Below are 144,179 nucleotides of genomic sequence, written 5' to 3'. Positions count from 1 at the left end.
TTTTTACTGCGCAAAGCAGGTGATGTCACTTATTGTGACTTCGTGAGCTTTCATATTTATCTATTTGTGTATATTTCATGGTGGCAAAACTTACATTACCTGTTTCACTTTTTACTAGTGACCCGAACTGGTGGCTGTTTATCACAATAGAATTTCACTCAAACAAGTGAATCAGACACCACAGAAATATTACCAGTGTGTGTATGAATGAATACAAAGATAAGCACATACTTTGATTTAACTCCAGGATGTCTCGTGGATCATTACTAAATAAAAACAAAACATCTGGATAGGCTACTCTTTAGCCCGCTACCGGCTATGGCTGCCAAAAAAGTCCCTCCGCCAAGTTTGTACCCCCCCCATTGGGTGATTGTTAGGTGCGCCTATTCCAACACTCCTTCACGTGCTCTTCCCTCCTGTCAATCTCTTATCCCACACTATATATACGCTGGTTTCATCTTTCTCACTATCTGTATCTTGCTTTATGGTTTCTCGTCTTGCTGTCCAATTCCATCAGTGCCAATTACCCCTTCTTCCCTATTCTCATTCTCTCATACCAACGATATACACGCTAGTTTGATCTTCCTCACTAGCTAAACATTGCCTTGCTGTCCTATTCCATCACCATCCTCGTAAATGTTTTTCTTCCCCTATGACCCACGACCTTTGCATCACGGTCTAGAGTGATGGCGTCCTTTTCAACCTTCTCCACCTACGTACGTCCTCTTCTCTTTCCATATATACATGCCCGTGTTCCCTCTCCCTTGTCCTTGTCTTTCCCGCCTCCACCCATCCATGTTCTACCTTTCTCCGGGTTTTACTTTTTTTTATATTACAGCATCCATCTCCTCTCGCCCTCCTCTCTCTTTCCCCTTCTCTTCCCCTTATATGCGTACCCATGTCCCCTCTCCCTTGTCCTTGTCTTTCCCGTCTTCACCCTCGCATGTTCTCTCTCCGGGTTTTACTTTTTCGATATTTCTCATAACGTCCATTTCCTCTCCCTCTCCTCCTCTCTTTTTCTTTTTCTCCTTCCCTTATATGCGTACCAATGCCCCCTCTCCCTTGTCCTTGTCTTTCCCGTCTTCACCCTCGCATGTTCTCTCTCTCCGGGTTTTACTTTTTCGATATTACTCACAGCATCCATCTCCTCTCGCTCTCCTCCTCTCCCTTTCTCTTGTCCTTGCCTTTCCCGCCTACTCTTCACCCTTCAAACTACCCACGCCCGTTCATTCCCTCGCTCTCGTCTTTCCACTCTGACTAAGCTTTTATCTCCCTCTCCTTTTCGTTAGTGGCCAACATCCTTTTTTTTTACGTATGCTACACTCCCGTCACTGGCTAATGAGGCGGAGATGAGCTCTAAGGACACGCGTAGCTATAGTATATGCCCTTAGCTTTGCCTTTCACTACCTCCCCACACACGAATTTCTCCTCTTAATCTTCTCTTTTTCCTCTCAAGTTATGTTTTCTTTTCTCTATATGTTTTTCTTCCTCTTAGTAAATGGCTAGCAACTTCCTTTCTTGCTTTTTATCTTTCTGTTTTGTTTTCTCTCTTACTCTCTTCCTTTCATGTCATTTCGTTCCTTTTCATTCTTAAAATTCGTTGTCTTTTCATTATTTCCTTCTCATCCTTTCCTTCTTTTCATTTTCTTGCTTTTTTTCTTTCTCTGTCCCTTTTCGATTCATTTCATTTGGTTTCTTTTCACACTCTTAAAATTTGTTGTCTTTTCATTCTTTCCTTCCCATCTTTTGTCTTCCTGCTTTTTCCCCTCTTCGATTCATGTCATTTGGTTTCTTTTCACACTCCTAAAATTCGTTGCCTTTTCATTCTTTCCTTCCCATCTTTTGTCTTCCTGCTTTTTCCCCTCTTCGATTCATGTCATTTGGTTTCTTTTCACACTCCTAAAATTCGTTGCCTCTTCATTCTTTCTTTCCCATCTTTCGTCTTCCTGCTTTTTCTCTTTCTCTCCCCGATTCATGCCATTTGGTTTCTTCACACAATTAGAATTCGTTGTCCATCATTCGCTCTTTCCTGTCTTCTTTCCCTCCACTCTCCACTTTCTGCTTTCTTCCTTCATTCATTGCGGTACACGCCTCTTCTTTTTTTTTCCACTGTAAACGCTCCCTTCCTTCCTGCTTTCACTTTTCTCTCTCGTCACGATGTCTTCTTTCCCTCTCATCTCCTTTTCTCATTACCAAAACCGTTTCTGCTTTTTCGTTAACCCTCTGGAAATAGATTCAAGGGCCAGTGCGACGGAGATGAGCACTAAGGCCATGCGTAGCTATAGCGTATGCCCTAACCTTTCCTCTTAACATCTTTCTTTCCTTCTTCTCAAAATGGTCTTCTCAAGTTCTCTTTTTCTACCTTCTCCTCTCCTCTGCAGTTGTCCAATTCATTCTACAATCTCACTGACCCTTCTGGTGTTAAATTTCAAAGCGAAGAAGAAGATTGACGTGTAACCTGAATCTCATCTTCTCTTAATAACACGAGATTATGATATTTAATGGCCCAGTAACCGTCACGACCTGAATTCTCGCTTGACTTCCGAATAATTCGATAAAAGCGTTAAAAACAGGTAATGAACAGAGAGAGAGAGAGAGAGAGAGAGAGAGAGAGAGAGAGAGAGAGAGAGAGAAGTGGGTTAGCGGGTGGGTCGTGAGCATGGAGCACCAAGCCTCGCCACGCTCCAGCGCTCCACACACATCCATCTCTGCCTCTTCCTTCCTCTCTTCCTCCCTTTTCCCTCCCCTTCTCTTCCCTTCCTGCCGCGCCCCGTCTGTTGTCTGCGAGGAAGGGAAGCGATAACAAGAGCACCACAGACACCACAGACGCTTCCTTTCCGTTACTACCTGTTCACTTACACCTGTTTTGTGGCCATTACGTTACCTGTAAAATCCTTTCGTGACACTACCGCTGCCAATAAATATCTTCTTAGCTTAAACTGTTGCTGATGTGGAAGTTTTATGATTCTGATCCTTCTTGTAAATGCGTTTCACCGTTGTAATATTACTTGTAAATACCTGGACATCTTTCGCATTTCTACAGGTGTCTTTTAACGTATTTCACAGTCTTGATGCCACTTTTAATACTATGTCTCGTTGTTCTGATATCAATAGTAAGCAATCTATTACCTTTTCCATTGCTAAGGCTGTTTGTAAAGGCTCTGGTAGAGGTTTCAAGAAGAGTGTATCAAGACACCTCTCCACCCGAAATTGACCTCTCTTTTGGCTACTCTTTGCTTTTTACTTTTGTGGGAGCGGCGAGTAGCGTTTTTTTTTTGTACCCTTTTTGTTGCCCTTGAGCCGTATCCTATGATGTAAAAAAAAATTCAAGGGTAGTTTCATGAGCCGAGCGATAGTTTGACAAGGCTTCTGCATCATGAACGTGAAAAACACTCATGAGAATCCAACTAAACTCCTCTGTGGCCTTTGGAAATAGTTGTGAGAGCCGAAAGCGTCTGAGAGTACGAACCTTTCCTTTTTTTCCGATGCACATCATTGGTTGGCCTGATTAATGTAGACTTTCCCCTTTCCCTCCCTTTGGTATACATGTCATTCACTGGTTGGCATCACGGCTGAGCTCCCTTCCCGCTCACCTTCCCGACTCTCGCGATAAAGTTTGTAGCTTCGGGATGGTTGTGGTGTCATCGTTTGGTTGCTGAGAGAAAATATAAGAGAAGGGACGCGAAAGTGAGTATAAGTATGTATGTATGTATGTACATATGTATATATGTATGTATTTATGTGTGTATGTATTTGTATCTGTCAGTTTAACTATCTATCTATCTATCTATCCATTCATATATCTATCCAACAGCAACAACAACAATGATAATAATAATAATAATAATAATAATAATAATAATAATAATAATTACCAGCTCTTCGTGGGAGGATGTGCGTATTTATCTTTTTTCATCTCAGCGTTTCCGGGACACTGACACACACACACACACACACACACATACACACACACACGCTAAACAACCCTTCCAAGATCTACTGGATGCTGTTGTTGTTGTTCCCCGTCCACCCTTCTTCTTCCTGCCTCCCTTCCTCTCCCCACTAAAGCCATCCCACTCCACCTCTCGTCCATCCTCCCCTCGTTGCTTCTTGTCGCTATACCCTGACAGCCCTTATATATATAGCAGCCCGTTACTATGCTCCTCCCTTGCCATCCTGCCCTCAGAAACACCAAACTAGAACAATGTCGTCATCTCTATTCATTACTTTCCTAGGTTCATATTTTCAGGCGCTTTAAGCTCTCACAACTATTTTCAAAGGCCACAAAGAAGAGTAGGTGGGTTCTCAGGATTTTTTTTTTTTTTTTTTACATTTACAGCACAAAGATGTAAAAAAAAGAAAGCCCGCTAATTGTTGCTCTCATATAGCGACAAGTATAGAGTGGCCAAAAGAGAGGTCAGTTTCGGGTGGAGAGGTGCCTTGATATACTCTACCTTCACGTTGAGGGTGCAGAAGCCTTGTCACATTATCACTACACTCATAAAACTACCCATGGAAATACTAGCACAGCTTCTACGAAAGCCTTGTCAAATGTGGGTGTTTAGGTACAGAAAGGTTTGAAAAAAAAAGGTCCTGATCTTATTGCTGGTTACTTAAATGGCATACACGCGTTATTTAATTGTGGACGCTAATATGAACAGAGAAATTTCCCTTCACCGAGCTTCCCTACACACGTTCCCTGTGCCCTTCTGCCCCTACCTAGCAACCTCTCTCTCTCTCTCCACGCTTGCTGGGCTGAAAACTTCCTCCCCAGGGGTCAATTACACCACCACAAGGGTCACGAGGCTGCCCTAGGGAGTCGAGGAGCCCAAACAACACAAGGGTGGTGATGACAACCCTGGGGCAACGAGAGGTCGGGACGGAAGTGAAGGTAATAAAGGTAACTGATGGTAAAATTAGAAGGTGGGGGAGAGCAGCAAGCGGCACTGGGAGGAAAGAAAACAACAACTGATGAGGAGGAGAGAGGTGAGAAGAAACTGAGAAAGGGATGAAAGAGTGAAGGAAGAATGAAGAAGCTAAATGTAGAGTGAGTGAGGAAAGAAAGCTGAGTAAAGGAGAAGAAAGAGTGAGAGAGGAGTGAAGAAGCGAAGTAATGAGTGAGGAAAGAAAGCTAGGGAAAGGAGGAGAAAGAGTAAAAGAGAAGTGAAGAAGGAAAGTAATGAGTGAGGAAAGAAAGCTAAGGAAAGGAAAAGAAAGATTGAAAGAGGAGTGAAGAAGTAAAGTAATGAGTGAGGAAAGAAAGCTAAGCACTAAAACATATTAAAACAAGATAAAGAAAGAAATGAATGTGAATGGAGACAGACGGAGGAGAAGAAAGGTATCAAAAGGAGACAAAAAGGAAGAAAGGAAGATAACGAAGCACTTCTACGTATTGAAAACCAGAGAAGACTTAAAAAAAAACGACAATAGGAACGGAGATAAAAATTAATAAAGAAAGTAAACATAAAACATAATTGAAGATGCTGAAAGGTTGCAAGAAGAGGCATAGAAGGAAACGAAATACACACAAGCATTAATACTTCTGATACACAAATAAGGGTAAGAAAAAGGTAACAGGTAACAAAAGAGAAGAAAATTAATAGAAAGAAAACATAAACAATAACTGAAGATGCTGAAAGGTTGCAAGAAGAGGCATAGAAGGAAACGAAATACACGCAAGCATTAACACGTCTAATACACAAATAAGGGTAAGAAAAAGGTAACAGGTAACAAAAGAGAAGAAGAAAATTAATAGAAAGAAAACATAAACAATAATTGAAGATACTGAAAGGCTGCAAGAAGAGACAGAGAAGGAAAAGAAAGACAGATAAACATTAATACTTATGAAGAAATAAATCAAAGAATGTAAGAAAACGGTAACAGGTAACAAGAGAAGATGAAAAAGAAATTAATAGAGAAAGAAAACATAAACCATAACGAGGACTAAAACAATACCACCTCAATGCCATCTTACTTAATCTCACGACCCAGATACTTGACAGCATTATTACCATTCCTATTATCTACATAGAGAAATAATTAACACCCTGCATGGAAAAACATAACTTGATGAATACTAAAGAGGCAGACGGTACAATGCATTCACCTGACCTCAAGGAAGACAGGTACACAGGTTAATTAGCTTTGTATACACCTGTCTAGATTTTAATTAAAGGTACGGCCATGAAATTAATGCTACCTGATTGTGACAGCGGGGAGAGGTAATCAGAACCGTATTAATGAGTTCAAATAAAGGTCGCGGTGAGTTGAGTACGTCTCCGTGCGCGTGTGTGTGTGTGTGTGTGTGTGTCAGGAGGAGCGAGAGGAAGAGGAAGAGGAGGAGGAGGAGGAGGAGGAGGAAGAGGAGGAGGAGGAGAAGGAGGAGGAGGAAATTCACATAACGAAAACTACTTATCCACACACACACACACACACACACAAGGCCACCCGTAGATCCACCCGTCCCGTCTTTTCCAATCACATATCAACAGGTTAATCGGGTATCGGAAAATTGATCGAAGAGGCAGAGATAAGAGAATGGAAGAGAAGAGAAGGAAGTGAGAGTTACAGAAATGAAGAGAATGGGAGAGATGAGGAATATAAGAGAAGAGGAGAAAGGAGAAGACAAGGGAAGAGAAGAGGTGCAGAAGAGGAGAGAGAAGGGAAGAGGAGGAGAAGAGAAGAAAGGAAAGAAAATAAGCCGAAAATAAAGTTATAATTGCGTGACCCCAACTCTCTCTCTCTCTCTCTCTCTCTCTCTCTCTCTCTCTCTCTCTCTCTCTCTCTCTCTCTCTCTCTCTCTCTCTCTCTCTCTCTCTCTCTCTCTCTCTCACATGACGGGAAAGCAGAACGTATCGTGCCTAGGAGCAACGCCTCACGTGCTATAGGTGACACACACACACACACACACACACACGCCGTTAGGTATGCACTCTACAGCCATTAATTAGTTTACTCTTAACAAATATATCTTCGCCCACTGTTTGTCTTAGAGTATTTGCTGATGTGTGTGTGTGTGTGTGTGTGTGTGTGTGTGTGTGTAACTATATATATATAACTACATATATATACTATATATATATATATATATATATATATATATATATATATAACTACATATATATACTATATATGAATACCTTAGTTCATCTATTTTTATCTCTATCAATATATCGATGTATTACCCTGAATATCTTTTTTTTTTTTTTTTTCCACACGAGTATAAGAACCAATGTGACGGAGGTAAGTATCGAGGCCACGCGTAGCTATAGCGTGCGCCCTCAAATTTACATTTTAACCATTATATCAAAAAGAAATTGTGACTGAATGAGTGGATGATTGCGTGAGTCAGTGAGTGTGTGAGTGAGTGAGGAGATATATGAGTGAGTGAGAGAATGATTGCGTGAGTGAGTGACTATAATCTAAGCTTTCTCTGCCCTTTCTAATAATTAAATACAGTCTCTAACCTTCTTTAACTAACCTCTACACAGCCCACTCAACCACTCCGTTCCTCCACGCTATCTTCATCCACTTTATTCCTCCCACTCCATCCTTCCACTTCACTTCCTTCCCCTCCATCCCTAACCTTCTTCACTCCATTCCTCCTCCACTTCATTTTCTTCCCCTTCCATCCCTCTCCCGTTTCTCTCTCCACCCCCCTGTCACCTTGTACAAGCCAGCCCCACTTCCTTCTCAGACACGCAATCCGCCAATTCGAAGACCATTAGAGTAAGCTGCGAGTTTCCGTTGAGTTCAGAGGAAATTTAGTGATGCGTTTATACAGAGAGAGAGAGAGAGAGAGAGAGAGAGAGAGAGAGAGAGAGAGAGAGAGAGAGAGAGAGAGAGAATAGAAATATATAGAGAGTGGGAGGGTAGAAAGGAAAGAGAGAGAGAGAGAGAGAGAGAGAGAGAGAGAGAGAGAGAGGGAGAGAGAGAGAGAGAGAGAGAGAGAGAGAGAGAGAGAGAGAGAGAGAGAGAGAGAGAGAGAGAGAGAGAGAGAGAGAGATAGAGAGAGAGAGAGAGAGAGAGAGAGAGAGAGAGAGAGAGAGAGAGAGAGAGAGAGAGAGAGAGAGAGAGAGAGAGAGAGAGAGAGAGAGAGAGAGAGAGAGAGAGAGAGAGAGAGAGAGAGAGAGAGAGAGAGAGAGAGAGAGAGAGAGAGAGAGAGAGAGAGAGAGAGAGAGAGAGAGAGAGAGAGAGAGAGAGAGAGAGAGAGAGAGAGAGAGAGAGAGAGAGAGAGAGAGAGAGAGAGAGAGAGAGAGAGAGAGAGAGAGAGAGAGAGAGAGAGAGAGAGAGAGAGAGAGAGAGAGAGAGAGAGAGAGAGAGAGAGAGAGAGAGAGAGAGAGAGAGAGAGAGAGAGAGAGAGAGAGAGAGAGAGAGAGAGAGAAATATAATAGACTAACAGGTAAGAAGATAGATTGAGAGAGAAAGACAGACGGACACACACACACACACACACACACACACACACACACACACACACACACACACACACACACACCGTTATCAAGGACCTCCTCATTATGGAAAACAGTTATACAGAAATAATAATAATCAAAGCTCACGAACATCCTTACAATCACTTTCTGACACACTACCGTTACTATTACTCTACTTTTGTTCCTGATGATGATGATGATGAGGGTGGTGATGAGGAGGGTTATGTGCCGGGTCATGCCTCTCCCGTATCATCACACCTGCCTCATCTCATCCGTTTCGTCACTCCTCACATTCACAGACTCCGAACCAAAACATCACCAAGGCCCGAATTCTCAGACGCTTTTGGCTCTCACAACCAGTATTTCCAAAAGCCAGAAAGGGGAATAGTAGGGTTCAGGTGCGTGCTTTTTCACGTTCAAGGTGCAGAAGCTTTGTTAAACTATCACTAGGCTCATAAAACTACCCATGGGAATCCTAAGACAACCTCTACGAAGGCTTTATCAAATGTGGGTGTGTAGGGACCGAAGTGTTTTAGAATATGGGGCTGAGATACGAAGCCTCCTAATACTGTCGCCTATAACGTTAAGGAAAATAAAACAAGAATATATAAATAGATGGAAATGCCTGCAAATACTAAAGCCATTATTGTCCCTATAACGTCAAGGAAAATACGACAAGAATAAATGAATGAATGACCAACAAAATACCAAAGCTCATACTGTCCCCTATAACGTTCAGGAAAATAGAACATGAATAAATAAATGAATGGAAAGGCCTGGAAATACTACAGCTAATATTGTCCCTATAACATCAATGAAAATATGACAAGAATAAATGAATGAATGGATGGTAAGGGAAGACCAACAATATACCGAAAGCTAATACTGTCCCCTATAACATTAAGGAAAATAAAGCAAGAATAAATATATGAATGAAAAGCAAAGACCTGTACACATGCCAAAGCTAACCACCGATTCTACTACTGTGAAAATGAGGAAGACTTAGCAGACAGGTGAGGTTGGTTAATGAGGTAACGAGAAGTAAGTGAAAAGGTGTCAGGGAGTCAAGAGCGATTATGAGAGCAAGTTAATACTTACCTGGGGGTCAAGGTGAGCGAGGTCAGTCATCGTGAAAACCTACCTGTGTGTGTGTGTGTGTGTGTGTGTGTGTGTGTGTGTGTGTGTGTGTGTGTGTGTGTGTGTGTGTGTGTGAAAACTTGTTCTTACTCCTCATTTTTTCCCTCCTCCTCCTCCTCCACTACCATCTCCAACGGTTCCTTCTCCATTTTCTCTTCCTTTCCCTCCTCCACTACCTCCTACGTCCCTTTCCTCCTCCTCCTCCACCCAGAACCCCTTCCTCTTCCTCCTCCTTCTCTTCCTTCTCCTCTTTCTTTCTCTCCTTCTCCTACTCCTCTTCTTCTCCTCCCCGATTACCGACCCTCCTCCTCCTTTCTCCTTCCCTTTCCTTCGCTTTTTTTTTTAGTCTCCTCTTGTTTCACCCTTTTCCTCCTTCTCCTCCTCCTCGTCCTCCTCTCCAGCTAGCCCAGATCGTTTAACAAAAACACGAGTATCTTCTCTGCTTGTAAATCGCAATGCCATGATAAAAGTGAAATACAAGTTTGCATCTCCTTATTATCTGACGAGGAACAAGTTTATGAGAGGAAAAGGTATGAAACGAGGCAACGCAAGCACGAACACACACACACACACACACACACACACACACACACACACACACACACACACACACACACACACACACAAACACACACATATGTACATGTGCTGAATGACAATGGAAGGACGAATGAGCCGAAAGAAAGCACTTCAAACACACACACACACACACACACACACACACACACACACACACACACACACACACACACACACACAGTGCCTGGATGTGCTTGGCGTCCGCAGGTATCCAGGTTAGGTAATTAACAAGACGGCAGGTGTCCATTGCTTCCTTAGACGAGAAATAGCTGAAAATAAAGAGGAGGAGGAGGAGGAGGAATATGAGAAAAGAACAAGAGCAAGAAGAAAAACAATAACAAGAACAAGATGACAAGAAGCAATGCAAGAGACAATGTAAAATAAGGAGGATGAGAAGGAGTAGGAGAAAGAAGAGGAGGAGGAGGAGGAGGAGGAGGAGGAGGAAGATGAAAACCAAGAACAAGAACAAGATATCACAAAGGAAATCAAACAAGTGCATACATATTTCTTAAGACTACGGTTATTTTTCAAGCTGTGAGCATGGATAAGCGCGTGTTAAGCAAGGCACCACCCACACCCTAGCACGCACGCACACGCATGTGCATGCAACGGCCCCGGTGAAGGCTAACAGTGTCTTTGTAAGCATTCAAACATCTATAATCTCTTCAAACGTTTATACTCTATAATGTAAACGTTACTTTCCTTACTGATAAGGTTTTTAACTTGGCACCAGATACAAAATAAACTTCCCGTAGCTATAGTTCCTTAAAATTTCCTGCCTTTTTATTATTGATTAACTGCCTAACTGACTGACTGACTAACTGACCGATTAACTGACTTGATTATGAACAAAAAAAACACTATAAAGACATTTTTACAGTATGTTGTGTAGGTTTTACAAGCTGTCGAACCCAAAGTGTCAAAACAGTGGACCTCTCAATCATTTTGGAGCTTACACACCCACATTTGATAAGGCTTTCATAGACATTGTGGTAGTACGTATCTCCATGGGTTGTTTTTTTGAGCCGAGTGATAGTTTGACAAGGCTTCTGCACCATAAACGTCAAAAACAGTTCTTGAGAACCCGACTCATCTAGTTTGTGGCCTTTGGAAATAGTTCTTGTAGGAGCCGAAAGTATCTAAGAATATGGACCTGTTGCCCCGTGATGTGGCGCGTGATGTTGACATTTGTTTGTCATGTGGGCGGGTCATTAACCTTGCACGTGCCCCGTTCACCCCGTTATCGCTCCCCTTCTCTCCTCCGCCGCCCCCGCCCCTTCCTGCTCCTCCACCTCCCCCTTTTCTCATTCTACCTCATCTTCTCTCCTCTATATATTTTTTTCCATTCTTTATTTTCATCAATTTCCCCTTTCCCTTTTTTCAATAGATAATTCTTCTTCCTCTTCTACTTTTTCTTCTCTCTATCTACCTATCCGTCTGTCTATCCTTAACTCACTGAACATCTTTACCTAACCTCTCAGTACTCTTACTTATTCCTGTACTCTCTCTCTCTCTCTCTCTCTCTCTCTCTCTCTCTCTCCTTTTATTTGCCTGTCTATCTATCTATCTATTGAAAGCAAACGAGGTTGGAGGCTATTGCTAATTCTCTTTCATTTATTTTATTATGTATGGTTTCAGTTTGCTGTAAAATTTTGCGATGGTGTTCTGGAATCTATTATTTATCTATTTATCTGTCTATCTATCTATCTATTTTCCTGGCCGATGACAACGACCCTCGGCGCGCCAATTGTCGGCTGAGACGCATAACAAGGAGGCAGCGAGCGAGCGTCAAGAGTGTGTGTGTGTGTGTGTGTGTGTAAGAGAGAGAGAGAGAGAGAGAGAGAGAGAGAGAGAGAGAGAGAGAGAGAGAGAGAGAGAGAGAGACGGTGGAGGTGGTGGCGTAACGGGAAGCTGTGTGTGTGTATGTGTGTGTGTGTGTGTTAATCAGGTGACCCGCACTAATGATTATGGAGTAGGAGACGAAGAAGGTAAAGAATAGAGAGGAAGGAGGAGGAGAAGGAAGAGGAGGAGGAGGAGAAGGAAGAGGAGGAGGAGGAGGAGAAGGAAGAGGAAGAAGTGAATATGAAGACGAAGAACGAACGAAACTTCCGAAGAAACAATGGAAGATCAGAATGAGGAGGAGGAGGAGGAGGAGGAATATGAGAACAAAAACAAGAACAAGAAAAACAGAACAATACATGACAAGAAACAATAGAAAATAAAAAGGAGGAGGAGGAGGAGGAGGAGGAGGAGGAGGAAGAAAAGTATGATAAGAACAAAAGCAAGAACAAGGGACAGAGGAGGGAGGGAGAGTATAAAGAAAAGGGACAAAAGGAGAGAATAAAAAAGGACAGAAAGGAAGTAATAGGAAGGAAAATAGGAAGGAAAAAAAAAGAAAGAGGAGAAAGAGAATTAATAAGAATGAAAAGTATCCACCATTAGGACACCATTAAGACTAGCCTCAAGTCACCTTTTACACACACACACACACACACAAAAAAAAAAAAAAAAAAAAAAGAACAGAGAAAAAATAATTGCCTCACATTTGCATTCATCCCCAACATAAGACTTTCACTGTATTTCCGATGTAGCTCAAAACACCATTAGGACACCATTAAGATTAACCTCACGTCACCTTTTACACACACACACACACAAATAAGAACAGAGAAAATATAATTGCCTCACATTTGCATTCATCCCCAACAAAGACTTTCACCGTATTTCCAATGATGCTCAAAACACTTCAAACGCAAGATTCAAGGTAGCAAATCCACCTTGTGTAGTCGGTTCAAGCCAGATTTTGGGGCTTTGAACTGGGTTGTTGTGGATCCAGAACAGAACAGAAGAGAAAGGCGGGTTTGGTTAACGACAGACGGACGACAGACGAAGAACATGAGCTGTAAGGAGAAAGGAGGCGGAAGGAAGACATACATAGCTACAGACAGGCAGGGAGCAACATAAAGAAGCAGAGGAGTGAAAAGGAGGCCATAGGGTTGGAAAAAGGACAAAAGTGAAGGGTCGTAGGATGAGGGATGAAAAAAAAAACGTTAAAAAATGAGAGAAAGGGAGGGAAAGGTGAACGAGAAAGGCTTGGGAGAGAAGTAGGGCGGAAGAGATGAAATGAGATAGGGATACAGTGAAGGGGGCAAAGAAGTGTGTGTGGTAAGATGAGGGATTATGATGAAATGCGAAAAAAATGAGAGGGAGACAGGAAAGGTGAGAGAGAACGAGAACGAGAAAGGCACGAGAGAGAAATAGAGCGAAAGAGATTAAATAAGAATGAAAGATGGAGATAGAAAGATAAACAGAGAGAGAGAGAGAGAGAGAGAGAGAGAGAGAGAGAGAGAGAGAGAGAGAGAGAGAGAGAGAGAGAGAGAGAGAGAGAGAGAGAGAGAGAGAGAGAGAGAGAGAGAGAGAGAGAAAGGATGACAAAACGTGAAAAAAAAGATGTGAAAGAAAGAGAGAGAAAGGCATGGAAGAGGAGGAATCAAGACAGTAGAGATAAGATACACAGAGAGAGATGGAGAGACTGAAAGACGTAAAAGGAAAGGGAGAATGAGAACTAGGGCATAGAGGGTCCTGCAGCATTATTATTCGCTTCTCCGCTCCACATTGACAGGCTAAAAGCAGCGAGGTGAAAGGGAGAGGAGGGAAACGTGAGAGGCACAAGAACAAGACTACGTACTATACATAAACATGACTGAATGGAGGCGGAACAGGAGCGCGGCTAGGCGTGGAAAGCTAAGAAAAATGCTGGATGATGCATGAGCCGAGTGAATGGAGGAAGAACAGAAACGAGGCAGGGCGTGGAAAGCTAAGAAAAATACTGGATGATGCATGAGCCGAGAGGGTATAGATAAAATAAGCTAAAATGAAATGAAGAAACAGGGCCCGATATAGACATGACTGAATGGAGGCAGAACAGAAACGAGGCAGGGCGTGGAAAGCTAAAAGAAATACTGGATGATGCATGAGCCGAGGGGGCGTAGATAAAATAAGATGAAATGAAATGAAGAAACGGGAACCTAATATAGACGAATGCGATGATGGTAACAGTGCAGAACAAGACTACGTAGGTATATATATAAACATGACTAAATGGACACAGAAAAGGCCATAGATTAGTGTGGAGAATTAAAATAAAGGGAAGATTTAGGAGCCCAGGCTAGAAGAAGAAGAAGAAGAAGAAGAAGAAGAAAAAAAAAAAAAGATGAAAGTTCACATAGAAGATTAACCTTGAAACACTTAGGCTATATAAATCATCTAATCCTATTTTCAAGAACCCTTAAGACCTGCACACCTTGATCCTTCAGGTAACTCTCATTGGACAGGTATTTCCGCAGGAGGAGGAGGAGGACATAAGGATGAAATGATGTGCAATGGATTGTAAAAAGAGATGAATGGAAGTGATTCGTTCCTCTCTCTCTCTCTCTCTCTCTCTCTCTCTCTCTCTCTCTCTCTCTCTCTCTCTCCTTCATTTCGTCCCTCGAAAATCCAGAAAAGGAATGGGGGGAGGGGGGGAGGGACGAAGGGACAAAGGGAGAGAAAGAGAGAGGGAGGGAGGGAGGGAGGGAGGAAAGGTGAGTTATATAAGACTAACCGAAACCCCTTCTGCTCTCTTGTTTCCTTCATTTATTCCATCCTATCTACTTCCCTTCCTCCCATCTTCCTTTTTCCTCTCCTTTCCTTCCTCACTATATCACCCTGCGTCTCAATCTCCTCTCCCTCCCTTTTCCTCATTTTCTCCTCCAACGCCTTTTCTTTTATTACCCAACAGCTCTTTCCTCCCTCCCTCAGGCCACGGTTGAGTCACCAAGAGGAAGGAGTAAGGGAGGGAGACCTGTCCCTTACATAACACCCATTTAAACAGGGACAACTATCGCGTGGACCAACACAACCTTGTATGGAGCTCCGTGGATTCTCGCCTCGCAACAGATACTAGAAACCTTGGTGAATGGAGAACCTCTTATAGACGCTTCCGCATCTCACATTAACTATTTCCAAAGGCCAAAGAGGAGATGAGTCGGGTTCTCATGAGTGTTTTGTCGCGTTCACGTTACAGAAGAAAGGTTACGCTACCACCAGGGTCATAAAACTATATATACTCTTGGAAATGCCCACAACTCCTACGAAAGCCCTGTCAAATGTGTGTCCTTGGGCGCCAAAATGTTTAAGTAAGAACATGACCCTATATATCTAACAAGTTATAAATGTTAATCAAATGCCTTCAGATAACAATGCTATGCTACTGATCACCCTTAAGGAATAGGAAACATAAAGCTCGTTCTCCCTTATTACACGTCGAACCCTATCACTTCCTAGCGAGTCAAAAAAATACTATAAGGTAAACTAACAATACAGTTTTATCCGGAAGGCAGCGAACGATATCAGGCCACAAACATGGAATGATTCACGACAGAATGATTCAGGAGTCCTGGAAATTGGGTGTGGCCACGTCCTCGAGAGAGAGAGAGAGAGAGAGAGAGAGAGAGAGAGAGAGAGAGAGAGAGAGAGAGAGAGAGAGAGAGAGAGAGAGAGAGAGAGAGAGAGAGAGACGGGGTCAACACACTACGCCCACGAGACCTTAAAGGCGGAGATGAAGAAGGTAAGGAGAGAGAGAGAGAGAGAAAGAGAGAGAGAGAGAGAGAGAGAGAGAGAGAGAGAGAGAGAGAGAGAGAGAGAGAGAGAGAGAGAGAGAGAGAGAGAGAGAGATGAGACGAGAGGAGAGGGGGAAGAGGGAAAAGGGAGGAATGGGGAGAGGAAGCCTTTTTAGGGAGCATCACATGACCCAAATCTCCGTTTTGGATTAAGGGAGGGAGGGAAGGGAGGCAAGGAAGGAAGGAAGGGGAGGAGGAAAGGGTGTAAGAAAATGAGAGTGAGAATGAATAAAGAAATAAGAGAAGGAGAGTGAGGGAGAGATAGCAAAGGCAGGTAAGGGAATGAGGGGAGGGAGATTATAAAGGAAGATAAAGGAAAGAGGGAGGGAAGGAAATTAGAGAGGAAGGTAAGTGAATTGAGAGAGGGAGATTATAACGAAGGGTAATTGAATGAGGAAGAGAAGTGACAAAGGAAGGTAAAGGAATAAGGAGGGAAAGAGGAAGTAAGAGAGAAATAGTGAGAGAGGGAGGGAGAGCAAAGGAAGTGATGAGAGCCTGTTACACACACACACACACACACACACACACACACACACACACACACCTTGCATCGGCTTTCACCTTCCCATAGAACACCTTCCTTTCACCTGGTTCAGTCCCACGTGTTAGAATAAAGTTACACGATTGCTCTAATAATTATGCGTTCAGCTGCTTTCTTTTTCTTCTTTTTACTATTTTAACAATGTCATTCCTCTTTGCATATCACGTTTAAGCAATGACACACACACACACACACACACACACACACACACAGAATAAAGTCTATCTGAGAGAGAGAGAGAGAGAGAGAGAGAGAGAGAGAGAGAGAGAGAGAGAGAGAGAGAGAGAGAGAGAGAGAGAGAGAGAGAGAGAGAGAGAGAGAGAGGCAGACAATACATGAATGAACTACAATATCAACAGCGCCAAAAAGCTGACAGACTCAGCAGAACCACAATGCAGCATAAAAATAAATGAAAAAAACAACCCCACGGGAATCTGACCAAAACATTACCGCCACAAAAAGACAATCACCCCAACACTTCAAGGGGAGAAAGTTCGCTAAGAGGAGGAAAACTGTGACGACTCTTCCCTCCGGCTAACTCACGACACCTTTAATATACTGCCAATCTACCTGGTCCACCTGAACAGACCTGCAATATGGAAATCAAGTATGAAGGTGTGTTTCTGCGTTCTGGGTGAGTTTTGAAGTGCGTATATGTGCTTATTTTCACAGTAACGGAGGCAGCTCAAGGGAAAATAAAGATTGGGAGAGAAAAGTACACTGGCGCTGCTCCTGGAAATTGCTAATGGAGTAGTCGAAAGACGGTCAAAATCAGATGGAGAGGTGTCTTGATTCTCCCCTCGTGGAAACGGCAAGTCGTAGGCAGGAAGAAATACAGACAAAGGAAGGCTATCTATCATCCCGCTGTCTAGTTCACCCCTTCACGCACACACACACACACACACACACACACACACATCCAAACAATAGGCGACGAGAATGATTTACTGAATTTCTCCTTTCCACTGACGTCTCACACGTTTAAGAATGCTTTCCAGGAAGAAGAAAATAAGTGGAGAGAGAAAGAAATGTAAAAAAGAATAAAATCAACAGTGCTGCTGCTTCTTAACCCATCAAAAGACAATAGTTGAGTGGCTAAAAAATGTAATTGTTGAAACTGTAAAATAAAATAAGAAATAGAGAAAATATCGTTGAATCATTATCATTAATGCAATTAGTATTATTACTATCATCATTATTATTTATTATTTCTTCTTCAGGTAAATGACTTCCGTGAGAATAAATTGAACTTTCAGGTAAACTCCCAAGGTGTGTATATATATATATATATATATATATATATATATATATATATATATCTATATATATATATATATATATATATATATATATATATATATATATATATATATATATATATATATATATATATATATATATATATATATATATATATATATATATATATATATATACTCGTTTCTCTTCATTAATTCTTGCACCTGTTTTTTCTTTTTTTTCTGGGAAAAGGAGGAGGAACAAGATAATGAATTGGAGAAGCCCACAACCTCTACCAAAGCCTTATCAAATGTGGGTGTGTAAGACAAAAATATTTGAGAATATGAACCTTTGAGCAATACACGCGAGGCTGAAGTAACATCGCAGTGACTGAAGGACGTGGTGGCGGTGGCGGCTGAGGTAGTCACATTATTGGTGATGATACCGGTAGTAGTGGTTATAGTGGCGGCAGTGGTTACGGTGACAGCGGTGACGCTAGCGGTATAATAAAGGGTGGATGGTGACGGTGATGCTGTGGTCCGCGTGTAAGGCTGTGTCAGTATTTCCATGGGGAGTTTCATGAAATTTGTGATAGATTAACAAGGATTCTGCACCATTTTCTCAAGCATTTCGAGCCCTACACAACCACATTTGATAAGGCTTTCGTAGAGGCTGTGTCAGTATTTACATGGGGAGTTTCATGAGCCTAGTGATAGCGTGACAATGTTTCTGCACCATGAACGTGAAATCCACCCATGAGAACCTGATGAATCTCTGTGTAGCCTTAGAAAATATTTATTGTGAAAGCCGAAAGCGTCTGAAATGGATCCAGCGATGAAGTATCCGGAAACACGAGTCATCCCAAAAGACAGCTCGCTAGTCACCCAAGACATCCGCACAATGGAGAAAACTGTAACACGGCTTCCGAAAACTATCGCTATACGCTTATCAGACGAAATTCCTAATAACGCTGACCCACTTCTTCCCTCAGTCCGGAGAGGCGGTGTTAAACGGACCAGACGAGGAGGTTAGACTAACCTAATGATCTCTCTTGCTAGGCGATTACTTGTTACTTGTTACTTGTGTTTCTTATTTATCTGGTCCCACTTCCGCCGAAGCGCTCTGAAGGACCCACATATTTAATTCATTAAATTTTCAACACTGATCACAACTTATATGCCATGTTAATTGTCAATGTTTCCATGTCATAGCAGTCAGGGAACAGAAATGTTTTTAGTTCTTTCTTAAATTTGGAGATATCCTTTGTTCTTCTAATGTCAGGAGGGAGCTTATTGTAGTCTTGGGGCGGCAGAACTGAAATCCACAACGACATCCACAAGTTTAAGTAGCATAGCCCATTGTGTGTTGCAGATATCAATGATGGGCACTAAAATCAAGCTTAATGCATCCCTTATAAAATAAATATGTGCCTTTTCATTATTATTACTTGATCTCTCTCTCTCTCTCTCTCTCTCTGGTGTGTGTGTGTGTGTGTGTGTGTGTGTGTGTGTACAAATAAACCCGTTCTCATTTCCGCTCCTCAAAACTGTTATGTAAACGCGAAAGCTAATATATTATAACACAATAGAAAGAAATATCATAAAAGAAAAAGGAAATATATCAGTAACGCCTAATCTTTCCTCTTTTCTGAGATGATTTCGATTTTAAATAACTTATGTGAAACCGAAAGACATAATAATATATGAAACTAGCCTAATGTATTTCTTCCTCATTTGCGAGATTTCAATTATAGTAAAAAAAAAAAAAAACAGAGGTAAGAGTAACGTTAGGATGAGTGGGTGAGTGAGTGAGTCGATGGGTGAGAGAAAATGATGGGTGAAAAGATGAATGGGAGTGTGATGGGTGAGATAGTGTGATGGGTGAATAAATGGAAGGAAGATGGTGTGATGGGTGAATAGATGGGTGGGAGATAGCGTGATGGGTGACATGCAGTGACGGGCGGGTGATGGTTGACAGTACGTGTAAGATGGATGACAACAAAACCTTACCTTTCCGAAACGTCGTCAATTGGAGCAAATGGAGCCGCGATGACCACCACTCCACACTCTTCCTTCCCTCCTTCAAGTGTCGTCCAAGTCCTTGTAATCAAACAGCACAAAGTTTCCTTCACTAGACTTCTCTCAGTAAACACGGGAAGTCAAACTGTCAACACCTTCCCCGTCCGTCTCCTATAGCACACTGACAATGAAAAATGGGCTGCCGCTCGAGTTCAAAGTGCCGTTCACCTCCAGGATGCGTCGAGTTGCCACTTCGCCACCGTCGCCAGATTATCGTCCTCAGAGCATCGTATTTACCGGCTTCTGACCCATAACTATTGCCAAGAGACACCGATAATTAACCATTTTAACGATAACTATATATATGAAGTCAGTTATTGGGGTGGAGGAGACAGGTTTTGGCTCTGAAATCGGCAAACATCAGAGGCTGAGTAGGACAATCTGGCAACGTTTCACTTCGCTAACCTGAAGAAAGCACACGAGATAAATAATAATAATAATAATAATAATGATAATAATAGTAACAATGGTTCTATTTCGTCCAGCGGCAATCTCGAACTCATCTATCCACCCATCACGTCACTATCTCCACCCATTAACTGATAACCGAGAACTATATAATACATTCATAGACAGGTCACATACAGATGCAGCCTCCAATATGACCTTCCTAGGAGTGTATAGGAATCCTTAACAAGCTCTGGAGGTGAGGGACAGAGGATGATGAAAATTAACTCACCCGTCACACTATCCCACTCAGTTTACCCACCACTGTCCCACCCGTTTATTCACCCATCGCTCTCACATTCATTTATTCACCCATTACCGTCATCCACTCATTTGACTACGCAATCCATTATCGTACTGCAGTCAATGGTAATACATGACCTCGCCGGAAAATGAAGAATGAGATGTTTGTATAAGGTCAAAAGGGCTGAGTTTCGATGATGTACGTGTGTCTGTGTTGCATTCGTTCATACACTCCATGCTTGCAGGATGGGTTATACGTAATGACTTCTATCCACAAACTAATAAACATAACAGAGATATGAAGATTGAGATGTCTGTATGAGGTCAAAAGGGCTGATTCTCGACGATGTATGTCCGTGTTGCATTCTCCGATATATACACTCCATGCTCGCATGAAGGGCTATACGTACTGAAATTTATAAAAGCAATTATACATAAAAGGAAAATGCTGAATAAGATATTTGTATAAGGTCAAAAGGGCTGATTCTCGACGATGTATGTCTGTGTTGCATTCTCCCATACACCATGCTTGCAGGAAGGGTCATACGTAATGATTTCTATACAAAGTAATATACGTAACAGGAAAATGAAGAATGAGATGTTTGTATATAGGGTCGAAAGGGCTGATTTTCGATAATGTATGTCTGTATTGCATTCTTTCATATGCTTCTTGCTTGTAGGAAGGGCTATACGTACTGAAATTTATACACAAGCAATTATACTTATATTTGTAAGTGCATGTACGAAGTGACATATTTTAAGCGCAAGTTACTGGGTTATATTTGTAAGTGTATATGTACGAAGCGATATATTTTAATTAAACCCATTACCTCCCACACGTACATATATTTACGTAAAAGTCTGATGTTTTTGACTGTCTATCAATGTATACAAGAGAAATAGATGCCAGTCTTATTTTCACAGTGTAGAGCAACAATAGCGCTACTTTTATAGTGCATTATCGGGTTCTTGTAGCGAGCGTAACAATCCTTCCTACGTCAGTATAACTTCAGCATTCACCAACGATGGACGGATTACATGGTCGCCGCGTTGGATTATATCATAAGAAGTAAGAAACGCATGCTTTTATTTTCTTATTGTTTCTAAAAGTCAATTTATAGGTGCATCAATGTTGCATAATTTATGAAATGTAATATCCATCCTTTAAAATATTTTTATTTACTTAGCGTAGCTTAGTCGACTTTCATAGGACAAAACAGTAGAACGACCAAACCGTAGCCTAGCAGCCTCTCCTACAATACAGAACAGTAACTATATCCCTTGTTTTTGTTTGCAGAGCTACTAGCCTAACTGTCCAGGAAATCATCGCACAATTGGAAGAAGATCCCCCATATGTTGCCCACCTGGGCCCACATTTTTTGCTGGCTGGGAAGTGTCGGTTGAGCTATATATATATATATATATATATATATATATATATATATATATATATATATATATATATATATATATATATATATATATATATATATATATATATATATATATATATATATATATATATATATATATATATATATATATATATATATATATATATATATATATATATATATATATATATATATATATATATATATATATATATATATATATATATATATATATATATATATATATATATATATATATATATATATATATATATATATATATATATATATATATATATATATATGGAATTTATATTAAGTAAAGTATATCAAAATGAACAAAGGACAAGACTAGTTTAACTGAAATCCTGTATATTTTAATTATGTATATAAATAGAGATAAAAAAGAGAATAAAAATACCTTAATAAATCTTCAAGGATTCAAAACAACCATGGAAAAGGTATTTATTTAATGGGCCTTGGAAACGTGTTAAGTATCAACAGTAGATTTATGGAAGACGGACACAGGCGGCTTAGCACGGCTGAACGCTTGGCATATCTGTATGGACTCCCACGTACAGGTTCAAAACAATGGAATGTCTGACAGAACAAGAAGGGGCACCATCATCTTCATTCTTTCAGTGTTACTACGGTCAGTATAAACAGTTCACCTAAATGTTATCCATCCTCAGCAACCTTCATGCACTTAGCAACACAACACAGCAGCACCCCCTAACCTATGATGCACTGCTCACCTGTCAGTTACTCCTAACGAAACAACCTTCATCACATCCCACAGCACTACTACCTGCAAGATAATTATAGGTGTAGTGGACCTAACCATTACTCCTTATCAGACAACTTTCTTCACATACACCAAAGCATAACTACCTGTAGGACAATTAGCATACAGGTGTTATTTTCCGAGCTGTCACTCAACCCCAAAACCTTTCATCACATACACCATAACACAATTACCTGCAAGACAATAGCATACAGGTGGTTTAACTAGCTCACTCCTTACCAGACAACCTGAACCACACACACTGTAACATTACCAGTACCACCAAAGCATTACTGAGTAAGTCAGGGTATGCTGTCCACCGAACTTTCATTCCTATCCAGATCAACTTTCATCTTGCATGCTTTTAACACTACTTCAAGACAATCACTGGTGACAAAGGGAGTCTTGCACATTCAATCCATCTATACAAAATTATGTCATTTGACAACGTAATATATTTCAACGGTAAAACACTTTTTTCCTAAATATAAATTCCTGATATGCTTAAGATGATTCGGAGAAGTCCTAAAGTCCACATGCCGCTTACAGCTTCAACAAGAGATCAGTAAAATTTCCTTCTCCTTTCTATCAACTAACGAGTATGTTTCAAGTGTAAATCATGGGAGCCGATACAAACACCAAAACAGTTCATCAGCTAAATGCCACGTGACAAAAATATATGTATGTACAATCATGTAGAGGCGAGATATATATAGATATGCATATGTATATATAGGTCACAAGGAAAAGTGCATTCACACACACATTTGCAGTGACAACACTCCTGCCACAGAGGAGCAGGGAGGTGATGCTCTTAATGAGTCAACCAAACCCACAATCACTATGCTTCATCACAAACTAGTGAGGAGACCTGACAAAGTACAATGAACACATGTAAACCAGAATGTATGAGTGTGTGTGTGTGTGTGTGTGTGTGTGTGTGTGTGTGTGTGTGTGTGTGTGTGTGCGCACGTGTGTGTCAACTGTGATGGATCCTGTCCTTCACCCCCAGACAAACACACACTTCCAAGGTAATAATGACATGGATGAGGATGAGCTATCTTCAGAATGTGGTGACGACAAGGACAGACTATAACAGTACTGAGGCTGAGAGCACTTACTTAGAACCAGTGATGAGTGATGAGCTACCCCACTATAGGCACACACTTCCACACAACACTCACGCCCTGACTCAGAAGGAACGTTTTATCACAAGGACTTCACACACAGGGCTCGTTAGGAATTATACGATTCCTTAATTGTTCAAAACTGTCACTCATAATAATAAAAAATAATTTCCTTGTGAATAAAATAAATGTCATGAGAGCTACTGAGACAGGTATTTCCTCTGGGTGTTTTAGATAATTTTTTAACAGAGTTTTATTGAGGGAAACCCAAGAATGTTAAATATTAAGAGCAATTTTTCTGATTCAGACGCACTGCAATTCACACAAGTCAAATTTCCGTCTCTAGCTCTAAATACGTACATCTAGTCAGGTAAACAATGCTACTAAATGCCATGACACCTGATGATACTACATTCAGAAACCATCTACTCCATTCTGTCTCAGTTCAAGAAAATGCTTCATTAAAAGTTCTTCAGCATAAGAGGAATAGTATGTAAAAGATCAAATAAAACCAGGAAAGGCCGTTACCAATACCATAAAAATAGTAGTCTGATTCATAAAAAAGAAGTCCTTTTCTTTAACACTACCATACAGACAAAAACAACATTAAACATTCTTTTAGAAGTTTCGTAATTACTTTTCTGTTGTCTGATTTGCTAATACACTGCACTTCATAGCAAGATTTCCTTTATGCTTTAACAGACTGAGTGATGAAAATGAGCAACATTGTGAAATACACCAAACACCACCACATGATAACGTTCTCCAATTTGTGACCTGCACTTCACTCGACAAAAACTGAACCCTGCAATGGACTACAATCCATGGTGTAGTGGTTAGAATGCTTGGCTATGAATCCGTGGGCCTGGGTTCGAATCCCAGCTTGGGCAGTTGGCGCATAGCCTACCCAGCTGTTCATCCTCCCTTGCAGGTTAGTTGATAAATGGTGCCTGGAGGCCTGGGAAGGGAAACTGTGATAACCCACATGATGCACTCAGCCTGTCTCCAGGGTGATGGGGCTTTACCACCACAGACTCAGTGGCATTGAGAGAGAAGAGTAGCGAGGCAACGCACAGTTTAGTGAACGCCCCTAACTTTACCATTTAAGGGAGTCACAATTAATTTCATCAGTATTCATCCAATAAACGAAGATTAAAAAATCTAAATATTTCATTGTTGAAAGTTAGGAATTCACCACTGAACAGCATCAAGTTTTGGCATTTGGTAACTTCTGATTTTCATAAATACTTTTTCTCAGAGTAGTTGTAAAGTGATCGTGTAAATGCTTTAGTTCATTCACTCAGTTGATCATCCTTGATTGGATATTTTTATTATTCATATTTACACTGAACTGCATGGCTAAAAACATATGTTATAAGTACTTCCACTTTTAAGAAAACTAATTAGATAGCAATTTCTTAAATGCAAAATATCTTAGGTACTGATTCTGAAGGTTCATCTCCCCCTTCCTTAGCGATCACTTTACGAGTAGAAACAAGGCAACTAGCCATACAGACGGTTCCTTTCACGTGCATATTTATACGGAAATATTTACAGGTCCAAGGCACTAAACTTCATACCACACAGCTGCTCACTTATTAAATCAGTATTTCATGGTTGATAATTTTTTGTACTAAAAGTATTGCATTAATCTATTTACATTAATACTATCAAAAGGAGACAAATTTCTTTAAGTAAGAATATATGTTTGTGTTTTAAGTCACAGTTGAGCTCCTGACAGCATTGGCCTGATTCTTTAGTCTCAACAGAATATATATATATATATATATATATATATATATATATATATATATATATATATATATATATATATATATATATATATATATATATATATATATATATATATATATATATATATATATATATATATATATATATATATATATATATATATATATATATATATATATATATATATATATATATATATATATATATATATATATATATATATATATATATATATATATATATATATATATATATATATATATATATATATATATATATATATATATATATATATATATATATATATATATATATATATATATATATATCTGGCATTATTACAACCCTCTTAACAGCTATCCTGAAGGTGAGTGATAACGTGGCACTTGTGTTTGTGGCAATGGTTTCAGTGAGCACTGCCGTACCCACTTGGCGAGAGGCTTCGGGACTCCTCGGAAGGGTGTCTTCAGTGTGCCTGAGGAGGGAAAAGAGGCAATGAGGCCAAAAATACATATTACTTTACCTGGACTCAGCCAGAGTATTATATTACAATAAAAAATAAAGCTTAAGAGAATTTTAGTTGCAATAGATTCAAACAATTCATGCTTTAATAGAATCAGCCACAAGCAGATATGATTAATTAATTGCTTTCTCAAAGAAGAAATGGCATCATACATTTTTCAGGGTGCGTCTGCGAGACGTGGGAGTAGCCATGGGATGAGCAAAGCCTCCTGAAGGAGGAGTTCCTGATAAAGACAAATCCTGAAAGAGAAGAGCAGTGTTAGCACATGCAGGCAGGATGCTGGTTACGGGACACCCCAGGAGCATGGTGTGTCGGGTGCTTGAGTCTTCTCATAACCAAGATGTACTGAGTTGGTTCAGTGAAAAACTTGCTGCTCTTGATGATAAGAAACAGCAGTAAGAAAAAATATGACAAGTAACTTGACTGTATTCAAAAGTGCATTCACAGTAACCCTTAGCAACAAACCTCTTTTGACAAAGTACAAAGCAAGGCAGACAGAAATTGGAACACCACAGCCACAGACAGACACCAAACACTTCACTCAAACAAATAGCACTTGCTTGTCAACACTAATCATTCCTTTTTATTGTTTTGAATGAATGTGCCATTTTCATTTTTCTTCAAGGTTCTGCTGCCTTGTGATAGGAGGCATGACATTCACTATGAACTCCCCATTTTTTCATGTCATGATATTTTCAAAACTGGAAGGGATGGCTTTTGGCTGATAGATTCTGATACACCAGGGTTCTGAATGGTACAAGAATTTGGTGGGCACACTTTGGCCTCAGGAACTATCTCTTACAGAAACAATCCCATCACAAAAGTAGAGTGCCACATGCCCACATAGCCAAGAGTCAACATTAATGGACTATAAGGTAATAGCCTTCGATTCAGTCTCTCACAGCAGTCAGACAATGTGCTGGGTTTTCTTCAAACACAGCTTGATAGACTATTATAATAAAAGCTGAGGCTATGGCCCTAAAATTTACAGGTATAAGTTACTCTTAAGATTAATGATAACAATAGGAGTTAAGTATTTCAACTTGATATACCACAAAGCTGAAGGTGCAAAACAATACATTTTGTTAATTATGAAAGGTGAATATTAATGGCATACATGAATATGTTAAGATGTGTGTTGGAGTGTTACAAGGAATGAAAGCTGCCCATGAGTCAGTGGAAGGTGTGATTAGTAGGGAGAGATGTCAGCTGTTAGACTACGAAGTAAATTTTCCTGCAGTTACCACTCACGGCTAGATTGTTTACACTTGTTGCTCCTCGCATGGATGACTGCTGTGGTAGCGTGCCAAAGGGACTCATTACTGTGGAGACGGCGCGTTTCAACTTGCTCGGAGACTTGTTAAAGCTGAAGGCTCGGCTGACTTTCCTTCCAGTTCGGGTTGCAAATCTGTAAGAGCAGCAAACTAATGACAGATCTCTTGGAAAATATGACCAACAAACTTTTCTTCCATTCCAATCAGGATGGAAGGTTTAAACTTATGAAAATGATATACGGCATAACTAAAGGCCATAAATCTGAACTAATAAAAAATAATAAACGTTAGAATCTTGAATGATCGGTCAAAACAAATATTTAGGTTAGTTAACTTGGGAATCAATATTATTAACATATGAGCACAGGAGAGCTTGGTAAGTACAGATTACTTACTTGAGAGCTTTACTTAGGGCATTGGTGAGGCTCACATCACTTGTCTCTATGTCGAGATGGTGGGGATCCATGGACACCAGGAAATTTTCCTTTAAAGAAACACATTTTGTTATTGAAAGGATCTCATTCCATTAGAAAAAATAAAATAATCAGCAACAATATATCAAACTATAATGAACTGTCATCAAGCCATATAGTACAGTACAGAATTAAATGACTGACAACAGCAAAGTTAAAGACGTCACTCACCACATCATTTCTGCAGGCAATGTTTGCAACGGTTCTACACAAAGTTTTAAGGAAGCTGGACTTGCTAACATCCTCCTGAAGCAGAGTGAAGGTGAAGAGACGTTCCTTCAGCTCCTGGTTGCTTCGAATGATCAGTGCAAAGACATTGTGACAATCTGAAGGGAAAAACAACTTGTCAGAAAAATGGGTTTACTATATCTTTCTATCTTTTATCTTGTATGCCCAGTTTCTCTTCCAACTTTGCCTGTTCCAGTACTCTCACAGCACACTCATATTCCTTGCCTGTCACATTTCTCTTTCCCCAATACTCGTCCACTCTATTCATCCATTTCACTGGTGGCCTCCCCCTGACATCCCCACCCTCAATCCTGCCCTCATAAACTTTCTTATTACTAAAACTATTACTATCATTAACCCCTTGACTGCAAATTTCCTAAAAGAAGACCTCACCAAGCTACAGGAATGGAACAAAAAGCGGCTGCTACAATTCAATGAAGAAAAATGTAGTCCTGCACCTTGGGAGGGGATATAGAGAGACCTGAGACTATATATTACCAGGCTACCAGTGAAAGCCAAATCTGTGCCAATCACAGCGGACGGGTTAAGAAAAAATTTAGTTCAGTAAATATAAAGAGGTGCAGCTTCAATGATAATAATCACTTCATTTCAACAAGACAAATGGTACAAGTGTTCCCTTGCATTACTAACCTTCGGTCTCCCGTATGTCAACAATCCTCTTTATGTGTGCCAGGTTCATCATCTCCAAGTGCTTGTAGCTCTTGATGCTCTTGAGGGCATGCAAGTTGGCTCGGCTGGGGCTTTTTATGCTGTTGTATTTACTCTTCTTCTTACAGATCTACAATAACAAGAGTATCATAAAATTTGATTCATGAACTTTAATAATGAGGGTAATAATAATGGCTGACTCAAATGTTCACAGAATCAATGTGTTATTAACTTCTTTCAGCATGAGGATGACAGAAAATAAAAAAGACATATAGAAGAAATAATAACATGGGAATTTGTAAGCGACTAAAACTTTCCAGGCGTATATGAATATCTTTGACAATAGCTAATAATTGTTTTCTAGAGGCTGTCCAGATAATTATGCGCTATCCGAGTTTCACGATCCACGAGTTTTGCGGTTAGTCCTAAATTCTTACCATCCCGAGTTTCGCGCTGCTTTGACACTTACGGGTCACGTCTACTTACCATCGGCGTCACGCACGCTACCTTTAAAGGTAGTATCACACTGAATGTTTTTCTCCAAACATTGTGGCTATAGCAAGAAGAGAGAGAGAGAGAGAGAGAGAGAGAGAGAGAGAGAGAGAGAGAGAGAGAGAGAGAGAGAGAGAGAGAGAGAGAGAGAGAGAGAGAGAGAGAGAGAGAGAGAGCGAGAGCGAGAGAGAGAGAGAGAGAGAGAGAGAGAGAGAGAGAGAATCGTATTTCTTGTTTTAGTTCACCGCTGTAAAAGATATTCTTTTACAGCAAAGGAAGCAGCTCAGGAGGAACAAAGATAGAAAACAAAAAAGCCCACTAACTACAAGTGAACGTATATCTAGCTGGCCATGTCTGCCACTCACCTCCAGCACATCATTGAAGAGGAAGAGTGTGAGGGTGTCACCGCGTCCACTACAACAGTCGCTCAGCTCGGTCACGTCCACCTTGCCCATGTGCATGCGGTGAGACGCCACAAGATTGGGCTGCAAGATGACAAACTTTTAATTCTTATGCTCTCAATATGGAACTCACACAAAATCTGATACAAATATGGTTGGAAGTTTTAACCCGGTAGCAGTGATGGGCCAAATTTGTGGCTTTACTGTGTAGCAGCAACGGGCCAAATTTGTGCCATGATATAACTCCCAAAAATAGATGATACATAAACTGATCACAAATGCGTTGATACATACAGTCGTCCCTCAAATAGTACGGTTTCCAATAATTCGGTTTCGGTTTTATACAGATTGTCATAGAAGATCTTTTAAGGATTTTTAAATTTCCTGCTTGTTGGGAAATTTAAAAATCCTAAAAAAATCTCCTATGAAAATCCACATAAAACCGAAACTGAACTATTGGAAACCGTACTATTTGAGGGACGGCTGTATTAGGAAATGGTTTGTGAGTGATGATTTTTTCTCATTTTTCTCGCTTAGAGAGACCATTAAGAGACATGATCCCTGCTGCAACCGGGTTAAGCATTACATTCAAAGAAGTCACATAAAATCTTTCTGCTACAAGGCTACAAGGCTGCAAGATAAGATTTTAACCATCATGTCCTTAAATAGAAGTCATGAAACCTTTCTGATACCAATTTGACTAAAAGATTAGTAATTTTTAACAATCATGTTCTTAATACAAAAGTCACACAAAGTCTTTTTCCTACAAATAAAGGGTAATAATTCATAAGCTGTACTTGAATCAACAGAGGATTAGATCCATTATACCTTCAGCCCACCCATCAGTTATGACTGTTCATATGCATATGTTTGATTGGAGCATAGAATTAAGCATCTACTAGGTGTGAAAAAGGGCCACTGACTGCATTCAGACAGAGACAGGAGATGCAAAACCTTAACATGAGAAATCACAGACCAAGTCCTACAATAAGTAGTTCCTCTATGTGACTTACTGGACACATCTCTATATCATTGTGGATCTCAAACAGCTTTAGTTTGGCTTCAGTCTTTCGTTTGTCATCATTAATGAATGTCATTACGGATTTGATCTTGTCGAGGGCTTGTTCAAGGGCTGCATGGTCTGGTGAGGTCCTCTCAGTATGCTTGAGAATGTCTGTTGAAGAGAAGACAGAATGAGGAGTGTTGACAGTAAGGAACATGAACCCTTAGCAACTCTTACTCATGAACACTAATTGATTTGGCACTTGAATATCAGTCATTAAGCACCATACACTGATGGAGTGTGAAGTACTGATTGTTTTTCTTAAGATACAAGTAGTAATAGTATATTAATATTTTAACATTTGTGTCATAAAACAATTCTGTCATCATAATTTATCATTAACTCACTTTAAATAAGTTTGAGTTAGGAATTTGTATACTCACCATTTATGAGGAGACTCATGGATGGCAGTCTTTGCACAGGTCGGATCATAAGTTCCTGCAAACTCTGGCGGCCACACTCGGGTTTGTTTTGGGCAATTTTTAGGAAAGCGTGAAACCTTGGTCTTTCACTTGATATCCTTTGCAGCATTTCTTTCATATTTTCAAAGAAGTTGATGAATGGTGGATAGGATTTTTCTAAGTCTGTTGACTGGAAAGGAAAGTCATTAGTACTTACTTTACAGTCCTTTTCATGCTAAATTATTTTTGAGATAATATCAACAGCTGTTTATGAAAATCAGTCATCAAGATTTCCAATATAAAATAAACTTACATATTTCAAGATGATCTCCCCGATACTCGCATCCGGTGACCAGTTGTGTGCTAAGTGGAGGAGGTCATCTCGCAGCCTTGTGTGAACACTGTGTATGGGCGGCAAGTTGCCAAAAATGTAGCGAAGCTCCTGTGCATCCAGCATGGGGCCTCCGGGCTGAGAGCTGTTCTCCAAGGGTATTTTGATGACCTACAAGGGATAGGAAGAAGATTTCAGCCATACATTTTGCTTGTGCTATCAGTTTACTTAAGATGCTTCTACTTGGATTTTTATTATTAATTTGATTAACTTGTAAGTATATAAACTTGAAAGTATAACGAGGATGTTTTCAGTCCTACATATAGTTTATTCTCTTCGTTTGTCGTATGCTTTTACATGGATTCTCTTAACTCATAAGTCATTTATGATCATCAACACAGATTTTAGTTTCATAAAATTAGTTACATTTCCCTGAAAAGAACTGGTTTGTTAACAGGTGTGCCTAAGATATTAAACATGATTTAGCTGTGTCTGGGGCACCTAGAGAGGAATGGCTAAGTAACCACACTGGCAAGGTCATGACCTCACAAGAAAACCCACACTGCTAGACAATAATATATTACGGAATCCAGACAGTTTCTGGGTCGACTGTCACCCTCCAGTGAACACTAAAGCGGGTGACAGAAGTCCCTTGTGTTAACAGGGAATGAAGTCATTTTGTGATTAGTGATCCAGCCCACTTTGGTACATGTTCTTTCCATATGAACCTTAATTTTCTTGTTCCCTAAGTATGTATGCCCCTATGCTTAGGTGTATAGAATAGGTAATTAGATAATGATTATGATAGTAACAACAAAACCAACATTGTAGATGTTAAAAACAATATTAATGATCTTACTTTACCTTTTCTATTGCATCTAGAATGCTGACATAATTGCATTCAGTCTTGACTAACTCGTGGAACACCCGCTGCCTTGCCGATAGCTGCCGAAGATCAACCGGGGGCGGACTGAGAGGGGTTTGCTCAATGCTGTGGAAAGGTTATGTGTTCTTAATGCCTTGAGGACTGGCAGCTCTATAAAGATGTTACTCTATCACTGAGGAAAATAATGGAAGTTAGGGTTGAAACCAGAGAACAAAGCATCATCAACTTACAAACTTCACACAACGTTTGCTCTGCTTCCTACCACACTAGAATATATAGAGGGGCAATTTTCATCATCCTGTGATGCTGGTCCTACATATTTCTGTTCCTGATTATATTAATACAGAAATGCAAACAACCATGCCTTCACTTACTTATTTAACTCTTAAAAAAATGTGAACATGCTGGCAAATAAAATATTATTTATATTCAATATTGCATATTGATGTTAAGAATTCCTTTGCAATTCTTGATCTCAACAACTTGGGTCACATAGTTTAAAGAGCTGCACTGTTTTGGGAGGTCATGGATTGAAGTCTAGACTTTCCAAGTTCCAAACTCATTGATCTTTGTTATTTAAAACCAAGGAAGTTAAAATTCCCTAAACCTCAAAATGCAGCAAAAGATGTCTCAGCTCAACTCTACTTAATCCATGAAGCTGATGCTAGAAATTTATGCTTAAACACTAAATTTTCAGCAAGCTTGGGAATATTTATAAATTGATATAAGCCGCATATAAAGCTGAATGATTTAGATTGAGATTCAGATTCCTGTGCCTATGACGCCAGCAAAATTTCTCCTTTTGTGACATTGTAGTGTTAACACTGCAGTGATTCCATTTAATTATTCCAAAAACAGTGTGAGAAAAGCTTCATATGAGGCATTACAAAGTTTATGACAGATATTGTTGTTAGTAAATAGCATATACATTAAAACCAAGCACAGAACAACCTCACCAAGCTAATCCCAACGATCCCTTACCCATCTAGCTCACTGAAAGATCTGTAAAGCAAAGAAAAGCTAAGTAAATAACCACTACTTGAGGTTAATGGTTTATTGTGTATCAAAAAAAAAACTTACTATGTTACAAACAATTCATAGTTAGTTGCCTCATGCAAAATGCCTCAAACTAACTGTTCTGCATCACCTCTCCATAGTAAACTAGCTTGGCAATGACATGTCTGATCCTATATACAATGATCAATGATGTAAAACCTATAAGACTTATTCATCACATACCCAAAGTTAGTGCAGACACATTATCACTCCTGGACTAATGGTTAGGTGGCCAGCAGCCTCAAGTAATGATAAACTCCACAGGTGTGAGTGGCTGGCATAGGTAAATCATGGTGAAATGGATCCCTAGTGGACTGGAAAGGTTCCTAACTATTCACATCAATCTGAAGGTGACCAATAAAGTTTATGTTGGCTCTGTGAGTGTCTACTTTGGTGCATTAATAAAACAAGTGAATCTAGTGACATCAAAATGGTTTCCTACCTGCCAGAGGGCGCAATGAGTCTGTTGGGTGTGGAGGCTGTGTCGTCAAGGAAGGAGCCGTCCGCTGAGAGGTACGCCAAGTCACCCACGGAGGATCTTCTTTTGCTGCTGTCCAGAGGGTCACAGCAGATATCAAGGGATTTATTAATAACAACAATATAATAATAATAATAATAATAATAATAATAATAATAATTAAAAACTGCATAAAGGAGCTCTTAAGAGTCACCATCAGGATGGCTACAAGTACTACAACATATAGATCTACAAGTAATAAGCAATATTACCAATGTTAGAAATCAATAAGTTTCATGGTATTTCAATGTTACAAATAAAAACTTACATGATGTGGTTTATCACTGAGGCATCAAATGTATAAAAACACTGTATTAGGAACATATATCTGGTAAAACTATTTTCTTCATGACCACAGAAATAAATACTTCAGGTTTCTCAACACGAAATAAACTATTACCATAAGCACTCACATGGATGCTACTTTCATTAGAGAATAAGAACATAACATAAATAGTCTGCAAGAGGCCATTTGATGTTAAAAGGAGTGACCAAACAAGAGGCACTAAGAGCTGGCAAGCAGCCGTGACAATACCTTGCCGGGGCGGAGGGGAGACCAGAGGAGGAGTCGTCCTGGGCCAGGTGCTGCACTGTCTCTCGTAACCGCTTGCGCCGCCGACTCCGGGAACCGGGCGTAGAGGGCGAGGAGAACATTTGTCTTGGACTCAGCAGATTACTGGAGTTCTAAAAGAGAGAAGCAATATTAACAGCTGCCCATGGATACAGAATAAAAATTTTAATGATATTCTTCACATCAATATTCATTCATTCATTCATTTCATCGACGCCTGCTCCTAGGAGCTCCCACCAGGGGATGGCCACGGCAGAAGAGCTTCCAACTTTCTCTATCCAGACACTCCCTCCTTGCCTGCTCAAAGTTTCTCAAAGATCTTTCCCCCCTCTCCCTGACATACTCTTGCACCCCATCCCTCCATTTCACTGGAGGTCATCCTCTAGCATTCCCTCCCTCTATCTCACTCACATACACCCTTCTGGTCATCTTACTCTCCTCCATTCGCTCCATGTGGCCAAACCACTTTAAAGTCTGTTGCTTCACTTCTTCCACCACTCCACACTTCTTCCCTTCACCCCTGTGACACATTCCAAAACGCTCACACACACTTTCATTACTCATTCCATCTATTCTACTCACACCACAAGCACTCCTCAAATAACTCATTTCCACTGCCTGCACTCTAGACCTCTGACTTTCATTCCAGGCCCACGTTTCACTTGCATATGTGAGGGTTGGTACTATTATTGTATTTCTCAAATCCCTCTTTACCTCCATGCTCACACTTCTGCCATTCATGATTCGTCCCAAAGACCCTACCACCCTTCTTCCTTGCAATACCCTTTCTCTTATCTCTCCCTCCATACCACCATGCTTACACATAACTGATCCAAGGTACTTAAACTCATTTACCTCCTCCATTTTTTCACCATTCAAAATTATTTTGCATTCTTTTTCACATTCAATTCCCATTCTATATGGGCATACAAAATCTACAACCTCACTTCTACTTCGCTCACAAACCATCACTTTACTTTTGTTGACATTTACTTTCAGCTTTCTCCTATTACAGACACTATCAAAAACACTGACCAAATTTTGTAGGTCACTTTCATTTTCTGCAATGAGCACTGTGTCGTCAGCAAACAGTATCGAATTCAGTACCCACTTCCTTCCCTCATTGAACAGTCTTACTCCAACTTCTCCAACTTTACCCTTAATTTCTCTAATAATACCATCCATATAAATATTGAATAACCATGGTGACATGACACACCCTTGTCTAAAGCCCACTTTTATCTCAAAATGTTCACTTGTTTCTCCAGTAATTTTGACACATGCAGATGCATCCTCATAGAAAGACTTTATTGCACTAAGTAGTTTTCCTCCCACACCATAAATCTTTAAAACATCCCACAATGCAATCCAATCGACTCTGTCATAAGCTTTTTCCAAATCCATGAAGGCAGCGTATAGTTTCTTTCCATTTGCTATTATTTTTTCTACTACCATCCTGAAGGCAAATATCTGATAAACACATCCCCTTCCCTTCCTGAAGCCTTCTTGTTCTTCACTGATTTTCTCTTCTGTAAGTCTTTGCACCCTCTCTATTATGACTTTTCCATGTACCTTTCCGGGTATCCTGATGATGGCTTTCGTCCAGTCTGATGGCACTCCCCCCATGCTACTTCACATATCTTGACCATCCATTTAACGACTACATCTCCTCCACACTTCAACATTTTTGCTGTGATTCCATCAATTCCTGCTGCCTTTCCATTTTTTTAATCTTTTTATTGCCTGATTTACTTCTTCATATGTTATACCTCTTTCTTTATATACTCCTCCTCTACCTCTACTCAAAACTGCTGCTGTACAGCTGCTGGACATCCAACCTCAAAATTCAATAAGTTTTTGAAATATTCTCTCCATCTCTCTTTCACAGCTTCCCCGTCTTTCAATATCTTTCCATTCTCATCCATAACTTCATTTATCTTACTTGAGGAGATATTTTCTGCATTTCTTTCGTTTTTTACTTCTTTCCAATATGATTTCCTGTTCCTTTATATTTTTCACTTAGTCTTTTTCCAAAGTCTTCATCAACTCTCTTCTTACTTTCTTTTATTGTTTGTTTTAATTTCATTTTGCATTCTCTATTTCTTTTTCCTTTCTCTTTTTACTTGTTCAGACACATTTCTTTCTTGAGTTTTCTTAAAAAGTTCCCTTTTCTCTTTTACTATCCTTCTCATCTCTTCTGTCCACCATGAATTTCCTTTTCTTTTTTCCATCTCACCAATTTCATCCCTAACACTTTTTTTGTTGTAGTTACCATTATTTCTTAAAATGTTCCAAAAACTTTTTCAATATTTGTATTATCTTTTACACTTTCCCATTTTTCACTTAAGGCCTCTGCCATTTCACGGTTATACTCATCTTTTATTTCTTTTTCCTGTAACTTTTCTATCTTCAGCATTTCCTTTTTTACTTCACCTTTCTTTTCAAACACCCACTTATCTTTCGGCTTTAACTTTGCCAGCACTGCAAGATGGTCAGATCCATCAAACATTCCTCTTACTACCTTTGCGTCACAAATTTCTTTTCTAAGCCTTTCATCTACTGCCACATAATCAATCAATCCTCTTTGCTCATTATCTTCTCCCCTCCTCCATGTGTATCAGTGGATATTCTTGTGCTGAAAGAAGGTGTTCGCTAGGAACATTCCCCTCTCAGCACAGACATCCACCAGGCACTCCTCATTTTCATTCTTCCCAGGTATCCCCCATTTTCCCACCACATCCATCATCCACTTTAGCATTCATATCTCCCATCATAATAAGTTTCCTTTCTTTCTCAAAACTCTTCAAACATGCATTCACTTCCTCCCAAAAAGCTTCCCTTTCTCTCAGTCCTTTTTTACTTTTCACATTTACTGGTGCATAAATACACACCCATGCATACTTTTCTAAACCTACTTTTCCTTTCACCCACACAATTCTTCATCCCTTCCAACCATAATCAGTCACACCATTCCACACTCTTTCAGACATCACAATAGCACATCCTTCCTTACTCCTGCCTCTATACTTCTCATCCATCCCCGTCCATACAACCCCCCCAGGCACTCCCTCCCGCGTACCCTCTCTACCATCACTCACACCAGTTCCTCGAATACGTGTTTCACTCACTCCCAACACATCCACTCTACCATTTACAAAATTTTCAGTCATCACTCTCCTCTTTTCCTCACCACCTAAACCATTCACATTAATAGACACCGGTCTCATACATTCCTTTCTCTTCTGCCGCCCTCTGGCCATCGCTCCTGCCTCTAAAAACTCGATAAAAGTATAAGAGGCCACCAATGGGTGGCCAGTCCAATGTAGTGTTATGGACACTTGCTCAAAATCACTTATTCATGTACAGCACTAACTTACTATTTCTTCAAAAAGGTGTAAAGTTTCACTTGGTGGAGCTTCCATCTGTATAGCTGTCCAGAACCATTCTGCCTTTACAATGTGTGCCCTCGGTGGACAGTCCGGGGGCTTCTCGGTCACACTCTGGTCCTCCAATACCTAAAACAACAGTTCACAGGTACATAACTTTGTGCTAATGTGGTAATGAAAGAGGATGGCTTTGTGCAGTGGTGTAATGAGGGCAGGACTGAGAGAGATGATATCAGAGGGAAACAGACCATCAATTATATGGATCAATGGAGTGGGTAAGTATTGGAAAGAATCAGCAGGGGAGGGACTGAATGTGCTGGAAGGGAGTAATGAAATAGGGAAAACTGGGGAGACTTCTGATAGATAGATAGATAAATAGAAACATTGCTTCACTATGAAAGGGAGTAAAGGCTTGGAAAAAGTGCAGGCCATGAAGACCTTACCACATGTGTTGCCTGCTGGTCCTCCAGGGTGGTGATGAAGCCTCCATTCTGCTGCACAAGGTCCTCCATCTGGCTCTGGTCCTCTTCTTGGAAGCCCACCAGCACTATACGCAGGTTTTGGAATACTTTTACTTTGTATTTGACCTGAAAGAAAGAAAAAAGTTCTTCCTTACAAAAACTATATACTTATAATACATGAGTTAACCAGCATCTTCATTCTTTCCTCCCTTTCATTGGTAATCTCTGAAACAGCCTTCCTTTGTCTGTATTTCCTCCTGCCTATGACTTAAACACTTTCAAGCGGGGGGTATCAAGACACCTCTGCATCCAATGTTGACTTTCAGCTATTCTATCAAATATTTGCAGGAACAGCACCAACAGGCCTTTTTGTTTCCTTTTCTTTCTTTTTTTTTTGCCTGAACTGTCCCCTTTCTAATAATAATAATAATAATGATAATAATAATGTCAAACCACCCCCAATGAAAGGCGATATGACTCACCATGGAGTCTGTGCTGGCCCGGGCGCCCACCTCATCTCGGTGGGCCCAGGCAGCGTGCACCCAGTCCTCACTCATGATGGGGATGTTGAAGGTGTTGGCGTACTGGTACTTCTCCCCCGTGGAGGAGTAGGCCAATAGGTGAGTCACGTTATCCTTGATCTCATTCTTCACGCTGCCCCCCATGTAGTGGACCAACTTCAGGAGTCTGGACTGTTGTGGGAAAATGGACGTAGGTTATGATAATAGGAAAGGGCAATGCCAAGGGAATATATAACAGGAAAATAAAGTGTAGCAGACTGTAATGCCCAATACAATAAGATAATATACTTAATAAACATCTGACAATATAGTTATTGATTATAAAAATTAATAATGCCACTTCCTTAAGGTAGAGAAAACCCCAAGGAGCTTAGTTTGTGACGCAAGTTATTTTCCTTATACTTGAAAACATGTATAAGAAAAATAAATAATTTACTGCTTACCAGAGACAAGGCCAGACTCACACAGCCATACAGTTACTCAGTATAATTCTTACCACTTCACTCTTCTTTCTGAATCCTGTGAAGACCAGGACAGCATCTTTCATGACATGGCAAAAGACCGGCCGCCTCGTGTAGGTGAGCGATCCATTGGCTGACTGCTCTATCAAGGCCGGCTTCCCTAATAACCTGCAGGACACACAAGACAGGTTAGGGAATGACTCTCTTGGTTGTTGTAATGGCTCTTAGGTTCATATTTACAAACATTTTGGGGCTTACATGCCCACATTGGATAAAGCTTTGGTAAAGGTTGTGTGCGTATATCCACGGGTAGTTTTATAAGCCTAGTGATAGTTAGACAAAGCTTCTGCACCATGGTGTGAAAAATACTCATGAGAACCTGGCTAATCTTCTTTGTGGCCTTTGGAAACAGAAAATATAGCAAAATTGATAGTTACCGAACTCCTGCTTTGTCCAACTCTTCAAACACAGGATTTTCAAAATCACTCAGAATAAAATATGTGCAGAAAGCAGGATCAGACACATATTCCTGGCCTGTTTCTGAAGTCACCACAGGAATGCCAAATTTCTGGAAAAGAATAAAGGAGTTGCGAACTACGGCAGCTACACGCCCAAATATTCTACCTTGTATCACATACACAGTAAACAAGAAGAGTTAGCCTCCTTTCATGTTTCGGAACAAAATCTGCTTCTCTTGTTTTCATGGTTTACCTGAGCTGCTTCCACTGTCTCTGCATCATCTGCAAGGCTCCCAACCAAACAGATACGAAGCTCCCCACATGGCTCAATGTCAGCCTGACTCGCTGCTGTCACATCTGCTGCAATGAAATATAAATTAGATCTAGCTTTCCACTGTTGCATAAAAATAATATGTAGATTATAAATATCAATGGATGGTTGATTTTAAGGTAAGATAAATAATGTAAACCTTCCCACTTGAATTATTCACTTGTTGTACCTTTAGGTCTGGAGTCCTACTTGATAAACAAGAAAAGAGAGTACCTACTAAAAAAAGGAACAGAATAAGTTTAATAAAATAATAGGTTTAATAGAAACACAGCTTTTGAAGAACATAAACGTGTATCATGCATTACTTTTGAATACAGCCTTGATTATCTTCCAAATTTATCCCTGAAGTCTCTCTCGTGAGATATTTACTGAGGCTAGGTATGATATTTCTTGTTTAATAAAATATTAACATGGTTTTCTGAAAAAGTATGTGCTTGTGATGCAAACAAAGCAAGCAACTAAGTACCTGACATGGTGAATCTGATACAATATATATCAACTTGTCAGCCACTACTGGCTTGAGACTCCTTTCTAGCATGGAATCATCAATACAAAGTGTTTGAACTGGGCCCACATTTGGCGCATTGTCCATGATGCGGGTTCGAATCTGCCGCTAACCATCTGGGATTTTTCAGTCACTGCCGAGTGACCTAAGACTACCCACATGCTGTCCTGAAGACCACCCATCAACTCAGACTCTAGAAGAAGCTGTGCAAGTGAAATCAAGAATGAGCTCCGGGGGGCAGCATGAGCCAATTAATGGCGCCACTATAAACAGTTGCCTGCACCATGATGGGCTCAGGCCAACCATCAGGCCCCAATGTAATAGCCTACTGGCACTATAGGCCACAGTAAAAAATAAATAAATAAATAAATAAATAAATAAATAAATAAATAAATAAATAAATAAATAAATAAAAATAAAAATAAAAACATGGAAATTTTTCACCTGCAAAGAAATGTTGTAGTTTTACTAACTTTGTTATAACCCTTGCAGCATGTCCAAGGCCCTCACATAAAGTAAGTAGTAACAGGCAACAGCCATATTGTTTATGTACCATTATAATCACAGCAGCTCTTATCTAAATTCTTATCTTAAGTTATGTGTGCCTCCATGACAGCCAGGAGGGTCACACCAGTGAGTAAAATGCTTTTTACTGCTATCACAATCTCCCTTTATCATGTCTGTTTTGGGCTTTTGGCTGACCAAGGGCAAACAGACACAGACAGGTTTAGGCTAACATGGATGGCAAAACACTGAAGAGACCAACTCTGAAAACCTGTGACTCAATCTGCAATGTGCACAGATATACTACTTGAACTCAAGGTTCCTCATCATAAAAACTGTCTTTACTACAAAAGCCCAAGTCAATCAACAGAATTTTCACTGCTGATATTTGTGTATTTAAAATAATTAAAGAATTCACAGACTTTACTGCCACTGGGCATTGCAAGTCAACATTAACTTGTTAGCCCATTTCATTTCATTTGACCAAATTCTAAGTCTCATTAGCATCAGAGTAACTGCAATAATGCAGTGAAAAATCTCAAAACAGAGTCCCACCAGTGAGTGCCAGGAATCAGAATAAACGTGAGGGCAGGGCTCACTTGGTTTGCTATCCCAATTTCTATTCTTGAGGCCGGGGTTCAATTCCCGGCACTCAAAGATGTGCATTTGGCGACAAATGTTAAGTTAATGAAGCCAAATAATCATGTGTGATTTTGATTCATTCATCAACCTGACAAGTGGCCATCATCGTAAAGTGAGGGATGTGAGGAAGCTCTATCATGGTCAGGTGCCATTCTGACTTAACCCAAAGTCTTTTACATTATTTCTGAGCAATAAAGCTTAAGTTTCAAACACATGACTCACTGTTTTGGTTATAACAGTACATGTGTGTGCTCTGTCATATGAATTTACATGGGAGGCAGCTCTATGGTGAAGTGCTTAACACTCATAGCTACCAATCCATTGCCCTGGGTTCGAATCCCAGTCTGCAGTGCACAGTCCACTAAGCTGTTCATCTCCCCTTTCGGGCTGTTCAATAAATGGATAACTGGGGAAACCTGGGGAAACCTGGGGAAAGTAACTATGGTAACTCAGATGTCACACTGGCCCGGTGTCCTGGGGTAGTAATGGGTTCCTTCCCACCACAGTCTCAAAAGCTAAGGTGACAGAGGTGGGCACACACAGTTGTAGCATACACCCCCACCTTTACCGTTACTCTTACTGGCAGCACTTTCCATAAGTTTCAACACTGATCTTCCCATACGTAATGAAGCAATAAGTTGGAAGGAAGGCAACCTTAGCCATGAAGCAGCTCAAACAAACACCTCGACGAGGATGTAAACAAACTTTCCCTCTCAAGCAGGTTAACCAAATTATTCTTAAGTATAGGTCTATAAAACTAACAACCAGGAAAATGACTAGTAAATTTTCAGTAAACAGTATCCTCCAAATTTAAGGACGAAACTATTTTTTCTGGTAAATTTTGAAGCATTTTGACTGAATCTGCCAACCGTTTCTGGGACAAATCTCAAATTTTTTGCTCTCCCCCTTCTCCCCTTAAAAAAAAAAGTGATTTCTGCAAAACAAACACCGCAGGTTAATTGCAAATGAATAAAAATTAATCTGAAATAAAAAAATCGGTAATACTTTATAAGAAGTCCGCCTCCACCTTCCCCACTCCAGCCCCCCCTACCCCCCAAGACAAGCCTGGGGAACTGTGGGGAACCGGGGTTTGGGGGGGAAGCCAAAATCACTAAAAAACGGGCTTCCAAAATTTCCCTAGAAAATCCCTAAATGAAGGAAAATTCCCTAGTCTCGAAAGTAAGGAAAGTCCCAACTTTAAACCTAACAGCCCCCCTGCCCCCCTACTAACCAAGGGGGGCACAGCCCCCCTTGGACCCCCCTCACATGTATGATGCACCAGAAATTTTTTTAAAATTTTTTGGTGGGGAGCATATTTAAACTACTCCAACCGAACTTTACGACCTGCTAACGACCCCCCTCCTAACGAAGGGGGGCTGCGCCCCCCCTGGACCCCCCATGTAGGGAAATTTCCTTAATTTAGGGATTTTTCTAGGGAAATTTTGGAAGCAGGGGGGGTCGAGGGGGGCGAAGCCCCCTCGTTAGCAGGTCGTAAAGTTCGGTTGGAGTAGTTTAAATATGCTCCCCACCAAAAAAACAACATGATTTTCTGGCGCATCATACATGTAGGGGGGTGCCCCCCTTGGTTAGCAGGGGGGCGAGGGGGGCTGTTAGGTTATAAAGTTGGGACTTTCCTTACTTTTGAGATTAGGGAATTTTCCTTCATTTAGGGATTTTTCTAAGGAAATTTTGGAAGCCCATTTTACAGTGATTTTGGCTTCCCCCCAAAACCCCGGTTCCCCACAGTTCCCCAGGCTTGTCTTTGGGGGTAGGGGGGGCTGGAGTGGGGAAGGGGGAGGCGAACTTCTTATAAAGTATTACCAAAAAATCTTTCTCACAACATGCAGAAGTGAGAAAAAATACGCCCCTAAGCCCTCACAGGTTAATGAGGAAGGCGGATTCAGATGCTGCTGGAGTTGAGCGCTGCCATATTGAGAAACATTTGAAACATTTATTAATAGCCTATTAGGTACAGTTACATATGTTGTATGTATTGTTAGAGGCCAGCCTTTATATAAGCATAAGCTTTTCAGGCATGACAACACAACAGTGCAGAGCAAAGCATATCAAGCATTTAAATTTTGCCTAACCTTACCTAACCTAAATCTAACCTTGTCATACCTGACCTGCAATCCATTGCCAAAATGTTATAACTACCATTACTGTTAATGAGGTTTCACGCCCAACTCCGCTGTACCGCTCCCCCCCAGGACATATTTTAAAAACTAATCTCACGAAGGAGTGATTTGGGACAGCGGAACAATGCAGCAGTGTGTTATATGTGCACAAAGTCTTTTATATAGCACAAAGGTGTCTTCCACAGTGAGATGGGTGAATTTCTGGAATAACACCAATAAATCTAACCTAACATGACACCCTTCATCACTATCAAACTGCCCTAAATATTTGTATGGGGTTCAAGAGACTGACAAGACCCACACGGTGAGCCAGGCAAGTGTCATCCAGCTTGAGAATGCCGTTTGCAAGAACAACGGGGATTACTGATGAGAGGGTGACCTACTAATTTCAAGACACTGATTGATTATTCCTGGACAAAGTATGATGCTTTTTAAGATGGAGACAGTACTTTTTGCCGGAAATCACTAAATGATTGACTTTTCAATGCCTGTTGTGCACCCACCACCGCCCCACTACCACCTGTCACCACCGGCCTGTATAGTGGACCCACCCCCACCGCTGCCCCGCTCCCACCTTTTACCACTGGCCTGCACAGTTGACCCACCCCCGCCCCCACCCATTACCACTGGCCCGCGTAGTGGACCCACCCCGCCACCACCTCACTCCCACCTGTTACCACCAGCCTGCGTTATGAACCCACCTCTGCTGCCGCCCCGCGTACTGGACCCACTCCCGCCACCACTTGTTACCACCGGCCTGCGTTATGAACCCACCTCTGCTGCGGCCCCGCTCTCAACCACTACCACCGCCCCGCGTACTGGACCCACCCCACCACCACCTCACTCCCACCTGTTACCACCGGCCTACGTTATGAACCCACCTCTGCTGCCGCCCCGCTCTCAACCATTACCACCGCCCTGCGTAGCGGACCCATCCCCGCTGTTGCCCTATCCTGTCCTGTCCTACATATTTCTGCCGTCCCAAACCACATACCCAAGAAATTTAAACTAACCTAACCTAACCTAACCTACCTAATAGAGGGCCCCCTTTGACCCCCTTAATGGGAGGAATTCACCCCCCACGACCCCCTTGACGGGAAGACTTCGACAACCCTTCTATTTTCTAAAAGTCATTTGTTACTGGGGCCAAAAAAAAAAAATCCATATTATAAGTATTAATTCCGCAAGAGGTAGCTGGCCTCTCGTCAATATCTGGAATAACACTGGAAGAAATTGAAGACAAAAAATATATCAGAAAAATCTGGATTAAACGAAAAAAGAAAATTCACCAAAACTATAAGGCTCAACAAGAATAAGGACCATAAGTGTGAGTCGTTACAAAGGCAATCCCACATCTACTACTGGACTGGGCTGGACTGGACTTGGCTGGACTGGACTGGACTGGGTTGGACTGGGCAGGACTGGACTGGACTGGAAGGGTCTCACCACAGGGTCCAGCACAAGGGAGGAAGGCAGTCCAGCTTCCCCCTCCTGGTCAAGGCTGCGGGGCCCCACCACACACATATTTCACCCCATTTTCCCCTTTTCCCCAGCCCCAAGCCACCATGTAGACACCAAAATTATGTATTAGGAAGCCCGGGGCAGCACACACACGCACACGGCTCACCATTAAGCACAAAACACGTCTGGGTTTGCTCAGCCATTTTCTGACGAGTCTAAGAATACCAAACAACCCTCAACGTGACGGGAACTCGGCGCTCTTATTTCCGGGCTATTTTCAGGTCTTTCCCAAGGTACTCCATCCTCCTGTAGGTGTCCACGGCTTCTCCTGGCCTTCACGGTGCCGTCTGAAGCAGGACGTGGTCAGCAGGTGGCTAGAAACGGTGATATTAGCGTGGAAAAGGCAACATTTCACCACCTGCCATTTAAACTGTGCCTCTTATGACGTCACGAGGTAAACGATGACGTCACGGACTAAACGAACCCAGACAAGTGAAGAGCGGGAGCGAGGGAATGAATGAATGGTAGTGTCTAGATAGGTTTTTTGTCTCTGGATGATTGGTGGGCGATATTCTGTTGACTATCTGAGACATTCGAGTGTCGGTCTGTCTATTATTCTATTGGCGATATCAGTCTAATCTACACATGTCTATATGTCTATTCTCTGGGTGATATCTGTCAGTTCTATTGTCTATCTGTCGATTTTATTGGCGATATCTATCTATTCTATTGTCTATCTGTCTATTCTATTGGAGATATCTCTCTATTCTACCGTCTATCTGTCTATTCTAATGCAGCGATATCTATACATGTCTATTCTGTTGTCTATGTCTATCTGTTTATGTCTATTATATTGTCTATCTTTCTATTATATTGTTTATCTGTTCTATTGGCGATATTCTATTGTATAACTGTCTATTCTATTGTCTATCTGAGAGGAGAGGTTTATACGTCTCCCAGCGGTGGGTGACAGGCCCAGACAGTGATGTAAAGACTAGATTAACTGGTCTATAGCAACTGTTTATTCAGCTGCTAAATATAAGCTACTCATGACTTGAGAATGTATTTGGTAAGTTGCCTGTGCTATCTTTTAACACATTGTCTTCGATCTGTTTACGTAAGTCTCTCTCTCTCTCTCTCTCTCTCTCTCTCTCTCTCTCTCTCTCTCTCTCTCTCTCTCTCATCCATAGCCTTATCTTTCTCGTCTTCATCATCACACTATTATCATCATCAGCTTCTGCAGGTAGATAAAAATTAACGTCTAGAGGTCAGAGAGAGAGAGAGAGAGAGAGAGAGAGAGAGAGAGAGAGAGAGAGAGAGAGAGAGAGAGAGAGAGAGAGAGAGAGAGAGAGAGAGAGTAAAAGCAACCCACTTATATCAAAATGCTCTTTATTTTTTTATATTTTTTTCAATACAGTTAATTAAGTTACGTGACATTGTAAGTTTTAAGGTAAATGATAACAATTATGATTTTGCTTTTTCTTCTAACACTAGTGAGAACAGAGAAAGTGAGTTGGTTCGTTGTATCCTATTAAAAACATCCACCCTTGGACATTGGTCAGCTGTCTGGTGGACGTCACACACACACACACACACACACAGCTTGTTTGCTTCTGCCTGCATTTGTTTGTAAAGTTGACGCCCTGCAGCTGCTCAGAAGGAGAGTAGGACTTCCAAAGGAGCACAACAGTAGGACTCTGGGACTCCTCAGGACGTGCCAAAGGGATATAAGACATACTAAGCCATGGAAGATCCTACAGAATAAGGAACACAGGGATGGCAAGACTTTACGAGGATTGCGAAGTGTAGGGTATCAGTCTGAAGGATAGTGATGATGCAGGACTCCCTGAGCACCTTGTTGGATGCTGTGCGGAAGGGTAGGATATCAGTCTGAAGGGTAGCGATGGTGTGGGAATCCCATGGCCACTTGTTGGATGCTGCGTGAATCCTCTCAACACAGAAACAGGATAACGAAGGGTAGAATATCAGTCTGAAGGATAGCGGTGATGTAGGACTTCCCTCAGGCCCTACAGGATGGCACACGAGGAAGAGGAGGCAGGGACGGCGGGAGGGATGGCTGTGGAGCACCGGCCGCCCTCCATGACCAGGTGGAACACGCCCACTTGCTCCGCCCCTCCCATATGCCGCGCCCAGCCTATGATGTCCACGTCCACCTCGTTACGGCGGCCTGGATACAGCGAAGAATGGTATGGAGATTGGGGAAGCAAATTACTGTTCAAGGCGTGCACCGCTTAATGTAGATGGAAGTGAGCCACATGAAAAGTCTTGATTGTAACGAAGGAAGGAAAATATTGAAAGAATGCGAAGAAAGGAAGGAAGGAAGGAAAAAACAGGAGATTAAAAACTATATTGGGACTAACGAGAAATATAGACACAGACAAGAGTGAGCCACATGAAAAGTCGTGATTATAACGAAGGAAGGAAAATATTGAAAGAATGCGAAGAAGGGAAGGAAGGAAAGGACACGAGACTAAAAAAAAAAAAGATGTAGCTACTGGAAGTGGCGGGAGATGAAGCCACGTGAAAAGTCTCGGTTGAAAGCTAAAAACGACAAGAGAAAAATAATTAAAAGATAAAAACGAAGGAAGGTCAGAGTGTGAAGACCTAAGAAGCCATACAAAGGGTTAGAAGTCTACCGAGAAAGAAGAAAAGGAAGGAAAAGAAGACACAGCAGCCACGTGGTTCTTACACCCGCCCCTCTCGTGTGTGTCGCTAATGCACACTGATAAGGCTCGGAGATAAGCGGGAGAGGGACACGAGAGGCAGGTGAGTGTGGAGGCACATTTTTTCATTATCACCTGAGTGGGAGAGAGATAACAGAAAGGCGGCGGCTAGGAGGAACTTTTTTTCTTCTTTTTACTTCGATACGTAAGTTGGGTAGGGAAGAAAGAAGGGGAAGAGAAGATACATAGGATAGGTCTATTTCTAAAGGTCAAAAAGTGGGTCAGTCGGGTTCTAATGAGTTCATGGTACAGAAGAAGGGTCAAACTACCACCAGAGTCATAAAACTACTGGAAATGCCCACAGCTCCTACGAAAGTCTTGTCAAATATGTGTTCTTGGGCGACGAAATATTTTATAATACGACCCATAGTTTTTCCTGCATCACTTGACTTGGAGAGAGATAAGAGAAAGAAGGAAAGGAATAATACGATTTTTTTGTTGTTGTTTAGGAAAGAAAGTGAACTGGGTAAGGAAGAAAGGTATAATAGAAGATACATATTCTTTTCTTCATCACTTGACTGGGAAAGGAATACAGAGAAAGAAGAAAACTAGGGGTAATACGTTTATTTTTCTCATTTTTTACTAGCATACGTGAATTCTCGAAAGAAAGGAGAAGAACGAGAATGAGTGGACGCATGCCCTATCAGCTGACAGGAGTGATAAGGAAGAAGAGAGTGGGAGAAAGTGGTCATCTGTTTTCTTGTCTCTTATTTTTTATATCTTACTTTCTTACTTTTACGCGTAACTTGAGAGCAGAGACTACATTATATAATTTTCTTTCCCGCTGAGAGAGAGAGAGAGAGAGAGAGAGAGAGAGAGAGAGAGAGAGAGAGAGAGAGAGAGAGAGAGAGAGAGAGAGAGAGAGAGAGAGAGAACGTATGTATATCTTCGAATACATTTACGCGGCTGGACACTTGCCAGAGCGTCGAAGTAATGGTCAAAATATGCATGTTATGTAAGTGGAGAGTGTTTACGTTTGCAAGAGTGGCGTTGCCTGAGGTGTAGGGTGATGGTGGGTGTGATGGGATGGCCGGGGTATAAATAGACTAAGGGAGGAGAGGGGGGGCGGTAATCACAGGGGAGAGGAGTGGCCTGAACTTGAGGGCAGAAGGGAAGGGAAGGGACAGTCAGCAGACGAATATTGTCCTGCTTTGAACGTGATTCTTCTCTCTCTCTCTCTCTCTCTCTCTCTCTCTGTATATTATATTTGTATTATTTTAAAGATATTGGAAAGAGATAAGAAAGTAAAAAGAAAAGGAGGAGGAGGAGGAGGAAGGAAGGGGATGCATAAAAAGTTAGTAGAGGTTATGTTTGTATTTCCATGGGTAGTTTTTTTTTTAGCCTAGTGATAGTTTGACAAGGCTTCTACACCATGAACGTGAAAACACTCAATGAGAACCCGACTAATCTCCTTTGTGACCTTTTGAAATAGTTGTCGTTGGAGCCGAAAGTGTCTGAAAATAAGAACCATAAGAAATCTTGCATAGGAACACGAGTAAAGCCCCGTTCACACTGTGCCGACTCTTGGCCACGATAACCCAGCGACTCCGGGAACACGAGGTCTTGGGTGTGAAATGTTGACATGAAAGGGTCGTACATAGTTTTTCCGACCATATGCGACCCTTCCACATCAACATTTCACACCCAAGACCTCGTATACCCCGAGTCGCTGGGTTGTGGTGGCCCAGAGTCGGCACAGTGTGAACGGGGCTTAAAACTGAACCTTTTCGTGTATTACCTCGGCTATAGACCAGGTGGGTGTGGATGGTGAGCAGCTTCCCCTGGGACGTGTACACCCACGAGTTCAGGCGGTTGATCGTTTGGTCCACGTCCTCCCACTGCCCATGCCCGCACATACCCACGGCTGCAAGCACACACATACAAACGTACATGAGCACGTATACATCATAATAAAACGGGAACTGAAAACAAGATACGCATGCATACACACCCAGATGTATTTAGGGGCTGTTAAAAAGATAGTAGCTAATGGGAAGATGATATGAGTATCGTTGGCATAATATGCAATGATAGATTTGTTATGTATACAAGGATGTTCTACCTTCTACTACTGCTACTACTACTACTACTACTACTACTACTACTACTGCTGCTGCTGCTGCTGCTGCTGCTGCTACTCCTACTGACCTGAGGAGGCGAGTCTCGGCACGAAGGTCTTGAAACGCAGCCCCATGACCATCGGGGTCTTGGTCTCGACGGTCTCGATCTCGCTGTTTATCACGCCAGGAAGGTCACTCGCGTCTAAGGGCAGAAATACATACATACACGTTATACACGGGCAGGTAACATGAATACACGTTTCCGATTTTCCTATATTTTTCTTTATGTATATTATAACAGATGGTCCTCTTCTGCATCATACCTTCTTTGGGCGGTTCTTCCTCCTCGAGGCCTCCTTCCTCGGCAGACGGCAGGGAAATTTTCGAGCCTGTCACATCCTCGCCTTCCTCCCCTTCCTTATCCGCCACTACCGTCGACGCCTTGCTCGGGGAGAGAGGCGCGACAAGATCCTCAGACCGATCTCCATCGCTGTAGTCCCCGGGCTCGGTGTACATGACTCGCACGAAGCTGGTGAACTTGTTGACGAGGTGACCGGGACTCTCCAGCAGCCAGGTCGTCGCCACGCTGGGCCGCCCGACCTTGAGCGGCAGCACCTGTAACAGACAAAGGCAAAACGTTACGTATGAGTTGAAGCCATACGAGTACTCTTCCGGGCTTCTTCCACTGTGCATCTCAATGAACAATGCAGCTTTCTGAGACTTCTTAAACATGTCGGGGCTTACATATACACACACTTTTAATAAGGCTTTTACGAGGGTTGTAGGGTAAAAGAAGTGAAAAGGAAGATACATGAGTGAGCAGGGACCATTGTGAGGGCAACTACCAACTTAGCGGGCGAACGACCGGGGCACTCCTGCCGCCCGCCCGCATCTTGCCGTTCGAAGCTGTTCAACTACCGAGGCGCAGCGAACCACCTGCTTCACTCCCGCTGCTCGTTCGCCTGACGCCGTTCGACGCCTCGGTCGACTGAACCCTGACGCCCATTCTCCTCCTGCGCCTCCCTCGTCCACCACGTCTACATCTACTTCAAGGACGAGGCTGTGCTGCCTCGTCATTGCCACTTAAAGGACGAGACGCTCAGAAGAGGAAGAAGCCGTGCAACGGGTCATTGCTGAGTCCGGCGTGCTGAAGCCTTCGTGTTGGAGACTTAAGATTGTGAGGCCTGTTTTGGGGTTTTCTACTTTATTGAAAGTAAACTGGTGTCTAACCATTTATCTTGTTTATCCCTTCCGATTACAGCACCCAACACTGGAACCTTGACAACCATTAAGAAGTAATGAGAGAGCACAGGAGAGTTTGTGAAGGAGCTTATGAGGCTTGGAGGGTTAAGTAGGTTGAGACAAGGGTGAGAAAATGTGAAGGGAATGATGAGATAGAAGTTAAGAGGCTGAGGTCAGAGAGTAAGAGACAGGTGCGGGATGAGGTAAAGAGGCAGAGATCGAATTAGGAGGAAGAGATGATGAAGCAGGAGAGTAAAGAGCGAGGTCGGAGAGCAAGAGACAGGTGCGGGATGAGGTAAAGAGGCAGAGATCGGAGTAGGAGGAAGAGATGATGAGGCAGGAGAGTAAAGAGGCTGAGGTCGGAGAGCAAGAGACAGGTGCGGGATGAGGTGAAGAGGCAGAGATCGGAGTAGGAGGAAGAGATGATGAGGCAGGAGAGTAAAGAGGCTGAGGTCAGACCGGAGGATGAGACTTTACCTGTAGGTTAAGTAGCGTGACGCCGGGGGTTGTGTGGCACCAGTCGACGGCCCGCTGCATCACGTCTGAGAGCGTCTCCCCGCCGCTGCCAGCACACAAAGCACATCACTTACGACTCCTCTCACATGTTATACCGTAAGCACATCACACAAAGCACATCACTCGCCATTCTACTCTCCCTGCACAGAGGAAGGACACACCACAGCCTTCCTTCCTCTGTATTTCCATCTTCCCATGACTTGAACTCCTACACACAAAGCACATCCCTCACGGCCCCCCTCACATGATATAGCACCATGCACTCAGCAAGCACTCCATCTACGCTACTCTCACTGCATAAAGGAAGGACACATAACAGCCTTCCTTCGTCTGTATTTCCACCTTCCCATGACTTGAACTCCTACACACAAAGCACATCTCTTACGACTCCTATCACATGCTATACCGTAAGCACATCACACAAAGCACATCACTCACCACTCTACTCTCACTGCACAAAGGAAGGACACATAACAGCCTTCCTTCGTCTGTATTCCCGCCTTCCCATGACTTGAACGCCTACACACAAAGCACATCTCTTACGACTCCTATCACATGCTATACCACAAGCACACCACATAAAACGCACCACTCAGTAACCACTCCATCTACGCTACTCACTGCACAAAGGAAGGACACATAACAGCCTTCCTTCATCTGCATTCCCGCCTTCCCATGAGTCATAACACACAGAGGAACAGCACATTGATAGACATACGGACGCTAACTCACTCTCACCTCCTCATTTCCATACCCATTGCACAAACGGAAGGAGGGACGATCACTGACTCATATCTTCTCATTCCTCATTATCGTACTCATGCCACACACAAAGGCAGAACACAGAGACTCACTCGTATCTCCCTCATTGCCACACTCATCACACAAAAGTTATTTCCCAAGGCTACAAAGGAGATTAGTCGGGTTCTCATTAATGTTTTTGTTCACATCCATGGTGCAGAAGTCTCGTTAAACTATCCCTTGACTCATGGAAATGCTAACACAATCTCTACCAAAGCTTTGTCAAATGTGTGTGTGTGTGTGTGTGTGTGTGTGTGTGTGTGTGTGTGTGTGTGAGCCCCGAAGAATATGGGCCGAGACTTACTAGGGCGGGCCGTCGAGCTTGCTGGTCTTAGCGAGGAAGTCCTTGAGGCCAATTTTCGGGCGGGAGTGGAACGCTTTGATGTTTTTTCTGTGGTAGTATGTAACGAAGAACACACGTAACGTCCGGCAGTACCTGGAACACCGATGCACTTAGTCTTCATGCACGTAGTGATATATAAACAGACGATGGGAAAGAAGTAGAAGTAATATAAGCATTTGGAAGGTTTAGGAGGCTAGAAAAAGGAAAAATAAGAACAAAACAGAGAAAAGATAGGAAAATAAATGGGAGGAAGAGAAAGAACATGGAGAGAATTAGAAGGAAGATAAAAAGAGACAAGAAAGAGCGAGAACAAAGCAGAAATGGTAGGAAAGTACAATGGGAGAAAGAGAAAGAAAATGAAGAGAATTAGAAGGAAGATAAGAGGGAAGGAGGAGGCAAGGAAGAGCAGGTTGGAAATATGACAAGAAGAAGAAAAGGAGGAGGATAAAAGGAAGAACAGGAAAAGGAAGGGGAGGAACAAGAAGAGAAAGAGGATTAGAGGGAAGAACAGAAGGAAGCGAAGGAGCAAAAGAAGAAGAATTAGAAAAAAAATCAGGAGACGGTAGAGGGAGATAAAGAAGAGGAGAAAGTAGAAATGAGAAGAACATTAGAAAGAAGGAAGAACAGTAGAAGGAAGAGAGGAATAAAGAACAGGAGGAAGGAGATATGACTAGATAACCCCAATACAAATACTACTACCATACCACTACAATACTACTACCATAACACTACAATACTACTACCATAACACTACAATACTACTACCATAACACTACAATACTACTACCATAACACTACAATACTACTACCATAACACTACAATACTACTACCATAACACTACAATACTACTACCATAACACTACAATACTACTACCATAACACTACAATACTACTACCATTACACTACAATACTACTACCATAACACTACAATACTACTACCATAACACTACAATACTACTACCATAACACTATACTACCATAACACTACTACCACCATAACACCACAACACCACTACCATAACACCACAACACTACCACCATAACACCACAATACCACCACCATAACACCACAATACCACTACCATAACACCACAATACTACTACCATAACACCACAATACTACTACCATAACACCACAATACTACCACCATAACACCACAATACTACTACCATAACACCACAACACTACCACCATAACACCACAATACCACTACCACCATAACACTACCACCATAACACCACAATACCACTACCATAACACCACACCACCATAACAATACTACCATAACACCACAACACTACCACCATACCACAACAATACTACTACCATAACACTACAATACTACTACCATTACACTACCATACTTCTACCATACCACTACAATACTACTACCATTACACTACAATACTACTACCATAAAACTATAATACTACCATAACACTATAATACTACCATACCACTACAATACTACTACCATTACACTACAATACTACTACCATAACACTACAATACTACTACCATACCACTACAATACTACTACCATACCACTACAATACTACTACCATACCACTACAATACTACTACCATAACACTACAATACTACTACCATAACACTACAATACTACTACCATACCACTACAATACTACTACCATAACACTACAATACTACTACCATAACACTACCGTAATACTCACTTGGTAAAGCCGTGCTGGTTGAAGGTAAGGCGGGACATGTCCGTATCCACATTCATTTCCAGTAATCCGCTCATGGGCGTGTCCTGAAGTATAGGTTTTGGTCTTTTAAAAACGGTTAAGAGAGATTAACTTTGGGGGCATAATGAATGCTATAGATGCTCATTGGGGCTGTGCTCATCTCTGTCCCGTGGTGGGAGAGAATCCTTAACACTCCTTCCTTCTCATCTGCTTTCTAATTACCTCCATGTTCTTTGTCTTCCTGCCATTTGCCTTCCTACCTTTCCTCTGTTTTGTTCTAAATTTTCCTTCATCCTTCTTATCTTCCTTCTAATTATCTCCATGTTCTTTGTCTTCCTGCCATTTGCCTTCCTACCTTTCCTCTGTTTTGTTCTCGCTTTTTCTTTTTCTAGCCTCCCAAACCTTATAGTACGTGTGACATCCGGGTTACCAAGTTGACCTTCCCCAGGTTTCCCCAGGACCATCCCGAGAGGAAATGCGAACAGCTGGGTGGGTTGCACGCCGACTGCCCAGGCCGGGATGCAAACCCAGGCCCGGAGATTCGTGGTCAGGAATGCTAACCACTGCACCGCGGAGGGAAAAGGGGGAAGATAGGAGCGAGAGAGATAAAGAAATAGAGAAAAAAATGAGAATAAGAATGAGGGGGATGGAGGAGAAGAGAAAGTCGTAAGGAAGTAATAGGAGGAGGAGGAGAGAGAGGAAAACAATGTGAAGAAAAAATGAAAACAAGATCGAGACGAGGAGGGGAAGAAAAAGGGAGGCAGAGCAAGGGGAAAAGAAGACTGGAATGGAGGAGAGAAGGAAGGGGAGGAGAGAAAGGAGAAGAAAGAAAATAACATCTAGTTGTAACAGATCTTGATTGTGAGGACTGTGAGTGCAAACGTGCGAGTAGAGGAGGGGTAGGAGGAGGAGGAGGAGGAGGAGGAGGAGGAGGAGAGATAGTAAGAACAGAAGAGAGGAGATTGAACAGAGCACTCGGTGTGTGTGTGTGTGTGTGTGTGTGTGTGTGTGTGTGTGTGTGTGCACGCTTGAAGCGCTCTATGCCAACATTTACTGATACGACCTTGAAGCCAATCCATGAATGACAATGAGACAAGGGAGGAAGGGGGGGAGGGAGGGAGGATATCACAGGATGAGAGGGCGGCAAAGAATCGTTAGCTTAACAAGGAGAGCAGGAGGGAGAAGGAGAGAGGAGGGAGAGAGAGAGAAGAAAAGGTTGTTATTATAGTGGAGGAGGGAAGATCCGTTGGATAAGAGGAAGAGAGAAGGGTTGAGAGGTAGCTGAGCACAGGAGTATATATTCAAAATTTAGCTTGGGAAGAAAACGGAAGGAAGGAAGAAGGATGGATGTAAGGTTAGTGTTATGAGAAACTTTATATGTTAAGGGAATGTTACTTGAGTTTAATGGACCGTTACTTGAGTTTAAGGAATCGCTACTTTAATTTAGGAGAGCAGTACTTAATTTCAGGAAGAAGGATGGATGTAAAGTTAGTGTTATGAGAAACTTTACATGTTAAGGGACTGTTACTTGAGTTTAAGGAGCCGTTACTTGAGTTTAAGGAGTCGCTACTGTCATTTAGGAGAGCGGTACTTAATCTCAGGAAGAAGGATGGATGTAAAGTTAGTGTTATGAGAAACTTTACATGTTAAGGGAATGTTACTTGAGTTTAAGGAACCGTTACTTGAGTTTAAGGAGTCGCTACGTTAATTTAGGAGAGCGGTACTTATTAGGGCCGCTTTAGTTTAAGGGACCGCTATAGTAGTTTAGGGTACCGCTGGAACTATTACTTTACTTTAAGAGACCGTTACTTTAATTTGAAGTCACTATATTAATTTAAAGTAGCAATCCCTTAATACAATGTACAGGCGAGTTAAGAAGTTTAATGTATGAGTATATTCCCAGGTTACCTTAGAGGAGGCCAGGTACCCATTTGTTGGCCGCCCCGAGATGAAGGATGAACAGATGGGTGGGCTGCACGTCGACTGCCCAGGCCGGGATTCGAACCCAGACCAGCGGATTCGGAGTCAGGGACGCTAACCACTGAACCACGGAGGAATAGTTGGAATAATTATAAAGATTAGTATGATGCTAGATATAACGTAAAGGAGGGTTGAGAAATAAATAAATTGGAAAGATAAGAGGGAGTGACATGCCATACAGGAAGAGGAGAGGGTAGGGAGGTAAAAAGTAAAGTGGAGAGTGAAGAGAGATGAAAATATCGAGAAGGGAGATTAATGGAGAGACGGAGAGTGGAGGGATAGGGAGAGGTGGAGAAAAGAGGGTAGAAAGGTTGAAAATGGAGAGAAAATGGAGCTGGAGTTAGAAAGGGGGGCGGAAGAACGGGACAGAGGTCAGTAGCTATTTTCAAACGGTTCCACCTCTCACATTAACCATTTCCAAAAGTCAAAGAGGAGATTAATCGCGTTAGCATGAGTTTTTTTCACGTTCATGGTACAGAAGCTTTGTCCAGTTACCACCAGAGTCGTAAAACTATACCCATGGAAATGCCCATAACCTCTACGAAAGCCTTATCAAATGTGACAGACGACAGTCACACACCACTTTTTGCGCGTCCACATACCACCAGTCATAAAACAATCCATGGAAATGCTCACACCTCCTACGAAAGCCTTATCAAATGGGACAGACGACAGAGCCACCCACCACTGTTTGCACGGAGACGATGCGGACGGGCGAGGTGCGGCTGGCGAGGTAGTCGTTGAGCCGCTCCACCAGCACCGTCACGTCCTCGTAGTCGCGGCTAAAGAGATTCTTCCGGTCGAGATGCGGCGAGTAGTCTCTGTAGCTGAGGAGGGAGCGGCCCACGTCCCCGCCATCCTCAGGAACCCTCAGCCACACACGCAAACCCCTGAGGAAGTATACTAATCGTCACATTGATAAGAGAAGAGCATCGAGACACCTTTCCATCTGAAATTGACCTCTCTTTTGGCCACTCATCTGTCTTACAAGAGCAGTGCTTAGCGGGTTCTTTTGTTGGCTTTGTTTTGTCCTTGAGCTGCTTCCTATACTGTAAAAAAAGGGGGGGAGGGAGATATACAAGATAACAGAGAGGGATCAGGTAGTTTCATGCGAGTGGAATGCTGGGTCAAAATGTGTCTCTACTAGCGGATGACGTCAGTAAGAAGACGGACAGAGGGTCTACCACCCGTTCACGAGCTGCCCACCTATATACGTGGTCCAAACTGCTCTCTCCCTCTACTCTCTGCACTTCTAATTATGTAGTGATATACGTTTTCTTTCTCTTCCTTCTCTCTCCGATATTTACTGACGTCACTTAGTCTGCGCGGGGTTGAGGCGCTCAAGCTACCTGCCAGTGGTGTATCTCTGTAGCTTGGGGATATATGCATAAAGGGTACAAGGAGACAATACTTTTCGGCCTGCACCCGGCAACTCTTGGGATTAAGAAGTTTTTCATCGCATATGCAATAACTAAACTGCGGCTCAATTTGTTCTATTCAACGTTAGCCTCTTTGTAAGCCGGTATATGCTTCTCTCTTTCGTACACTTGAATTGTAATATGCATCATTACAACCAAACTGCATTTGAAGTCAGCTTAAACATTCTCTTACTGACTGATTAATTCTTCCAATAAAACCTGCCGTCTTGCATACCAATAGCTGGACACCTAATACCTAGATGATAAATAAATGAGGATTTATGCATTACTAAACGTAACCAATAATCCATAAATACAATAATCCTTACGCAGGAATATTCCCGGCAGTAAATAAGTGAACAAATAATTAGAGAGAAAAACAACAACAACAGATCAATGCAGAGCCATAATCAACATTTCCTTGGGCAAGGCGAGACTACAGAAAGGAAAAGAAACCGTGGAAGGGAAGAGAAGCAGCGGAAGGAGGAGGAAGGCGGCAGCAGCGAAGCTAGTGAGGTACGCCTGTTGTTTATATGGTTGTGCTGGGTCCATATCCCCAAACATTTCGAGGCTTACACACCCACATTTGCTAAGGCTTTCGTAGAGGTTGTAATATTATTTTCCAGGGTAGTTTTATGAGCCTGGTGATAGTTCGACAAGGCTTCTGCAGCATGAACGTGTAAAACACTCTTGAGAGCCCGCTCATCTTCTTCGTGGCCTTAGAAAAAAAGTTGTTGTTAAAGCCGAAAGCGTTTGATAATACAGAACCTGAGGCGCCAGGTATAAGTTGTGTGTCGTGGCCTGCGTCCTGAAGGAGGTGACCCTCTCTCAGATGCTCCGTCACAGGACTCGTCATGGCCTTTGGAGGGTTGATTCCAAGGCCTCTAGATTAGATGTCTATTCTAGAGGCCTTGGTTGGTTCTGCTATCCGAAAACATGCTCGTGTTGATGAATTGGGCGACTGATGTTCACAGATTGAGACCTTATCAGCACATTACTCCATAATTCCTTTACTCGTTATCAGTTTTAGTTGACATGCCACAGATCGGAGGGAGAAACTTTGGTTAGGAAATAAATTTTGATTCACATTACCTGGCAATCATATCAAATACCACGATGTTATTCAGATATCGCACATTCAACCAATCAGCTACCAGCAGCTCTACGGGCAAGTGCATTTTCGCCTCGGTAACAAAAAGAAAATCGAGTATAGTGAGACAGGGACCATAACACCACGCTTCTTCCTGTGTGAGCAAGAGTTAGAGGTGTAGAGTAGGGTTGGTGAATTAGCATTAGTAGAGCAGCGTTGGTCTCTGAGCCACAGCTACGCACCTGAAGTGGGTGGTGGAGGGCCAACCATCCGCCACGTGGGTCTGGGTGTTCGAGGAGCTGAAGGGAAGGGCCTCGCAATTCACCACCTCAGCAGCCTCGTACCGACTCAGCCACTCGTTCGCCTGCTGCACCGTCTCACTGAAGACAAAAATCATTGTAAATGCAAATGAAAGAATGATAATAATAGTAAGATGAAGGCAAGGTGAAGCGAGGAGACACGGCAGAGGTAGCTCCCTGGTCGTGACGCTGAACACAAGGAAACGTAGAAAAAAAAGATAAAGAAACGAATTATAAGGTAAGTATTCAATATGAAGGAAAGGTCGACAGGATAGAGACGTTAGTATTGGTCATCATCATCGTCATCATCACCATATTCAGCAATACCTATCGTTTGATCTAAAGAAGTGCTCCTGTATATTCCTGTATGTAGACCAACGTTACCAGGGTACCGTACGCATAACATTGTATTTTCCGGTTTCTGGCCCATAAATATTGCAAAAAAGAGCATTAATAATTACCGATTTTAACAATAATTATAAATGCATATAGTTATCTTTGTGGGTGCGATAGTTTTTGGTCAGAAATCGGCAAAAACAATACGCCAAGTACGACAATTTGGTAACGTTGATGTAGACTACTGAAAAATGAAATGATGGGCGCATTCCTTTTCAGGGGTCGTTTAGGGGACACCTCAGAAGCAACTATAAGAGCAGATTTCACAGTCCAACAAAGTGGCTTTATAATCGCCCGAACCAAACTATTCAATCTTCTACACACCATAATGGTTAGGTTTTCGATGCAAGGCCTGATACACAAGAGATTTCCTGTATACTTTTCTCAAATTTCCTAACTTAAATATGAAAACGAAACACTACACAAGGAATTATCGAAGTCTTTGGTATTGGTTTGGAGGATTGCGAGCCCATCATGTCGAACTGTGAAAGTCGCCCTGAGAGCATGAACGTAAGTTGCGGCATGTGCTGACGCGCCCCGGCCTGCTCGACTGTCATGTTGTGTAATGTAAACGTGGTTACTGAGGCCGTAGAGTTTTGTGAACGAGAGAGAGAGAGAGAGAGAGAGAGAGAGAGAGAGAGAGAGAGAGAGAGAGAGAGAGAGAGAGAGAGAGAGAGAGAGAGAGAGAGAGAGAGAGAGAGAGAGAGAGAGAGAGAGAGAGAGAGAGAGAGATAGAGAGAGAGAGAGAGAGAGAGAGAGAGAGAGAGAGAGAGAGAGAGAGAGAGAGAGAGAGAGAGAGAGAGAGAGAGAGAGAGAGAGAGAGAGAGAGAGAGACAGAGAGCGAGAGAGAGAGAGAGAGAGAGAGAGAGAGAGAGAGAGAGAGAGAGAGAGAGAGAGAGAGAGAGAGAGAGAGAGAGAGAGAGAGAGAGAGAGAGAGAGAGAGAGAGAGAGAGAGAGAGAGAGAGAGAGAGAGAGAGAGAGAGAGAGAGAGAGAGAGAGAGAGAGAGAGAGAGAGAGAGAGAGAGAGAGAGAGAGAGAGAGAGAGAGAGAGAGAGAGAGAGAGAGAGAGAGAGAGAGAGAGAGAGAGAGAGAGAGAGAGAGAGAGAGAGAGAGAGAGAGAGAGAGAGAGAGAGAGAGACGAGTTCTGCTGCTCCCAGACAACTGAACTAAGGCGTGCCCGCGGCTTCTCCCGGCCGGTGACTCACGAGGTGACCTCAACCACCATCTCGGAGCCCGAGGAAGCCAACCACGAGAACGTTGATGAACAAGGCGAACAAGACGTGCAGGTGGAAGAGCCAGAAAACATCGTACAGCATCTCATTGCTTCCTCCAGCAAGGAGGAGCTCGCAAGGCGTCTCGTTCAGCTCCAGCAAGAGATTCAGAGGCAGAAACTAATCATAACAAGATACAAGGAGGAAACAAAGCTTGTCCTGAATCAAAAAGTCGTAATAGCAAAAACTCTAAGTCTCCTTGAACAGATCGAAACCTCTGAATTGGAGCAGAATCACCCACAAATTGCCAACATCGCCACGAGTGCACTACCCAGCAAGATTGACACAGACTGGGGGGAAGTGTGCTCCGAATCCCTCTCCTGGCGAAGCTGGTGGACGTCAGGCAGGCCACGCAAACTCGCCAAACTCGTGGACTGCTTGCCTCCCTCACCTAGTGTCGAAGTCGCCATCGGCCCGGACAACAGCAACACCTCCACAACCTTCGACGACACCACCGCCACTACCAGCACCGCGAGCGGAGGCGCAGCTCAGGCCAGCGAGCGCGAGGACACAGACGCCAGCAGCAGCAACGACAACAACCGCGGCTCCCCTCGCTCCCGCCCTAGTGACGGTGACGCTGACGGCGCAACAAGAAGAGGAGGGAACAGTCGAGACAACGTCCGGGGAGTACACTCCAACCGACAACCGCAGAGGTGGCGAGGAGCAAACAGGAGGCAGCAGCAGCAGGCGGAGAGACATCCATCAAACGCTGTTCACCACGGTTCCTCTCGGCAGACGCCTCCCCCACCTCGTCGTCACCCGGCCAGACAAGGCCACCACAGCCGACCCGCCCACGGACACCAACCCGCTCTTCGACGCCGCGACAAGGTGTGTGACTACTGCTCCCGTCGGGGACACGCAGCAGAGGAGTGCCACGCGAGGGCTGCAGACGAGAGGTAAGAACACCTCCTCAGACGTGTGATTGCTAAGGTTAGGCAGCCTGTCTCCAGTCACCTGCCCCCTCCACCGGAACCCTCACACATCGCGCCACAGCCTCCTTCCTGGGGCCATACACCTGGCTGGCAGTGGTCGACCCCTCCCTCCTACCTGAGTAGCTCCAGCACCCATCACCAACTCAGGTAGGATGGCAGACACGCCGAGGACTCGTCACCAGCTGGTGCTTCTCTCCGCCAACGTGCGAGGCCTCCGCACCAACATCGGGGACCTGACCCACAGCTTTGTCCTGAGGCACCGCGTGGACATAGCTGTGGTGACTGAAACGTGGCTCAACAGTGAGGTGGAGTTATCCTTCGGCAGGATTCCAGGCTACACCCACTGGATCAGGAGAGACCGGCAGGGAAGACAAGGCGGCGGTGTGGCAGTGTGCCTCAAGGAAGGAGTGCAGGCCCAGAGACTTGAAGTAGAGACACCACCCACGACAGAGGCGGTGTTTCTCAAAGTAATTCTGGCAGATGGCACTGCCCTCCTGTGTGCCATGTACCGCCCCCCAAGGCAAGGGCCTGCCCCCCTGGATTTTCTGACGGAGCAAATGGACGACCTGCTGACTCGCCATCGCTGCAGGCATGTCCTAATCGTGGGCGACTTAAACCAGCACATGGAGGGAGCCGCCTACGAGAAACTCCTGACGGTGCAGGGTCTGACAGATCATGTCACCTTCCCGACCCATGAGCGAGGCGGGACGCTGGACCCCGTTATCTCGGACCTGGGAGAGGGCAGGGTCACGTGCCAACAGCTTGGGCCGGTAGGCAGCTCTGACCAACACGCCATCCTGACCCGAGCAGACGTGGGCGTGGCGCGGGATGAGGCCACTTCCCACACTATCTGGCTGTGGGACAGAGCTGACTGACCCTCCCTTAAAAGAGACCTGCAGCAGACAGACTGGCACACCCTTCTGTCTGGGCGAGCAGAGCCCATGGCGAAGGCCTTTACTGAACGGCTCAAAGCTCTCCAACGAGAGCACATCCCACACCGCCAGTACACCTCCAAGCCCACCGGTCAGCCCTGGTTTGGTTACCGCTGCCGCCTTGCTGCAGAAAGAAAATATTCTGCATGGCTCCGCTACAAAAGGAGCCCAACGCGCCGCAACAAAGCCCTGCATCGAGCGGCGTGCAAAAATATGGTGGCCACCAGTAAATGGGCGAAACGGAGGTGGGAAAGAGACCTCCGCGCCAAGCTGTGCGGGCCAGGGGTGGGCAGCAAGACCTGGTGGACCCTTGTTAAGGAAAAGCAAGGCAGCAGCCACCAAGAAACAATCCCTCCCCTCACCAAGCAGGACGGCACCACAGCCACCAGCAGCAGGGAGAAGGCAGAGCTCCTGGCTGACCTTTTCTCTGCCAAGATGTCAGTCGCCAACCCCACCAGACCTCCACCACAACTGCCACAGGAAAGCAACCAGACCCTGACAGAGGTTGCGGTACACCATGAGCAAATGGAGCGCCTCCTAAGAGCGGTGGACGTCAGGAAGGCCAATGGTCCTGACAACGTTAGCCCACATGTGCTGCGTCACTGCTCCTGTGAGCTGGCAGGACCCCTCTCGGAGGTGTTCGGGGCCTGTGTCCGGGAGAACACCTGGCCCTCTATGTGGAAGGAGGCTCGCGTGGTGCCGGTTCACAAAAAACGGGCCAGATCTGACCCTGCCAACTACAGGCCTATCTCCCTCCAGTCTGTAGTTGGAAAAATCTTCGAGAGAATAGTGGTGGAGGCCATCACCCGCCACCTCGAGAACAACGCCCTCATCACTGACCACCAGTTTGGGTTCAGATCTGGCCGCTCCACTTCAGACCTCCTGCTGCTCCTCTCCAGGGATTGGCAGGACTCACTAGACACCGGCCTGGATACCACTGTCGTCGCTCTCGACATCGCGGGTGCTTTTGACCGGGTGTGGCACGCGGGCTTGCTGGAGAAGCTTCGTGCCAAAGGCATCCAAGGACACCTGCTGATGCTGATGAGCGACTACCTTCAAGGAAGAAGCCTCCACGTCGTCGTCGGCGGCCAGCAGTCCAAGGACCTCCCAGTGGGTGCCTCAGTCCCTCAGGGATCAGTGCTGGGACCTGTCCTCTGGAATCTGTACATCGACGACCTTCTCAGGAGTCTGCCAGCAGTCTCTGCATACGCTGACGACTGCACGCTCTCCCTCTCCTACCCTCGCCAAGAAAGCCAGCAAGCGGCTGCTGAGGTCAACCAGCAACTACGCTTGATACGGGAGTGGGGGGAGCACTGGCAGGTGAACTTTGCTCCTGAGAAGACTCAGGCGATGGTGATCTCTCGGTCCCCGGCAGCCACACAAGCTGTCGAAGGAAGGGTGATGTTTGGCTCCGTCACCCTCCCGCTCCAGGATTACGTCAGGATCCTCGGAGTGGACTTGGACCGAGAGCTGCGCTTCGACCGCCACCTGAAACACGTCGCCCACCAAGCCTCCCTACGTGTCTCTGCCCTTCGTAGAGTGGCTAATTTCCTCGACAAGCGAGGAATTATGCTCCTCTACAAGGCCCAGGTAAGATCCTACCTGGAGTACGGGGCTCTGACCTGGATGTCCAGCGCTGCAACACACCTGCAGAGACTGGACAAGGAGGAGTTACAGGAGAACAACCCCCAGCCGCCCCCTCAGGATATTTTACATCTAGACACTCTGGAGCATCGCCGGGACGTCGCTGCGCTGGTGGTGTTCCACAAGGCCCAGGTACAAGGAGTACCACACCTGGCGAGACTGAGGCTCCCCCCGCGAGAGGCTGTGAGAAATACTAAAACGGCACTCTCCAGCCACGAGCAGGTCGGGGTGCCGAGGTCACGCGCCAGCCAGCACCAGCGGACCTTCACCTCCAGGGTGTCCCGCCTGTGGAACACATTCACTGCAGCAGGGCCAACAGTGAGGGATATGTCCACCCAGCAGGTAAAAGTGGCTGCTCACAGGTGGCGAAGAACATGCCCCACACCACTAGTGATGCTAAATACACAGTGAACAAGTGTAAAGGGCTTTTGAAATAATGCACAAGAAAAAGTGACATTTTAAGCCCTGAAAAGTGCACAGTGAAACATATGCTACTCGAACGATCGCATAAAGTGTCGTCGGCAAAATACAAATATGTTGTGTACAATAGATTCGTCAGTTTAAATAAAAAAGAGAGAGAGAGAGAGAGAGAGAGAGAGAGAGAGAGAGAGAGAGAGAGAGAGAGAGAGAGAGAGAGAGAGAGAGAGAGAGAGAGAGAGAGAGAGAGAGAGAGAGAGAGAGAGAGAGAGAGATTTGTTGTAAGCTCGTAGTGTTGTTTTCGTAGTGTTGGGTAAAAAAATATCTCTGGTTTACGTGAGACAATAGCATTATTATTATTATTATTATTATTATTATTATTATTATTATTATTATTATTATTATTATTATTATTATTATTATTATTATTATTATTAGTAGTAGTAGTAGTAGTAGTAGTAGTAGTAGTAGTAGTAGTTGTCGTAGTAGTAGTAGTAGTAGTAGTAGTAGTAGTGAACGGGATAATATTAATGAATACAATTTGACCACTCTTCCTTCAACCGTGTGCTATCTATCTTTTTCTCTCATGTCTGTGTGATAAATACTGGACAGGAGAGACAACGTATGTTTTTAATTCAGATACTATGATAAGGAAGCCATTCATTGTTATCGTTACACTCCACAGCCTACTCAAGATTACGGGACAAGGTGTATAGCGGCTGGCTGTTTGTTCTACCCGACATCCGATACAACAGTCTGTCCCCACGCCGTAACTGTTAGCTAATTTTGTTTTGATTCTCTCTTACTCCCTAGGTGAACACTGCTAGCTATTATCTGTTCTCTCTCAGCGTGTGCCTTACCCTCCCTACGCTGTCGGTAACCGTGTGCAAAGATGACTGAGACCTTGCAATTATATGAGGGGTACAGTTTAGTATCCCCTTTGCTCTCTTATAACATTGTGGGGAGGGAGCGCTCTTCATCTGGCTACTACTATAACCAAACTTAGCAGAAATAGTTTTAAGAACATTTAACCCGGTAGCAGCGACGGGACAAATTTGTGGCTTTACCGTATACCAGCGATGGGCCAAATTTCTGCCATGATATAAACCTCCCAAAATAGATGATGCATAAACTGATCACATATGCGTTGACATATATTATGAAATGGTTTGTGTGAGTGATGATTCTGTCTCATTATTTTGCTTAGAGGGGCCTTTAACCTACCCTAACCTAACCTAAGAAACACGACCCCCGCAGCTACCGGGTTAAGAGTCTCAAAGAGGCAAGTCGTGCCTTTCCACAAATTTGTCTTGCATTTTCCTGAAGGTAATTATCCTCCAGCATGCCTGCCAAGCCAGTGCATCACTTGTCGCAAGGAATCTCTTTTGTAAACGATCGTCAGGCTTTTTGTGTTGAGTCATTGCAGAGAAGCGTCGCGTCAGGGCACGGGCTCTATTTTTTTTTTACGGTAACGGAAGCAGCTCAAGGCAAAAAAAAAAAAAAAAAAAAAAAAAAGGTCCGCTAAGCACTGCTCCTGTAAAAGAAACTATAATTGAGTGGCCAAAAGAGGGAGTCAATTTCGGATGGAAAGTTATCTTGATTCTCCTCTCTCGAACGAGTTCACGTCGTAGGCAGGAGGAAATATAGACGAAGGAAGGCTGTTCCAGAGTTCACCATCGAAAGGAGTGAAAGAATGAAGATGTTGGTTTATCTCTTGCATAAGGGACGTGGACAGCACAGGGCGTGTCCATACATTCATTGAGCCCTTTCAACACCCCTGCCCTGGCCAAGCGTTACCCATCATACCTGCATTCCGTCCCCTGCTCAGCGTTCACCTCATTGCCCGCCCGCCAACCCGAGGTACCCGTACATTCAGCCGGTATGTTCCGCCTTGTTCTACCCGCCGCTGACATGTTATTTTTTCGATTGTTTGTCCAGCATCTTCCCCCACTTTGATGATTCGGTGGATGTATTCCGATCGGTGAGGTGACGGACTCCGCGAGGGATTATTTTTATCTTGACAAAGGGTAGGAGGGAAGGGAGGCAGGGAGAGAGAGAGAGAGAGAGAGAGAGAGAGAGAGAGAGAGAGAGAGAGAGAGAGAGAGATGGCAAATGTGATATTTACACTAAATGTCATGTGACGTCATCGTAGTCATGTCGTCATCGGGAGTGACTGACGTGGAGAAAGAAGAGCGGATGGGGAAGAAAGAGAGAGAGAGAGAGAGAGAGAGAGAGAGAGAGAGAGAGAGAGAGAGAGAGAGAGAGAGAGAGAGAGAGAGAGAGAGAGATGGCAAATGTGATATTTACACTAAATGTCATGTGACGTCATCGTAGTCATGTCGTCATCGGGAGTGACTGACGTGGAGAAAGAAGAGCGGATGGGGAGAGACGAAGGCACATGAAGTGGGTAGAAGGAAGGAAGGAAGGAAGGAAGCAGGGAAGAGGGAGGGATATAAGGAAGAAAAAACCAATGATCAATATTTACGAAGACGTGTGTGTGTGTGTGTGTGTGTGTGTGTGTGTGTGTGAAAGTCGTGATTCTTATAACCCAGAGTCCTTAATTAAACAAGCAATAATGAAGGAAGGAAGGAAGGAGGGAAGGAAGGAAGGAAGGATGGAAGGAAAGAAGAACGGAAGGAAGAAAGGACGTAAGGCAGTAAAGAGAAAACCTAAGTTGTTAAGGGAAGGAAAAAGAAAGAAAACGAATGAATGAAGGACGGAAAGAAGGAAGAAAAAAAAAAGAAAAAGTACGATAGAAGGAAGGAAGGGAAAGGAAGATATTGACCACTGAAGGAAGGAGGGAAGGTGGAGGAAAGCAAAGAAAGGAATCAAGCAAGCAAGAAGAGAAGGAGCACGGACGGGAGGGAGCGAGAAGGCAAGCACACTCGTATCGTCCAGATCGATTCAATAACAAGTGCTAAATTCCTGTCCTCAAAGACGCCAAGAGCTTGAGTACTCGCTGCCTGTTCCTTTCCTTCCTTCACTCCTTAGTACTTCACCAATGCCCAGTAGTAGTAGTAGTAGTAGTAGTAGTAGTAGTAGTAGTAGTAGTAGTAAACTCAAGCTCTCATAAGCAGGTCTGGGTGCGAGAGGGATTTAGGGGTCTCAGTGAGCTCTGATCTCCGTCCAAGGGCACAATGCACTCAAGCTAGAAATCGAGCAAAGAGGGTACTGGGATTTATTTCAAGGAGCGTAAGCAACAGAAGCGCCGAAGTCTTCCTCAAACTATATTTAGCATTAGTTAGACCTCATCTTGACTATGCGGTTCGGTTCTGGTCACCTTACTACAGAATGGATATCAAAATGTTAGAATCGGTGCAGAGGAGAACGACTAAGATGATTCAGGGGTTGAGAAACTTGCATTCTCTAGAAAGGCGAAGGGTGCGTGGAGACATGATCGAGGTTTATAAATGGATGAAGGGCTTTAATAAGGGGGATATTCATGAGGTTTTGTTGGTAAGAGAACCTGGTAGGACACGAAGTAATGGGTTTAAACTAGATAAATTCAGATTCAACAGGGACATTGGCAAAAATCGGTTTGCTAACAGAGTGGTGGATGAGTGGAATAGGCTTGGCAGTGATGTGTGAGTGCCAATACAATTGTCACATTAAAAAAATTATTAGATAAACTCATGGATAGCGATATTAGGTGGGGTTAGATACACGGGAGCTTAGGTTCAAAGGAGCTGCCATGTACAGGCCTACCGGCCTCTTGCAGACTCCTACGTTCTTATGTTTTTATGTTAGTAGTAGTAGTAATAGTAGTAGTAGTAGTAGTTGTAGTAGTAGTAGTAGTAGTAGTAGTAGTAGTAGTAGTAGTAGTAGGAGGAGGAGGAGGAGGAGTCGTAGTAGTAGTAGTAGTAGTAGTAGTAGTAGTAGTAGTAGTAGTAGTAGTAGACGTGTGTTAAGTGGCTACATTCACGAGGGTAATATTGTCCAATAATACGCATTAATTACAGAGACACGTGAATGAAGAGGTAGGTTGCCTACACGGAGCGAGAAGAAGGAAGGAAGGAAGGAAGGAAAAAAGCACGAAAGCAAAAAAGTAAATAAGTAAGAATAAACAGCCTACCATCTCTGTTGTCTCCTCTCTTCCCTCTCCCTGCCTTACAATTCGGTCTCACAGTCTTGAATGCTCGTTACATGTAGCCACCTCCCCTCTTCTTTCCCCTCTCAAATGTATGGTAGCATTAATACCTTCAGCCTACCATCCCTAAGCGTTTCCGTGGTACAGTGGTAAACGTGCCTAGTTACGAATATGCGGGCCTGGGTTCAAATCTCAGATTAGCATTTTGCGCGCAGCCCACCAAGCTGTTCATCCTTAATTCCTTTCGGACTGGTCGATTAATGGGTACCTGGGGAAACCTGGGGACGCTGCACTGGCCCTGTGTTCCGGGTCAAAGGGTGTCACCCACCAAGAGCCACCGCAGCCACGTATACAGCCATAGCGTATGCTCCCAACTTTACCTGTCCGACTCCGTGTTGCCATAGCTCTTGTCTCCTAAAATTTGACCTCACAGTCTTAAGAGCTTTTCTTCCCCCTTACAAATGTCTAGTGGCATCAATACTTTTGGCCTACCGTCTCTTTCCTACCCCTCAATACTGACAAGAAATGAGCCATGGGGAAAGAGGGTGGCTTAGAAAGACTGCCGTAAAGTAAAGGAAACGCACCTAAAACTTTGATGGATCGTGCTGCAGCAACTGGACAGGTCAGGGTCCGGCTTGGGGAAGAAGTCCTTGCATACGAGTCCCCCGGGCGGGGCAGGGCTCGAGTTGTCCAACCACCGCCCATCCTGAAGATACCAATAAGTGTTAGGGTGAGGATAAGGGATACAAGAGTTGCCTGCTGGGAGTAAAAAGTTTGAAGTCGCCCGTCGGTCATTTCTTATTATGAAGTGTTCTAGAGGCTTAGAGAAGGGTAGCATTAGTAAATATATATAACTGAACTGTAGTGTCTGCGTCTCTGCAGCATATCAGAAGGCTGGGTTGATGCTTTGTACAATAACAAGGGGCGAGGATGTTGCGTCTGCGTTGCTAACCTGGCTGGCGTAACGGGAAGAAGCACAAAAGACGATCATAAGTTTTGTAAACTCCCGTGTATAATATATATATATATATATATATATATATATATATATATATATATATATATATATATATATATATATATATATATATATATATATATATATATATATATATATATATATATATATATATATATATATATATATATATATATATATATATATATATATATATATATATATAAATATATATATATATATATATATATAAATGCAAGCCTCCAGTCCCCCGCCTGGACCCAATTCCCCTCCCAGGACTCTCTGTTCACTCTTATTCATCATTCTATTATACATCTGTGCATGCTGTCTCTCACTAACTCCAACACCAACTAAAAATTCTTTGACTATTTGAATTCTAAAGTGGAGCCTTAACCAGCTCTGGACTTCATCCTCTCGTCCTAATACCCTAGGCACCTCTCTTCATCTCATCTCTCCATGTGCTCTCTATCTATCTTCTCTTTCAATTGCCTGGTACTAGGCTTCTTTTCTCCACTCATCGACTTACTCATCTGACCCTGCCTTTTCCCTACATCCTCCTCCCTTTTTCAGCCCTTTGCACTCGACTTTCTACCATGCTCATCCCCTTCTGCAAAAATCTAACATAAAGAGTTAACCAGCATCTTCACTCTTTCATCTCCCTCTCCTTCTCTGAACAACTCTTCTTCATATATATAACTCAGATTGCCAAAGGCTAACTATTTTTAGGAGAGAGTATATATATATATATCTTTTTATATATACGAGCTTTTTTAATAAAAACTATATATATATATATATATATATATATATATATATATATATATATATATATATAAAAAAAAAAAAATATATATATATATAATATATTGAACGTCAGCCAAGCACCCCTTCCCTCACAAATTTGCCTAACATCCACTTGAAACATGAAACGGTGGTATTCATTATGGGAAAATAAATAAACTAACCTCGTTGTTCTTCAAGTTTGTCCCGTTCATTCACTACTTCATTTAAACCAGATTTTGCCTATCTCTTTCCTAGGCCTGAGTTTATATAACTTGTACCCGCTGGAATGACTGTGTCGGACCGGCGATTGCTCCGTCTGACGCATTCTAGGTTATTACCCGCACACTCCGTGAACGCGAACTCCGGCCACACGGGCATGTGGCACGCTACACAGAAGTCACCCTGCTCACCGGGTTCTTCCTGTAAGGAACAATCCGAGTAGAGGCAGCCAAGGGCCCGCCCACACAGTTCGTGGATTACGTCGATAGCCATGAGGTGCTTGGGATGGGAAGGGGGCCTGCATTGAGACGCCCGGAGGAACCCCCGGGTTTGGAATCGGAGGGTGGGCGAGACGACGCGCCCCCCGACGTTTATTTTTATTTTTATAACAAAGGAGGCAGCTCAAGGGCACACACAAAAAAGAAAACAATAATAAAAAAAAGCCCGCTACTCGCTGCTCCCAAAAAAGAAACAAAAGAGGTGGCCGAAAACAAGGTCAAATACGAGAGGAGAGATGTCCTGATACCCTCCTCTTGAAAGAGTTCAAGTCGTAGGCAGGAGGAAATACAGATGAAGGAAGATTGTTCCAGAGTTTACCAGCGTGAGGGATGAAAGAGTGAAGATGCTGGTTAACTCTTGCATAAGGGGTTTGGACAGTATAGGGATGAGCATGAGTAGAAAGTCGAGTGCAGCGGGGCCGCGGGAGGGGGGGAGGCATGCAGTTAGCAAGTTCAGAAGAGCAGTCAGCGTGGAAATATCGATAGAAGATAGAAAGAGAGGCAACATTGCGGCGGAATTTAAGAGGTAGAAGACTATCAGTATGAGGAGGAGAGCTGATGAGACGAAGAGCCTTAGCCTCCACTCTGTTCAGAAGAACTGTGTGAATGGAGCCCCCCACACATGAGATGCATACTCCATACGAGGGCGGACAAGGCCCCTGTATATGGACAGCAACTGTGCCGGGGAGAAGAACTGGCGGAGACGGTACAGAACGCCCAGCCTCGAGGAAGCTGATTTAGTAAGAGATGAGATATGAAGCTTCCAGTTGAGATTTTGAGTTAAGGATAGACCGAGGATGTTTAGTGTTGAGGAAGGTGATAGCTGGGTGTTGTCAAAGAATAGGGGATAGTTGTTTGGAAGATTGTGTCGAGTGGATAGGTGGAGAAACTGTGTTTTTGAGGCATTGAAGGACACCAGGTTCCTCTTGCCCCAATCGGAAATAATAGTAAGGTCTGAGGCTAAGCGTTCTGCAGCCTCCAGCCTTGAGTCGTTAAGTTCCTGTAGGGTGGGTCTTCTATTAAAAGTTGAGTAATGCAGATAGTGATTGATTAATTGTATCCTTTACAGTAGATCTTAACATTTTTTTTCCACTGAGTTGCGTAGCCAAAGCGGAATTCCAAGAGGAAGAGAGATGATTAGGAGACACACAAAGGAGTAAGTGGGTCATGGTATTGAGTTTTCTTGGAACGGAGTGTTCCAACGCGTCCCCGGCGAAAGGGAGCAGCTGAGGCCGGATGGAACCAGTTCCTCGCACGTGGAGACACCCACGGATCCCGACACCTGGATTGGTCAGGTGTGGAGCGAGTAACGACCGAAGATAAATGCCACGTAATGATCAATAGCTATTTAGACCGAACGACATGGCACTTTTTTTTAATGGCGCACATGAACACCACAATAAAAAAAAATAACATGAGTAATATTTGAATCTTAAGACCATGACAAACAGTTCACTTTCCTTGTTTTTTTACCTATCGCATCAGTGAATGTCTTTTATCTTATAGCATGCACACGAATATTAATGCCATCAAACATTCTGCACACAGCGAGCATAACGCACTACCAGTAAGTTTCAAGAGCATAAGAGTATAAGGGAGTGAAAGATAATAACACGCATTAAGAAGCATGTTTCTACTGTTCCCTTGCCTCCAGCTCTTGAAAATGGAATATATACGAATACAATAAATAAGGTTTAATAATATAATGAGCTTCCAGTCGCTTCATTCACGCACGACTTTCGGCTTCCTTTCTTTCCGTTCCCGCTTGGCCCTGATGATCCTGCACTCTTAAATATTTCACCTCCACGCCGGCGGCCCTTACAATAACACAGCCGGCGAGGAACATATTACACTCACAAACTTCAGGACACGCCCCCCCCCCCCCCCCACACACACACACACCGGCCCGGTAGCTCAGGGGTAGAGCGTCTGGCTCACAACCAGAAGGACCGGGGTTCATTTCCCCGGCCGGGTGAAGATAAGTTGGGTTTATCTTCTTTCACGTGTAGCCCCTGTTCACCTAGCAGTGAGTAGGTACGCGACGTCAGGCAAGGAGTTGTAACCTCGTTGTCGCGGTGTGTTGTATGTGACTGGTCTCAGTCCTACCCAAAGATCGATACTACGAGCTCTGTGCTCTTCCATAGGGGAACACACAGTTTCCTCACGCGACGCTCGTCACCTCTCACTTCAGAAGAACGACTAATTTTCTGGTTCTTTTTTTTCTTTTTTATACAATCGTCGAGACAGGACGGCGTCAGGATAATGAAGGCAAATTTACTCCACGCGCATGTTATAATGAGCGTAGTGACCCTGGAGAGAGAGAGAGAGAGAGAGAGAGAGAGAGAGAGAGAGAGAGAGAGAGAGAGAGAGAGATTATATAAACATTGATTCACACAGTATCCTCACTTGTGAAAAAAATACACACACACACACACACACACACACACACACAGCTATCGACGCGGCAGTGAGTCATCGCAAACACCTTCGCCCAAACCAAGGTCAGTACCGCGTCTCCGTCGTCAGTGCCATCGAATTGATACTTTACTTTTTACTTGCTTTTTTTTGTCTGTTCACCTGTGTACTTTAAGATGCTTACTATTACCCTCCCTACCTGATTCCTCTCGTAGAATAATAATAATAATAATAATAATAATAATAATAATAATAATAATAATCATAATAATCATAATAATAACAACAACAACAACAACAACAACAACAATAATAATAATAATAATAATAATAATAATAATAATAATAATAATAATAATAACAGAGCCATTGATAAATGTGGTAAAAATAACGACAAAAGTACAGAACCGAATGAACTGTTAAGAGTGGAGGGAGATTATCTTATGAAACAGGTGAACTCAGGCAGGTAATCACTGCCGTCCACGGGGGACCGTAGCCTCTCAGCACGTCAATAGATCGACCTGCCTCACTGCGAGTACGCACTCCTTCCACCAAAAAGGTGAATAAAATAAAATTAAACGATACAAATGACTGGAAAATGATTGCAAGGGAGGTCCATGTGTGGAGTAATGCTTGCAAAAAGAAGGAACCTATTTGGATTAACGATCTCTCTCTCTCTCTCTCTCTCTCTCTCTCTCACACACACACACACATGGTCGGAAAGAAGTCTAGAAACGATCGCCGAATGCTGATTCGGCACAGTGTAAAGGGGACCTAAAAGTCGCTAGGTTGTCGTGGCCCAGAGTCGGCACAGTTTGAACTTAAGGAGTGGCCTGTCTTCCTTCCAATACGGTAAAGTTGGGTGCATACGCTATAGCTGCGCGTTGCTGCGGTGCTCATTTCCGTTGCAATGGCCCTTTGAGTCTGTGGTGGGTAGGAACCCATTTTTCGAATCAGCTACATTAGTATTAGCAAATGCAAACATCACGTTTAAAAAATCGGGCCATAGGGGCGGTGTGACATCCGGATTACCACAGCTTACCTTCCCAAGTTCCCCAGGTACCCATTTATCGACCAGCCAGCAAGGGAGGATGAACAGTTGGGTGACCTCCACGCAGAGTGAACGGGCCAGGATTCGAACCCGGGTCCGCGGACTTGTAGCTAGTGATGCTAACCACCGTACCACGGAGGAGTGTCATTCATTCACGCAGTGACAAAAAAACAACCGTATCTCTATATATTTGTCTCTGCAGAAACTAGCTTCAAAATTACGTTTAGTACATTAATACATCATTTCATGTGGTAGAAAGATGCCCCAGGGGACTTTGCTTTGAATAATCAACTTTTAAAGTGGTCGCGTACTCTCTGGACAGGGGAACTTCGTACCTACGCCAATGAGTTCAGGGTCGAGGGGTTGTTCAGCGGCTCGTAACGTTTTATCTGTAGGCTCACGCAAACGTTAAGCTTACACATGCAATGAAGACAACAGAATGATGTGTTTACAGATAATTCAAGCGTTGGACAAAGACGCTTTCATATGTGATTTAATATAGGACGGCACTCTTTTGAACGCCAGGTTCACTAAAGTTTGCACCAATAGTAGTAGTACGTAGTAGTAGTGGTAGCTTTTATAAGAAAATAGTAGCTATTGTACTACTGCTACTATTACGATTACTACTACTACCACTACTATAACTACTAATATTACTGCTACCAAGACTCCAGCTGATCCGAGATGATAAACCCTTATACAGCCTTATCAAACCCTCCACCACGTAACATCGCATCAGGCAACCATCGTGCAGGGCTTTCATTCCTTACCTCTGAACTGGCGGCGGACATTCTCGGAGGCGGCAGGTGTCAACACTCGAATCAATGGTCGTTACACTGCGTTTATTTTACCCGCCAGTAGTTAACTTATCAAACTCGGGCACGTAAAATTAGTTATTTTCGCTTCTTATATTCAGGACACATGCAAGAAGTGTGGTGGCTTTTGTGAGTGGCTTAGCAGCGTTTACATCATGGGAAAATGTCCGTGTACGTGAGGGTAGGATGGTGACGAGTGAACGAAACAAGAGCAAATAAGAAGTGACAGCTGGCGCGACGGAGCGGAAGGCGATGTGAGTGAATCAGTGACCAGAGGCACTGTGTTGACTGGCCTCAGACGCGCTGCTGGCCAAGGCTACATTCCGGGAGTTCTTCGATTTTCTCCGACATTCAGCATCAATATCTAATCACGTATTAACCGATCCTCTTTGTGATTCGTTTGATTATTGGGTTATTGGGCGCTAAGTGTTACCTCAGGATAATTAGCACTGAGTCGTTTGCAAAGTAATTTGTCCAAAAAGGTACCGGTGTAAGTAAAATAGGTGCGCGTGGCCGCGGTGCTCTTCTCAGTATCGGCCAATGAGCCTGTGGTGGGTTACTGGGTTACCAAAGTTTACCTTTCATAGGTTTCCCCAAATAGCTACCCATTTATCGACCGTCCATAAAGGAAGAATAAACAGCTGGGTGGGCTGTCCAGGCCGGGATTCGAACCCAGGCCCGCTGAATTGTAGTAATGCACGCTAACCACTGCACCACGGAAACGCTTTACCGCCATTTGGTTAAGTATTCATGTGGTTAGAGTTAATAGTTGTACATCCACCCACATCATGGTAACATTTGTGATTGTTTCATTTCTTTATTTGCCATACACTCAAATTGTGATCTATTAGTAGTGACAAGATATTGTTTTTGATCTTCCATTGATTTCCTGAAATTAGAGCATTGGACAACTCTCTCCTTAAGGGCGGTGCAGTTAGTTGTCCAATCTCCATCCTTAATTATTTGTCTGACCAGTAAGGCGCCCTAGAATTGCTGTCAAGTACTTCCTATGTTAGTATTATTACATGTGTGTGAATCTTTTATTTTCCCTTTCAATTTCCATAAAAATATTTCCTGATGTAAAAAATAATAATAATATAATGATAATAATAATAATAATAATAATAATAATAATAATAATAATAATAATAATAATAATAATAATAAATGTAAATAAGTTGAACTAACGAAATAAAGAAAAATTATATGGTAAAAGTTGTGTATGTCACATAGATAGCATGGTACAATGTTGATCTATCTATAACACCACTGACACCCATTACAGGGATCAATGTAATCTGTTTGGCATAGAAATAAAACTAATTTGTTAAGCAGTACCTACATATAAGAACATGCAGCAACTGAGAAGTACACAATGGAAAACAAATCAACAATACTTTATTTTTTTTAATTTTCATCAACACTACACATCATTGCAACTATATATTACTGAGGTAACGAAAACATCTCAAATGACTCTACCAACTAAATGTGCCCATAACACTAAACATTGTTACTCCAAGACATGCCATCATTCACTACTCTACTGAACCAAACCAAAAGAGCCAACACTATTTTCTACATACTTGCAATCTTGAACAAAATTACTCTACTAACTACATATACCCGTAACATTCAGTTTACTTTGTAGCAGAATAAATCCAATTACATGCAGTCATTCACTACTCTACTAAACCAGCACTAAGAAGACCCAACATGAACTGTATACATGTTACAGTAAAATCTTCAAAACAGTAAATTTGTAAATTTCCTAGAATTTTCAGGAAATTTAAAAAGTGACTGTTTCAATCAGTATATTCACAAAATTACTAAAAAATTTAGGTTAGGTTAGGTTAGGTTTGGTTGGTTAGGTTAGGTTAGTTGATGCTCCATTAAATTTGTAAATTTCCTAATTTTTTAGTTTACAAATTTACTGGAGCATCAACTAACCTAACCTAACCAACCTAACCTAACCTAAATTTTTTAGTAATTTTGTGAATTTACTGATTGAAAGTCACTTTTTAAATTTCCTGAAAATTCTAGGAAATTTACAAATTTACTGTTTTGAAGATTTTACTGTAACATATATATTACTTACTGTACTTCTTTACTATTTTATGTGCTTGTGACTTCGACTTTTAGTATAACCATAGCACAAGCAAAAATGACCCCATCACTCATTAGTCATTACCCTAATGAAACAAGACTCAGGATTACTGTAGCCATTCAACATTACATTTCCATTCAAACAAGTGGATGTTGGTGCCATTATACTGTCACCCTCATAAACAAATTGCCTGAGTCCCTTCCAGATTTTTGGCTAAATCAATTTTTCCTCAAGTTGGAGCACTTTTTGGTATAGCCCTTTGTAATTCAAGGGAGTGAGTGTTCTAATAACTACCTTCACTTATGTGCCAATATCACAAAGTGGTTGGAAAATGACAGCTTTTTTACAATATCCAGAAAAGTGGAAAAGAAATGATTCAGGCACTTCTGTTTATAGAGGTAATGATATGGAAAAGTCTTTACCAATCCCTAAATATATTCCATCCCTGCAGAGCAATCATTCATATTTGTAGAGTCCCTGTTTAGTCTTCCTGCCAAGCTTGCCCTCAGACACCAACTTTTTGACCAGTGCTGACACCTGAAAGTCTGGGTCGTCTGGAAAGTCGGCATGCCACCCTGAGAACAATATCAAGGAACTCATATCAATGTGCGTTCAAAAAATGTTTGCTCATTATTGAATTTCAGCCATTGAGGTAAAAAATAAAATGACATGATAGAAAAATAATATAAACAAATACTCTCAGCCAGCAATACTTCACTGACTATTTATAACACATCTGTATATTTCTGTACTTGAAACATATTTACCATTAACACTAAATTTAACTTAGTATTGACATTTTCAATTTTATTTTTCATTCTGCTGCCAAACAACTGCCCAGCATTTATAAATGAGAATGCGATGAAAAAGAATTTAAAGCACTGATTTACCTTCACAGATTGCATTCATAACATCTAAACCCAAATAGTCCGCCAGTTCTATAGGCCCCATGGGGTGCCCAAGACCAAGTTTTATGGCATTATCAATGTCTTCCTTGGTGGCAACACCTGCAAAACATTATCAAGGGATTAAACAGTACGTAGTAAGTGTCCCAAACTTTTTTCTTTCTTCAAACAATTATATTTTCTGATGTTCCCCCATTATATACATTCACCTCCTGTTGTCTAGGCTGTCACTATTAGTCAACATTATTTTTCAGTCATTCTGAGCTGTTGCTCTAAGCTCTCACTACATGGTCATTTTTATCATTATACCTTGTGCAATATTGTCATACCTCAAACTATCAAAATTTTCATAACTTTTTAACTTCTGAAATCCATTTATCTGGATCTGAATCTGGATATTAATGAGCTGGGCACCAGTATAGGTGCATAACACGCATATTTGTGTTGGCTGTTGGGGGGACAGGGGAGCTGAGTGTGCAGGGGAGGGAAGTGAATCAAGTGTAATTGTTACTGTTGGTGTGTTGTGGTGACAAGTGAGTGTGTATTTGTTTTCTGAATGAGTCTATTGTACCGGTCTAAAATCTGTTGAGGGAGGCTGTTCCAGTCACGTACGTATGGTGCGTGGAAAGTATGAGTGCTTGTATGCGTCAGTGTTAGTGTGATATATGTTTGGTATTTATGGATGTGTGTGTTACGAGTATGTTGACTGTTTGCGTTGTGTAGGTATGTTTGTGGGTCAATGTCAATGTGAGTGTTTGTGATCTTGTACATAAGTGTAAGTCTGTTTGCTTGTCTACGTATGTGAAGAGGTTCCATGTTTATTTGTTGTTTGATCCGTGTTGTGATGCCAGACGTTCGAGTGTAATTGTTTGTAATGAACCTAGCCGCCTTGGTGTTGACTTGTTCTAACCTAACAATGTTTCTGTGTGTGTAAGGATCCCACACCATGGAGCAGTATTCCAGTGTTAGTCTCACAAGGTTTTTTTATATTTTTTTATACAGTTAAGGAGACAGTTCAAGGGCGTAAAAAAAAAAAAAAAAAAAAAAAAAAAAAAGCCCGCTACTCACTGCTCCCGAATGGTGATCAAATGAGTGTCCAAAAAGAGAGGTCGATTTCGGGAGGAGAAATGTCCTGATACCCTCCTCTTGAAAGAGTTCAAGTCGTAGGCAGGAGGAAATACAGATGAAGGAAGATTGTTCCAGAGTTTACTAGCATGAGGGATGAAAGAGTGAAGATGCTGGTGGACTCTTGCATAAGGGGTTTGGACAGTATAGGGATGAGCATGAGTAGAAAGTCGTGTGCAGCGGGGCCGCGGGAGGGGGTGAGGCATGCAGTTAGCAAGTTCAGAAGAGCAGTCAGCATGAAAATATCGATAGAAGATAGAAAGAGAGGCAAAATGGTGGAGAAATTTGAGAGGTAGAAGACTATCAGTATGAGGAGGAGAGTTGATGAGACGAAGAGCCTTTGACTCCACTCTGTCAAGGAGAGCTGTGTGAGTGGAGCCCCCCCACACGAGATGCATACTCCATACGAGGGTGGACAAGGCTCCTGTAAATGGATAGCAACTGTGCGGGGGAGAAAAACTGGCGGAGACGGTACAGAATGCCCAGCCTCGAGGAAGCTGATTTAGTAAGAGATGAGATATGAAGTTTCCAGTTGAGATTTTGAGTTAAGGATAGACCGAGGATGTTTAGTGTTGAAAAAGGTGATAGCTGAGTGTTGTCGAAGAATAGGGGATAGTTGTTTGGAAGATTGTGTCGAGTGGATAGGTGGAGAAACTGTGTTTTTGAGGCGTTGAAGGACACCAGGTTCCTCTTGTCCCAATCGGAAATAATAGTAAGGTCTGAGGCTAAGCGTTCTGTTGCCTCCAGCCTTGAATCGTTAAGTTCCTGTGGTGTGGGTCTTCTATTAAAAGAAGTTGAGTAATGCAGAGTGGAGTCATCGGCGTAAGAATGGATAGGACAGTTCGTTTTGGAAAGATCATCAATGAACAACTGAAAGAGAGTGGGAGATATGACAGAACCCTGTGGGACACCACTGTTAATAGGTTTAGGGGAAGAAGAGTGACCGTCCACCACAGCTGAAATAGAACAGTCAGAAAGGAAACTGGAGATAAAGGTACAGAGAGAAGGATAGAAACCGTAGGAGGGTAGTTTGGAAAGCAAAGATTTGTGCCAGACCCTATCAAAGGTTTTTGATATGTCCAGCGCAATAGCAAAGGTTTCACCGAAACGGCTAAGAGAGGATGACCAAGAGTCAGTTAGGAAGGCAAGATCACCAGTAGAACACCCCTTTCGGAACCCATACTGGCGATCAGATAGAAGGTTAGAAGTGGAAAGGTGCTTTTGAATCTTCCGGTTAAGGATTGATTCAAAAGCTTTAGATAGACAGGAAAGTAAAGCTATAGGGCGGTAGTTTGAGGGATTGGAACAGTCACCCTTCTTAGGCACAGGCTGTACAAAGGCATACTTCCAGCAGGAAGGAAAGGTAGATGTTGATAGGCAGAGACAAAAGAGTTTGACCAGGCAGGGTGTCAGCACGGAAGCACAGTTTTTAAGGACAATAGGAGGCACTCCATCAGGTCCATAAGCCTTCTGAGAGTTGAGGCCAGAGAGGGCATAGAAAACATCATTTGGAAGAATTTTAATAACAGGCATAAAGGAGTCAGAGGGGGGATGAGTAGGAGGAATATGCCCAGAATTGTCCAGGGTGGAGTTCTTACAGAAAGTTTGAGCGAAGAGTTCAGCCTTAGAGACAGGTGAGACGGCAGTGCTGCCGTCAGGGTTAAGGAGAGGAGGGAAAGAGGAAGAAGTGAAATTGGAGGAGATATTTTTGGCTAGATGCCAGAAGTCACAGGAAGAATTAGAAGAAGGAAGATGTTGACATTTTCTATTGATAAAAGAAGTTTTGGTAAGTCAGAGAATAGATATGGTACGATTCCGGGCTGAAATGTAAAGGTCATAGTTAGCGGGTGTTCGAAGGCTCTGGATCCTTTTGTGAGCTGCCTCTCTATCTTTAATAGCACGAGAACAAGCGTGATTAAACCAAGGCTTTTTAGCATGAGGAGTTGAGAAAGAATGTGGAATGTATGCCTCCATTCCAGAGACAATCACCTCTGTGATGCGCTGGGCACACACAGAGGGGTCTCTCTCCTGGAAGCAGTAATCATTCCACGGGAAATCGGAAAAGTACATCCTCAGGTCGTCCCACCGAGCTGAAGCAAAATGCCAGAAACATCGCCTCTTCAGTGGGTCCAGAGGATGCACAGGAGCGATAGGACAGGATACAGAAATAAGGTTATGATCGGAGGAGCCCAACGGAGAGAACAGTTTGACAGAATAAGCAGAAGGGTTTAAGGTAAGGAAGAGGTCTAGAATGTTGGGCTGTCTCCAAGACGGTCGGGAATACGAGTAGGGTGCTGAACCAACTGCTCTAGGTCGTTGAGGAGAGCAAAGTTGTAGGCTTGTTCACCAGGCAGGTCAGTGAAAGAGGATGAAAGCCAAAGCTGGTGGTGAACATTGAAATCTCCCAAGATGGAGATTTCAGCGAAGGGAGAGTGAGTCAAGATGTGCTCCACTTTAGAGTTCAAATAGTCAAAGAATTTTACATAGTTAGTAGAGTTAGGTGAGAGATAAACAGCACAGATGTATTTAGTAATAGAATGACAATGAAGTCTTAGCCAGGTGGTAGAAAATTCAGAAGAGTCAAGGTCGTGGGCACGAGAGCAAGTGATGTCGTTGCGCACGTAGGCACAACATCCAGCTTTGGATTGAAATTTAGGATAGAGATAGTAGGAGGGAACAGCATAGAGGTTGCTCTCAGTAGCCTCAGAAACCTGTGTTTCGGTGAGGAAGAGAAGGTGAGGTTTAGAGGAGGAGAGATTGTTTTCCACAGAATGAAAATTAGAACGAAGACCGCGAATGTTGTAGAAATTGATAAGGAGGAGGATCGAGGAGTTATCAGGACACCTCTCAAGTCGGCAGCCAGAAGGGGAGTCCTCCCTTTGTGTTTAATGTCTGGTGTGCAGTTATGTAGATTCCTCCTCAAGAACCCCAGTGTTCTGTTGGCTGTGGCACTGATATGGTCTATGTGAGTGTTGAATTTCAAGTTAGTTGAGAGATGGATACCAAGGTACTTGTATGTATGAACTGATTCTAAATCTGAATTATGGAGAGTGTAAGTGTGATGAATGGGGTTGTGAGCTCTGATGAATCTTAATAGTTTGCATTTGTATGGTAGGAAGTGCATCTGCCAGGTGCGCTCCCACCGCTGGAGGGCGTCCAAGTCTTTTTGTAGCAGTCTGCAGTCGTCAGTAGTCTTTACTGCTCAAAACTGTAAACTATCGTCGGCAAATAGTCTAGTGGAATAATTAGGCGTTGACAGTGGAAGATCGTTAATGTACAAGAGGAAAAGAAGGGGGCCTAGAACGGTGCCTTGTGGGACACCTGAAGAAACAGGGACAGTGTCAGATGAAGATCCGTCAAGAAGAACACGTTGAGACCTGTTAGTAAGAAATGAAGTGATCCAGTGAAGAATAGGTCCTGAAATACCATAGTATTTCAATTTTAATGTCAGTCTTTTGTGCGGGACTTTGTCGAAGGCTTTGGCAAAATCTAAAACAACAGTGTCAACTTGTTTAATGTCACGCCGGTCAAGTAGCCTCGTAATGTTGTAATAAGTTGCGATTCACATGAGCATTTAGGTCGAAAGCTGTGTTGTGAGTCAGTAAGGATGTTGTTTGTGTAAAGGTGATTCATTATGTGTTTGTGTATCATGTGTTAATTTTTTTTTACATGGAATCGATGTTAGTGAGATGGGGTGATAATTGGCTGGGTCAGTCCGGTCACCTGTCTTAAACAAAGGATTAATATTTGCCAAAAGCCAGTCAGAGGGTAATGAGGTGGATGACAGGGATTGGGTGAATATGGCCTGAAGGATGGGGGCAAAGGATTTAAGAATGAAGGTGGGAATGTTGTCAGGGCCAGTGGATTTGGTTGTGTCGAGTCCTTCCAGTAATTTCTGTACTCCATTAGTCGTAATGTCAAGGGGGGGGTATTGGGGGAAGGGACTGTGTGGCATGTTTGGTGTCAGGTTGTACTTGTGTGTATACCGATTGGAACTTGTGTTGAGGATTTGTGCTTTGTGTTGAGGGCTGGTTACTAATGTGTTATTGTTGTCTTTAAGTGATGTAATTGTGTTAGTGTCATGTTTGTACGTCTTAAAGAATTTGATAAAGTTTCTTTTGTTATTTCTTACGTTGTCTGCGAGGTAAGTTGCTATGTGTTTGCATTCCGCTACTTTTATGTTTTTGGCAAATGTCTTTTGGTGTTTTTTGTAGGCGGTCCAATTATCTGTTGTGTTGTATGTCTGCGCGCATCTGTAGAGTCTTTGTTTACTGCGATGTTGTCTGCGTAGATCCCTGGAAAACCAGGGAAGTGCGTACCTACTAGAAAGTGTTATTCGTGGTATGTGTCTGTTCATTGAGGCGTGTATGGTGTATTTCAGGTTGTTCCAGTTGGTGGAAGGAAATCTTGTGTGTGGGTCTGTCGCAAAAAAGTCAGTGCTGAAAGCAGTTAGGTCTTGTTTGATCATGTCTAAGTCAGCCCTTGAATAAAGAAATATCTGTCTGGGTCTCTGTTTATGTGTAATCGGTCGGAGGTCAACGTCAATGATGAGTATGTCATGGTCACTAAGTCCTGGAACAACCTGAGTGTTTGTTATGTTAAGAATGTTGTTGGTGAGAAAAAGGTCAAGTGTGTGTGCTGTGGTCAAAGGGCCACCGTGTTCATGTTGGCTGGAGTACTGTTTGTGAGTGAAAATGTATTTATGATGTCAATTAAATTTTTCATAAAGTCTTTTATTCACCATTTCCTAAACCCAGATTGATTATCAAAAGACTTTCTTTACCTCTCTCATACAGCTGTACGCAGGAAACAATATATGGGACAAAGACCCGGTTGACAATAAATCCCGGGGTGTCTGTGCAGTGGACAACATGCTTCTGTATGGCTTTGCCCCAAGCTGTCATGGCCTCTTTTGTAGACTGAGAAGTTTCAGGGGTACTAACAACCTGAAAACAAAGATTAGGGGCAACTATATTAATGTATATAGCATGAAATCACAAAATCATGCCAATATCAAGGTATTTGAGAAAATTATTATTTTTGTTCATCTTATAGTAATAATTTCCTCTCCTCTTTCAAGCGCAGGTACTGGAGTGTTTAGATTGATGTAGTTCACTTTGATAATGATTAATGCAAATAAATTGTATTTTGCTAATCAGTACACACTAACAATAACTGAATTCATAGTCTCCAGGCAAGATTACTGAGCAGCCCTCATGATGAAAACCATAAAATCATCTCCCCACGAGAACACCACACATAACTACAGACATATGTGAGGGAATACCATTTCATGTTAACAAAAACATGTGCCATTTATGTATTCTCACTTGCCTTAACCCTAGATAGGTTCAGTGGGGTCTTTCTGACCCAACGCCACTGCGCATAATAGCTGTTAGGGGTGCTGTGCAAAATGAGTAGTTGGTAACGTATCACTTTACAGCGAGTCAAGACAGTGCACGCTGTGCTCTTGGAGAGGTGGGTTGTATTGCTTGTCTCTCTGATCCCATATATGAGTAATTACCCATGCTGGGGTCAGATAGACCCCACTGAGCCTAAATCGGACTTAGTGTCATAATGTACATTATGTAAATAAAACCATGTTTTTTCAGCAAACCAATGGACCCTGCAATGCATATCTGGTATAACTTACTGTATTGATAGTTTTACTAATATTTAGAAGCAACTGGTTGCTAGTCATGTAATTTGCACACGTTTATGTTGAATTAGCTGATATTGCGTAATGAACGTTTTACTATGTATCTACAAAACTCACACGCAATGTTTTGACACATGTAGACTTAGGTTCTTTTTGTTGATGTCAGATATAGAGGAAAGGTGTATGCTCAAACATACAGGAGGAAATTATATGAAAATATGGAGATTTAAAATTTAAATGGCCAGCTGAGTAAATGGCAACGTGTCACGTCACCACGTGGTTTGCGGGACCAAACCCCGCTTACAGGAACATATGCACTCAAGATCGAAGTAAATACTTACTTCAATCTTGCATGCACTTTCCTCGTCAATATATACGTAATAGTGACTAGAATGAACGGTTTTTATATGATTAATCCGTCATTCATCACTGATCAGATGTGTCAGTGGTATTCTTGTAGTTGAAAGACTAAATGTTGGCCTTTGTGCATTTATTATGGAATTATCAATGCAGCCAGCATTAACTCCTACATAATATACAGTAGGAAATGTTCTGATCGCCATGCAAAGAAGATGGAGAGGCGATGTTTTATGCAGGAAGCTGCCTATGATCTGGTCCAGCCATGGGCCTAGCAGAGGCTCACAGAACAGGGACTTCCCCACCAAATGATTCCCCACATTCGTTCTGTATTTGGGTGGGAGACACCAGTTTTCCTAACAACATCTGGCCACAAATCAAATTAGAGAAAGAGGTGTGAGTTGTGTTTCAGGACCAAAGACTGCATCAAAGTGCCTGTACTGTAACAGGGCTATTTGTGGGATCCACTCTGTGGATGTTGGCAGTGACTGCTTGTAGATATAAGCAAGCACAGTGAGATTTCATAAAATATAATGTGTTCATATATTTAACAATATTTTATCATTATAGCCTACCACATATATACGAATAAAAAAGGAACCAAAAGTGAGTCAAATGATTCAAGACCGAAAAGGGCCCTAGAAAATAATGGCTATTTTCATTTACTTATTGCAGGATCTGCCAGGGAATGAAGGTGTTTTTTAAGGCATTTGCTGGAGAGGGTAATGTCCAAGGATGCACTTCATGGCAGTACAGCAAGTTTCAAGCAATTGATTTTTTTTTACAATTTTTTTAAAAACATGATATGGAAAATAAGAATAGATTTTTTCATAAATTCACTACAATTATGTGAATTGAACGGAAGTGCAATTTTCAGTTTCAAAGAGCTTAAGAGGATATATATTTTTATATGCATAATGTTTAACACAATAAATGTTGTACATGATTTATCTATATATATTTTTTTTTACCTAATGATCCCAGAGAACCCACATAACCTATCTAGGGTTAAGCAGGACAGACAGCACAAAGCCACATTACTAAACCTTTAAGGAGAAAAAATGGGACAAGGCAAAATACATCTTTATTGATAGTACATTCTTAAAAATATATTAATTTTTTAACAATGTAAATGACTCTTTATACCTAAATTGCATTGATGGTTTCAAACTCCTTTCTAGTTAATTTACAATGGTGGAGTTTGTTGAACTACTAATAACAGATGTACACACACTACAACAACAAATAAATGCACTTTTCTTTTTAAAGGTCAATGTAAATGATGGGGTAGAGATTTTTCTATTTCCTTGAACTTAATGAGAAATCAATGATGGAGTACTAATGGCTAAATGACACCACCGACAAGACTACACATGCTGTTTGCTGCTCAGTGAAAGCAATTATTTCTTGTAGCTGTAGAAGCCTTCACCAGTCTTGACGCCAAGTTTACCTTCTGACACCAACTTCTCCAGCAGCGGAGAAGGTTTGAAGGACTCCACGTCTGGGAAATCCTTGTGCCAGCCTGGGTAGACAAACATTGAAGTTGGGCATTTATTCATCCATATTTCTAAAGCAATGGTAGATTTTTTCTCTGGCAATTATCCAAAGGGGGTGATCATTTTGGGTAGGTCGCTATTTGTGCTTTCTTGAGCACCTCACCCCTCTAAAGTCTTTGCATGCTTATATACAAATTCTGATAAGTTGATCTGACTCACATATCAGCAAAACAATATAAGTCAAAATTTGTCAGCTAACAAACTAATGCCTTTACACATGTATACCAACTGCTTAATTATCAACTCTTGGACACTTCATATACTGTGATAACGCAAGAGAAGTTCCCATCAACATCTTCCCACACACATGCATTTCGATACACTTACCTTATGGCCATATATTAGTTATTTCTCACTCTTATCCATTCTCTATCTATGCTTTTCCACCAGTTGTATTTGCCCCCCATTTCTTCTATGCTTCTTATTTTACTGTCGCTGTCTCTTTCATGGATCTCAATAACAATAGTGATTATAATAATAATAATAATAATAATAATAATAATAATAATAATAATAGTAGTAGTAATAATAATAATTTCAGGGAAGGACCAAGTTCTCCACATAACTTGCTCAACCATTTCAGACCTGATGCCCATCTTTATGACACCCCACCCACCCACACCTACACACAATAAATAAATAAATGAAATTTTTTTTTTTAAATAAATAAAAAATAAATAAATAAATAAAATACTTAAGCACTGAATGAGTGTGACTACTTGTACAAAGTTAAGTCACTCTTTGCACGTGCCCATCCCATCTTGCTGAGGGACCATCTAAGACTAATAAGAAACACTCAGAAGACATACTCATACCTGCTAGATATGTATAAGAAATAACTTCCTTGTAATTGCCTTCCCTCTAATATTCTGGCAAGTGTGTAATGTTTTGGGTATGTTCACCATGATAATACGAGACACTCAAGGGACATATTTACACCTGCCTGCTGGATATGTATATTGTCATCCCTCGGATAAGCTGGCTAATGTATAACAGCTATTATGTACAATCCCTGCCAATTAGCATGCACATCAGGAAGAAAATTACTCTAAAAGACTGAACTGAGGAATGAAAACAATGTCATAACAATTGATCAACATTTTTCAACTTGACAATAGTTGACTTTCATACCTCAGCTCAGTTCTCCAGGATTACTTTTTTCTCTCTCTCAAATATATAAATACTATTTAGAAAGAAGCTTATGAATGGGCAAACAACCCCTATGTCTGTCCTTACCGTCAATGATGAACTTTCCAACATCCAAACCAACGTAATCCATCAGCTCAAAGGGCCCCATGGGGTGACCTGCTCCCAGCTTCATGGCAGTGTCAACATCTCTAGGACTTGCATCTCCTGAACAACAAAAAATGACAGATCGGTAATGGACAAACAAACAACTAGACCACAGTGAAAATACTACAGCCCTCCTCGCTAGGTGGAGGCAAGCAATACTGAGGCAGGTGCTACAGAAAAACTTAATAGCCAATTGTGACTTCTGCTTCATGACACTGTAGGTCACATGGCACCTACAACTGTTTCTATGGTCATTCAAGTCTGTGAATAATCCCTCATTACTTATCAACTCAATACTTAATCCAAATATTGTTAACATTATTGGCCTGGCCCTAAGTCACATATATCATAACTTGAGAAATTACAGCATGTATATGTGTGTGTATTTCTCTCTCTCTCTCTCTCTCTCTCTCTCTCTAGGAGGACCTCGGGTTACGACGGAGATACGTTCCTAACAACGTGTCGTAACCTGATTTTCGACTTAATGTTTTTCCTACTGAGTATTCTCCCAGTGCACATGCGTGGTGGACAGCAGAGCGACTTATTTCTGTGAGGAGGTGTTTCTTGTAACAATGGCCTGCAAATTGAACCACGCACGCCGCTGATATATCCCGTCCCACAATGCGTATTTCCGCGCCCCACGCCGCGTGCTGAATAAATTTAATAACCAAACATAACTTAACTTAACCTACCTAACTGGGGCTTTAGCGCCCCTTGACCCCCTTAAGCTGTGTCAGTATCGACACTCACGAACACTTGGCTATTTTCCATTACATTTATGTCCTGGATTGATGCATAAGACTTTCTTGTGGTATACATACATTCTGCATTTGAATGGAAACCATGAGGAGGAAAATATCTCATCAGGTGGGATGAAAAAGACTACAGTAATCGAAGGATGGGGCAGCAGATAAAGGGAGGAGGGAAAGGTGGCTAGCATATGCTATTGTAGTTATCAGAAGTGGGTGGTTTAAAAACTATTCTCAGTCGGTCCCCGTGAATTTCTAACTGTCTGACCTTGTCCATTATATCTGAAATCCATTATAAGCGGGTCCGTTATATCGAGGGTTTACTGTGTGTGTGTGTGTGTGTGTGTGTGTGTGTGTGTGTGTGTGTGTGTGTGTGTGTATATATATATATATATATATATATATATATATATATATATATATATATATATATATATATATATATATATATATATATATATATATATATATATATATATATATATATATATATATATATATATATATATATATATATATATATATATCTCAGAGCGGGGCGTTACTGGATATCGGTAGTCGGCACCGCTCCTCCGCACCTCGAAACACATATAGTCCGTACCTGTACTTCGCGCCTAAAATTTTTCACTCGTTCCCGCACCTCCGCACCTACCCAAAACTATTAAAGCGCGCCTGAAAAATCTAGTCCGTACCTTAAAAAAGAAATACAAGGCAATACTGCAGCAGCATTATTATTATCATTATTATTATTATTATTATTATTACCATTATTTTTGTTATCATTATTGTCATTTTAACGCATAGAATCTCCACCACCTGAAGTAAAGTAACTACTTTTACACTCATCATAATTATCATACCTCAGGGAAAACATGCCCTGCAGCACAGACCGCGTAAACGACCGGAAGTATTACTGCAGAGCGCGGACTGTTTGTCGTTTTCATTTTTTTTATCCTTGAAAACCTCAGGTGCGGAGGTACGGACTTAAAATACTGCCGTTCCGCACCTGTTACTTCCGCACTTTTGAAAAACTTTCAAGATAGGACCTCCGCACCTCGTTTAAAGGTCCGCAGGTCCGGAGAGTGCGGACAGAAAAGTGCCCAGCTCTGATATATATATATATATATATATATATATATATATATATATATATATATATATATATATATATATATATATATATATATATATATATATATATATATATATATATATATATATATATATATATATATATATATATATATATATATATATATATATATATATATATATATATATATATATATATATATATATATATATATATATATATATATATATATATATATATATATATATATATATATATATATATATATATATATATATATATATATATATATATATATATATATATATATATATATATATATATATATATATATATATATATATATATATATATATATATATATACACACACACACACACACACACAAAGCTCAATTGGCTAGAGGCTGCTGGCTCATGACCAAACAGGCGGTTCAAGCCCCGCTCAGGCCAGATTCTTTCTGTTGTATAGGAGTGGTTCCTGTCCCCCCTTGAGCTAGGGGGATGGGGTGTGTGGTGTGTGAGGTCGTGGCAGTACCAAGAGATCGACGATAATGAGCATGTACTTGCTCATGTCGGGAGGGTACCTGCTGGCGAAAGCGAGTTCAACTCGTGATCAGGTTGTGGCGAATTAGAATTACACACACACATACACATCCTCTTGCTATTGCACCTAATTCATTACAAAATGCATATAATAGCAAAAATGAATGAATTGAAGAATCAATGGAAAGAATTCTTATTGGTTACTGGGGAGTGGAAGGCACAATAGCAGGGGATGTGTGTGTGAGTGTGTGTGTGTGTATTTACCTATCTGTAGTCTATCAGCCACAAGCTAAGCTCTAATAGTCCCGTCTACATATCTACATTCATCCAGCCTTTCCTGTGTGTGTGTGTGTGTGTGTGTGTGTGTGTGTGTGTGTGTGTGTGTGTGTGTGTATTTACCTAGTTTACCTTTTTGTGACATACGGGAAAAGAGCTACGCTTGCGCTGTCCCATCTCCATATCCGCTGTTGTCCAACTTTTCCTTAAAATCATGAATGTTTCTTGCACAAACCACCTCCTCCTCCAGTCTATTCCTACACATGGCTGCCCTCAACCTCTTTTCATGTCCTCTCGTTTCTCTCTCGTTCCACACACACAGGTCCTCTCTGTCCAAATGCTCTACTCCGCTCACCACCCTGTACACCACTATCAGGCTCTTGCTCTTCTTCTCTCCAGGGTTGTGAGCCCCATGCTATTGAGTTTCTCCTCTTAAGTCTGTTCTTTAAGTTCTCGTACCATCTTAGTTGCCACTCTGCACTTTCCAGCTTCCTTATGTTCTTCTTTTCGTGAGGAGGCCAGACCACTGCTGCATACTCCAACCTTAGCCTTATCATTGTAACTATTATTTTCTTCATCATCTCCTCGTCCAAATATACAAATGCCGTCCTTATGTTCCTCAGCAAATTCATAGTTTGTCCCTTTATCCCGTTGATGTGTTTGTCCGGTGACATGTTCTCTGAGACAGTCACTACCTAATCTTTTTCTTTTACTCCGCATATTATCTCACTTCCCATCTTATAATCATATTCACATCTTCTACCACTCCTACCAAACTCTATTTTTTTTACATTTCCCAAAGGTTGAACTCCATCTGCCATGAACCACTCCACTCCCATATTCTATCCAGGTCCCTCTGCCATGCCTCACAGTCCTTCACATCATTCACTCGTCTCAATAGCTTTGCGTCATCTGCAAACAAACTCACACAAGTGGTCACTCCGTCCACCATATCATTTATATAAACTGCAAATATTATTGTCGCCACACCGAACCTTGTGGGACCCCACTCATCACAGGGCACCAGTTGGAAACCCTGTCCCTGATTATTGTCCTCATTTCCCTGTTAGTGTGTGTGTGTGTGTGTGTGTGTGTATATATATATATATATATATATATATATATATATATATATATATATATATATATATATATATATATATATATATATATATATATATATATATATATATATATATATATATATATATATATATATATATATATATATATATATATATCAGTACCCTCGGGGTGACTATCCGAGTTTCGCGATCCACGAGTTTTGCGGTTAGTCCTAAATTCTTACCATCCCGACTTTCGCGCACTATCACCCTGAGTTTGCCGCTGCTTTGACATGTACAGGTCACGTCTACTTACCATCGGCGTCACGCACGCTACCTTTAAAGGTCGTATCACACAGGACGTTTTCCTTCAAACATTGAGGCTACGGCAAGAGAGAGAGAGAGAGAGAGAGAGAAAACGGGAAGAGAGAACGGGTCGTTTTGAAGCCACAGTTGAAGGCAGCTGCCTTACGATTGGTTGCCAGCTCTGAAAACACGCTTGTGATTCACTAAGAGTCCGATGACGTCATCGCTGACGCTCACCCAATCAGCGGCTTCACTGCCTTAAGGCAGTGTCACAATGGTCATTTTCGTCCAATCGTTGGGGCTACGGGCAATGCCCGTACGCCCAACCGCGAGCGAGTTCACGGTTATCCGGAAGCTGGTGTCACACAGTACTTTTTCTTCTCACCACGTTGGCGCCACCTAGGGCAACCGGCAACTTCAACTTTTCCTGGTGTGCGTCACACACGGCCAAGGTTGGTTGCCCGTATCCACATCAACAAAGTAAACAAAGCACTTGCCCTGTATCAACATGGCGTCGTCTGCTAAAGTAAGGGCTGTCGTGGCTTGTGCTGCCATTACCCAAGTTATGGACTTGTTGCTGCAGTTAGATGGAAGGAAGAAACAGTTGTGGGTGTGGCATGCCTGTGGTTCCTCCATGCCAGTTCTCATTGTCACCACTGCGCGTGTGCGGCCAACCCACCCATCTTGACTCAACCACATAAACACATGGATTGAATAACAACACACACACACACACACACACACACCAGACTCATTAGGAACCATTGCAGATGTTTCTTACAAACTGAAACGACTTCACCATTTCTTGAGTGTTAGAACGTATTTGGTGAGTGGCTCACATGAACCAAACCTAGTTCTTGGCAATTAAGAAGAGAGCAGTTGTCTTTAACACTGCTCTCTTCTTGCCATTGGGTATGTTTGGTTTGTATGAACCACTCACCAAATAAGTTCTAACACACTCTAGGAAATGGGGAAGCCGTCTTTGTTTGTGAGAAACATCTGCCATGGTTCATGATGAGTCTGGCATGTGCGTGCATGTGTGTGTGTGTCTTTGTTGTTACTCGATCCACGTGTTTATGTGGTCAGAGTCTAGATGGATGGGTTGGCCGCTCACGCGCAATGGTGACAATGAGAACTGGCACGGAAGACCCACAACAGCTTCTGCCTGCCATTTAACTGATGCAACAAGTCCATAACTTGGGTAATGGCAGCACAAGCAGCGGCACCCCTTACTTTAGCAGATGACGCTGTGTCGATACAGGGCAAGTGCTTTGTTTACATTGTGGATGTGGATACGGGAAACCGACCTTGGCCGTGTGTGACATACACCAGGAAAAGTTGGACTTGCCGGTTGCTGAAGCTGCCGCCAACGCGGTGGGAAGAAAAAGGCCTGGTGTGACACCAGGTTACGGACAACCAATAACTCGCTCCTGGATGAGTGCACGGGCGTTGCCAGTAGCCACAACGGTTAGAGGAAAACGGCCAGTGTGACACTGCCCCAAGGCAGCGAGGCCGCTGACCGGGTTAGCGTCGGCGATGAGGTCTTCGGACTCCCTGCAAATCACAAGCGTGTTTTCAGAGCTCAGCCAATCACAAAGCTTCATCTGTGGCTTTAAAAAGACCCGTTCTCTCTTCCTGTTTTCTTCTTTTTCCAAGGTACATATTTTGAGATAACAAGGGAGTAAAGGAGGAAAAAAAATTGATCTTCTCCGTGGGGCAGCATGGGCCAATTATAATGGCGCCACTATAAACAGTTGCCTGTGCCATGACGGGCTCGGGGCCGACCATCAGGCCCAGATGGATTGTCTACCGGCGCCATAGCCAAAATGGAGAGAGAGAAAAAAAAATCCTCCACAGGTCGGAACAGATACGCGCTTTTTCAGTGTTTTCAATACCTTGAGTTTCGTGATCCTTGAGTTTAGCGCTATACCTTCGGAACGAAGCAAGCGCAAAACTCGAGAGGGTACCATATATATATATATATATATATATATATATATATATATATATATATATATATATATATATATATATATATATATATACAGTCATCCCGGGTATTGATTCGGACTTCGCGATCGGAAACCGCTAACGGCGGGACTATAACTCTATGGGAAAATATGCATTTGGGAAGTCACCTCTGACACGTCATATAAAACATGTTTTTTGTTCCCAAAAGTAGCCCAATTTGCGATAAGTAGCCCAATCTGGCAACACTGCAGTGTGTGGCGTGAATTTTTTTTTAGGATAATGTTGCTGAGAAAATCTCGACCAATAGCAGTCGTCCCTGAGTGAGCTGCTGGCCAATAGGAAAGCATGACGTCACAGTCTAACCGTGGCGTCACTCAGGAGCAACCTAAAGGCGGTGTCAAACCAGCACTTTTTCCGTCAACTTTTTCCGTCGTTTTCTGAAAATCGCCGATATCTTGGCTGCGCCTGTCACACACAAGCGGTGTTTCGTCTGAAACTTTCCGTCGGCACAGACCATGGGAATGTAAACAAACATGGAGTCCACGCTGCGGCAAAGATACGCTGCTCTGAACCTAATACTGTGTATTGTGAGACTTAGGCAGCTAAACAAGCCAAAAAGCGTGCATGGATGCGCTCATGGTTGGCTCGTCGGGAAAGAGAAAGTGTGTACCACAGGCTGTTAAAAGAGCTGAGTTTAGAGGATCATGAGACTCTGAAGAATTGGATCAGGTTGGACAAGAGCCAGTACCACAGACTTCTGGAGTTAGTGACACCTCATTGCCAGAAGTGACACCAGGATGAGAAGGCTGTCACTGCAGGAGAGCGTTTGAGACAGGTTGAAGCCACGCGGAAAGTCTCGGTCTTGGTCTTGGAAATGTAAACAAAGGCGGAAATTTGCAGGCGGAAACGATCCTGATCGTCTGACAAATTCATGCGATAAGTTCATGCGGAACGATGAAAATCGACGGAAATGGCATTAATCGACGGAAAAAGTGCTAGTGTGACACCGCCTAACGTCCATTGCCCGCCTCCCTCCTCTCCCTTCCCCCTCCTCTCTGCCTCCCTCCCTCCTCCTCTGCCTTCCTCCCTCCTCTCTCCTTCCCCCTCCTCTCTGCCTCCCTCCTCCTCTCTGCCTTCCTATTTAGCGTCAATGCATCCGCGTATCTGAAACTGGGGCCGCGTATAAGCGGGGGGGGGGTCACAATTAGTTGACCGCGAATACGCGAAACCGCGATGGGTGAGACCGCGAACGGCGGGGGGTGACTGTATATATATATATCAGTAAAACCCCGATTATCCGAAATGGAAGGGGGGAAGCCTCTTTCGGATAAGCCGATTTTTCGGATAATCCGGATTTATGGCCGCCATTTTGATCGTCGGCATTGTGTCTTGCTTTCTCGAAAGAAGTGAGGTCGAAGCACAGGTAGAACGCGATGCGACTGCCCAGTGTGAAGTGTGTGACGCGACTGCCGCCGACTGACGATGTAAACAATGAAACCAAACAAACACACGCTACGCTAAACAAAGTAGTACGCTTAAAACATGTGATGTAAATGTTTTATTGTATGTTTGTCTGTGTGTCTCCTTGTCTGGACCAGTGTATGTTGATACTTGTGAGCGTTGCAGATCTGAATTGTGAATGTTGCAGAGTGCGATTGTGAATGGTTGTGCAAGCTTGCAAGTGTGACCTTGATGCATCGTGCAGGTGGAGACACAGTATGATGACTCATATTATCGCGCAACTCGTATGTTGGAAGGGGAATGTGGCATGGAGTGGAGAGGGGAGTCGTGTTTGTGTCGTTGTCTTGAGAGTACGGTGTGAGAGTAGTCGTGCAGTAGTTTGTTCGTTCGCCGCACCTACGTCCTTGCTGGGGCGAAGGTGCGGACGTGGTGTTGTTGAGAGTTTGTTTAATGTTTTTTGTCTAATACATTGATCTATTCGTTACAAGCTATTTCGGCAATACGTATTAGAAAGCATATTCATTTTAACTGTTCTTATCAATTTTAAATGTGTTAATATAGTACATATGTAGTTACTTTTATTTATTTTTGATGTTTTATAACGTTTTAGTATAGAAAAAAAAAAAATTTAATTGCATTATCCAGATCAATTTCGGATAATCCGGTTTTTCGGATAATCGGGGTTTTACTGTATATTTTTATGTTGCTGCCTATTGCGCCGGTAGGCATCTTCCCGGTGGGGCCTGATGGTCGGCCCAAGGCTTCTTCCAGGTGGGGCCTGATGGTCGGCCCAGCCTGTTCTGGCACAGGCGAGTGTTTATAGTGGCGCCATCTTGCATTGGCTCATGCTGCCCCCCGGAACTCATTCTTGATTTGCTTGGACGGCTTCCTCTAGAGTCCAGGTTGATGGGTGGCCTTCAGGACAGCATGTGGGTAGTTTTAAGCCACTCGGCGGTGACTGAAAAATCTGAGGTGGTAGCGTGGGGATTCGAACCCACGTCGTCCATCACGCAGTGAATGTGGGCCCAGTACGCTACCAGTTCAGCCACCGCCTACCCAAATATATATATATATATATATATATATATATATATATATATATATATATATATATATATATATATATATATATATATATATATATATATGGATAATATTCATGAGTTATGGGCTCTCTCTACAGAAGTTAATAATCACGTTTTCTGCATTATTTCTGTATCAGTATATAGTGTAGACCCTGTTCACTTCCGGAAACCATAAAAAATAAAAAAAATAAATACATAAAAAAAAAATTATTCCTGGACCCCGAGAGACATACACCCAGTGGCGGCTCGTCAATAGGGACTGTGAGACTGCAGCCACCCCAGTGGATTTCTTGGATTCACGAAAATAATGTTAATTTATTTATGTTTGACTATCATTCACATGAAACACCCAATCTCATATATTTATATGAAAAAAATACTGCAAAACAATGAAGAAGTCGTAAATTATTTACGATTTAATGATAAGCGCAGAGGCAGCAGGAGAGATACAGATATAGAGAGAGAAAGGGGGGGAGGCTTCCCGCGCGGTATGGAGAGTGTGGACTGCCTCCCACGCAGTCTTGTCTCAGCTGTTGTTGTGGGGAGGTATGTGTTCTTGCGTCGCTCTTATTTTCGATCGTGTTTTTCAATTTGCCAGGGATGATTTTAAAATATTATTGATAGTGATGGCTTGTGCTCAATTTTAATTATCGTTGATGGTATAAAATCACAGAAACATCGTATAAAATAGTATTTTTCGGTATTTTTTTTTACTCGTACACCAGTCTCGAGATGGCTTTACTTACCCTTCTCATCTGATAGAGCTTTTCATGCCAGGTCTAAATGAAAAAGTTATTGATCTGTTTGCACAAAACAGGAACAGGAGAATGGACTTCCTTTTCAAATAGCCTAAGCCTGCACTGAGGAAGTCAAGCATTTACTGGTAAGATAAGGCCTAAGAAATTAAATAATTATCTATATATCTATATAATCTATGTCAATGGTATGTTAAACAATAACAATAAAAACATTTAAGATTTCATTTATGTCTGAATGTGAGACAGCCCCCCCATCAATAACAGTCACGAGCCGCCACTGCATACACCCTCCCTTTATCACATACTGCGCATGACTGATTGTCGCAGAAGCAGTGCCACGGCCTCGGGCTGGTTTGCCGTTAAGCAGTACGTAAGGTTAGGTTAGGTTAGGATAGGTTAGGATAGGTTAGGTTAGGTTAGGATAGGTTAGGTTAGGATAGGTTAGGTTAGGATAGGTTAGGTTAGGATAGGTTAGGTTAGGATAGGTTAGGTTAGGTTAGGATAGGTTAGGTTAGGATAGGTTAGGTTAGGATAGGTTAGGTTAGGATAGGTTAGGTTAGGTTATGTTAGGCACAAACTATTTTTTTCTGGGTAATTTGTGGTGTTTTTTTCATGTGGAGATGGTTTTTTTCCGGAAATATTAGGATTGTGACTTGATCAAGAAAATTGAGCCCCCCCTTTAATAGTTTCCGGAAATAGCCCCCTCCTAATTCGGAAAAAAAAGACTATCTCACTTTGAAAAGCACCACATTTTACCTAGAAAAAATAGTTTGTGCCTGGAAATTGAGAGCCCACATCTCCTGAATTATTACTATATATATATATATATATATATATATATATATATATATATATATATATATATATATATATATATATATATATATATATATATTTACATACACACAGAACCCTCTCGAGTTTCATGCTTGCTTCATTCCGAAGGTATGGCGCTAAACTCGAGGATCGCGAAACTCGAGGTATTGAAATCCATGTAAAAGCGCTTATTGGTTCCGACCCGTGGAAAATAATGACTTTTTCCGACTTTACGTACTCCCTTGTTATCACAATTTTTTTCGACTTTACTCCGTTATTATCTCAAAATACATACCTTGTTAATAGGCAGAAAATAGGAAGTAAGAACAAATTGTTTTTAAGCCGCAGTTGAAGGTGGCTGCCTTACAATTGGCTGGCAGTTCTGAATACACGCTCGTGATCCACGTGATGTCGTCTGCTAGAGTAAGGGCGGTCGCTCGCGTTCACCCGTGGGACAGTTGGACAAACCTATATTTTTCTGGTAGTTTTCTGTGTGTTATGAAATAATCTGCTAACTCTTTCTGTTAAAAATCATGAAATCACTAATATCATGATTGACTTTTCAATGCCTATTGAACGTAAACCGCTGCCGCCGCCGCAAAATAGCTCGCAGAGAGGTTCAACTTGTTTGCTGTTTCCATATTTCCCTCAGTGCTCACAAAGATCACAAGCGGACAGACTAGAACAAAACCAGGCAAATTAATACATTTAATGCTGTGTATTCCCACAGCGCGCATGCGTGGTGGACAGCAGAATGACTAATTTCATCGGGGAGATATTTCTCGCAACACCGGCCAGTGTAGTGGACCTTCTTCTTCTTCTTTTGACCTGTAACGCTTTGTATCGCTTCTTAGGTCCTCCTTCTCCACACTTTTATACTTCACAACATGCACTTAGGGCCGCTTTCACTGTCATTTTGTTTGTTTTGATCGTTACCAATGGCGGCGGTCGCCGCTATAGTATTTCCACGTGAAACTGGCCGATCGGGTAGTGGCGGCTGCGGGGTTAGCCTAGCCCCGCACTTACCACACACTCTCAACATCTCTCGCTTCGTGTGCGGCCGCCACTACCCATTGGCCAGTTTCACGTGAAACACTAAGCGGCGATTGCCGCCATTGGTAACGATCAAAACAAACAAAGTGACTGTGAAAGCAGCCCTTAGTTACTTAAGTGTGCACTTATACACTTCACCCTGAACTTAGGTGTTTTTCTGTCCTTTTCTTTCCCTGATTTTGCTTTTCTATGCCCTTTTGCAATTTTTCACGATTACTTTTCACCGTCGCTGCCATGCATTACAGGCCAAAAGAAGAAGAAGAAAAGGAAAACAACACTGGGAGATCTACAATTTTCATAGACTTGAGAAAAAGATTTTTGGACTGTGGTTCCACAGCACCGGGTGTTCTCTTATCTTGTCAATCAAGTAGTAAGCAAAGCAGCTCTGCCAGTCAATTTTACGAATCTCTTGGTGGGCCATCTTCCACTACTCCTCACTCCTCAGCCACTGCCGTCGTCTGTTTGTTTACATGCAGCCGTTCGGTACACACGTACCCACGCTCGTACTCACAACCGTTTTCCATTTATAAGGACAACCAACAACTCGCTCCCAGTTGGGCATACGGGCAACTGCGGTTGGCCATAGCCCCAATGGTTGGACACTGCCTTTTTAAGGCAACATGCATGACGCCGACGGTAGGTAGACGTGACCCGTACATGTCAAAGCAATGCGAAAGTCGTGATGGTAAGAATTTAGGACTAAGCGCTAAACTCGAGGATCGCGAAACTCGAGAGGGTAGTATATATATATATATATATATATATATATATATATATATATATATATATATATATATATATATATATATATATATATATATATATATATATATATATATATATCTCCCACTCTTTTTCTGTTGTTCATTGATGATCTTCTTTCCAAAACGAACTGTCCTATCCATTTCTACGCCGATGATTCCACTCTGCATTACTCAACAGGAACTTAACGACTCAAGGCTGGAGGCTGCAGAACGCTTAGTCTCAGACCTTACTATTATTTCCGATTGGGGCAAGAAGAACCTGGTGTCCTTCAACGCCTCAAAAACACAGTTTCTCCACCTATCCACTCGACACAATCTTCCAAACAACTATCCCCTATTCTTTGACAACACCCAGCTATCACCTTCCTCAACACTAAACATCATCGGTCTATCCTTAACTCAAAATCTCAACTGGAAACTTCATATCTCATCTCTTACTAAATCAGCTTCCTCGAGGCTGGGCGTTCTGTACCGTCTCCGCCAGTTCTTCTCCCCTGCACAGTTGCTGTCCATATACAGGGGCCTTGTCTGCCCTCGTATGGAGTATGCATCTTATGTGTGGGGGGGCTCCACTCACACAGCTCTTCTGGACAGAGTGGAGGCTAAGGCTCTTCGTCTCATCAGCTCTCCTCCTCATACTGATAGTCTTCACCTCTTAAATTCCGCATAATGTTGCCTCTCTTTCTATCTTCTATCAATCTTTCCATGCTGACTGCTCTTCTGAACTTGCTAACTGCATGCCTCCCCCCCCCTTGCCCCGCTGCACTCGACTTTTACTCATGCTCATCCCTATACTGTCCAAACCCTTATGCAAGAGTTAACCAGCATCTTCACTCTTTCATCCCTCATGCTGGTAAACTCTGGAACAATCTTCCTTCATCTGTATTTCCCCTCCTGTCGACTTGAACTCTTTCAAGAGGAGGGTATCAGGACACCTCTCCTCCTGTATTTGATCTTACTTCTTTTTTTTTTTTTTTTTTTTTTTTTTTTTTTTTCTTTTTGTGCCTTGAGCTCCTTTGTTGTATATATATATATATATATAAATATATATATATATATATATATATATATATATATATATATATATATATATATATATATAGAGAGAGAGAGAGAGAGAGAGAGAGAGAGAGAGAGAGAGAGAGAGAGAGAGAGAAATGACACTGCTTAAAAGTTTGAATCATGAACAATAAGAAATGTATATGGTAAATATATTGAAGTTGACAGGGTTTGTGAGATGAGGTGAATAATTGCATCAGTTCTTATAGTTCTCTCCAACCTTACAGTTTCTTCCATGCATGCAGTTTTAAGAAATTTTGATTGAAAACTGAAATTGATTGATTTGTTTTGACTGAAAAACTGAATTGAATTTGTGAACAGTGACAGCATTTAGATATTTTTAAGAATAAGCAGAAAGTGACAGCATGCAAGAAATGAAAACAAACTTGTAAACAGTAAGTACCTCGCTCCACAAGTCTGACAGCCTCAAACATGTAGGGAACCAGCAGGCGGTTGACAATGAAGCCAGGCGTGTCCTTGCACTCCACAGTCACCTTGCCCATGGCCTTGCCCCAGCCCTTCATGGCATTGTAGGTGGCATCAGAGGTCTCAGGAATGCGCACAATCTTGGAGATAAGAGAGTCTCAGTAGCAGTGTGAACGCTTAGCTCTATATGCTCATGCCCACACTGACAAAATATAAAACCAGGAATCAAATGTGCAATGACATTAACCAATGATATTAGCAATATTATTCTTTGATAATCATGACAGTATTTGAAGAGTTTGGTCAAAATCATGAAGGTATATAGGTAAACAAGGTAACTATTCAGATCATACTTATCATTGTATTAACCCTCTCGCGCACCGTAAGTTTCCAATAAGTTTCTGTTCCACTCATCATACATTTCTCAGGCCCGACCGGCTTTTTTTTGCCCTCACAGATATATCGTACACCAATAGATTTGGTATCAATGGCTTCATAAAGACTTGTACTAGAACATGCGCAAACAAAGATAAAAGAAAATTTATATATAAACAATACAAACTTGTTTCAAGTCTCCGTATAGAGTATTGTAGACAATAAATCCGAAGTACCAACTCTTCCCCACTCGCTAGCTCGAAATTTTGTGGGTCAACTTTTTTAGCCGAATTTATGTTTTGAAGTGAAATTTAGTGAGGATTCTTATGGTATCCTCAAAACCCCCATACACCTATTATTTCCCGAGTTACACCGAGAAAACTGTATTTTTTTCCTCTCCCGTCAGAGTAGGCTAACAACTAAAAATCGCTCAAAGCTCCTCATCTACACTCCTTAGAAAGGTTGCCATATGTTACCATTAAGAAACTTATCCCAACAAATTACGCTACCAAATTTGACGCACTTTCACCGAAAACTTAATTTTTAATCAATTTTTAAAACTTTCATTCATTGTGCGCGAGAGGGTTAATATGAGGATGAATGTCCCACAATACCGAAATACATGATATTAAATATATTTATGTAGTGATTACTTTAACCCGGTAGCAGCGATGGGTCAAATTTGTGGCTTTACCGTGTAACAGCGACGGGCCAAATTTGTGCCATGATATAAACCCCCAAAAATAAATGATACATAAACTGATCACAAATGCTTTGATATATATTTTGAAATGGTTTGTGTGAGTGATGATTTTTTCAAATCATTAAGAAACATGATCCCCGCTGCTACTGGGTTAATACTCTTCACATGACAGATCAAAATTTAGGCAAAGTTCTCTATATGAAAGCACACAAATTAGCTATACTTTTCAAAACCAGTGACTACACTGTGCAGAACATCTATGACAAGTGATGCAGGGACATTCAACACAACTCTAAATGGAAAACATGAATTTACACTCACCTCAACTTCATTTTCTTCCATTAGAAAAGCCATTTTAAAGGTTAGCAAGATGCAGTGGAGCCAAAACCAATTCCCTTCTCCAAATTAAGGAAACGTGCACTATTGGTGAAGGCAAGGCTACTCAAGAAGCGTGCAAATGTACGTTCTCCAGGAATGGTGAATTAGTAAAAATCAGTCCACGCAAGCACCAAATTAAACAAAGGAAGCATATGTGGGGAATGGTACATATATAAACAAACTACACTTGCTCCTGCAGCCATGGCACTTGAGTCTGAGGTGTGTTATCATGCTCTGGCAACTTGCTGTAACATGGCACATTCAATTTCATGGATAATATATGACAGCCTACACATAGGAAACATATAGATAGATGAAAATAATTTCAACAGTTTGGTGCTATTTTTCATGAAAAAATACAATCCTGTAGTTTTCCCTACACAGTGTTGCATCAGCACCACTGCCATATTCCTCATTGGACAACAACATCGGCAATATTTATAGTCAGAGAAGAATGCACGAATATAGGTAGTCCTTGAGTTACTATGTATCTGACTAACGACTGCTTGCAGTTACGACCAGGCCAATAATATTAGTACACTACTTGGTTAAGTAATGAGGTGACATTTGAAGTATCCCACCGCGGGTAGAGCAGAAGTCTGTTTACATAGCGCTCCAGTGCCTCCCCTCCACCCCCATCCTCAGTTCTCACATGCTGGCCTCACCCCAGCTGGGTTGGAGTGAGGCAGGGGGGGGAGGGGGGCTGGACCAGCTCACCCCTGTTTCCCCCTCAGTTGTCCTTAGGACTCAAGCTGTAAGTACTACTCACACTGCAGTCGACAGTCACTACTTTACCAGTTTATAGGCCTACATTTTTTTTTTTTTAACTTTATGGCCTAGAGCACCAGTAGGCTTTCTTCAGGGTCCTGGTGTTCAGCCCAAGCCCATCATGGCACAGGCAAGTGTTTATAGTGGCAGCATTTATTCTTGGGTCATGCTGCCCCCTGGAGCTCATTCCTGATTCACTCGGACAGTTCTTCCAGAGTCCAGGTTGATGTGGTCTTCAGGACAGCACGTGGGTACCGTATTTTACGGCTTACAAGACACACTATTTTTCCTAAAAAATACCATGAAAAATACTTGTGCGTCTTCCAAGACGAATATTGTATTGTGGCAGAAACGTCCAGGCTCAAGTGAGCTTGGACGGTCACCGTATTGGCTCGACCGATAGGGACGTGGTTTTGTATGTTGTCATTACATTATGAGGTTAACTTGAGTAACTATTTAATTCAGCCTTTTAAAGATATAACCTCAGTACTTACTTGTTACAAGTATTTCCAATACCATAAATCTTCCTGGAGCCAAGCCACAAGCCCAAACGTGACCCAAATGTCTGTTGTTTATTGTGTGGCTGGTAGCGGCGGGAGCCATTCCGCTCTTGATCTTGATGGTACAGGTGGCTTATTTCCATTGACCAGCAAGCCTTTGGATCGGCTGCAATTGGATCTGCTGTGTTGATGTGTTGTCTCCTATGCACTTTTATGGAAATAAAACCACCCTTGGACAATGAAAGATGTATAGTATATTTACTAACCACCAACTAGTATGTCATCGCCATATGGACAAAATCGGACGAGTGATGAATGTAAACAAACCAATAGCCTACATGCCGCCATGTTTATGTCGGGGACCCACTGTTTCAGTGTGTGTGTATTTACCAACGGTAGTTGAAATTGCCTAGTTGTACATTTGTGGTGAGTGCTCCAGCAAACTTGTGGTGAGTGCTGAGACAATAGATAGTTTTAAGAAAAGGTTACATAAATTCATGGATATGGTGAAGCTGTTCTTGAGTGAGAATGACTTAATTTTTTTTTTCAAAATTTCTCTCCAATATTAGGGTGCGTCTTCGAAGATGCAGCGTCTTGTAAGCCATAAAATACGGTAATCTTAGGCCATCCGGCGGTGGCTGAAAAATCCCAGGTGGTAGTGGCGGATTCAAACCCACATCATCCACGACACAGCGAATACAGGACCCACACACTAATCACTCAGCACCGCCTCCCCTAAGTTTGCTATACAAGCATACGGCTAGCTCTAGCAGACGCCAGCTAGCTAGCACATAAGCCGAGCAAGGGTGGAGCAAGTCTACTCACTTATCTCCACTGTTTCCAAATCTTAAATGCATCTGGTTCACCCGTTAGCCCCACAACTCCCTGCAGGTGTGTGTGTGTGTGTGTGTGTGTGTGGGAGGTGGGGTGGGAAGCCAAACCATACTGTCGATCAGCTGATCATGACAAAAATGGCATCCCACAACAACAGCTCACTCATATCCCGACTGTTTACCGTAAATAGCAATCATACTTGACTGATATATTCACAGAAGAGGAGAAGATGCAGCAGAGGTGACATTGGACACTTATATAACTAGACATGTCCTTTGTTTATGCTGCTAGGAACTCCATAACTTCCCACAGCCACCACAAGACTGAGCCACACTGCCATGGCTGTCCTGCTGTGGTTGTTTGCATTTCTGTTCAAATTTGGACCACAACACTGAGTCATCAAAGTGAGAAACATGCAGCAGTTGATGGAATCCAGTCTTGCCATGAACCACGTTTGAATGATGAACTACACCATGGATAAGTATTTCATCTTGCCTATGACTTAAATGCTCTCAAAAGGGCAGTATCAAGACACCTCTCCGACCAAATCTGACCTAACCTAACCAAATCTGAGCCTCAATTTCAGCTACACTAGTTGTCATCTATTTGCAGGAGCAGTGCTTAGCAGGCTTATTTTTTTCCTTTAAGCTGACTCCTTTACTGTAAAAGAAAAATATTTAAAGCCATCCAAATCACAGTCAACTGATTAATTACTCCTACAGAAAGCAGAAAAGGTTCACAGAAGATATAATTAAATAACCAAAAGCAAATCATCTGGGAAAGTGGAGCACCCTGTGTATAAGTGGAGGGCACTGTGTATAAGTGGAGGGCACTGTGTATAAGTGGGGGGCCCTGTGTATAAGTGGAGGGCCCTGTATATAAGTGAGGGGCCCTTTGTATACATGAAGGCCCTTTGTATAAGTGGAGGGCCCTGTGTATAAGTGAAGGCCCTGTGTGGAAGTGGAGGGCCATATGTATAAGTGGAGGGCCCTGTGTATAAGTGAAGGGCCCTTTGCATAAGTGAAGGCCCTTTGTATAAGTGAAGGCCCTTTGTATAAGTGAAGGGTGCCCTGTGTTAAAGCTGTAAGACATTGCATAACCTTACTGTTCATACTTAAAAGGAAAAGATTCCCTGCACCATTATCATCCACCTTAATGACATGACATTTGAGACAATCTGGGACATTGCAGTTGTTGCACAAATCAATCAGTCTGGTTAGGAAGCCTAAAGGTGCATCTGCACTACAGGTTAGTTGCAAAATTTTAACCACTTTTTTTTTTAACAGCAAGAGACAGCTCAAGGGCAATTAAACAAAAAAGCAACAAAAAAATGCTATGAGCTGCTCCACTTACCTCCAGGAGCTTCATCACAGGGACTGGGTTGAAGAAGTGAAGCCCACCAAAGCGATCCCGGCGGTTGGTTGCTTCGGCAATTTTTGCAATGGCCAGTGATGAGGTGTTGGATGCAAAGATGGTGTGCTCAGGAGCAGCCTAGAAGCAAGTGTCATACTTGTAAATATGCTCTCCATCATCACCTATACTGATTCACTGTAATCATAACCTATGTTCTTATATAAGAGTACAGTATGAGACAACCCAATCAGTGTTTGAACCACACAAGGTGTGTCTCCAGTTGCCTAACTAACGAACTAACTTTTATCCATATATTGGGTCTATCAATTTCTTATTTTCCCTTGATGTCTTTACATGAAGATCAATAATAATAATAATAATAATAATAATAATAATGATGATTGGAAGAAGTGTATGAGGCCCTTTTAGAGATAAAATCAGAGGACCATGTGCAGTGTGGTGATGTTGCGGCCTTGTGCCTCATCCTTCACAGAGAGGACACGGCAGTAACACTCGGCACAGAAAGCCAAGAACAGCGGGAGGAAGCTACTGTGCTGCATTTGGACGATACAATGTTAGAGGACAACAGCCAAAATAATCCTTTTTTTTTCTAAGTTTTGACAATCATGCTGAAAGATGAGACTTGACTTTCAACCACACTATTGGCTGGTTTGAAAAATACTCTATGTAATTGTGCTCTGAATTGGTAAAGTTGGTTAACCTTCTATCTGTATGGGAAATGTAGGAAAAGTGCATTAAATGAAGGAAGAATAATGAGTAATGTGAATATATCTCATCAAACTCCCTGGTGACAATATCAACAGGCTAATAATAATCCCCAGAAGGCGAGAGTTACTAGGGTCACCAAGGGAGGAAGGCGATAATCTTCCCCACAGGCACCACTGTCAACTGATGAGAATGGGAAGCCTCTTACTGGTGCATCTTAAAATTTGAGATCTTTGATATTAAACTCCCGGCACTGGATTTGATGAAATATAGGGCATATCAAGGCGTATCAGGTGCTGAAGTACTGTGCAATTAGGGAATACCTGTCAACAAGCTTAATATAGCCATAGACAGCAAAAAACATTTACCTAACCTATCATTCATGCTAGGGGTGTACCGATACCAAAATTTTGACCAATACAGATACCCCAATATTTGACCGATACCAATACCAATACTTGTGCACTGATTTTTTTTTATACAACAATTCCAGCAGCTAAAGGGCAATATTAACCCTTAAACACATCCGGGGGTCGGATCAGACTCCACTATATTTTCTCAATGGTAACACAGCCGCCTCATTGGCGCCAGACAGCTGTGATGCCTGATAGCTTTTGTGTTCTCTTTGATGTTGTCGATGTTGTGTGCATGCCGCTCTCGCTCTTTATGTGTCCAGTGTAGAAGCGATTGGTGCCCGTTTCGAACCCACATGTGTATACGTAATACAACGTTGTATAACGTAGTCCCCCCAAAAATTTATACGTACAATCGTGGGACACAAGCGATGACACACTGTCCACTGAGTTTCGTTCATCGGCCCAGACTTTAAAAAATATACACTGCATGGAAGGAGGCTAATGTTCAGATATGTCACTACATATACACTCTCCATAATTTGTTAGATATGAATTTGTCAGTTGTGCACACTGATAACAACTTTTAAATTCGCGGACGAAAATGTCTCTTTACATTTCGTTCAAGTTTAGTCAGGGACAGCTAAAGTTGTTTACAACGCTATTATGCATTTGAATAAATGTTGCATTCATTCCTGCAACGTCCTCGCTAAGAAAATACGAAAACATTGATAATGTGCACAAATATTCTGATATGGTCTAAAAATATATAATGATGCCACCATTTAACTCTCGCTTGACAATGTTATGCAATGACGTCATCGACCATGCCAACTGGTGCATTTAAGAGACTAGTAGGCTATTATGAATTAAATTGAATTACAAAGCTATTATTTTGCATATAAAAATATTAAACGATTCGTTTGCATTTATGAAACAAGGCTATTACTTTGCATTTACGAATACTAAGTTATTATCATGCATTTAAGAAAAGTAGGCTATTATTTTACAATAACTTTTTCTCTTAAGAGAAATTCATCTCTCTCTCTCTCTCTCTCTCTCCAGAATGCACATTAACCACCAAAGCCAAGCAAGTATTTAGCTTATGGAATACAGAAAATCTTATTACAGAGCGTGCACTAGTGGAAACAAGAGCATTCAAACAGATTTTTCTTAAAGAAACAGTCGTCATGCAGTTGGTCCTCACAGTTTCGTAAGAAAAATCCTTAAATAATATCTCTCTCACACCCACACACACTCTTTGATCCTTGCACACACCCACAGACACACACACATACGTCACATATAACTCGAATGTAGTTCTGCTGGATAGTTGCCGTCATTCGCTAGCGGTGTCCGAAACATTTTGGAAACTGTGTCAATACTTATGTCCCACGACTGTACATAATATATATATATATATATATATATATATATATATATATATATATATATATATATATATATATATATATATATATATATAAATATATATATATATATATATATATATATATATATATATATATATATATATATATATATATATATATATATATATATATATATATATATATATATATATATATATATATATATATATATATATATATATATATATATATATATATATATATATATATATATATATATATATATATATATATATATATATATATATATATATATATATATATATATATATATATACAGTAAAACCCCGATTATCCGAAAGTGGATTATCCGAAAAACCGGATTATCCGAAATTGATCTGGATAATGCAATTAATTTTTTTTTTTCTATACTCTGCAACATTCACAATTCAGATCTGCAACGCTCACAAGTATCAACATACACTGGTCCAGACAAGGAGACACACAGACAAACATACAATAAAACATTTACATCACATGTTTTAAGCGTACTACTTTGTTTAGCGTAGCGTGTGTTTGTTTGGTTTCAAAATCAAAATGGTGGCGATCAAAATGGCGGCCATAAATCCGGATTATCCGAAAAATCGGCTTATCCGAAAGAGGCTTCCCCCCTTCCATTTCGGATAATCGGGGTTTTACTGTATACATATAATATATATATATATATATATATATATATATATATATATATATATATATATATATATATATATATATATATATATATATATATATATATATATATATATATTATATATATATATATATATATATATATATATATATATATATATATATATATATATATAACGGGCGACGACCGTTCAAGATGTACATTCCCAATAAGCCTGCCAAGTATGGACTAAAACTTGTCCTTATAACTGACAACACAAGGGAGTACCTATTGGGGCCAAAATTGTATTTTGGGAAGGGAGATCCACCAGCTCAAGGAAACCTCGGCCTGGGACACTGCCTGACGAAGGAGCTGACTACGTAAACCATATCATAACACCAACAGAAACGTAACTGTGGACAACTGGTTCACCTCAGTTCCCCTTGCAATCCTACATATCCAGTCTGCAACATCCCCATTGATGTTCAGCGTCCTAATGGAGCAGGCGGTGTTGTTCAATATCAGCTCTCTCATAGTACGGTGCAGGAAGTGTCCGTGGAAAGATGTTAGGAAAAGCCGCAATGTGTGCTTTACATGTATAAGGAGGCTCTCTGCAGATTCCTCAAGTGTAAGTAATAATTTTCTATGAATTGCAACTGTACTAATGTACATTTGTACAAAAATACTCCAAAGATTATTTTTTTTCACTAATAAAATATCATCTTTTTTGACAGCTTGCCTCAGAATTAGCAGTGGTGCCAGAATGCTAGGGGTACATCAGCTGCATCCCACACTCCCAGGCTGTACTTGGGACACGCTACATGGGAATACTTGCATGGGAGGGCCTGATACAAAATGTATTGTGAACAGGTGTATTATTTTTCATGAGTTTTGGAGATTTTTTTGGGGGGGTATTCAATCTAATACTTACTTATCAATTTTTACATACATTTGTTTCTCCAGCTACAGGATTAAGTTTGGTATTGCCCATGGTGCTTTTAGTTTGAATAAAATGCAATTAGAAGTTTATTTTTTTATTTTTCAAAAGTTGGGGTCCGCAAGGACCCCCGTATGTGTTAGTGTATAATTTAATAGGGTATGTGTTTAAGGGTTAAATGTCAAGAAAAAAAGATCCACTACTCGTTGTTCCACCATAGAAGGGAAGTGTTAACACCCACCCCCATGAGTTTCGAAAGGGGCGAGGGAGGAGGCGCCTCGTGAGGTCTAGTTGACTCAGCTAGGTTAGCTTTACCTTAATTGCCATACATTTAGGCAGAAGACTGTGAAGAAATCCCCAGACCCGGGCAGCGTGCCCTGTTGCGGGGCGACTGTCTGACTGACTGAGGCAGGCAAATGAGGCAAGTGAAGGGGCTCCGCCAATCCCGCGCTGAAGCTACTAGTACTAAACCTGTATTGTACGCATCCGTGGTACCAAAGGCTATACTGTATACTAAGTATTATATACTTGTATTCAAAGTAATATGAATCTTATCGTTTAAAGTGATGAAAATTAAATCGCAGGAAATTCCAAACTATGTAGTATCATGATACTAGATCATTACACTTTTCTAATATTTTTTCAACAATTTAGAAAATCCAATTTCTGTTGAACAAAATTATTTGCAACGAGTGACATGCGACGTACAAAACTCCTTCGGGTATCAGTAGTATCGGCGGAAAATCAGCTGATACCGATACTCTTAACCCTTAGATTAAGGCAATCGTATATATAAGTGCGCTACCACATGCCCCACCCGTATAGGGATCATATATATAATCATCACACTCTACGCTCCCCACGTTTCAAATATACCGCCAGTTCTTGACTCAGAAGAATGGTGGAGGCATCTGGCATCTGTACACACTCATTCGTCTCCAGCACGCGGCCTACAGATCATTTTCCACTTTCGTTTGGAATACATGTCATGTCTCGTGACGCGTCAAGCAGTTCCTCTACTCTGAGTGGAAGTAGAGCCTGGGCGAATTAAAGTGACAGTGACTCTGATGACTGCTATGGTAGTGACATTGACAGAGGGCAGAGGGCAGAGAGAGAGAGAGAGAGAGAGAGAGAGAGAGAGAGTGTGTGTGTGTGTGTGTGTGTGGGGTGCTTCCACGCGACGCATCACAGCCACGAGAAAATGTGCAATATTTTCGGCTGTCATAACTTTTTTGTTATTATTAGGAGAGAAGTTTTATTACACCACCATATATACTAGATGAATATACAATTATTGCAAAGAAGAAAGACACCATTTCCACCTCTTTTAAATGTCTAAATTTTTCCTGTGCACAGCATCCAGAGAATATCACCACCCATACTATAAGGGTTAAAATGTGCTGATACCACCAATACCGATATACCTAATTCATGCCACAGTATATGTTCATATAATTGGTTGAAAGCCAAAACAATTAAAGGACTCACATTATCAAGCTTTGAAAAAAGTTCCTTCTTCACTTTCAAGTTTTCCACAATGGCTTCCACTACGAGGTCAGCCGACTCCACAGAAGCCACAGCATCAGTTGAAGTTCTAAGGCGACCCACTGACTCACTGATAAACTTGCTGGCTTCGTCCCCCTCGCCAAACTTCTTCTTGGCCACTCGACCGATGGAGTCAGCGATTCTCTTCTGAGCCTTCTCCACGGCCACAGGGTCGATGTCCACCATGGTCACGGTGTGGCCCGTTTGCGCTGCTACCTACACACACAAAGAGAGAAACATTACTGCAATATGCTTATAAATTACAAGGAAGAATTACAGTGGGTTTTTGTTAGGCCCAGCTTTATAGTCTGGAACCCTGAACTATTATTAAGGAATTGAATGTATGGAGAGATTGGAGGTGGAAGGATGGTGACCAGTTGGTAGACCTAGGAAAACATGGAGGAGGACTTGGCATTGATGGGATTGGATGAGCATTGGGCAGAAGACAGAGTAGAATAGAGGAGAGTCATAAAGTGTCCAACCGCTCAGGAAGAGTGAAAACCGACATTAAATGAAATGATGATGATAAATGTATGTAAATAAGAGAAATAAAATCTGCACAAATTCATATCTGACACTGAGGACAAGGTCAAAAGAAAGCCTTCCCATATCTCTCATTTCCTCCTGCCTATGACTTAAACACTTTCAAGAGGTATCAGGACACTGCTCCAAAGGACTCTGGTTTCTCTATTTTGAACACTTTCTTTTTATTTCTTCACCCTTGAGTTCCCTCCTTTTCTGTAAAGTATAAGTAAATAAATAAATACTGTTTCTCATGTATGCGTGCGTGCGTGTGTGTGTGTGTGTGTGTGTGTGTGTGTGTGTGTGTATTTACCTAGTTGTGACATACAGGAAAAGAGCTACGCTCGCGCTGTCCCGTCTCCATATCCGCTCTTATCCAACTTTTCCTTAAAATTATGAATGTTTCTTGCACAAACCACCTCCTCCTCCAGTCTATTCCATAGCTCAATGATTCTGTTTGGGAAGCTAAACTTTTTTACATCTTGCCTACACATGGTCGCCCTTAACTTCTTTCCATGTCCTCTCGTTTCTCTCTCGTTCCACACACACAGGTCCTCTCTGTCCAAATGCTCCACCCTGCTTGCCACCCTGTACACTGCTATCAGGTCTCCTCTTTCTCTTCTTCTCTCCAGGGTTGTGAGCCCCATGCTATTGAGTCTCTCCTCATAAGTCCAATCTCTAAGTTCCGGTACCATCTTAGTTGCCACTCTCTGCACTCTTTCAAGCTTCCTTATGTTCTTCTTTTCATGAGGAGACCAGACCACTGCTGCATACTCCAACCTTGGCCTTATCATTGTAACTATTATTTTCTTCATCATCTCCTCGTCCAAATACACAAATGCCGTCCTTATGTTCCTCAGCATATTCAGAGTTTGTCCCGTTATCCTGTTGATGTGTTTGTCCGGTGACATGTTCTCTGAGGCAATGACTCCCAAATCCTTTTCTTTCACTCCTCTGCATATTATCTCACTTCCCATCTTATAATCATATTCACATCTATCACTCCAACCAAACTCCATTTTTTTACATTTCCCAAGTTTGAACTCCATCTGCCATGTACCAATCCACTCCCATATTCAGGTCCCTCTGCAGTGCCTCACAGTCCTTCACATTATTCACTCGTCTCAATAGCTTTGCATCATCTGCAAACAAACTCACATAGCTGGACACTCCGTCCACCATATCATTTATATAAACAGCAAACATTATTGGTGCCAACACCGAGCCTTGTGGGACTCCACTCATCACAGGGCACCAGTTGGAAACCCTGTCCCAGATTATCATCCTCATTTCCCTGTTAGTTAGGAAGTCCTCCATCCACTTAATCAGCACATCACCCACTCCACCCCTATTTTTAGTTTTCCAAATTAGTCTTCTGTGCAGTACTTTGCCAAATGCCTTTCTCAAATCCAGGTACACTCCATCCCTCCAGCCTTCTCTCTCTTGTATTAAATGTCACCCTTGAGTAATAACACAACAAGTTTGTGACACAAGATCTCTCTCTCCTGAATCCAAACTGGCAATCCGAGATAATTTTCTCACTTTCTAAAAAATCTGACCACCTGTTTTTAACCAGTCTCTCGAATATCTTCGCAACTCACTGGTGTGATGAGAAGATGGCGCCACTTTAAACACTTGCCTGCGCCATGATGGGCTGGGGTCGACTATCATCCAGGCCCCTCATGAAAAGCCTATCGGCGCTATAAACGTACACGGAAAAAAAAAAAAAAAAAAAAAAAAAAAAACTCACTCATCTAGTTACATAGCATAACTGGCGCCACTATAAAAATTCCCTGCGCCATGATGGGCTTGGGTTGATCACCAGGCCCCTGAAGAAAGCCTACCAGCGCAAGAGGCGGAGATGTTAAAAAATAAAAAGAAAGAAAAAGAGGTATGCCCCACAGGGATACACAAACAGTTATCCCCCATATAACATACTCTTGAGGTTAAATAAATAGTGCTGCATTCCTGGACTCTTATAATTTATCTAGTAACCTAAAACTACTAATACATAATATTAACAATGTTTTATGAACTGCACTGTATCTAAGTCATTACCAAAGGGAATATGCCCTCTGCAGCTGCAAAATAGCTCGCAGAGAGGTTCAATTTGCTTATTCACAAAGATCAAAAGCAGACAAACTAGAACAAAACTAGGCAAACTAATGTTTTTCCTGCTGGATTAAGAACTGCATGAGAATGGTTGGTGACAGTGGTATGCGAGTCAGGTGGGTGAGCAGAGAGGAAGGGAGGCATTTCTTTGAATGGAAGGTGACTGACAGGAACAGTGAGGGTCTAGAATGGGATGTGAGAAAGTGGAAGAGAGAGATAGACAGTGCAGTGAAAGGTGACGGTCTGAGGAGGTGGAAGCATGCAATGGAGCGAAAGAGTATTTTGGAGTGGTACACGGAAAAGGAAACCCCGCAGTGTGTCAGCTGGTATGATGGAAGCCTGGGTGGTGATCTTTTCTTCCAAGCTCGAGCGCAGTGTATGAATGTGAATGTAAGAAATTACAGGTGGTCTGAGTCCCGCAGCAAAGTGTGTCAGATGTGTGGATGAAACTGTTGTGCATGTGATACTGGTGTGTGGGAGGTACTGGAGAGAAAGGACGGAGATGATGAGGGTGGTACTGAGTGAGATGGGCTGGGATAAGAACATAAGAACATAAGAATGCAGGAGTCTATAAGAGGCTGGTAGGCCTGTACTAGGCAGCTCCTTTGACCCTAAGCTCCCGTGTATCTAACCCCACCTAATATCGCTGTCCATGAATTTATCTAGTCTATTTTTGAATATGACAATTGTATTGGCACTCACCACATGACTGCTAAGCCCATTCCACTCATCCACCACCCTGTTAGTAAACCAATTTTTGCCTATGTCCCAGTTGAATCTGAATTTATCCAGTTTAAACCCATTACTTCATGTCCTACCCGGTTCTCTTACCAACAAAACCTTATGAATGTCTCCCTTATTAAAGCCCTTCATCCATTTATAAACCTCGATGTGAATGGGAGGATAGCAAGAACGGAGAGGGAATGGATGCTGCTGCTGCTGGGACTGAATGCTGAAGCAAATGAGAGAATTATAGCAACCATGAAGAGTCTTCTGGAAAAGATGTGGTGTGCAAGAAATAGGGAATTGGAAGATTTGTAATGGATACCGCTTGTTTTGTTTCTATTTTTACAGGTTGTGCCGATATGAAGGCCTGACTCTCCAACGGGTCACCTGTACAGCAAGAGCAAGAGCAAGTCTGTGTGCTTGTCTGCGTATGTGAAGAGGTTCCATGTTTATCTGTTGTTTGATCCGTGTTGTGATGCCAGGCATTCGAGTGTAATTGTTTGTAATGAACCTAGCTGCCTTGGTGTTGATTTGTTCTAAACGATCAATGTTTCTGTGTGTGTAAGGATCCCACACCGTGGAGAAGTATTTCAGTGTTGGTCTCACAAGTGTGTCATAAGCTATATGTTTAATGTCAGGTGTGCAGTTATGTAAATGGCTCCTCAGGAACCCCAGTGTTCTGTTGGCTGTGGCACTGATATGGTCTATTTGAGTGTTGAATTTCAAGTTAGTTGAGAGATGGATACCAAGGTACTTATGTGTGTGAACTGATTCTTAATCTGAATTGTGGAGTGTAAGTGTGATGGATGGGGTTGTGAGCTCTGGTGAATCTTAATAGTTTGCATTTGTCTGGTCGGAAGTACGTCTGCCAGGTGCGCTCCCACCGCTCGAGGACGTCCAAGTCATTTTGTAGTAGTCTGCAGTTGTCACTAGTCTTTACTGCTCTAAACAGTAAACTATCGTCGGCAAATAGTCTAGTGGAATAGTAAGGCGTTGACAGTGGAAGATCGTTAATGTACAGGAGGAAAAGAAAGAGGCCTAGAATGGTGCCTTGTGGGACACCTGAAGAAACAGGGACAGTGTCAGATGATGATTGTCAAGAAGAATACGTTGAGGCCTGTTAGTAAGAAATGCAGTGATCCAGTGAAGAATAGGTCCTGAAATACCGTAGCATTTCAATTTTAATGTCAGTCTTTTGTGCGGAACTCTGTTGAAGGCTTTGACAAAATCTAAAATAATAGTGTCAACTTGTTTAATGTCACGTCGGTTAAGTAGCCTCGTAATGTCGTGATATGTAGAAATGAGTTGCGATTCATATGAGCGTTTAGGTCGATAGCCGTGTTGAGTCAGTAAGGATGTTGTTTGTGTATTATGTGTTCGAAAAATAACAGTGAATACATAATATTATCACCCATGGCCCTCAGTAACCCATACCTGAAGAATAACAGTGAATACATAATATTATCACCCATGGCCCTCAGTAACCCATACCTGAAGAATAACAGTGAATACATAATATTATCACCCATGGCCCTCAGTAACCCATAGCTGAAGAATAACAGTGAATACATAATATTATCACCCATGGCCCTCAGTAACCCATACCCAAAGAATAACAGTGAATATATAATATTATCACCCATGGCCCTCAGTAACCCATACCTGAAGAATAACAGTGAGTATGTATCCCCCATGGCCCTCAGCGACCCATACCCGAAGAATAACAGTGAGTACATATCCCCCATGGCCCTCAGTGACCCAAACCCAAAGAATAAGTGGGTACATATCCCCCATGGCCCTCAGTGACCCAAACCCAAAGAATAAGTGGGTACATATCCCCCATGGCCCTCAGTGACCCAAACCCAAAGAATAAGTGGGTACATATCCCCCATGGCCCTCAGTGACCCAAACCCAAAGAATAAGTGGGTACATATCCCCCATGGCCCTCAGTACCCTTGATCAACTAGGCAACGGTCAAAGGTCCAAAGATAACCAATCCCGGGTGTCCGGCTGCTGCTACCTCCCTCAATATTAATAAGTTACTACGCCACCTGTATGTCCTTATTACCTGGGCGATTCCGGCACCCATAAGGCCGCTGCCGATCACCGTGACGTTCTTCATCGCGTTGGCCATGGCTGCTGTCTGGGAGAGGGACCGCCGGGAGAGATGGGAGAAGAAAGCCATGACGAAAGACCTGTTGTCGCTACGGAGACACGGGCCGACTGCGCCTGACTGCAGCGTCTTCTTCCTCTTCTTTTGACCTGTGACCTGCTTCTTCTTCTTCTTCTGCTTCTTTCTCCTCTTGATTCTCCCTTCTGCTTATTCACACACGCTTTTCAGTGTGATTTCAGTATTCTTCTTCCTCCTCTTCCTCTTCTTCAGTAATTTATCTTTCCGCAGGTCAGTTCACATTTTAACAATAAACTTATTGTTATGCCGGACGTATATTACTTGGGTTCCGTGTCGCCACCACAAGACTCCGTGGGACGGAGATATGTAAACACTTTGCACAACTTCTGTAGTTTAATATTCTTCCTTAGTAGTACACTTCACTCTTGACTCTTCACTGGCCACTAACTTACTATGACTCGGACTGGGGCTCTCTCGCCCTCTTCTCCTAAATATATCCAGAACAGTACAGTCTAGAATGTCACAGTATATTTTAGATCATACAAGAACATGTAGCAAAAATATATGCGAGTTGGCAACACTTCCCGCCTGGCGACTGGCCGCGCCCCGCGGGGCGCGGACGGCTCCCCTTGCTCCCCGCCCCCCTGCTCGCTCCTCCCGGAGCCTTCTAGAGGCACATGGACGCCGGGGGAAGCTTCCAGCACAACATTATCAATCAATCAATCAACTTATTTAATTACTATTATTGTTATTATTGTCATGCCGGATGTATTACTTGGGTTCCGTGTCGCCGTCACAAGACTCCGTGGGAGGGAGATATGTAAACACCTTGCACAGCTTCTGAGTTTAATATTCTTCCTTAGTAGTACAATTCACTCTTGACTCTTCACTGGCCACTAGCTTACTATGACTGGGACTTACTCCTCTCGCCCTCTTCTCTTATATATATACCGAACAGTCTAGAACATTACAGTATATATTCGATTATACAAGAACATGTAGCAAAAATATGTGCGAGTTGGCAACACTTCCCGCCTGGCGCCTGGCCGCGGGCCCCGCGGGGCGCGGGCGTGCCTTGATCCCCGCTCCCCTGCTCGCTCCTCCCAGATTCTTCCAGAGGCCCATAGACCCCGGGGGAAGCTTCAAGCACAACACTATTCCCCCCTCTTAATTGTGATCGTCCCGTAACTATATACAAACATAAGAAAATTAATCAAAAAAATAACAATTGTCGTATCGCTGTGGACGGCTGCGTTGTCTTTGTCTTCTGTTCGCTGCCTCCTGCACGTCTGTCTCCTGGTGCGCCTCGTCGTCGTCCGCTTCTTGGGGTGTCTCTGAAACGTCTGCCGAAGCCGGGAGGCTATCTCCCTCGGCTGAAAGGTCCAAAAGGCCTATGTCGTCGTCGACCTCCTCTCGGTCCTGGACGTCCCTTGCGCTTTCGTCGGCTGTTGGGTGTCTGTAGTTGTTCCAGGTGTAGTTTCCCGGGCCGTGGTACCTCCATAGCCGGTTGACGTGGACAACTTTCGGCTTGGTCCTTTCCGTTCTCCGGATTCGGTAAGTCACGTCAGAGAGGCGTTCTAGTACAGTATAAGGGCCTTCACAGGGGCTCTGTAACTTCGGAGACTGTCCTTTCTTCCTGTGCGGGTTGTAAAGCCAGACTTGGTCTCCTTCCTTGAAGTCAACGTGGCTTGCCCTCATATTGTAACCGCGCTTCATGGCCTCCCCGGAGAACTTCAAGGCACCACGGACTTGATGGTGCACCTCTTCCAGCCGTTCCTCTAGCTGACGGGCAAAACTGGAGGCGTCCCTTGGAAGGCTTTCCCCAGGAGGCCTTCCTGTCAGTAGGTCCACCGGCAATCGCAGCTCACGTCCAAACATCAGCTTTGCCGGCAAATACCCCGTAGTCTTGTGGGCGGCAGACCTGTAGGCCATGAGGAGCGCAGGCAGCTTCTGATCCCATGAAGACTGATCCATTGTTGCACTGCTTGGCCAACTACTGGCCCAACGTCCAATTAAACCTCTCCACCATTCCATCTGACTGTGGATGCAGAGGGGTGGTCCGGGTCTTCTTGATACCCAGAAGCTTGCAGCACTCAACAAGGACTGTTGACTCAAAATTCCTTCCCTGGTCGGAATGGAGCTCGTTAGGCACACCGAAGCGACAGAAGAACTCCTCCACCAATACCTTAGCGATGGTAGTGGCTTCCTGGTCAGGGATGGCGTAGGCTTCCGGCCACTTGGTGAAGTAATCCATTGCGACGCAGATGTACCTATTTCCGTTCGTCGTCAGAGGCAAGGGTCCTGCTATATCCACTGCCACCCGTTCCATGGGGGCTCCAACCTGGTATAGTTGCAATGGGGCACGGTGACGCTTCTTGGGGCCCTTCTTTGCACAGTGAAATGCCAGAATTTTTCTCTTTACAACACTCCTACACGGCCACTGCGTGTAACGAAACACACGAGAAATGAATCCAGACAAGGAAAGGTTTTGCCGGCGCCGAGGATCGAACCCGCGACCAGAGTAACGGGAGAGCCACTCCTTTAGCAGTCGGCCAAAGAGGTACCCCACTGGCTAAGTTGGTTATGGGAGGCTCGCCCATCAGGCAAGTCAGCACTACATGTCTCCCCATTTCCATTTAGATTAATTTCTGTGTGTTGAATTCCCATTTTCTATGAACTTCGGAGAGCATGGGCCATCACTCTACCTGTTACCCTCTCGGGGTGACACAACAGAACCACAGGAGAGGATGCCACCGCCCTGCCACCAGTAAAATGCCAGAATTTTTCTCTTTTCTACACTCCCACACGACCACTGCGTGTAACGAAACACACGAGAAATTAATACAGACAAGGAAAGGTTTGCCGGGGCCGGGGTCGAACCCGCGACCAGCGTAACGGGAGAGCCACTCCTTTACCAGTCGGCCAAAGAGGTACCCCACTGGCTAAGTGGGTTATGGCCTATGGGAGGCTCGCCCATCAGGCAAGTCAGCACTACAACAGCACACCTCACACGCGCGACACCATTCTTCCACGTCCTTCCTCATGCCAATCCAGTAGAACCTTTGGCGCAGGCGACTCAGTGTCTTCTTTACCCCAAGGTGCCCGCTGGTGATGCTGTCGTGCATTTCTTTCAAAACGCCTTCCCGGGACTTCATAGGTAGCACCGTGGACCAGTAGTGGTCAAGACCATGCATCATACAGGTAAGCATGGAAAACGTGGTCAAGGCTCTTGACTACTGCCAGGAGTTCTTTCCGGGTCACGCAATAGTTTTCAGATCTCGGTCCTGGGGCTGCAGCTTCTTCCTGAAGTAGGCCACAATCCGTTCCATGTGCGGCGGCACATGCCTGGTAGTGATGCTCTCTAGTTTACTATCCCAGCGAGCAAGCTGGCCTCAGGGTTTTTCATTGACTTCAGCCACTTTTTCTCTCGGCTGGGTGAGCTTGCTGAAGAAGGCCCACAATCCGTTCCATGTCGGCACATGCCTGGAACAGCACTCCACCAATCCCCTCATCACTGGCATCACAATCCAGTATAAAAGGCTTAGAGGGGTCTGGGTAGGTGAGTACGGGCGAGCTGATGAGGGCCTCCTTGAGCTTCTCAAAGGCAACCTGAGTTTCCGCTGTCCACTCAAACTTGCGCTCCTTCTTCGTCAGGAGGTGCAGTGGTGCAGCAATCGTAGCGAAGCCTTTCACAAACCTGCGGTAGTATGAGCACAACCCGAGGAAGCTCTGCAGCTCCTTCACGTTGGTGGGTGTCGGCCAGTCCCTTACCGCAGCCACCTTCTCAGGATCAGTGCGTACTCCAGCCTCGCTCACGATGTGTCCCAAGTATAAGACCTCCTTTTGGAATAGGCAGCATTTCTTCGGGCTGAATTTAAGGTGTGCAGCTCTAAACCGGGCGAAAACCTCTGATAGCCTTTCCATCCCCTGCTCGAAGGTCTGGCCAAAGACAATCACGTCGTCGAGGTAGATGAGTGCTGTCTTCCAGTGAAGTCCCTCCAGCACCCTCTCCATCAGCCGCTCGAACGTGGCCGGCGCGTTGCACAGGCCAAAGGGCATGACCTTAAACTGCCACAGGCCTTGACCGTAGGAGAATGCTGTTTTCTCTTTGTCCTGCTCCGGCATTTTGACTTGGTGATATCCAGACTTCATATCTAGTGTTGAAAACCACTTGGAGCCCACCAAAGCGTCGAGCGTGTCGTCGATCCGTGGGAGTGGGTATGAATCCTTGATGGTGAGATCGTTGAGGGCTCGGTAGTCCACGCAGCACCTGAGGGAACCGTCCTTTTTCCTGACGAGCACTACAGCAGACGCCCACGGGCTGCTGGACCGCTCGATTAACTCCTGTTGCCGAAGATCATCCATCTCCTTGCGATGGGCTGGTGCTATCCTTCGAGGAGCTTGCTTCACTGGGCGGTGGCTACCTGTGTCGATGTGGTGCTCTACCAGGTCCGTACACCCCAAGTCCAGGTCTCCTGTGGAAAACACATCTGCATTCCTCACGAGAAGCTCCCTGAGCTGTTCCACTTGGGGCTCCTCTAGACACTTGGAGCTCCTGTCAAACAGGTCACGCAGGTAGTCGGGCAGCTCCTCCTGGGGCTTCGTCAGGGTTCTCCTGCAGACGCAGGTTCTCGGTTTCTGGTCGATCTCTTGGCACAAGCCCACCATGGTCCCTTGTTTTCTTTTCTTTGGGCTGAAGGAGACATTGGCCACGACGACAGGCACTTCCGCTGCAGTAGGGTCTGCCAAAGTACTGCCTACAATCACCCTATTTTCTACCGTGCATCGACTTCCACTCTCTACCACACACAGACTAGCCGGGGGGACACCCGTAATTTGACAGGGTAACAGCATCTCTGACCTCGAAGGAATAATGGTGGTGCGCTTGACAGTCACTGGCAGGTCTTCCTTGTGCACAGTCGTCAGTGGCACCCTCCTTCCTCCTACAGTCAGCTGCTTAGCGCGGAAGTCCAGCTCGCACCTGTGGGAGACAAGATAATCCATACCTAGGATGCAGGGGTCGTCCATTTCAGCCACGTAGACAGAGAGGAATTCTTCCTTTCCTCCGAGCTCAAACTTCACGTCCACTGGGCCTCTGAGCTCTGCGTAGTGTCCAGTGACTCCGCACAGTCGATGCGACGTCTTAGGAAGCCGACGATGACTCACCATGTCAGGTCGCACCAGTGTGCGTTCCGAGCCTGTGTAGACGATTACAGGCCACAACACTCCGTCAACCTTGCCCTCCACTTGGCAGCTCGTCATGGTGGTTCTTCTGCACATTGATATCTTCGGGGCATGTACAGGACAGACTGGTCGTTGCCCCCGTGAACCAGTCCTCCTTAGTTTCCCGGGTGGTGGTCCCTCGCCGGGGGCACATTTTTCCGACACTCATTCTTTCAGTGCTCCTTTTCTCCACAGGTCCAGCACTTGGGTTCTTCCCTGGGCTTCTTCCTAGCGCCACCTTCATATTCCTTTTTTATCTTATAGCATTTGTTCTCCTTGTGCCCAACCTTCTCGCAGTACCAGCACGTTCCTTGGAACCTGTCTGTGTCGCTGACAGCGCCCTTTCGTGCCCTAAAACCAGAAGTCGAGTCATCCCTGAAGCTTGACAAGTTAGACCTAACAAGGGACTCAAACTCCATGGCACGTGCCAGAGCTTCCTGCATTGATGTTGGCTTAGCTTGCTTCATTTGTATCTTCAGCTGAGGGCTGACCAGGGCATCGATGAATTGATCACGCAGCAAAACCGTCAGCAGGTCAGGGGTGGCACCTGAGTATGCCTTGTGCGCTATGCTTTCAAGGTCCTGAGCGAGTTCCTGAAGAGACTCGCCTCGCTTCCTGTTGTGGGATCTGAGCCTAACCCTGATGAGCTCGCTCTGGTGCTTGGTCCCATATCGTTGCTCCAGCGCCAGCCCGCTGTAGCTGCCTTTTGTCGCATTGTCGAGTTGAGCAAGGACCTCCAGCTCCGCCCCTTTCAGGCTAGTGGCCAGCTGAACCGCGCACTCTTGGTCATCCCATCCATTCCGAGCTGCCAACAGCTCAAACTGAGCGCGGTAAGCCTCCCAGGAGACCTTGCCATCAAACTACTGAGGCTTCTTTCTGACAGGTGACCCCAGCAGACAAATGGGGCTGGCGGAACTACTCGCGGGGGTAAACTGAGGCGTAAGAGGGCCCAAACTACCCCGGACTTGCGTGGGAGAAGCATCTTGGGTACAACTAGCCCCTGCAGGCACTGGCTGTCCGTTTCCAGCCAAACAGTCTTCAAGGGCCTTCACTCTGTCAGTAACTTCTAATATTTCTTTGTGTGTCGTCTCCCGTACCACCTCCATCTCTTGTTGAAGATTTGTGTGTCCTTTCTCCAATTCTATCAGGCGTTGTCCCAAGTTCGTGGTCACATCAGTCATTTCTCTTCGCACTGACTCACTTCCATCTTGTACTGCTTTTAGCTGTAGCTGTAATCCTGTGAAGCGATCTTCTAGCTGTTCTTTGAGCTCCTGGAGTGTTCCCTTTTGTTGTTGCTGTGCTCTTTCTTGTTGTTCCTGTGCTCTTTCTTGTTGTTCTTTGAATTCTTGGAGTGTTCCTTCTTGTTGTTGCTTTGCTCTTTCTTGTTGTTGCTGTGCTCTCTCTTGTTGTTCTTTGAGTTCTTGGAGTGTTTCTTGTTGTTGTTGCTGTGCTCTTTCTTGTTGTTGCTGTGCTCTTTCTTGTTGTTCTTTGAGTGCTTGGAGTGTTCCTTCTTGTTGTTACTGTGCTCTTTCTTGTTGTTGCTGTGCTCTCTCTTGTTGTTCTTTGAGTTCTTGGAGTGTTTCTTCTTGTTGTTGCTGTGCTCTTTCTTGTTGTTGCTGTGCTCTCTCTTGTTGTTCTTTGAGTTCTTGGAGTGTTCCTTCTTGTTGTTACTGTGCTCTTTCTTGTTGTTGCTGTGCTCTTTCTTATTGCTGCTGTGCTCTTTCTTGTTGTTCTTTGAGTTCTTGGAGTGTTTCTTCTTGTTGTTGCTGTGCTCTTTCTTGTTGTTCTTTGAGTGCTTGGAGTGTTCCTTCTTGTTGTTACTGTGCTCTTTCTTGTTGTTGCTGTGCTCTCTCTTGTTGTTCTTTGAGTTCTTGGAGTGTTTCTTCTTGTTGTTACTGTGCTCTTTCTTGTTGTTCTTTGAGTGCTTGGAGTGTTTCTTGTTGTTGTTACTGTGCTCTTTCTTGTTGTTCTTTGAGTGCTTGGAGTGTTTCTTGTTGTTGTTGCTGTGCTCTTTCTTGTTGTTCTTTGAGTGCTTGGAGTGTTTCTTCTTGTTGTTGCTGTTTTCTTTCTTGTTGTTCTTTGAGTGCTTGGAGTGTTTCTTCTTGTTGTTACTGTGCTCTTTCTTGTTGTTCTTTGAGTGCTTGGAGTGTTTCTTCTTGTTGTTACTGTGCTCTTTCTTGTTGTTCTTTGAGTGCTTGGAGTGTTTCTTCTTGTTGTTACTGTGCTCTTTCTTGTTGTTCTTTGAGTGCTTGGAGTGTTTCTTCTTGTTGTTACTGTGCTCTTTCTTGTTGTTCCTGTGCTCTCTCTTGTTGTTCTTTGAGTGCTTGGAGTGTTTCTTGTTGTTGTTGCTGTGCTCTTTCTTGTTGTTGCTGTGCTCTTTCTTGTTTCTCCCCCTGTAGTCTCAAGGCTTCCAAGAGTTCAGTCAACACGTCGATCCAGCTTCCAGCACAACAATGACCTACACTCTGAAGTATCAAAACAATGAGCTGCTGAGTTTTTCTCAACTTAATCCCACAAAGCATCAATAAAGGCTGGGTCTGAGCGCATCTCTTCAAGGTGGGCTCTTACAGTTTCAATAAATGGACCGTATTGGCTATACAGGCAGCGCCACATGTGCAACTCAACTCCAAGCTGAATTTTCCATAGAGTTCAAGTTATAGACTAGAGTGCGGTTGAGACTGTCTCAGGGATACACGGCCATGATGCCGCCGTCGCCCCAAGCCGATGATTGCACACTCTTCACTATAGTCGGTCCAAATTAGCTCGGCCAATTTGCACCGAGAGGCCCCTCCCCTATTCTGGCTAAGCTCCGCCCCCCTTTCACCTGATTGGCTGTTGATGACATCATTGATTGTATCAGACACGTACCAAATAGATATGATTGAGATAATCTAGCTTCTTTCATGATTAAAAAATATTCGAAACTTAATTGAATAACGATACTCTACGTAAACAATCAATGACATCACCTAAGAAACAAAGTACAATCATAATACTGCAAGTTTTCAAGAGGGAACGGGCCCTGCAAAACGAGCACTGAAGGCGATGATAGTAGGCTATCTATAAAGTAATGCACACTTTTCGTCATTATTTCCTACATATCTCATTCACATAGGCATAACAAACATAATCACATAAAAAATATATTCTACAGTAGCCTCATACAAGCAGGAATCATTGTATTGAGGAATAAGTTTCGTATCTGTGGCTGTTGCGCTGAGCGTACTACTGTTATGCCGGACGTGTTACTTGGGTTCCGTGTCGCCGTCAGGAGACTCCGTGGGAGGGAGATATGTAAACACTTTGCACAGCTTCTGTAATTTAATATTCTTCTTTAGTAGTACACTTCACTCGGACTCTTCACTTACCACTAGCTTACTATGACTGGGACTGGCCCTCTCTCGCCCTCTTCTCCTATATATATCCAGAACAGTACAGTCTAGAATATTACAGTATATTTCAGATCATACAAGAACATGTAGCAAAAATATATGCGAGTTGGCAACACTTCCCGCCTGGCGCCTGGCCGCGCCCCGTGGGGCGCGGACGGCTCGCCTTGCTCCCCGCCCCTTTGCTCGTTTCTCCGGGAGCCTTCTTGAGGCCTATGGTCGCCGGGGGAAGCTTCCAGCACAACACTCTCCCCCCCTTTTAATTGTGATCGTCCCGATCACACACTTAACTATGTACAAACATAAGAGAATTAATCAAAAACATAATAATCGTCGTATCGCTGTGGACGCCTGCGTTGTCTCTGTCTTCTGTTCGTTGCCTCCTGCGCGTCTGTCTCCTGGTGCGCCTCGTCGTCGTCCGCTTCTTGGGGTGTCCCTGGAACATCTGCCGAAGCCGGGAGGTTATCTCCCTCGGCTGAAAGGGCCAGGAGGCCTACGTCGTCGTCGACCTCCTCTCGGTCCTGGACGTCCCTTGCGTTTTCGTCGGCTGTTGGGTGTCTGTAGTTGTTCCAGGTGTAGTTTCCCGGACCGTGGTACCTCCATAGGCGGTTGACGTGGACAACTTTCGGCTTGGTCTTTTCCGTTCTCCGGATTCGGTAAGTCACGTCGGAGAGGCGTTCTAGCACAGTGTAAGGGCCTTCACAGGGGCTCTGTAACTTCGGAGACTGACCTTTCTTCCTGTGCTGGTTGTAAACCCACACTAGGTCTCCTTCCTAGAAGACAACGTTGCTTGACCTCAGATAGTAACCGCGCTTCATGGCCTCCCGGAGAACTTCAAGGCACCTCGGACTTGATGGTGCACCTCTTCCAGCCGTTCCTCTAGTTGACGGGCAAAACTGGAGGCGTCCTTGGAAGGCTTTCCCCAGGAGGCCTTCCTGTCAGTAGGTCCACCGGCAATCGCAGCTCACGTCCAAACATCAGCTTTGCCGGTGAATACCCGTAGTCTCGTGGGCGGCAGACCTGTAGGCCATGAAGCGCAGGCAGCTTCTGATCCCATGAAGACTGATCATTGTTGCACTGCTTGGCCAACTCCTGGCCCAACGTCCAATTAAACCTCTCCACCATTCCATCTGACTGTGGGTGCAGAGGGTGGTCCGGGTCTTCTTGATACCCAGAAGCTTGCAGCACTCAGCAAGGACTGTTGACTCAAAATTCCTTCCCTGGTCGGAATGGAGCTCGTTAGGCACACCGAAGCGACAGAAGAACTCCTCCACCAAAACCTTGGCGATGGTAGTGGCTTCCTGGTCAGGGATGGCGTAGGCCTCCGGCCACTTGGTGAAGTAATCCATTGTGACACAGATGTACCTATTTCCGTTCGTCGTCAGAGGCAAGGGTCCTGCTATATCCACTGCCACCCGTTCCATGGGGGCTCCAACCTGGTATAGTTGCAGTGGGGCACGGTGACGCTTCTTGGGGCCCTTCTTTGCACAGCACACCTCACACGCGTGACACCATTCTTCCACGTCCTTCCTCATGCCAACCCAGTAGAACCTTTGGCGCAGGCGACTCAGTGTCTTCTTTACCCCTAGGTGTCCGCTGGTGATGCTGTCGTGCATTTCTTTCAAGACGCCTTCCCGGGACTTCACAAGTAACACCGTGGACCAGTAGTGGTGAAGACCATCATGAGAGACCCAGCGTCGCTGCAACACCCCGTCGTATATCCGAAGAGTGTCCCACTGAGTCCAGTAATTCTTGGTGGTAGGGCTTTCTCTCGAGATTACTTCCCACCCAGGTCGCGTTGACGACTGACTCAGCCACTCCATAATTGGTCTCAGATCTCGGTCCTCCCGCTGCAGTTTTCCCAAGTCTTCCCATGGCACCTCCGCTGTCTGTTCCACTGTAGTGCGGCGGCACATATTCTGGACGCTTTCCCTCTGGAGGCAATGTTGACACTCCGGTAGGCATGGGCGCCGGCTCAAGCTGTCCGCGTTACCGTGTGTTAGTCCAGATCGGTGCACAATAGTGTAGTGATGCTGCTCTAGTTTACCTATCCAGCGAGCAAGCTGGCCCTCAGGGTTTTCAGTGACTTCAGCCACCGCAATGCAGCGTGATCCGTGCGGATGGTGAAAGTTGCACCGTACAGGTAAGCATGGAAAAAGTCAAGGCTCTTGACTACTGCCAGGAGTTCTTTCCGGGTCACGCAATAGTTTTTCTCGGCTGGGGTGAGCTTCTTGCTGAAGTAGGCCACAACCCGTTCCATGTCGGCACATGCCTGAGATAGCACTCCACCAATCCCCTCATCACTGGCATCACAATCCAGTATAAAAGGCTTAGAGGGGTCTGGGTAGGTGAGTACGGGCGAGCTGATGAGGGCCTCCTTGAGCTTCTCAAAGGCAACCTGAGTTTCCGCTGTCCACTCAAACTTGCGCCCCTTCTTCGTCAGGAGGTGCAGTGGTGCAGCAATCGTAGCGAAGCCTTTCACAAACCTGCGGTAGTATGAGCACAACCCGAGGAAGCTCCGCAGCTCCTTCACGTTGGTGGGTGTCGGCCAGTCCCTTACCGCAGCCACCTTCTCAGGATCAGTGCGTACTCCAGACTCGCTCACGATGTGTCCCAAGTATTGGACCTCCTTTTGGAACAGACAGCATTTCTTCGGGCTGAGCTTAAGGTGTGCAGCTCTAAACCGGGCGAAAACCTCTGATAGCCTTTCCATCTCCTGCTCGAAGGTCTGGCCAAAGACAATCACGTCGTCGAGGTAGATGAGTGCCGTCTTCCAGTGAAGTCCCTCCAGCACCCTCTCCATCAGCCGCTCAAACGTGGCCGGCGCGTTGCACAGGCCAAAGGGCATGACCTTAAACTGCCACAGGCCTTGACCGTAGGAGAAGGCTGTTTTCTCTTTGTCCTGTTCCGCCATTTTGACTTGGTGATACCCAGACTTCATTTCCAGTGTTGAAAACCACTTGGAGCCCACCAAGGCGTCGAGCGTGTCGTCGATCCGTGGGAGTGGGTATGAATCCTTGATGGTGAGATCGTTGAGGGCTCGGTAGTCCACGCAGCACCTGAGGGAACCGTCCTTTTTCCTGACGAGCACTACAGCAGACGCCCACGGGCTGCTGGACCGCTCGATTAACCCTTGTTGCCGGAGATCATCCATTACCTCATCCATCTCCTTGCGACGGGCTGGTGCCATCCTTCGAGGAGCTTGCTTCACTGGGCGGTGGCTACCTGTGTCGATGTGGTGCTCTACCAGGTCCGTACACCCCAAGTCCAGGTCTCCTGTGGAAAACACATCTGCATTTCTCACGAGAAGCTCCCTGAGCTGTTCCACTTGGGGTTCCTCTAGACACTTGGAGCTCCTGTCAAACAGGTCGCGCAGGTAGTCAGGCAGCTCCTGGGGCTTCGTCAGGGTTCTCCTGCAGACACAGGTTCTTGGTTTCTGGTCGATCTCTTGGCACAACCCCACCATGGTCCCTTGTTTTCTTTTCTTTGGGCTGAAGGAGACATTGGCCACGACGACAGGCACTTCCGCTGCAGCAGGGTCTACCAAAGTACTGCCTACAATCACCCCGTTTTCTACCGGGCATCGACTTCCACTCTCTACCACACACAGGCTAGCCGTGGGGGCACCCGTAATTTGACAGGGTAACAGCATCTCCGACCTCGGAGGAATAATGGTGGTGCGCTTGACCGTCACTGGCAGGTCTTCCTTGTTCACAGTCGTCAGTGGCACCCTCCTTCCTCTTACAGTCAGCTGCTTAGCGCGGAAGTCCAGCTCGCACCTGTGGGAGACAAGATAATCCATACCTAGGATGCAGGGGTCATCCATGTCGGCCACGTACACAGAGAGGAATTCTTCCTTTCCTCCGAGCTCAAACTTCACGTCCACTGGGCCTCTGAGCTCTGCGTAGTGTCCTGTGACTCCGCACAGTCGATGCGGCGTCTTAGGAAGCCGACGATGACTCACCACGTCAGGCCGCACCAATGTGCGTTCCGAGCCTGTGTCGACGACCACAGGCCACAACACTCCGTCAACCTTGCCCTCCACTTGGCAGCTCGTCATGGTGGTTCTCCTGCACATTGATATCTTCGGGGCATGTACAGGACAGACTGGTCGTTGCCCCCGTGAACCAGTCCTTCTTAGTGTAGCGTGGAAAATAGAGAAAAAAAAAATTAAATAAATAAATGAAAGCTACATCCCTTTTTATGACAACCACTAGGGTTATGGTGGTATGTGGTAGCGTGGTAGTTGTCGAGCGCTGGTCCCGGATGTTAAGGCCTCAGGACAAGTGAACACTCGTTCCGAAGTTTGTGACCAGAAGGGCGTTACTTGTATGGTTAATTATGGAGGGTGGGAGGATTTCCGTGGGAACCACTTTTTGAGACAGCATTAAGAAACTGGATGGTGATTATGTACTATGGAGGGGATGTGTGTATGGTTCAGTAATTTCCAATGAGCAGCGAAACAGGCTCCAAATGATAACTCAGTAAGGTTATATATAAATATGTATTTGGTCTATTTGTAAAGGTTAGCGGAGTGCTAATAAAAATATGAAAAAAAAATGAATGACCGACAGGCTGTAGGCCTCTAAGCTAGCTAGCTACCGGCACAAGGGAGATTTGGGGAATACACAGAATGCTTAGCTCTGTAGTTGCTGGATGCGGAGGAGGAGGAGCTGGCGTGAGTGTCGGGCTCGGCAGAGGACGTCCACGATGGGAATGGGCGGTCCTGGTGATGGACAGACGGGCGCCGCTTGATGTAGAGATGGAGCGGCTCGGGTGGTATGAAGAGGCGGGCGCCCCTTTGATGTAGGGAGCAGCTTGGGGCAGTGGTATTGGAGCCCCCAGGACAGTCGAGGGGCAGGTTACCCCGCCATACAAGTTCCCATCCTGTAGTCCGTCTCACCCCGCAGGCCGTGGGTGGTTTTTCGGGGGGGGGGGGCTCACACAGCAGGCCGTGGGCGGTGTGTGCGTCCTCCAAGCTTCTGGCTTGCTGCCGTGGTGCTCGTCTTCTCCCTTCTCTCCCGCTTCTGGTTTTCTGCAGTGGTGCTTGCCTCCTCAAGTCTACCCCGCTTCTGGTTGCTTCCTCCTCCTCCTCGCTTACTCATCAGCTTCTCTCCTCCATCACGTGATCTTTTAACCCCGCATTACTGACTCTCTCCCTTCCGGAACATTCTTTTACAATCAAACCCCTACCTATCTAACTAACTAGTTATTGGTCTCTTGGAGGGGTTCGAGGCTTTGAGATGAGGGATTTCAGTAACTCGTTCATATATTCGCTCATTCGCTCGCCGTGTTATCTTCTCATAACCTTTTACGCACTTACATTCCTCAGCTACCCATTCACTCTTTCACTCATTCACTCTTTCACGCTCCCACTCGCTCACACTTACTCACTCTGTCACCGACTTACTCACATTATCTCATTCATTCATGCACTCGCTTACACTTACTCGGTTACTCACTGACTTACTCACATTCTCTCGTTCACTCACATTCGGACCGTTACACGGCTCCCTCCTTCCTGAGACTGAAATCCCTTTCTCAAAGTCTCTAACCCATGGGTAACATGTCTAAAAAACAATCACATTTCTACTCACTCCAAATAAAACATAGTTACATCTTATATAAAACATCCTACTAAACATAAAAAAAAAGAATACATTACTAGATTATTTAAGGGTCACAAAAAAATTGGTTTTCAATCGTGGCCAACCATATAGTACTACATTATTCCATAATATAGGCACGAGTGCCTTGGGGTCTCATCAGGACCCGGCATCCTGGTAGGGTGTCAGGTGTGTACCTCCCACCTCCTCCTGGCATCCGGGGTTGCGTGGTAGGGCCTTTCCAGCCCCTTTTCCACACCTTCTGCAGGGAGCCCAGGTCGTCCCAGATATTCCTGGTGGGGTTGACGAGGTTCTTCTGGGTCCCCATGCTTCCTCGGGTTTCGCTGACCCTGGATGCGGGAGAGATTTTCCAGTGCCACTCTGCACTGCAACAAAGAGGGTTCATTACTGTCCTGCACCGCACAACTCTGTTCCAGGAGCCTACGTACCTAAACTTCCTCTATTAGCCTTCGGGGCGGCCTTCTTTCCCTCGTGGGACGTTGTTCAACTTCGTCCTCATCACTATCGTCCACCGGTGGTACGAGTACTTCCTCCTGTTCGATGAGGATTTGTTCTTTTCCTACATATGGTTTTATTTTTTCGGCCGCACGTTGTATTTGTGTTCCATTGAAAACATTCTCTAGCACATATGCACTTCCATCCCTAAGTATTTCTTTAACTTTGTACGGACCTAACCACTTCACTCCCAACTTCCGCTGTACCGAGGACTCACCTTGTTCCTTTTTCACCCAGACCAAACTGTTAAGTTCTACCCTCTGATTAGTTCTCCCTCGATTAGCCTTGTCTCGCCACTTTTGTGCTCTCTCCCTATTAGTTTCTTTAACCACCTCATGCGCGATTTTTATGTCCGCGTCGTCATCGTCTTGTGGTAAGGGCGCACTTACACTTCGTGGCGCGTAACGAGAGAACATTAGGTTGAACGGTTGCTCCCCGGTGGTTTCGTGCACTGCCGCGTTTAAGACTGTCTGGCACTGCCCGAGATAGTTTGGCCACCGGTGGGGGTGTCCTCGGCACAACGTAGCTAGGACTGATTTCATTGTTCTGTGCATCCGTTCTGAGATAGAGTTGCCTTGGGGATGGTAAGGAGTGCTGAACACCAAGTGGGTGCCCATTCTGGTACATAGGTCTTTGACAATGGTTGCTTGGAACTCGCGTGCATTGTCCGTTAAGAGCACTTTCGGTGCCCCAAAATCTCCCATGTACGTTTACAAACCCTTCACTACCTCCTCCGCTAACCTTGATCTCATCTTTATAAATTTTACATACCTAGAGTAGTGATCTATAAGCGTCAGGACATATCGATGTCCGCTGTTGCTCGTGTGCATATCTGTGATGTCCATACTAATTCTCTCAAGGGGTTTATTACATGGTGGAAGCTCTTGCCATTGCATTTGAAGGCCCCTAGCAGTTTTGAGTTGCTGACAAGTTATACATTCTTTAATATGTTTTCTCATATCTGCTCTCAAGTTGGGCCAGTAAAAATAGTCTTCTGCCTTGAGGGCAGATTTGAGAAAACCTAAATGACCCGACTCTCTCTCATGTGCAAAACATAGAGCCTGCCGCCTTAATTCATTTGGTATTACCAGGGTGTACAATATGGTGTTGTCTTTCTTCCTGCGGGTGGAGTATAATATTTCATCCTCGATGTTAAATTGTGCGAGGTTGCTCTAGGGTATTTTGAGCGTGGGATACATCCTTCCTCTAAATACTGTCTCATCTCCCTCCACCTTGGTTCCTGCATTTGCAGCTGGCTAAACTCTTCTCTTTTTCCCAGAAATAACTCACTTTGGCCGCCCCAGGGTCTTATAGGTCTTACTGGGCGACTTAATTGGTCAGCCACTACGTTCTTTTCCCTGATTTGTAATCAATTGAAAATGGTAGTCCCTCATTTCTAAAATCCACCGATTCATGCGGGGTGATTTAGTTTTTTGCCTAAAGATGGAGACTAGCGGTTGGTGATCTGTCCTCACAAATACCTTCGTGCCCCACAGGAAATGGTGGAACTGGCGACATGCCAATACTATAGCTAAAGCTTCCTGTCGGTGGTTGAATACCTCATTTCTGCCGGACGAAGTTTTTGGAAAAATAACCGATGACCCTGGGTAAATTATTATCATCGATTTGCATTAGCACAGCACCCACATGGGTGAGGCTGGCATCTGTTTCTAGGATGAAGCTTCTTGACATATCTGCCCGTCCTAGGATGGGGCTGCTATTAATTTCCTTTCAGAGTCTCGAAAGCCTGCTGACACTCTGTTGACCATTCGAATTGTAATCCCTTTTGGGTTAAATTAGTTAAGGGGCGGCTAGTTTCGAGAATTGCACAATGTGTCGTCTTTAAAATGAACACATTCCCTGGAATCTGCGGGTTTCTTTAACGGTTGTTGGGGCTTTCATTTTCTCAATTGCTTCGATGTTTTTAGGGTCCGGTCGATATCCTTCCCGAGAGACTACATGCCCTAAAAATTTGACTTCCTTTTGCCCAATGTTACATTTTGATAGGTTCAACTTGATTCCTACCCCTCCCATGTGCTCGAAGGTCTCATGGAGTCTACTGAGAAGGGTATTAAAGTCAGGTGCACTTATGATCACGTCGTCTAAGTAAGTCTTTATCCATTCCGCCTTTAAGAGGGGTGCAAGGGCGGTTTGTAACTGTCTACTAAAAATAGCTGGGGAACAAGACAAGCCAAAGGGTAACCTTTTAAATCGGTATAAATTAATCCCCTCAGTAAATGTGGTTAAATCCCTGCTTGGTTCATCTAAAAGCACTTGATAGTATGCATCTTTCATATCTAAGGTGGCATAGTATTGCTGTCCCGACACTCTCTCTACCAGTTCCTCAAGTTTTGGTAGAGGGTGTATGTCTACTGCTAAATGGGTGTTAACCTTGCGGTAATCTAGGCACATTCTTTTCTCGCCGGACGGTTTACTAACCAGAACTATTGGTGACAACCAGGCGGCGGTAGATGGTTCTATTATGTCTCTCTGCGCTAGGTCCTCTATAATCTCTGCTATCAGCTCCTTTGCTTTTTCTGGGTATCTATAAATGGGGGCCCTGCATGGTACGGGATTCTCGACATTAATGTGGGCTGGGGGCGCTGTTATCAAGCCTAACTCATTTTTGTCTACCATAAATAACAACTCGTGGCGCCGTATTATTTGGAATAATTTTTGTTTCTGTTCTTCATCTAAGTGAGTCCAATCTCTTTCGCTTAATATGGTGTTTAATTTGTCTCCTCTGGACATTTTCCCTGGGACCGCGTCATTTTCGGGCCCCATCGACTCACTGATCGTGGTCTTTAAGCATTTTGCCTCCGGAAACTCTTCCAGGTTACTGTTTATTATTTCATAACGTGCCAGGAATACCCCTTGATGTAGTGTTTGGTCTAATTTACTATTATTGATCATTGGGAGGAAGATGGTTTTTTCCTCGGTTACCTCCGTAATGAGAGGCAACCCTCCTTGCACGTTCTTATGTTCCGGGTCAACCACCAGGGTAGTACCAGGTGCTTCATCCACTTTGATCTCCCTCATAGCAGCACTGAAAGGTGGTAATTTTAATTTTGCTCTTAGTCTCACGAAAGCTTTGGCCGGGGAAGATTTGTGGGTGGCAATGGATTGGATCTTTATGTGCGTCACCTTCCCGTAGCGATGTTCATGATATTTAAGTGGGTAGGTGACATTATTCCAGGTAATTTTCTTGTTTCGGTGGTCAAGGGTTAGGGTTATTCTTCCCAGGGCATTCATGCCCAACAACAAGGCTGGTTCTAAGTAATTATCGGGTACGATGGCTAGGGGTACCTCTAAAGGTTGGTTGTCACCAACTATGATGGAAGTAGTGGTTTGCCCTAGGATTCTGAGTTTCTTCCCTGTGATACCCTGTAATTGCGGGATGGTTTCTCCTGTAACTACCTTGAGATTGAGTTGTTGCACCACACTCTCTTTGATTAGTGACATTTCGCTACCAGTGTCGAGCAGGGCCTCTAGCATATGGCTTTTGATGTTGACTGTGATTATTGGGGACCTAACTTGCGCCAGTCACCGTGTCTGAAAGGTCTTCCTCCCTGGACAACCAGGGTACCCTCTTCGGCAGTTCATCCTCAAACAATCAAAACACGAACCGGGAAGCGGATTCTTAAAACATGACTGCACGTCGTGTGTTGTGGACCTACAATACGGGCAGTACACGGATGTCCTTCTCTCTCGAGGTTGTTTCTTTTGCTCTTCCCACCGCTCTAGTCTGCGCTCGATTCGATCGAGATAGGAGGCTAAGGCGGTAGGTTCGGCCAAGGATTCAGCCTTCGGGGATGTTACTGGTGATGCTCCCGTGCCTGATGCACCAGCTGGAGGAGCGTCGTCCTTCACCATAAAGACACTGTCCTTTTTTCTTGCTAGGGCTACTAGTCGTTCCACCTCTAGTTTTTCCATAAAGGTGTCGAGGGGCACGTGATTATCCATATATATTTCTAGCCTGTCTCTACTATCTCGAGGCATTCCCTTTAGCAACTTTGTTTTTATCAACTTTTCCCTCTTTGGCACTTCTCCTGGATTTGATTTTACCTCTAGGAGTGCGAATTTACATTTAAGTTGGGTGACAAATTCGGTCGCGTCTTCTTCATATGAGTATTTGAGGTCATTTAAGGCGTCGAATACCTTTCCTTTACTCTGATCCGTTAGTTCTTTGATCAGTGATATCTTGAATTCTTCCCAGTCCACCACGGGGCCATGCTTCAGAGTGCTTTGAATGTAAACTGCTAATTCGGCGTCTACTCGACTCAAAGCTATTCTTTTTCTGTCTTCTCCCCGTGGGGTGCATTGTTCTATCTGGGAAAGGAATACCTCTAATCTGCCTCCTCCTTCTACTCCTTTCAAGTGTCTTCTTTCAAGGATGGGTATGTCCCTTGGTTTAAGTAGTGGTTTGGTAGGCGAGTCTTCTTGGCTTCTACGTAATCGCTCCACTAATTCTAACATTGATGTTTTTAGAAAATCTACTTCTTCCTCGAGTTCTTCCATTTTCACGGTGTCACCCGCTTGTGGCTCTTTCTTTGACTGTGTTTGTGCCCTAGGGTCTTCCTGGTCAGTGTCAGTACGCTGTTGGTCTGGGCAGTGTTCACTTTCCCATGGACCCAGCAAGTCAGCTATCTCTACCTTTATAGTTTTCTCCATTGTGTCAAAATTTCCTTTGTTCCCTCAGTATCAATATTTACAGTTTACTCTACTAAAGAGAAGAGAACAATCAAAGCAAACTAATAAAACAAATATATAAAACCCATAAACTCAAACGAAACTACCTTCGAACACATGAGCAAGGGAGGTTAAGCACTTGTTTGTTAGTGATAATTACCGCGCCATTGCAGACTACCACTTTCCATTACTCTGCGCGAGACTCTTACCACGCGCTCGCTCCTTCCACCTCTTCCCTTTCCTCCTCATATACTGCTTGAATGCAGTTACGGAATTTATTGTCTACATACTCCTCCTTAGCCTCTCTTTCAAAGTGTACTCCATCATCTCCTAGTGCCTCCCAAAAGGGGGCTGCTCCGAAATCAAGGAACCTCCTCTTCCCCTTTGCCTTTTTGTACATTCGCCGATTAATGGCGTTACGCTGCCTCTCGTATTCATCCTGGGGCATCCAAAATCTCCTCTGTCTCTCTGTCCACCTCGGTTCTACATTGACAATCCTCACTATCGCTTCACAGTTGTTTTCAATCTCTTGGGCGATGTTCAAAATGTCATTACTAATTTCACTATGCGTACTGTCCGCTGTAATATCATTGCTCCCTAGCCACAAGATGACTAACTCGTATTTGTTCTCCAAGACAGGGGCCAATCTATCGTCTTCAAAGAAATTACCGGCTTTTCCTCCCGGGGCACGAAAAATATCTACCTGAATATTCTGCTCCTCTACCTCCAATTCCCTTGGAATATGACTATGCCCTACAAGTGCTACTCTAAACATGTTCTCTGGTGTTATGAGCACAGAGAGAGAAAAACAAGTAAATGCAAAGACACACACACCAAAAAAGTTAAGACTGCAAAGCAATAGGGCGACCAACAATCAATCAACAGAAAAAAAAAAAAAAAAAAAAATTATACTGTCTAGTTAACTCTGCTTCAACAAGGGGGGGGGGGGGGAATGGTTCACAGGGAAATCCCACCGCAAAAGCCACCATATGTAGAGTTGAAAATTAGATAGAGAGAATAAGAAAATATTAAATTGAATAAATAAATGAAAGCTACATCCCTTTTTATGACAACCCCTAGGGTTATGATGGTATGTGGTAGCGTGGTAGTTGTCGAGCGCTGGTCCCGGATGTTAAGGCCTCAGGACAAGTGAACACTCGTTCCGAAGTTTGTGACCAGAAGGGCGTTACTTGTATGGTTAATTATGGAGGGTGGGAGGATTTCCGTGGGAACCACTTTTTGAGACAGCATTAAGAAACTGGATGGTGATTATGTACTATGGAGGGGATGTGTGTATGGTTCAGTAATTTCCAATGAGCAGCGAAACAGGCTCCAAATGATAACTCAGTAAGGTTATATATAAATATGTATTTGGTCTATTTGTAAAGGTTAGCGGAGTGCTAATAAAAATATGAAAAAAAATGAATGACCGACAGGCTGTAGGCCTCTAAGCTAGCTAACTACCGGCACAAGGGAGATTTGGGGAATACACAGAATGCTTAGCTCTATAGTTGCTGGATGCGGAGGAGGAGGAGCTGGCGTGAGTGTCGGTCTCGGCAGAGGACGTCCACGATGGGAATGGGCGGTCCTGGTGCTGGACAGACGGGCGCCGCTTGATGTGGAGATGGAGCGGCTCGGGTGGTATGAAGAGGCGGGCGCCCTTTGATGTAGGGAGCAGCTTGGGGCAGTGGTATTGGAGCCCCCAGGACAGTCGAGGGGCAGGTTACCCCGCCATACAAGTTCCCATCCTGTAGTCCGTCTCACCCCGCAGGCCGTGGGTGGTTTTTCGGGGGGGGGCTCACACAGCAGGCCGTGGGCGGTGTGTGCGTCCTCCAAGCTTCTGGCTTGCTGCCGTGGTGCTCGTCTTCTCCCTTCTCTCCCGCTTCTGGTTTTCTGCAGTGGTGCTTGCCTCCTCAAGTCTACCCCGCTTCTGGTTGGCGGTTGCTTCCTCCTCCTCCTCGCTTACTCATCAGCTTCTCTCCTCCATCACGTGATCTTTTAACCCCGCATTACTGACTCTCTCCCTTCCGGAACATTCTTTTACAATCAAACCCCTACCTATCTAACTAACTAGTTATTGGTCTCTTGGAGGGGTTCGAGGCTTTGAGATGAGGGATTTCAGTAACTCGTTCATATATTCGCTCATTCGCTCGCCGTGTTATCTTCTCATAACCTTTTACGCACTTACATTCCTCAGCTACCCATTCACTCTTTCACTCATTCACTCATTCACGCTCCCACTCGCTCACACTTACTCACTCTGTCACCGACTTACTCACATTATCTCATTCATTCATGCACTCGCTTACACTTACTCGGTTACTCACTGACTTACTCACATTCTCTCGTTCACTCACATTCGGACCGTTACATTAGTTTCCCGAGTGGTGGTCCCTCGATCGTTGGGGGCACATTTTTCCGACACTCATTCTTCCAGTGCCCCTTTTCTCCACAGGTCCAGCACTTGGGTCCTTCCCTGGGCTTCTTCTTAGCGGCACCTTCATATTCCTTCTTCCTCTTATAGCATTCGTTCTCCTTGTGCCCAACCTTCTCGCAGTACCAGCACGTTCCTTGGAACCTGTCTGTGTCGCTGACAGCGCCCTTTCGTGCCCTAAAGCCAGAAGTCGAGTCGTCCCTGAAGCTTGACAAGCTAGACCTAACAAAGGACTCAAACTCCATGGCACGTGCCAGAGCTTCCTGCATTGATGTTGGCTTAGCTTGGTTCACTTGTATCTTCAGCTGAGGGCTGTCCAGGGCATCGATGAATTGATCACGCAGCAAAACCGTCAGCAGGTCAGGGGTGGCACCTGGGTATGCCTTGTGCGCCATGCTCTCAAGGTCCTGAGCGAGTTCCTGAAGAGACTCGCCGCGCCTCCTGTTGCGGGTTCTGAACCTAACCCTGAAGAGCTCGTTCTGGTGCTTGGTCCCATATCGTTGCTCCAGCGCCTGTGCCAGCCCGCTGTAGCTGCCCTTTGTCGCATTGTCGAGCTGAGCAAGGACCTCCAGCGCCGCCCCTTTCAGGCTAGTGGCCAGCTGTACCGCGCACTCTTGGTCATCCCATCCGTTCCGAGCTGCCAACAGCTCAAACTGAGCGCGGTAAGCCTCCCAGGAGACCTTGCCATCAAACTCCTGAGGCTTCTTTCTAACAGGCGAACCCAGCAGACTCATGGGGCTGGCGAAACTTCTTGCGGGGATAAACTCAGGCGAAGCAGGGCTCAAACTACCCCGGACTTGCGTAGAAGAAGCATCTTGGGTACAACTAGCCCCTGCAGGCACTGGCTGTCTGTTTCCAGCCAAGCAGTCTTCGAGGGCCTTCACTCTGTCACTTACATCACAAACTGCCTGTTCTGTACGGTTCACCTTTCCCTGCACTTCTAATATTTCTTTGTGTGTCGTCTCCGTACCACCTCCATCTCTTGTTGAAGATTTGTGTGTTCTTTCTCCACTTCTGTCAGGCGTTGTCCCAAGTTCGTGGTCACATCAGTCATTTCTCTTCGCACTGATTCACTTCCATCTTGTACTGCTTTTAGCTGTAGCTGTAATCCTGTGAAGCGATCTTCTAGCTGTTCTTTGAGTTCTTGGAGTGTTCCTTCTTGTTGTTGCTGTGCTCTTTCTTGTTGTTCTTTGAGTTCTTGGAGTGTTCTTTCTTGTTGTTCTTTGAGTTCTTGGTGTGCTTTTTCTTGTTGTTCTTTGAGTTCCTGGAGTGCTCTTTCTTGTTGTTGCTGTGCTCTTTCTTGTTGTTGCTGTGCTCTTTCTTGTTTCTCCCCCTGTAGTCTCAAGGCTTCCAAAAGTTCAGTCAACATGTCGTCCCTCTGGGCAGCTTGGGAACGAGTCTCCATGGCGAAAAACAAATGCCTACACTCCTGACACCAGTGTTATGCCGGACGTGTTACTTGGGTTCCGTGTCGCCGTCAGGAGACTCCGTGGGAGGGAGATATGTAAACACTTTGCACAGCTTCTGTAGTTTAATATTCTTCTTTAGTAGTACACTTCACTCGGACTCTTCACTTACCACTAGCTTACTATGACTGGGACTGGCCCTCTCTCGCCCTCTTCTCCTATATATATCCAGAACAGTACAGTCTAGAATATTACAGTATATTTCAGATCATACAAGAACATGTAGCAAAAATATATGCGAGTTGGCAACACTTCCCGCCTGGCGCCTGGCCGCGCCCCGTGGGGCGCGGACGGCTCGCCTTGCTCCCCGCCCCTTTGCTCGTTCCTCCGGGAGCCTTCTAGAGGCCTATGGTCGCCGGGGGAAGCTTCCAGCACAACAGTATGAACAAAGACACTCTCGCTAAACTCGGCGACACCTTTAAACAGTTGGCTCGTCCTTCAAGTGAAGAGGGACCGGAACACGATACCACAACCGGTGAATTTACTAAGGTAATCTTATGTTCAGGCACTTATTATTTATCAATTACAGGCCGCAGAATTCGTTCACCCCCGCGTTCGTCTGCATACTTACAACCCACTCAAGGTTCAAGGACACCCTCACCAGCATCCCCTCGCAACAGCCGCAGTATTGCAGGCTCAAAGTAAGGTCTCTCTCACCTGTAGTTTTTGCAAACAATCAGGACATTCTGAACATTCTTGCTTCGCGAAACGTAGGGAATCAACACATTCAAGACGGGGTTCAGATAGGAGGTCAGGAGGTTACAGGGGCGGGCATCATTCATCACACAGGAACCCTAGGCCAAACCATCAGCGGAAGGCTGCCTTTTGCCATATCCACGGGAATTGTTTTCATGATTCAGACAGTTGTTCTGCAATACAAAAGGCCAAGGAGGAACAGAAGTACAAGTCCTCAGCGGACAGTAAACCACACTCCTCTTCTCAGAATAAAAAGACATGACTTCGTGACAGCCCCGAGGCGTACATCCAAGTGTCCCTTAAGGAAAATACTAATTGGGAGCAACTTGACTCCGTCATTGCCGCCTTGGGACGGACAAGCATAATTGCCCGCCCTTGCAAGGTGGGCAAAATTTCACTCACCTTAGCGGTTGACACAGGTGCCACAGTCAATGTCATTCCGACTCAGCTTACAGGTCACTGACACGACAGGCGAGTGGGGAAAATTGGCCGCTCCAAGAGAACGACCTGAATGTGGTAGGCGTGACGGGCACCACTTTGGGAATCCTTGGGCGAGTACCACTAACAGTCAGCTTACATGAAAAAGTATGTCCCTTTCGAGATTTCTTTTATGTCTCTAGCAGGTTTGCCTTACCTGTGGATGGGATCTTAGGATTAAACGCCATGAAAGACCTGCACATAACCATAAACCCTGAAAGCAACGCGATCGTGTATCAAGGCCGACGCATACAGGGGATGGTAAATCCATCGCCTCTGTCAACTGTAATCTCACCCTCAGAGGTGGAAAATGACCGACCCACCACAGACTCAGGGACTGCCACCGCCCAAGTGTCACCTCTTACGGTCAAACCACACGAAAACATTGCAGACTTGTGGCGGACAGTAACGGCAGTCGTAGATGGTCCTCATATAGTTCCGGATCGTGCTGCAAAACTTGTTAAAATCCGTTTGCCTAACGCCCCTCCGACGGGCAGTGATGTGTGTATCGACGGAGCTCCTCACATACACCGCGTGACGGTGGAGGTAACTCTTGCGACAGTCAAGGAAGGAGGTTTTGCAGAGGCATTGGTAATAAACACGTCTGGATCCCCTGTATCCTTAAAACACGGTGTTCGATTATGCCAGTGTCTAGTGTATGGGAGAAATGTCGCCCCGGAACCAGCTGAATACCCTTCAGCCCAAGTTTCAGGCATAACCTCGGCGTGTCAGGCTTCTCACGAACAAGACACAGCTAATTTAGAGGCATTCCTAAAAGTTGCACACTATTCCGAAATTAAGCCTACCTTAGTCCAGCTTCTGGAACATTATCGGGGGGCGCTTGCTCTACCAGGCGAGCCGCTTGGAGTTACGCGGTGTGCTGAACACCACATTAAGTTAAAACCCAATACAAATCCTGTATATATCAATGCGTACAAGCTCCCCCACAGTCAGAGGGAGGTGGTGCAACAACTTATCTCTGAAATGTTAGAACAAGGTGTCATCAAAGAATCGAATTCCCCGTGGAATTCACCCTTGTTCCTGGTTCCAAAGAAAGACGGCTCTTATCGTCCTGTGATTGATTTCCGGCGTGTGAACACCGCGACCGTGGATGATCATTTTCCGCTTCCCGTTCTTCGAGATCTTCTGATGTGTCTCGGTAGAGGAAATAAAGTCTTTACGAGTCTTGATCTGGTCAGTGGCTACTGGCAACTGCCCATGGCCCCCGAGTCACGTGAAAAATCGGCTTTCAGCACGCCTCATGGCCACTATGAGTGGACGAGGATGCCGTTCGGGCTCAAAGGAGCTCCCTTGACCTTCCAAAGGACAATGAACAATATTTTTGGTGACTTGCTGGGCAACTCTGTCTATGTGTATTTAGACGACATCATCATAGCAAGTAAAGACGTGCATGCACACATGGAAACACTAAAAGCAGTCCTACACAGACTTCAAGAGGTCGGATTAAAGCTCAAAATCACCAAATGTGAATTCTTAAAGCCTCGGATCAAGTTTTTGGGGCATGTCGTGGACGATTTCGGCATCCACACAGTGGACGACAAAATAAAAGCTATTGCCGAGTTCCCTCAGCCACCGTCTGCGGACAAGGTACGGTCTTTCTTGGGTGTCGCAGGTTATTACAGGCC

The 144,179-nt window shown here is 43.5% G+C and overlaps 4 protein-coding genes across 11 annotated transcripts in view; all 4 read right to left on the bottom strand.

Moving 5' to 3' along the window:
• LOC127000290 (uncharacterized) overlaps nucleotides 1–19,804 on the bottom strand; it is a 40,644-nt gene extending 20,840 nt beyond the window's left edge. Inside the window, exon 1 of one of the 2 annotated variants that reach the window (XM_050863825.1) lies at nucleotides 19,601–19,804. Coding sequence is in view for 1 of the 2 variants with exons in the window: in XM_050863824.1 (XP_050719781.1) it covers nucleotides 3,594–3,645 (52 nt within the window). In the remaining variant the exon portion in view is untranslated. Of the gene's footprint in view, nucleotides 1–3,593; nucleotides 3,652–19,600 lie in introns of those variants that run through there. The other variant, XM_050863824.1, reaches the window with a different exon arrangement.
• Nucleotides 19,805–25,749: 5,945 nt separating this feature from the next.
• On the bottom strand, nucleotides 25,750–45,651 carry LOC127000288 (protein ECT2-like). 7 transcript variants are annotated; one of them, XM_050863816.1, is made up of 21 exons: nucleotides 45,339–45,651; nucleotides 39,845–39,951; nucleotides 39,571–39,701; nucleotides 39,169–39,301; nucleotides 38,634–38,843; nucleotides 38,134–38,277; nucleotides 37,682–37,819; nucleotides 34,269–34,417; nucleotides 33,659–33,766; nucleotides 33,142–33,162; nucleotides 32,139–32,265; nucleotides 31,257–31,445; nucleotides 30,926–31,133; nucleotides 30,493–30,653; nucleotides 29,444–29,563; nucleotides 28,569–28,716; nucleotides 27,861–28,015; nucleotides 27,612–27,700; nucleotides 27,187–27,350; nucleotides 26,095–26,181; nucleotides 25,750–25,894 (listed from the first exon to the last, which is right to left on the bottom strand). In XM_050863816.1, the coding sequence occupies exons 1-21, from the start codon at nucleotides 45,373–45,375 to the stop codon at nucleotides 25,776–25,778; spliced, it is 2,745 nt and encodes a 914-aa protein (XP_050719773.1). In that variant the 5' UTR covers nucleotides 45,376–45,651; the 3' UTR covers nucleotides 25,750–25,775. The 7 variants fall into 7 exon arrangements, with proteins under 7 accessions (XP_050719773.1, XP_050719775.1, XP_050719779.1 ...); XM_050863818.1 differs by having other exon boundaries at nucleotides 39,845–39,948; XM_050863822.1 differs by having other exon boundaries at nucleotides 27,194–27,350; nucleotides 45,339–45,650.
• Nucleotides 45,652–46,544: 893 nt separating this feature from the next.
• LOC127000286 (uncharacterized) lies at nucleotides 46,545–76,035 on the bottom strand. The gene is made up of 11 exons (XM_050863814.1): nucleotides 75,556–76,035; nucleotides 69,645–69,766; nucleotides 59,325–59,462; nucleotides 57,260–57,464; nucleotides 54,577–54,659; nucleotides 52,840–52,971; nucleotides 51,696–51,780; nucleotides 50,300–50,591; nucleotides 50,065–50,178; nucleotides 49,655–49,780; nucleotides 46,545–47,360 (listed from the first exon to the last, which is right to left on the bottom strand). The coding sequence occupies exons 1-11, from the start codon at nucleotides 75,574–75,576 to the stop codon at nucleotides 47,200–47,202; spliced, it is 1,479 nt and encodes a 492-aa protein (XP_050719771.1). The 5' UTR covers nucleotides 75,577–76,035; the 3' UTR covers nucleotides 46,545–47,199.
• Nucleotides 76,036–86,824: 10,789 nt separating this feature from the next.
• LOC127000287 (hydroxyacyl-coenzyme A dehydrogenase, mitochondrial-like) lies at nucleotides 86,825–118,149 on the bottom strand. The gene is made up of 6 exons (XM_050863815.1): nucleotides 117,975–118,149; nucleotides 112,490–112,762; nucleotides 106,940–107,077; nucleotides 102,006–102,168; nucleotides 88,546–88,662; nucleotides 86,825–87,275 (listed from the first exon to the last, which is right to left on the bottom strand). The coding sequence occupies exons 1-6, from the start codon at nucleotides 118,089–118,091 to the stop codon at nucleotides 87,154–87,156; spliced, it is 930 nt and encodes a 309-aa protein (XP_050719772.1). The 5' UTR covers nucleotides 118,092–118,149; the 3' UTR covers nucleotides 86,825–87,153.
• Between the last annotated feature and the right edge of the window lie 26,030 nt (nucleotides 118,150–144,179).

Source organism: Eriocheir sinensis, chromosome 18, assembly GCF_024679095.1.
Source record: "Eriocheir sinensis breed Jianghai 21 chromosome 18, ASM2467909v1, whole genome shotgun sequence".
Classification (NCBI taxonomy): domain Eukaryota; kingdom Metazoa; phylum Arthropoda; class Malacostraca; order Decapoda; family Varunidae; genus Eriocheir; species Eriocheir sinensis.
The sequence above is the reverse complement of the archived record's forward strand: the minus strand, read 5'-3'. Positions and strand labels throughout refer to the sequence as shown.

What these genes read in the sequence shown, in the direction of transcription:
- LOC127000286 (XM_050863814.1), bottom strand. Translation starts at nt 75,576, where the DNA reads ATGTCCGCCGCCAGTTCAGAG. An exon ending in GGAAGAACCGCCCAAAGAAG is followed by an intron (nt 50,179 to 50,299) that starts GTATGATGCAGA and finishes TTCTGCCCTTAG; the next exon opens with ACGCGAGTGACCTTCCTGGC. An exon ending in GCCGAGACTCGCCTCCTCAG is followed by an intron (nt 49,781 to 50,064) that starts GTCAGTAGGAGT and finishes GTGTGCTTGCAG; the next exon opens with CCGTGGGTATGTGCGGGCAT.
- LOC127000288 (XM_050863816.1), bottom strand. Translation starts at nt 45,375, where the DNA reads ATGGCTGAGCAAACCCAGACGTGTTTTGTGCTTAATG. An exon ending in CTCATTGCGCCCTCTGGCAG is followed by an intron (nt 33,163 to 33,658) that starts GTAGGAAACCAT and finishes TTTGCTTTACAG; the next exon opens with ATCTTTCAGTGAGCTAGATG. An exon ending in TCTTTCAGTGAGCTAGATGG is followed by an intron (nt 32,266 to 33,141) that starts GTAAGGGATCGT and finishes ACCTTTCCACAG; the next exon opens with CATTGAGCAAACCCCTCTCA.
- LOC127000287 (XM_050863815.1), bottom strand. Translation starts at nt 118,091, where the DNA reads ATGGCTTTCTTCTCCCATCTCTCCCGGCGGTCCCTCTCCCAGACAGCA. An exon ending in TGTCAGACTTGTGGAGCGAG is followed by an intron (nt 88,663 to 102,005) that starts GTACTTACTGTT and finishes TTTGTTGTTCAG; the next exon opens with GAGATGCAAGTCCTAGAGAT. An exon ending in TGGAAAGTTCATCATTGACG is followed by an intron (nt 87,276 to 88,545) that starts GTAAGGACAGAC and finishes TTGTCTACCCAG; the next exon opens with GCTGGCACAAGGATTTCCCA.